This window comes from Lepisma saccharinum, chromosome 19 (genome assembly GCF_977018435.1).
Source record: "Lepisma saccharinum chromosome 19, izLepSacc3.1, whole genome shotgun sequence".
In the NCBI taxonomy this organism is placed as follows: domain Eukaryota; kingdom Metazoa; phylum Arthropoda; class Insecta; order Zygentoma; family Lepismatidae; genus Lepisma; species Lepisma saccharinum.
Genome location: NC_139247.1, coordinates 48,839,496 through 48,983,674, shown reverse-complemented (window position 1 = coordinate 48,983,674; position 144,179 = coordinate 48,839,496). Strand labels below are relative to the sequence as shown.

General features: G+C 37.9%; 1 protein-coding gene across 1 annotated transcript; it reads right to left on the bottom strand.

Moving 5' to 3' along the window:
- Positions 1-34,046: 34,046 nt before the first annotated feature.
- Positions 34,047-122,558, bottom strand: LOC146003149 (uncharacterized). The gene is made up of 3 exons (XM_083141332.1): positions 121,751-122,558; positions 60,791-60,963; positions 34,047-35,254 (listed from the first exon to the last, which is right to left on the bottom strand). Exons 1-3 carry the CDS (start codon positions 122,349-122,351, stop codon positions 35,024-35,026), a joined length of 1,005 nt encoding a protein of 334 aa, XP_082997458.1. The 5' UTR covers positions 122,352-122,558; the 3' UTR covers positions 34,047-35,023.
- Between the last annotated feature and the right edge of the window lie 21,621 nt (positions 122,559-144,179).

Below are 144,179 nucleotides of genomic sequence, written 5' to 3'. Positions count from 1 at the left end.
AGTGAATTTATATTGTTATATACCTGTACAGTCCTCCTTCGTGGCCTTGCGGTGTTGCTTTGGACGGCGGCTGCGGGACGGCATGGGTTCGATCCCGGGTTCATTCTCCGGGAATTTTCGGCCTGTGTATAGGGCCGGTGGCAACCCACCATCGTGAGGAAATTGGGGAGCTCCGAGTGAGTGAGCGAAAGTCGGTCGCGCAGATCTGCAACGGCTGGGGATACGTCGGGCTGACCCCCCGTCTATCCCAACATTGGTTGAAGATCTCCACGCTGAAGGAGGTGACGAGAAAAAGTGTGAGAGGGAGACCGGCAGCCGGCAGGTAAGCCAAGGCTCCAATGTTCGGGCTGTAGCGCTATACGACTTTCTAATACCTGTACTGGGATTTGATAAAATTGAATATTTGGAAATCTAAAATTGTATTGAGTTGTGGTAAAGATTTGTTAACTCTGTTTCTTAAGAATTACATTCTTGTATGTGTGAAGGTTTGTAAAAATATTAAATAAAGTAATGTGGCCATTCCCCATCCAGGATGAAGCCTGAAGCATTAACTTTACATGCATTAATAATTAAAGCAAGTCTAAATCTCTTGTTAAAGTTCAGCTGCAGTGTTTATCTTAACCGGCCTTGAGGTATGGTCAAGAAAAATGGAAGAAAAGTCATGAAGAATTTTGAATTTGTTATTTTGGTAGACACAAGACAAGCACTCAGTATAGGTGTTAATATCCACGATCCAAATTTGTGGACAAACTTCAACAGAAAAATGACTGTTATATGTGTACCACCAGGCTTCGAGTGCATATTACTCGTGACGTCATGGCGAACTCTAAATTCGATACGCTATCTAGTGTCATCCGTGCGAACTATTAGACGCTCGAACGAAATCTTCTCGCTGCTGCACCCTAGTGTGGATTGAAGGGTAATTGTTGTTTTGTCTGTATTGTTGTCCAACAGACGTTCATGTATTATTTTAGGGACATTGTTAGAATGTTGATAAATGTTTATTGCAAGTATTGTCTTTTCACATAGCAAATATTGTTAAGCGTTTCAGACTTCAAAACTGAAATATCTAAGCTTTATGACGTTTATTGCCCCCTCTGCGCATGTCTTTTCCTATCCATACTATTGTCTGATATATCTATAGAGTCTGTATGGATTCCATGAGCAATACTGGTGCGCGAATTTCATTCCTTCTTTCAAATACAAGGGTTTAACATGTGCTGCATCCCGCATTTACGCAACGTGTCATTTTCACAGCGATGATCATTGCCTGGTCTCTCCTCTCCCCCCCCCCCACCACCCACCCCTACTCTGTTTATCTTTCAGATACCCCCGTGATAGGATATGCAGAGGAAAATACAGCATGAAGATTGATTTTTCCTTAACGAAGTATGATTTTTAAATTAAAAATTTCCCCTGCCTGCGCCTCGCTACATACGGATGACATATGGACACTCGTTACTCAGAAGATGATTTCTTTTTTTCGGGAAATACGAGAGAGTGTTTGTCTAAGTTGATTGGCTGGAAATCTCCGAATTTTGCCCGGATGGAACTCGGATCTGGCGTCGAATTGGTTTGTGCCGTTCTTTCGGATTGGGCCTCCATACGGAGCGAAGTAATCCGCCTACAGAGGGCGGCATTTATCAAGGCATTAAACCTTTGTGAATTTGCTTCGTGTGAAGACGAGGATGACAACTCAGCAGTCCAATGAAACTCAACCTTTTACACATGTTCGAACAGTGTCCTTTATATTGGTGTGGCAACTTTAAAGAATACATTTCCAGGAGATTTCTTTGTAAACTTCAAACCCATTTAGATTAAAATGTTCTTGAAGACTAATGTCCTGAATATCAGCTGTTAATCTGTTTAGGGTCTTGCTATGAAAACTTAGGGCCTATACTAAATCGAATCAACCTGATCAAGGTAACCTAGCAACGAAAATGTGTAAGTAAACAAAACAAAATCAATATACAGATACACAGACTCTTCTGAAGCTGCAATATTGTAACAAAATTCTTCGAAATGAATGACCATGAATTTTTTTGTACCAAAAAATTAATTTATATTCAAACTCACTCTTTTTCTGTAATCAATCGAAAACTTTTTCACGCGTCTTTAAACGTGCAGTAATACAAGTACTTTCTTTTCTCGGGACTCCGAATTGGCCATGGCACACGAACACTGAAACTCACTTTATAGAAAAGAAACTCTACCGTTATATCGCCCCCCACTCCTTACAAATAAAGCAAGCCACTGTGTTGCAAAGTTCGCAACTTAATATAACCGTACAATATGTACTAAACGCAAGTACTAAAATATATAGGTGGATTTATTATTGTAAGTTCAAAAATGTCTATCCACAACCTTATCATAAACCTTTTCGAGCACCAATTTAACTTGGGTGGATATCACAGCGCGTTACGACGCCAGGGGTTCCGGGTTCGAATCCAGGCGTGGGCATGGATGTTATTTGTGAGTGTTCCTCCATCATATCATCACCCAATCTCACATTCACCATTAGCCAAAATGGAGAGTGGGCTTAGTGGCGTACCGGTAACGTGATCGCCTTCTACTCAAGAGGTCCCGGGTTCGATACCCGGCGGATACACATTGCACAATGGTTGATTGAATGATTGATTGATTTGGTTTATTTTACTTCGCATTTCTGCCACTTTTGACTAATCGTGAAGATGAGGACGAGTGATGAAATTGATGAAGAACACCTATGCCGAGGTCGGGACTCGAAACCGGAACCCCTGGCGTCGTAGCGCGGTGTGATATAACCCTCCGTGTGCACAATGTTTCTAATCCCGCTTTATACTGTGAGCAGGGGCAGCGCCAGGGGGTGCGAAGGGGTGCTTCCTCATCCCTAAATTTTCTACAGCACCCCCTTCAGCACTCCCTATCCAAAACCTATCCAGCCGAAAATACTGTCCTCACAGACAAAGAACTTAGAATAACAAAGAAATAGTTTCTGGCAACAAAACATTTGTTTAAAAAAGGCGACAAACAAATTATATGATTACATTCATCACTACCGAATGCTCTTTAGTAATTGTGCATATTTGCTTACCAAAAAACTTTACCAAACATGTTTTGTTAAATAACCCGAAAGAACTTATAACCTTCATAGCGTCATTATATCATTTCGCTTTGGAGTGGAAAGGCTTTATTTTATTAGAACGATAAGACTTACGAAAATCATATAATGATACTGAGCATAGGTACTGAAGAAATACCACTACTATTGTAAACAGTGGCGGCGATTAGGGGGTGCGAGGGTGGGCAGTTGCCCCCTCCACCAACTTTACGCCACTTTTGCCCCCGTACTATGATAAAACTTATCTATAAAGGAAAATAAACTGTCTTTGCCCACCCCCCCTGTTTTGGAACCCAATCGCCGCCACTGATTGTAAGCCTAACCTGAAAGGGAAGCCGTGCTTCTCTGCACATGTTGTTGTTGTGGTCTAAGCAAGTCGCTAGCAATTTTCAGTTTCACTGACATATTTTCATAGAAGCCCAGTAAAAGTTCTTTGGTATTTAATGTAATGGCAAAATCAAACATGCATGTTTCATTTTTTCTTTATTTTGAATATAGCACTCCAACAGCACCCCTAGGTGATTGATCCTGGCGCCGCCGCTGAGTGGGTCCAGTCCCGATTAGCCTTTCTGAGCAAAAAGTGGACTAAACAACAATTCAAATTCCAGACGGGGAGAAAAGCAAAGTAAAATAAACCAAGTCTTTCACTAAGGCGTCAGTAACAAAAATGTGTGGATCATGTTATATTATCGAAGCACTGCCGCTTTCAGTAGTTTAGTTACTATCATGAATTACGCAGTGAACGTAGTTTATATACCAACCAATCTTAACCATATTGCAGATATACCAGGGCCAGTGATGAATTCAGGGGGTGGTCCGGGGCCTAAATCCGCTCCGGTCTGTCCCGAAAATTTCAATAATCTGGCAGAGCATTCAGAAAATAGCAAATCATTTGGTGGGCATATTAATTTTGAAGTTTGATTCACCCTTCCCGGAGAAAAGTGGCTGGACTCAAACCTGAACAGAGCTACTGCAATTTCTGACCTGAATCTGATACAATTCTTCGGATGCACCTAAGTATACGAATTAATCTGTTCAACTTTCAACTGCAACGTCGTATCATTTTTCCTCGTTTCAGTATGAATTTCTTATAATGGCAGAGGTGGTGGAGAAAATGCAAACATACACTTCCCATCCTCTACCACGCCACAACCTTCTGGATTTGGAGATCCTTCTGTAGATACAAGAGGAAGCCGATTAGCATAATTCCTATCCTTGGGCCTCGACCAGCAAGGGAAAGATGCAATGACCCAATAATTCGATTTCCATCCAGTCACACTGATATAATCTCGATCACTTGGTGAGGGGGGAAATTTGATGTCTCTGCGTCAAATTTCGCCCTTGCACTTCCAGCAATACCAGTGATTTCTGCTTCGTGTTGTTTTGGTGATAAGACCAAAAACCATCGGCCTTAACCACCGAAGAACGGGCACAGAACAAGCACTTGAATGAGATGTAATTTCCTCGAACCCTTTTTCTCTTTTGATAATTTTGGGAAGCCTAGAAGTCACGAGGGATTGTCTCTACCAATCGTCACGATTGAAAGGCAAAGTAACCCCCTGCAGACTTGTAAAGATGGAGCCGTGTTATGGCACCCTCCGCTGCCATAAGAGCCTGCAACGAATTGTTCAAGCTTTTCAGCTTTTTAAGTCCATTTTATGCACAGATAAGCTAATCGGGACTGGACCTACAGTTTTAAGTAGAATTCGAACCATTATGTGCCTCCACGGGAAACGAACACGGGATCCCTTGATTACAAGGCGATGACATTACCACTAACGAATTGTTTGAGTTTTTGTTTTTAAGTCCATTTGTATACACAGATAGGCTAATCGGGACTGGACCTACAGTTTTTAGTGGGATCCAAACCACCATGTGCCTCCACCGGGTATCGAAGTCTCGAATTGTTCGAAAAACTTATCAAGGCATCGTACACCTGTAAAGTAGGATAATGCCTCCCGGCTCCACCCTGGAAATTGTCATCGTTCATTTCAAGTTACAGAAAAGCAGAAACTCGCTGATTACCCGGAATTGCCCGGGTATTTATTTATCTCAATCTTCTATTAGACAGGAAAATAATGAATTCTGACTATAGTGTAAAATGTAAACAAGATACAGATTATAAAGTAAAATATTTTACAAATTCAGTATAATATTTATTTAACTCAAAATAAATTGAGCGGCATTGGGAGTGTCAAGCGACCCCGAAGACTATGGATTCCACACTAATATCGGCCCTTCTCACCCTCTTCCGACCGCCGCCCCTACGGGTGCCAGGAGTGTCTTACCCCTACAGTATTTATTTCCAGATTGTAAGTTATAATGTGTACCAAGTTTGGTCACAACCAAGGTAAAACCTACATTAAATAAAAAAACAAAACATGAATAAGGTGCACGAACCATTATCTTTTCAACCATTAATTCAAAGAATAAATGGTTCCACAATTTTCAAAATTTTTCAAAGTAGAGTTTTGCGTAAGAGGTTACTCCATATGAGCTTTATGACTAAAGGTTCCATAACTTTTATGTGTAAAAGTTAGTAAGAAAATATAATAACTGTGAATTTCATTACACTAACTGTATAAAATATGAAAATATAATAATAATAATAATAATGAGAAAGACAGTTGTGCTAGATATTCACTCATCTGGTGGGTGGAGTAATAATAATAATAAATTTGGAATAACATAGGTTGACATACAAAATAACAATGATGATTATTATTATTATTAGTTGTAGGAGTAATAGTAATATTGCTATTTTCTCTACTTTTCAAGTTTCATCAATGGCCTGATCAACATTAAGAAATTTCTTACAACGCCCATCTTCTAGGTGCCATATTTTGCATCTGGACATCGATTGAGCAACCGAGATGGAAACTACTAATAGGCCTACGAGTAATGAAGGTCTTGGTACAGTCTCGTCTCATGAATCAGTCTTAGTCACATCTCTAGTCTCGAAAATAACATGGGAAGGTGGTACAATATGGGAAGTGAGGTAAAATAGGCTAAGGCTCTTCACAGGTGCTTCATTCAAGTTGCGTGTTGTTTCATTTCAATACCGAACTTGGAAATTAATAAATTAATTCGGAAAAAAGTTTCCCGGACCGAATTGAAATGATTTAATGATGTTCTTTACGGTTCAGAAGAACCGATTTATGCTTTCTGATTTTCTCTACTGGACCGGAATTGAATTTATTTAGAATTCCTGGACCTTTAACAACCCTGTTGGCAACAGTGAAACTATTATTGAAGAGCAAAACCAAATTTACTTTAATATGCGACTTTTCTCAGACGTACCAATTGAATGTCTAGCTGCTTGTTTGTATATTAGTCAAATATTTTATTTATAGTAATTAAAATGTCAATCCATTAGTGATACTTCGGAGCATGTGCTTCGTGGTTGCATAAACATTCAGGATGATTTTTTTTTTTTTAGGGTCTGTAGCGTCGAAACAAGCCGTCGAAAAATCTCGAAACTATCTTCGTTATCCTCTCAGCTTATATGCATTAATGCCTTTTCCCTTGCTTCCAATGTTTCTTTGCACTGGAGGAAAATATGGAATTTTGTATCTTCTTCCACATACAAACGACATTCTGCATACACTACATTAATGGACAGCTCTTCTACTTGTATTAGTGCAAACCCTTTGTTCCCCGTCCAAGGGTATTTGGACTTTAGCATTCTTCTTTTGTTGTCTTTTATTAGCGTGAAGGAATTTCTAGCGCTTCTAATAAACTCCTCAGGATTCAAAAATCATCCATCACGCGCATGTCAACACTCACCTGCCTGGCGGGTCCCAGAGGTGTAGGCCATTCACGTGTCAATGTGTATGCTGGATGTCACCGGTAAATGCAGTGTCGACCCCTCCCCCACCTTTGTGTCACGTACGGCTATTCGTGCAGCTGGAGACGGGTGCCGAAGCATACAGGTTGTCGTGTTTGTCCTTTGGTGTCGTTGTTTGGAAACATTTGTCGTTAGTTGTCAGTCGTTTCAGCCACGTGCATCGCATGGAAGAGACTTCAAACGCAGTGGCTGGGCATAAGAAGGTCCTTGGTTTGAAACTTGGAAAGCCACGATCACCCATTGAACTATATATAACATGGAAGGACTGCTTTACGGGTGCAAAAGTGAAGCCATTCTCTCGGTTAGTTACGCCAGGGAACGTGGGAAGGAAAGCTGAAGCAGACGAATTTTTCTGTGGCGGCAAATGGATTTTTACCACAGATTATTTCCGAAATAAGAGCCATAATTTATGAGAAAACATTGCATTGAGTACATTACGTGCATTCAGACACCACTTGCTATGCATATTCTTGTTACTTGTGAATAAAACGTGTGTAAAATACCTTTTAAAGGATAAAAAACGCTTAACGTAAAAGTGATAACAAAAAGGGAAATTGAATAGAAACTTAATTGTTGGAAAGGGTTATCAAGGGCGAGATTTACGTAATACTTGGCATGTATTTACTTGTGATTAACGAAATATTTTTTTTGCATAAAATATCATAATTATAGCATAAATAATGTATAATATCAGTAAAATTGAGTAAAAGTATTTGAATTATTCCTCATGTCTACCAAGCACAACCTAAAAAATTTCAAAAGAAATTGGGAAATTTCGAAATGTTACCTTTTCGTAAAGTATTTAATATACAATTTATACTGTATAATTACCAGTTATACTGAGTATGTCAGATTGAAGTAGAGTTTGCCCTCAACAAATTTTAAATTTATTGCTTGTCCTTTTCCTTTTTCAAAAATCTACTCTTGGTGCATTATTACGAAAACGTTGATTTTTCAACAAATACACCAAATTTCCCCGATTTTTCTAGGATTTCCAGGCTGGTAGACACCCTGATAACATGCTTTTGGGCACAAAATTAATGCACAATTAACACTTTCAGTAAAAGACAACTGAATCACGTCAACAAATCTCAAGCAATATTTAACTCATTTCGAAGATTCCACACATTTTTTTTCTCTTCCTGTGCGTCTTGCGAAAAACATACATTACATTGTATGAAAGTTAGGCCATAATATCGAGGCACCTTTTTGTTTGCACTATTAAATTTAGGAAATAATGCTTGACATGCCAACAATATACACCAATTACTCGTACGCATGTTATGTAGATAAAATAAAACTAATATTTTACGACAAAAAGAAATCTATCCGGAGATTAATTATTTTAATTCGCTTTGTTACTTCTGATTAGCTTCTCTCCGTAACTCAATTAATTTCATATATTTATAAGTTATGAAAAATTCCAATTGGTTATTACAAAAATTGAAAATTTAATCCCTTGCGATGAAACACGTGGGTGTAAACCCATTGGAAAGCTTTCGCTATAACATTTAATTACCGTCATCGACTTCTAATAAATACATTTAGGCGTAGTATACACATACGTATTTTAAGAATGATACCGATAAAAAGTGAACCCCCAGCCAATTATCTAAACGATTTGTGCATCCAAACGCCAATCACGACCGTCCCATGTTCAACATACTTAAGACTGGATAAATTGTTCGAAAAAACACATGCCAACTATTAATGTAGCAAAGAAACACTTAATAACACATTCATTTATAGCACTGAATGCATAAATATGGTTAAATTATGTTTCTTTTGGTGCTATACGAGAGCAAAGGGACGAGTAAATACATGTTCCTTATGGGATCAACACGTTTTCTTCCCGTCTTCCCTGGAGAAACTAATCGCAAAAGTGGCTTCAGTTTTCGTGGCCGATCAGTGTTGCAGCGAGTGTTCCAGTTATATGGTTACACCAGAGAGACTTCCTATTTGTAGATCCCCTCCCCCCAAATATGCCCTCCTCCACTCGCTTACTTTCGGAGGTATGAGCATATACCCTGCTACCTGAGGTACCCAGGGCGTAATTTCCGTGAATTTTTTACGGAATCCCCCGCTTTTCTTTGATTTATCCCTAATTTTATTTTTTATTTTTTTACAATAATTCACTGTGGCATTGATATGAATGCCCCAGTGTGAAAAACCAAGATTGTTCTGTTTTCCTCAACAAAGTTGGTTTTACAGGTATTAGCTACAGCATTCTATGTGCGAGCATGGTCGGCAAATGCCAGCGGACAAACGCGCTAGATTTCAGCTTAAAAATCACCAGTAAAGCGCTAGGCAAAGTGAAAAATCACCAGAAATAACGCTACATCACAAATAAGTGGATTTCACATCAAAGCGACATGGGTCATTCGGTCCAAGGCAACTTTCATACCGAAGTGACACATGTTGCTTGGAAAGGAGCCAATCAAGAGCAACATTTCACATCGTAGTGGCATGACTGGAAGCACAGGCCAGCGTTCGGTTGGTGAAATCCTCAAGCGATAAGTGTCGCGTGCCGCTTGTCGCTTTGGTGCGCAATCTCCCTAAAGCAAGACACTCATTGCATCGCGCATGCGCGAACAACAAACCACGGCAACATGTTGCAAGCTATTGAGGAAATGGCCCAGTTTGAGCGACGCACAAGCGACAAAGCGACACGTGTGACTTATCGTGTCGCCTAGATCTGTTGTTGTAATGTGCGGTTTGTCGTGTCGCCTATCTGTTGTTCGCACAATTAGCAGCGAACGCTTGCCAATAGACTGAAGGCACCATGTCGCTTTTCACTTAGTTGGGAACTCCCCCTGTAGCGTGTCGCTTCGGTCTGAGCACCCTTCCTTTAAGGAGCTTTCCGACCGAAGTAACAAGTAGCACGCGAATACGCCATATGAACGTGTCGTTTGCTGTTTGGACCCTCATGTGCAATGAATGCTATTTTATAGTCTGGAAGTGTGTGTCACTAGTGTAACAGAGTGAACATCCCGTGTCGCTTGTCCCATTGGTTTGAAATTTGCCTTACACTCATGTCGATGGCACTAAGAAAGTTTTGTGGGGTTCCCCTTGTCGTTTCATGGAATCATCATTATCATCATCGCCACGATTAGTTTAAAGCGGAAGAAAAGAGACAGTAAATATCCAAAATACAAATGCTTCAGTGTGTATATCTTTAAAAGAAATGATGATGATGATGATAATAATGAACCTAATTCATACACAAAAATTTAGTTGCCAAGAGCATTCCACGCGTATTTTTTCTCCCGTATTATTAACGAAAGTATGACGATAACAGGACGTGATCGACTGTCTAGAACAGGGGTTTCCAACTGGCGGCCCGCGGGCCGCATGCGGCCCGCGAAGCCAATTTGCAAACTACATTAATTTTATGTATTTTTATTAAAATACATTATATTTTTACTGAAGAAACGGAAGCTCTGTGAAGAAAGACCATATCACAGGTAGAATTTATTTTGCAGTCAATAATGATCATCAGAAGAATCTAAAGTGACGTAACTTTCTCTTCACACCATGCATTCCAACCCCTTCGCTATGCGGAATGAACTCGCCCGTGAACGTTTGAAAGTGTTTTTTTCTTCAATGAAGTTCATCAAGAACCGCTACAGAAGCAGACTGGCAGATTCTTCACTGCTTCACCTTCTGAGACTTTAAAATACAGATATTGAAGTGGACATTCCAACTTTAATAAGAGAAGCATATCGGCCTCAATTTTCATATTGAACACATACTATGAAGGATTCTCATTTGTATGGTGTGTTTTTCATTTCTTTCAATTCATCCATAAGTATTGTTTTTTTTTGTGAAATGAATTGTAATTATACAATTTTGATTTGTGATTCCATTGTTTTTATTGCCTCATTTTAGAAATTTAGGTCATGCGAAAGTACTACATTTTCAGTTCAGTACTTACAATTTTTGTAATTTTTAATCCCCCCCCCCAAAAAAAAATGCGGCCCGCCAATCAACTGCTGGATATAATTTTGGCCCTCAGACCTTTTGAAGTTGGAAACCACTGGTCTAGAATGTTCGTTAATATATTCGCGACCACTGTACCAAATATCATAGCAATTATCACATTCATAGAAATGCTTCATGTAAAAGAATCAGACGTTGCAGCGAAAACTCCATTTACTTCCATTATAAGCAATCGAACACCAAGCACCGGGGTCAACACCAGCGCCTTTAGCGGATCATTTTCGAGTGGAACCAGCCAGAGCGCGCAGAACTGTGCCGTTTTCCACACTACGTTATTCAAGGCGCTGTAGCTGGAGGTTCTGCAGCACTATAAGGTTTGTAAATACGCTTACGGTGCAAGTCTAATCTCTTTGATGCATTTTATCTTCTAATATAAAATGCATTTGCAACCAAAACATGTGCTAGTAGTCACAAATTTTAACCATAATACACTTCTAAATGTATATAGTTTTCATTGTTGTAACGAACCTGAGAGTTTAAGATTTTATATTTATAAGAAGTTAAGATTTTTAAAATGTTTGTTATTTCAAATAATGTGCAAGTTGTCACAGATAATTATAGTTAGACTGATACAGTTGTAGTTGGAACTTTTATATATGTTTATAAATACGTCAAAATCTGTTCGTGTTGACGTCACTTTCTAATCTCAGCCGAGGAAGTGAACTAACCTGAATGTTTCTCACCTGACGACAGACTGAGTTTGAAAAACAATTGAAGGTGAGGAATAATAAGAACTTGGAAACGGAGAGAATTGAAGTATAGTTTTTGGTTTTCCGAGTTTTCTTCTTGCCTATAAGTTGAAAGTAAACAATTAATTATGTTCTTTGACTTTCGCTTTATGTGAAGGAATATACCAACGTTAGTAGTGAATGTTCTAGTGTTGTACTGGTAAGTGATTATGAAATATATGCGTTTATAAAACTGCGTTTTAACTTTGAAAACAGTGTTGTGTTTCTTTTCTACCCAGCAAGCCCTGTTGATTTGCAGATTCTCATGTTCCCGACTAAAGGAGTAGCGGACTAACTTTGTGATGACTGGTGTACAACCGGGGGACGTTGCATAGTTATTTTGGCACACTAACGCGGGGCTCGAGTGCATAGTTATTTTGGTACAATCGTGGGGTTTGAGTGCAAAGTTATTTTAGCAATTAAAACGTAATACCCGATTTAGTGAATACTGAAAGTGCTCGTGCATAGAATTCACGAAGGTGATAGTGAAAGTCCTTGGAATTCACGAAGGTAAAAGTGTGATAGTGAAGTGAAGGTATTAACTGGTAAGAGCCATAGACGGTGTAGTAGAATGGAGAAAGACGCGACAGGAATGAATCTGCGAAGCAGAGGAAGAACGACAATGGATGCAGAAACCAAGTTTGGATGCTGTGATGATCTTACCAATGACAGGGAATTCTTCCAGTGTTGCCAATGTTTGCAGAGGTTTCATAGTAGTTGTGATGGGCAGGAAGTAACGTTGGCATCAAATAAAGAGATGCGATGCACATCATGCTTGTCAGCACCAGAACCAGAACTGAGCGTTCCTACCAAACCCTCATCAGATCACTGGCTACTTGATTGGTTGATGAAAGATAAAGCAGAGCGAAAACAGAAAGAAAAGGAGGATGAAGAGCGTAGACAGAAGGATGAGGAGCGTAGACAGAAGGATGAGGAGCGGAGACAGAAGGAAAGAATAGAGGAGGAGAAACAGCGTAAGAAAGAGATGGCTCAGATAGAGAAAGTTCGAAAGAAGGAGATGATGGATTTTAAACTCATGGTTGAGTCTATAGAAGAAAAGAGAAGGAAAGAGAAAGAAGAGGAAGAGGAAAGGAGAAAGAAGGAAAAAGAAGAGGAAGAAGAAAAGAGAAGGAAAGAGAAACAGGATGAAGAAGAAAAGAGAAGGAAAGAGAAAGAGGAGGAAGAGGAAAGGAGAAAGAAGGAAAAAGAAGAGGAAGAAGAAAAGAGAAGGAAAGAGAAAGAAGAGGAAGAGAAAAGGAGAAAGAAGGAAAAAGAAGAGGAAGAAGAAAAGAGAAGAAAAGAGAAAGAGGAGGAAGAGGAAAGGAGAAAAAAGGAAAAAGAAGAGGAAGAAGAAAAGAAAAGAAAAGAGAAAGAGGAGGAAGAGAGAAAGAGAAAAGAAGACTTAGATATTTTCCGTGCATTGATTGAAAACCAGGAAGAAAGGAGGATACAGGAAGATATAAAACTAAGGTCAGAGTTACAGGCTCTATTCTCTCAACATAAACTTGAACAGGTACAGAGCATCAGAGGAGAGATAGAAAAGCTTAGTAGTAAAGTCACTGAAAAGGTGGACGAAAGGGTAAAGGAAATTGTGGAAGAGCAGCTAGAGTTCTTAACAGTTCGGCAAGGACGGATAGAGAAGGAGCAGGATCAATTGAAGAAGAATATGGAAACCTGTCTTGAAATTGTCCAGTCTGGAAGAGAATCTGAATGTGACCCTCCAGAGAGAGTTCAAGAATTAAAGAGTTCTGTAGAGTCTATTAATGTAGCACTAAAAACCTTTGGTGAACGAACAGAACTCATAGAAAATATAGTGCAAGAACAGAAAGTTGAAATAAAGGAAGCTGGAGAAAAGGTTAATTTTCTCCATGAGAAGGCTAAAAAGATGGAAGTATCTCTTCGCCAAGAAATTCAGGAACAGACAGTTACAATTATAAGTAGGGTCAGTGAACTGCAGGAAAAGATCCATAATTTACAGATTCGACCAGTAACCTCTTCCGATATACTGCCTGATCCAATCCGAGGACTGAACCCAGAAGCTACTTCCTATGAACCTCCTGTTGTACTTCCAAACCCATTCTTCCCCGGTAATACCACAACTTCTGATAGATGCAAGAGGCCTAGAGAAAAGGATAGTAATGACAGTTTTTCTCCTCGACGAAGAACAGAGTTTAAGATGCCCAGAATGGCTGATATCGCGAACATTCCTAAGTTTAAAGGCGATATCGAAGCTCAATCTGCCGAAAGATATCTGCGTGAATTAAATGTCAGTTTCGACTTAATGCAAGTGCCAGAGCACTATAGATTGGAATTATTACCTCGGGTTTTCACCGGCAAGGCTGAGCATTGGTTAGCTGGTAATATTGACAACTTTGTGAATTATGCTGATTTCTGCGCACGCTTTAAGGATGAATTTGCATCAGAAAAGGCAAAACAAAGACAACTAGCGGCTGTGAGGAACCGAAGGTATTCTCGCCTGGTCCACGACAACTTAGAAAGTTTTGCCTGGAGTGTCTACGCAGCGTACAGAAACCTAGCTGACAATTTTAATGAGAGCGAAGTTCTTAATTTGATCATTGGACAGTTGCCGTATCGCATTCGGAATCTTTGTCTGGCGCACGCTCCACGAAGTGTGGATGAATTGACACATTTCTTGAAGGACTTCGATATTTATGATGACCCTGATGCCTGGAAGAATAAAGAAGACTCTAAGAATAAAGATGCTGCAGGGAATAAAAGTTTTAAGATCCGGAATATCCAGATGGATTCAGAGAGTCGAGGAGGAAATTTCTCACGACCTCGAAGATTCAACAGAGGATTAGGCAGGAGAGGTTTCAACCGAGATCAAAACCAAAGACAGAGAAATTTCTACAGACCTCGTCCAGAACAAGAGCTTAATTCTCCAGACAGATGGCGTTACGAAGAACGACGTAGCCGTAGTCCGCTCAGACGGTACTCTCCACGACGTAGAGGTGACAATTGTGGTTCTTTCTCACCAAGACATGATGCTGCCTCAGAGCAGGAAGAAGCAGTGGAGACTACTAGAGAGTTTCTGCACAACCAGCGATCCCAATCATGTCAAACAAACGTCGACCTTTTCTAAGTGTCTCCTCTTCGTTTAGGCAAGTGAACTCGACGGGACGTAAAATACAAGGATAATATGTAAATTATTTTTGCTGACCGAAAATGTATCTTCAGACAGTCAAGTGAAAAAAAAAAATCCATATGTGAAACTGGTGTACCTATTTTCCAGAAGACTCAAGAAGAGAGTGTTAGATGGTAGACAAGTAGAACTGGAAATCGGTGGTCTGAATTTTAGCACCAAAGGATTCATTTAAGAAGGTTTTGGTTCTGACTTCCTCTGGCGAATGCTTTTTCCTGCACCAGGCAGAAATAAGTATTAAGAAAAATGCAGTTGATGTGTTGTTTGTTACCACTCCTGTTCAAATGAAGGAGGATTTTCCAGATATATATTTAGTGCGGTACATCCGAAAGGTCCAAGATGAGGATAGAATCGGGATGTATAAATCCGTAGACCTCTCAGAGAAGGTTCATATAGTAAATATTTGGATTGATTCCTATAAGCAGGAGTTATTATATTGCTGGTGTGGAATTTAAAGGCATTATTCTAGAAGCACAGAAGCAAGAAGAGTGTTGAGTTTGAAGTGCTATGGAAAAGTACTGATTCAGTTCATTGCTTATCGAAACCTATACAGTTTTCTACAAAGTCTTTCTGGAGAAGAAAATAAATATATGGAATCAATCATTGCCTGAATTCACTGCTTATTGGCTGATTAACTATCCTAGATTACATTCTGTTTTGGATACTGTAAACTACGTCCCTTCTGAGCTCTTGTCAAATGAAGAGAAGCCAAGATTGAGTCATTCAATTGTGCAGATAAACTCTATATTTTAATGTTCTTTATATACTCAAAATTTTTTCAGAATTTGTCAATTACAATTTCTTCAAAAATTTTCCCCAGACGAGGGGCAATTGTAACGAACCTGAGAGTTTAAGATTTTATATTTATAAGAAGTTAAGATTTTTAAAATGTTTGTTATTTCAAATAATGTGCAAGTTGTCACAGATAATTATAGTTAGACTGATACAGTTGTAGTTGGAACTTTTATATATGTTTATAAATACGTCAAAATCTGTTCGTGTTGACGTCACTTTCTAATCTCAGCCGAGGAAGTGAACTAACCTGAATGTTTCTCACCTGACGACAGACTGAGTTTGAAAAACAATTGAAGGTGAGGAATAATAAGAACTTGGAAACGGAGAGAATTGAAGTATAGTTTTTGGTTTTCCGAGTTTTCTTCTTGCCGATAAGTTGAAAGTAAACAATTAATTATGTTCTTTGACTTTCGCTTTATGTGAAGGAATATACCAACGTTAGTAGTGAATGTTCTAGTGTTGTACTGGTAAGTGATTATGAAATATATGCGTTTATAAAACTGCGTTTTAACTTTGAAAACAGTGTTGTGTTTCTTTTCTACCCAGCAAGCCCTGTTGATTTGCAGATTCTCATGTTCCCGACTAAAGGAGTAGCGGACTAACTTTGTGATGACTGGTGTACAACCGGGGGACGTTGCATTGTATCTACAGGATATTAAACTGTTATATTCTTACTCTTCTTTTTTGTGTTATTTAGCTGGAAGATATTGTATAAAGCTACATTATTACCTCCATTTTGGCAGTCTTGGAGAAAATTTCCCCCTTTTGGCATTTATTTGCTATGCCGAGGGAAATTTCCATCCAATATTTTCCCTACTATTCCCTTATCACTGATCGAGGTGAGAACAAGAGTCTGCTTATCTAGACGAGATTTCTCGTCTCTGTAACAACAGCCCCTTCTACTGCCATCTTCAACATGCTCTCCGGCACACACAAGAGAAACAAAAGCTTGAAATGCCCCCGATTTAGTAGACATTGTTATTTTACCCTTTGCTAATGTTCGTGCGTGTACGCAAACGCATATTCTTTGTAGCGTGCCTTCCTTTGTGCCCCGTGGCGCCGTTAGAACTAGACGGTACACAAGAATTTCCAGAAATATGGACAGCGGCGTGTGTCAGAAGGTGTCAAGCCGTCAACACTTTCGCACCTTTCCAACTCCTTTAACATGCTCAAAACATATCGGTGCATCTCGAGAAAGAGAGCTAGATTGTTTCCAGATACTGATTTTTAGCACCTCGCTTCTCCTTGTTAGCGCGTGATGTGCCCAAAGGCTGGATTCGAATCTCCCGCCTCCAGCTGTGTAGACAGATACATCACACCATCTAACGAGCATATCCTCAGGTCGGCAAGAACCAACAATAAAGGAAGGAATCTACTAGAAGGAATAGGTTTCGTATTTTCACCGGCAGATGCCTCTGTTCTGAAAGGGAATTCAGAACCCTTTTATTTTGTGTATCTGTAGGCATATTAAGATCAATAATCGAAATAATGAAGAGAAAAAATGCAACTCGTAAAATGGTTTTCTAAATTTCATCAATTTGCATTGTACAGTGTGTCCCCGTACCCCTATTTGCATGTGTCCTGTTGCGACCTTGTTGAGTTGGTTTGAGTTGGTGTTTTAAGTCCACTTTATGCACAGTAAGGCTAATCTGGACTGGACCTACAGTTTAAAGTGGGATCCGAACCACTTGTGCCTCCACCGGGTATCGAACCCGGGACCCCTTGATTACAAGGCAATGACGCTACCACTGCGCCATGGGGGAGGCCTCGACCTTGTTGAAAATTGGCCAGTATTTAGTTGCTTGGGAATGATCCCTGCTCTGAATGTCACATGGAACGATCGCTCGAGTTCGTATGTCAGTTGTTGCACCATTATTGGTGCGAGCGGACACGGTTATAGTACTGAGGAACGGTTAGTGACGTGTGTGTGGGTGCACAAACGACAACGCACGGGACAAACGAGGTACTGTAACGTAATGTCAAGTTTCCAAACGTGCTATAATATAAATAAATATATACATGTTATAACAAATAAATAAATATATATGTATATCTAGGGGTAATATGTATCTGGTACTGTGTAATTTAATCTAGGTGTATGGGGAACTCAGTAGAGTATATTATTTGCATTAACATTTAGTGTTTTATTGTATATTTTAGTTTAGAATCTCTTCCCTTCAAAAAGAGACTAAACTCTGATTCCCTATCTATGAAAGGTAATATACATTTTGAAAATCTTACCACAGCTGGGCTCGAAATTACTATCTTCAACTTACAAAGCAAAAATGGAATCACTAAACTCAACCACCACAGCTATGATGATTCGTATGATCGGATAGGCCTATATTGTGTTGTTTCAAAATCCTAACTAGAAATGAATGTACGAGAATTAATTCATTATATCATTTTCGACTTCGCACAAGTTTCCTTTGAACACTAATTCGTGTATTGTGAAATAGTGAATCAAAAACAGCATTATAACATCCGACTATAGTTCTTGCTTCTTGAGCTTCCGTAAATACTTCCTGAAAATGTAAATGAGTTCATTACTTATGACGAAAGAAAGCATCTGGCATTAGAAAAGTGCACATTTGTGTACTTGATTTAGTGCTTTCGGTTGTTGTCTGGCATTTTTTCCATCCACATAGTGCAACACTGGCGCATATTACTTTCGTGGATAAATTCACCTTCTACCTTCATTACGTCACCACAAGAAAACAAGGAATTGATCTAACTTCTGCTGCTTTTAATAATATTGTGTAACCTTAACAAACAATTCACAGAATATAAACCTACTTCTTCATGGCCTCGCTTCTTGAAGCATTTAGCCATCTTTCTTCTAACCTGACAAAAAGTGCTGTTGCATTCTTATAACAACATTCCCCTGAACGTGCATATAATTGCAAATACGCATTCAATGCATCTTCCTCGCAGCTAATAGGTACTCTTCAGGAAGACATGGTTTCTGAACAATAATTCCTGGCTTAACAAGATGACCCAACATTGATCGATACGGTCGAAAGCCAAACTAGTAATTCTTGATATTAATTATATCCCCAAATGTCGGGATTTATGCTTGTTAAGCCCACTTGAGAGTAATCTGATGGGGCAGCTTGTTAAAACAAATTAGCATCCATTCGATTAGTCTAGCATGCCCTTGTACTGTCTAAATGGGTGTGACAAGATCTTGGTCCACGGGAATGGAGAGGGGGACGTACCCCTTCATTTCATAGTTGATTTATCTAATGCTATGAGGAACAACTTTTGTAAGAATATCGGTAAAGTTGAACCATCTGTCTCTTAGGGCGAATGTCCCTGTAAATATTTCGTAAAATTATATCAGTTACAAGAATTTTCTGAGTGTTTTCCTTCATGTAGGGCAAAATATATAACTGTAGCAGCTTCCCGCCAATCCCGTGTTGAGTCACGTGGACGCTGTTGATTGAATTGTTGTTTTAAATCCATTTTATGCACAGATAGGCTAATCGGGACTGAACCTACAGTTTAAAGTGGGATTCGAACCACTGTGCAATGTGCCTCCGTCGGCTATTGAACCCGGGATACCTTGATTACAGCGTTACCACTACGCCATCTGAGAGGCCCTAACAATGTTATGGATTCATTATAACATTCCCTGACATTAGTATAAAAATTCATATTCCTTTTTGGTAGAGAAGCCAGGTGTTTGTAAAAATGAAGAAGCTATACACAGGGTGTAGAAATTCCAGTGTGTTTTCAATAATGAGGGCATATTGCAGGGTGGTTTGGTATTCCACGTTAAACTATAGGCCCAGTCCCGATTAGTCTACCTGAATGCACATTACTTGGATGGGTGACCACCTGCGAAGGAGCGCGGCGGCTCTTCCCTGCAACCCATAAAGAAGTAATTATCTTCAATACCGACTAATACCAGCTAACCACTCATAGCCCGCGACAGCTGTGAGATGTCACATAAACCCCAATGCTTGAAAAAACGCCATAGGAGATCCTCGTAACAAAGTTTGAAGGCAAAGCTCAAAAAGCTGGAACTCCCCAAACTAGACTAGAAACTGCCACGATTGCAACAACGACGACGACGAAACTTGTCCAAACAAAGATTTGCGACTTTTGAAAAATAACTTGACAGTTATAGTATATATTTGAACTTCTATGTGCGAGCCGTTGGCTGTACGCACTACATGTTGATTCACATTGGTTATTCTTTTGACACATGTTTGAAAATATGAAACAAAAAAAATAACATATATATATATTGCACAATGCTGGTTCCACTATCCACGTATTATAAGCTAAGGTTATTTTGTGCGGTTTCTTCGCTCTTATCGGTATCCGCTATCGCCTTTCCTCGTCTTTCTCTTACTTCCCACAAATATCTTCCCACTCATTGCATTATCTCACTTATGATTCCTCTTCTATCTTTTACCACTTCCATTATTTCCCTCCCTGTTACGTTCTTAATCCACTTGTCTCGCAAATCACGCGTAGAGGGGCAGGCAGATAGCAGATGCTCGTCCGTCTCTCCCTCCCCGCACAAAGAGCATATCGTTTCCCCTGCTTCATTCTTCATTTTTACTTGTTTCCAACCTCCCAGTATGAACCATGCTAACCCTCCCCTTTCTTTTTTGCCTACTAAATTTATGTATCTTGTTTTGCCCCATTCCCTTGATTTCAGTTGGTTCCTTAGTGAAGTCTTCGTCTGGCAGTCGGCTAGTATTTCTTGTATGTCTATGTCCAGCAGTCTCTCTCTGATTTGGTTTTCTACCCTACCTCCCGTTTCCCACACCCACCCCATCCCAATAGAGTACAACATGTTTTTATATACCTCGCCCAGTTCCGTGTATTTTCTACTCTTACTTGCATTATCAGACAATGACCCTTCAGTGTCGTGTTACCATCCCTTGCCAGCTGAAGCCAATACATGGGTCCGGTCCGTTAGTGTAGGGGTTTATCAAGAAATTTCCATCTGGGGTTGTAGAGTCAAAATAACCATAAGTTTGTGAACAATTTAATGTGTGTTTGTTCCCCCCTCCCTCTCTCTCTCTCTCTCTTGTTCTTTCCTCTCTCTTTCTTGTGTGGGTGCGAGGATAAGTCACTGCGTTAGTTAATGTATGTTTTTTGTTGATTTATAGAAAATTATGTGAACGGTATTCGTATCTAATGCAATAAAAAAACATCATTTGGCATCGCAATCAAGTGACGAAGGCACCAAAAGAAAGCCTTTTATTTTAACTAGGCTCTTAATCTAATCTATGCTCTTCTTATGCATTCAAGACTTAACAAGTTGCAAAACGAATGACGAGACATCTGGCGTGAGAACAATGAACGTCCGCTGTAATGGACGGAGAAACGGGGACAATAAAGTTAGCAGGATCTAAATTATAGTAATGATGGCGGCATGGGCCATTATGCTTAAAGAAAAATGATTTAATTGGCCGCCTCTTTCCGTTCATAAATACATTCAGACTTTGAGGTTTCATTGCCAGCAATTAGGGCCACACTAAATACCTCTTTGGGAAAGAAGGATTCACCCGCCACGACAATGTTGCAACAATGGGACTGACAAGACAATTAACGAGATACCAGGGGGAAGTACTGGTTGCTGCTCTTCACCCCCTTGCACACTCTTCTTCACTGGCAGCCCAGGTGCTGTCTCTCTCGCGTGTGGAGGGTGACCGAATACCCGCCCTCGTTTAGCAAAGGAGTTAACAAGGTACCGATCCGCCGATGGGTACGACATCTGTGAATTTGTGCTCGAAACAATGAGTCAAAGCTATCGAGATCTGAGCAACTGATTCGGGATTCCATCAGGTTCGGCCTGCAAGGAATTTCCGAAGCTTCCAGCGCTGGCTGTTAAAACGAGAAAGGGACCTACGAAAAGATTTGTGTAGGGAAGCTATCGTTTGACAATGTAATTCAGATTGTGAGACCCTAATGCAATTTAAGACGCATGCCTGGTGAGCTGTTTGCGCCCCTCCCTCTCCCTCCACGCTTGCGTCACCGCAGGTGAAGCAGTTGAGTTTGAGAGAGGGGAGAGGGGCCAAAGAATGCGACACAAAGAGACGCGTTTAGGCTTCTCATAATTTGTGTTCTGGAATGTGGAAACGGCCGGACAACACACACAACTCCGAGGTTCTTAATGATTAATGACGTATTAATGACCGTGGCTTGAAAGGCTTACTAAATTGTTCCGTATGTTTTTGGATCGGTAGCCAGAACTGGTACATATTTCATCAACCTGAGGTATCTTAATCCTAAGATTATTTCTGCTTAGGAGAGTTTGGTTCACTTCGCAAATTCAACTTTACGGATTCAAGTCCTGGCCAGTTCGCTGGTGTTCATTTGCACTTTTCCTGCATAAGTTTTCTGTAATAATTCACAATGATTATTTGCTACTAACCTAAAAGGTTGGAAAACTGAACATTAAACAAGTACAATAGAAGGCAAAAAAATAAACTTGGAAAATTACACCATTTTTAATAAACTTAATACAGAGGTTTCACTGTCAAAAGTTAAGTGAAGAAGTAAAAGTATTAATAAAAAAAAAATCTTCCGCCTGTTATTAAAGAACGACTTGTACAAGCTTTGGTCCTCTCAAGTCTTGACTATTGCGATAGTGTTTATGCTGATTGTAATGAAATGCTGGCAATGAGAATTCAAGAAAATCAGAACTCATGCATAAGATATATATTTAACCTTAAGAAGTATGACCACTTAACTGAATATTATAATAAATTAGGCTGGATTAAAATGAAAGAAAGACGGAGGTACAGAAAACTAGTGTTGCTATATAAGTTACTTTATACAGGAAGTCCTTTATATCTCACAGACAGATTGCTTCCCTTAGGAAACCCAGAGTTATCATACACAAGATCCCAAAGTTCCAATCTTCTGATAATTAAAACTCACAAAACTGAATTTTTTAGTAACTCTTTTACTGTAAGTGGTTTGAGACTGGAATGCACTTTCACATGAAATGAGAAAATCAATTTCCATAAGTATCTTCAAAAGAAGATTAAGAGAAAGTTTCATGGAGTGATTTTTTTTTGTTTTGTCAATTTAATACATGTTTAATAAATATTTGTAGTGGCTTGTTATGTAGGCTATATAAACCTATGTATGAGTGTGTGTGTGTGTGTACATGTATATATATATGTTTTATGTATTTCTTAGAATTACATATTTTTACCGCTGTTGGTTTGACATGAAAGGTATATGTGTCATCGTTATTTGCAATGTTTATATATGAATCAATTTATGAATATGTTCTATATTATGAACTTTTGTATGTGGTTGAGTGTAAGAAAAGGCATGAGCCTTAATCTCAAAAATAAATACTAGCTATGTATGTCTCAATGTTGTTCTAAATAAAGCCTGCATACTCTGTATATAGTAGTACATATATGATATATATGATCCACTCTCATTTGTACGTATATACACACTACGCTGAGGACGGAGGCAGAATCAGCATCGAAACGTAGGTTCTTAAATATTTAATACAGTGGTTAAAAATCCAATAACTCAAGATGATTCACTCTGTTCAATACTCCAATCGGTCGAACTGTTTCCAACCCGGTCGGTTTCTGTCGACCGCTTCTAGAGATAAGAGTGACCGTACCCGTAGACGAGGAAATGCTCAAATTTTCGCCAGGGTAAACTGTTCCTCGTAGCTTGAAAACAGACTTTGGCAAACTCATAATTGTGGTTTTTAAGTAGTCTTAGATTATATTCATAGACCCCCCTCCCTCTCCCGCTCTCTGTAGTTGATTCAGTTCTTGAGATATCCTTTTTCACCTTTTTTTGACATATACTGATTGGTTACTCTAAAAGGGCGGATGTCTTCAAGCGGAATAGTCAGTTTTTCACAGACATATAACGTCACTTAGAATATCCATTATAACGGACCTGCAAGCCGAGATGATACGGCCGATACGAACCAATCTCGACTTCCACGATAGACAAGATAAATGAGCGATCACCTAATTGCGATGGATTCCAATGTGGACACAGAGAAATTCACCAACCTCCCCCTCCTCCTTTAGGTAGGCACAAACCATTTATCAAGTAACGAACATAATTATTATAATCGAGCCATTCTTGTGGCCCCTAACAAAAATACGATGAACTCATTCCACAACTTTCCGTCCGAGGCCAGTTGTTTTAATAGCCAGAGTAATTACACTAAACAATCTCGGTTTTTAACTATGATTACCCATCGTTTATGGACCTAATCGGTTCTTCAAGATATTAAAATTGCTCTCATATCCAGTTTTGCTCTTTTTGTTTTACCCGTAGCCTGGAAAATGGACCGAAGCCCTGAGGCGAAATGATGCTGTCTTTATTTGCGATCGAATGGGCCATGTTCTTGGCAATGTAAAGAAGACATCAGCTTGGTTAAGTGCGCAACTCTTGTTTTGCATGTGGGAGGTCGCGTCCCTTCGTTTCGTATAAACAAGATAACGCAGGACGTGGTTGGAATAATAACTGTTGTTATAATAAACGCATTACGTGATGGGTTTTGTGTGTGTTTTAGAGCAATTTTGGCATCTCTCGCACACATTTAGGTTAGCTATTTAACTATACGGCGCAATTTCATTGGTCTCTTTTTTTACTTTCCTGACAAGCTGTTAAAACACGCACATGAAGAAAATTTTCCACTTGCCCACAACTGAACCTTTCTTTTAAATGTTCAAACGAAGCATGTCCTACGAATGTCATATTTTCAAGCAAGTAGATTGTGAGGGCAGTAGATTGTGAGGGCCTCCCCGATGGCGCAGTGGTAGCGTCGCCGCCTTGTAATCAAGGGGTCCCTGGTACGATACCCGGTGGAGGCACATAGTGGTTCGGATCCCACTTTAAACCAAGGGCGGATTAAACGGGGCGTCGTGGGCGACTTCCACCTAGGACTTATTTTATTTTTTCATGTATTGATAAATAATTTACACAGTTGGAATGAAGTATAACACACATAGTGTCAATTAAGAAACATACAATATCGGAATAAAGAGGGACGAAGAGGGTGCCCAACTGTACGAGGGGCGATCAAAGGAGGTCGACGAAAGATAACATTGAAGAAAGATAGGGAAGACGAATGATAAGGGGGTGAACAAAGATAAGAATGACGGAGGATGTGGGCGACGAATGATAAGGGGGCGAACAAAGATAAGAATGACGAAAGATAGGAGGCGACAAAAGATATGAGGTGACGAATGATAAGGGGGTGACGAAAGAAATGAGGTGACGATTGATAAGGGGTGACGAGACAGGGGGCGAATAAAGATAAGAATTACGAAGGATGGGGAGGGAGACGAAAGATAAGTACGAAATGAAATTAAAGTGAAGGCTAGTAAAATATTACTTGGGTGGATCAAAGGAGTCGTGAGGTGACCACCCCTTCACAAAGAATTGAGAAATTATTCTCGTCACCTTTATATCCTCACTCCTTTTCTTTCATGCCCAATCACTGTAGAAACGTCGTAGCCGGGGGGGGGGGGGGAGAGAGAGAGAGAGAGAGAGAGCAGTTGACATGTACCCCAGCCCCACTAGAGCGATGATGAAAATAACATTAGGCGAGCTACAGTTACGGACACTTCTGGGTTGGAACAACCTAATTAACTTTTAATGTGGTCATTACAACCCAGAAGTGTCCGTGACTGTACAACTATCAATCTTAGTGCTGCAACGGCGAATTAAAGGCTTCAGGGGGCGATCATTCTTCTCCTACAACCCTCACACTGGCCTTTTTTTTAAAAAAATATATAGCTATTGATAAATTTGCAAAGTTTGAATGAAATACATCAAACATTGTGACATTTTATGACTATTACAGTTTTCATTTTATTGAAGTTAAACAACTTAGATTGATTGGTGTGCTCAGCAAACGTTGTAGTATTTTATACAGTTCTGTAAAAACCTGAGGTGCCAGTGACGTTTCAAGCTTTGGGGCCGCCCCATCCATCTTTTTTAAAATTTAAAATTAATATTCCTTTCTTTTTGTTATGCAGTTAAATAAAGATGAAATTGGAGAACACAATAATATATCACTTATTAAGTAATACAGTCTTGTACTAAAAGTACGTGCAGCAGGCCGCCGCAATATAGAATCGAGGCTTTGCGGGCCTTTAATAAAATCGTCTCTTTGTACTTCAAAAATGTACCAGCGACGTTAGTTCTAATCTCGTACATCTAATGCATTCAAACACTATACAATAGAAGATATCACAAACAGTGGCGTGCCAAGGGTTATCGAAAGGGGGTGTGTATGTTCTTTTTTATAAATACTGGGTCAAAGGGAGGTTATGACTCCCAGCAACCCCCTTTTGGCACGCCTCTGATCACAAAACTGTATACTATTCGCGACGTCACTACTTTTATCCTGGAACACGACTATTAAACTTACACTGCTTGTTCGATTTTCCTCACTTTACCAGTAACTGCGTCCTCTGCAGAACGTGCACTTTCCAAACTTCAGCCAATAAAATATTATCTGCGGAATAGTACAGTGCATCCAGTTCTGCGAGGCCGAGAGATCGGGAGAAGTGTGCAGCGCCAGCAGAGATGCCGACATTTTCGACCAGTAACATCCAGCTTAAGTTTACCCTCGAAAGCGTTTTGCTTCGCTCAGAATCGTTTGGAGGTTTTGAATGTGCAACACTGTATCAAGATTACGTTGCAGACTAAACCGTTAACGTTTTCGTGAGCATTGTTTGCAATCTGAAAGCTCCGAGCTTGAGTTGTTCTTTGCTTCGCGACTACAGGTGCCCTAGACAGAGCTGCGAATTGAGTGAGGAACAGACCTTGAACCAAGAGCGTTTTAATTTCGTACTGTGTGAAAGAGTGTGTTTTTTGGTTACTTGCCGTGCTACTTCTTCGTGTAATTGCAGTGTGTGTGTGTTGTGTGTAAGTGAGGCGATTGAAGTGCCAGCCGCAAAGTTCACGTTAGAACAAATATTTTTTATGTATGACACTTACGTGTGCGATTATCATTTGTGAGGGAACCTTAAAAAATAGAGTCCCGAAATAACTAATAATAGTATCGACGAATTAAAAGACAATATAAGGGTAGAACTTGGAAGAATTACGGAAGAAGAACTTTTGTGTGTGAATCAAAATTTCATCAAACAATACGAGGAATGTGTGAATGTAGGTGGACCTCACTTTGAACAACTCTTATAACACGGGTTAGTGCTCGTTTTGCAATATTAATATAAATATCTGCATGCTAAAGCTATGTTCAAATTAGCGGGACGTTACTGGTCGGAAATGTCGGAATCTCCGCTAGCGCCGCCCGCCACACTTCATCCTATCTCTCGGCCTCGCAAGGAACTGGACGCACGTTACTTCCTCGGCAAAGAAAAACAAATATTATACGTTTTGAACAATCAGCACAGGTAAAGGAAACGGCTAAACGTTGAACACGCTGTGAAACACTTTGCTCATGCCAAAGCACGCAAGTGAATGTTCTAGTTTTTCAAATAATTACTTTACGCTGAATTTAATATCGTTACTTATTTCTTGTATCTTGATTGTTCAATATGCGTTAAATACACATTCAGCTTTGTTTTGTTGTAAAATGCAAACTTCTTTCAATAAACATGAACCATGCGATAAGGATTTTCTGAGTTAAACATGCAATTCATAATTGTAACCGTCAAATACCATGGCTGGTTGCGGAGGCGGGGGGGGGGGGGGGCAAAAACATGATACACGATTGGGCCTCCAACGTTTTACGTTTTAGTTACGACAGTGATTTTATGACATATATCGTAGGACCGTAGTTTGTGAGGGAAGTGTGCTGGACGCCAAAAGTTCGAAAGGGGGGCGCCGAAATGGGTGTTCGCCCCCTCCGAGATAACGTCTTTAATCCGCCACTGCTTTAAACTGTAGATGCAGTCCCGATTAGCCTTACTGAATAAAGTCGACTTAAACACCAAATTAATCAATCAAAAGTAAATTGTGATTTTTAAAAAAAACGAAATGGTCAAATTTCGCACCGGCAAAGGAAAACTTTTGTCTATTTTAATATTCAAGCTTCTAATTCTAAGCTGTTCCGAAAAAATACAGGCAGTTATTTATATTTATGCTTTTAATAGCAAACTTTACAGACATGATATACATTTAGATCATCACTTTTTGGAATATTTACACATGCCCAATGTAAAGTTATGCTTATAATATTTTATTTAATTGATTCAGTGTGGCTTAAATGAAAGTAGCAAAAAAATCGCAGTATGTGACTTATGTGCCGTTTTCGCGCACACCCTAGAATTAATGCATGAGGAACCTAATGGTTTGTATTAAAATATTCACCAAATTAAAATCAGGGCTGGGTACTGAGAGCCGAGACCGAGATAAAAACGAGGCTTAGTTTCCGAGACTCTTCGTCTCGTTCGGGACTTTGGTATGACATTTGGAGAAAAAAAACTAAAAAAACTAAATGAAATTTACTTTACTATGCAACTCTTTCAACCAAGCGGATATCTACCAGCTTTTTTTATAGACAATTCATATCGTATGTTAATAGTGATTAAAAGTCGATCCATTCGTGACAACCGTGACCCTATGCTGTGTGGTAAATAGGCGTCAAACAGAAAAATAAAATGAAAAGATTACCTTGATGACCTCTGTACGTGTAAAACTTGGTCCTGTGACACACTGTTCTTTACACGTATATGTATGCTTTTCGAGAACGAAACAAGAATCTATAATTCGAGACGAGACCAAGAATATGCTAAGCCTCTTCTCGATACCATCCCTAAATTAAAACATTGCAAAATATTGGGCACATTACTATAACAATAAAACTAATTCAATTAAAGTTTAGGTTATTAAGTTAATTTTAAATCTCACTGTATTATTACTAGGGAACGGAACTTTATGTGCTAAAATACTCAGAAATATTTATTTTTTATGTGTCATAAATGTTGAAAATATGTGATAAAAACAGGAAAATATGTGACAAAAATAAAAAACATTTCGTAACAAAAACAAAAGATTACATGCATTTTAAACACCTGAAATCAGTTTCTAAATGCTTACCTCTTAGTGAGCTATTTTTTGGAAGATTTGCAGTGGATCACCATAGTTTTTTCCAAATTCTACATTGTAAATCTATGATGATTATCTCTAAAAAGCATCTTATATTGTGAGAAAGATCGCTCCACGTCACAAGAAACAATTCTTGCATATTTGAAGCACGAAATGTCACTAACACTAAAGTTTTCCAAAGCTTCCTCTTCCTCTACTTCACCTTCCAAAACACGTGCAATTTGGCACAAAGTTTGAAAACCTTGGTTTTCCCAAAAAATTCTGTACATTTAGAGATTAGCACTTGTGCGTTAGATCCAGTGGGGGTAATGATTTCCCCCAATGGGATCGTAGGCGAGACGCCAGAAGTCTGCCAGCGAGCGTGTTCAAAGACAAAACATACCTGAGCAATTTTATGTATTTAAAATGAAAATTCGCAAAATATGTATTTACATATGGAAAACTGGAAAATATGTGTTTTTATGTAAAAAATAATTGCTGTGTTGAGCTATGATCAGAATTTTGGCAAAAACAAGGGGGTCTATCTTATCGCAGAAAAAAACATTTATTTACCTAAACTTTCGTTTCCTAATTATTACCAAAGAATTAGTTGTGGTAACGTCATAATTTCCTATTCCTTTGTCGTTTATTCGACTTGATTCACATTTAGTTAACTCAAGTAGAAGTGTAGCAGTCTTTTCTTTGATCAACAACTAACTGTATGTACGTATGTGTGGAATGACTATAATATTCCCAGGAAAATTAATAATCGTCAAGTTCATTCACATTATTTTACTCAATTTGTGGCAGAAGCAAAAACCGTGATATAGTTAACAACCCTTGCATCACCATCAATACATATCCATTCCTTAAATCCACGATGTTAAAGAAAATGAATTAAAATAATGGTTGACAATCAGTACAGTAATATTTATGGATCCAGGTAAATTTCTCGTATCGGACAAACGGATTTCTTCAAATTTACAGGAGAAATTACTTACCGAATGCAGTTTCTTTAGACTTGTGGAAGTTCGGGGAAGTGTTTTCTCGCATCGTTCATTGAATTTTGCCGGTAAATCATCTATTTTTCGATATAAATGTGTGACCGATGCACGAAAGCCCTTGCATCCATTTACTTCCAGGTGGATGTAGCCTGTGTGTGATGACGTAATCCCGGTCAGTGTTTCCAAACACGTGTTTTTGTAACTGAAGAAGGTACGTTTCCGCAAATGGTTTGTGGGGCTATGTGTCAATGGTTCGTGGGGCTATGCGTCAGTGGTTCGTGGGGCTATGCGAGAATGGTGTGTGGGGCTATGCATATTTTTTTCAAAACCAATTTTTAACTATTGGAACCTATAGTGACCCTACCTAACCTAACCTTACCGAAAATGGTTCGTGGGGCTATGTATGAATGGTTCGTGGGGCTATGCATCAATGGTTTGTGGGGCTATGTAGGTATTTTTGGGTGCAGTGGGGTGGAAACACTGCATGCCGAGTACGGTAGTGAAACTGTGACCGCCATTTTTCATGTTACCGAAGGCAAAAAGAAACGAAGAAAACTTACTCGATATGTCGCAAATAGAGCTTATTTCCGTGAAATAAGCGAAATGCCACCTTCAGCAATGTTTCTCAATGCAGAATACGTAAGTACGAATATTCAAATTAAATGAACTAGCAAATTTCAGCCGTTTGTCCGATACGAGAAATTTACCATGGATCCGAAATGTAGATTAGTTTCTTTGAAAAGATGGTGAAATGTGAATAACGTGCTTCTACAAGAAAACTGTTAAATTACTTCTCCACTCCCTTCTTTTATACAGTAAAGTGGATCCAGAAATGCCGTTCAGATTTGCTTCAGGATCAAACCTACCTAGTGTAACGTTGGCCTTGCACATCTTGAAATCCAACTTCATGTTCGCTTGCAGATCTAACGCAGTCACTGTCACTTAATACCACAGCTTCAAACTTATGCAGTCGCACATAGCAACATAGTTACTGCACCAAAAATGCGAAGAATGTGACCAGCTCTTCTTTCTCTTTTATTTCACGTTAACAATTCAGTTCTGGCTTCTTGCCAAATCAAGAATTAAAGTTCTGTCCAGTTGGTTCGAACATTCCACGTCGCTTTTCATTGTCCCGTCCTTTCTGTACATCTCAATTTGTGTCAGGCTTCCCTTTGGTCAAGAGATATCTTACTGTAGTTAGTTCTTCATTGAGCACATTTCTTTCGGCAAGTTTAAAGTTGCTGTTTCATTTTATTATCGTACTGATACCTCCATCAGCACTTTCGATAAAAATACAGTGCTTTTTTAAAATATAAATCAAGATATGTAAATTAAGGATGATACATTGACTGTAGAATCACCAGATTACCAGGAAATATTTGGTATAATTATTACATCATAAAACATAAGAAGAGAATAAAGCGACAGGAATTAGGAATTATGATATAATTCAGTGCTTCACAAATCAGAAAAAAATTACAAAATTTGTCGCAAATTCTGAATTCAGATAAGTTTTACGGCACTAAGAATTAGAAGTTTGCTGTTTGTATTATGGGACAGAACTCTGTGTTAGAAAATACAGAGTGCATGTGTGGGTATTTTTACGCTTGTCATGATTTCGTGAACAGTTCTAGCTTTCAACATGTGTTGTAATTGTTTCGTTTATGATTGTATGATTCTTGTCTTGCTATTCATTAGCGTAATTATCAACTTGCCTCTCTCTCTCTCTCTCTCTCTCTTTCTCTCAAACTTTCTGTTCGATCAATGAATTTTTAACTTCTCGGACTTTTTAATATTTTTTTATTTTTCATGTTACATCGATTTTCTTCCACTTTTGGTCAATCGTGACAATGGTTTAGATGGAATTGATTGAAATGAAAATCAAAGAAACATCCAGGCCGCCCATATCTTTTCTTAAGTACCAAATATATGGTTACTCTAGTTTCAAATCATTTATTGAATTGTCAATGATAAAGTTACCATTTGAAAAGCTTAAAAGTTCAAAGTTCATGTAAAGCGGTTGTTCAATTTAAGCTATATAAATGCGGTGGCATATTAACGACTTTTCCCTGTCGGAAATGATGTGCTGCTTTTTTAATTTTTTTTATTATTATTATTTAATCTTAATAGGGCACTAATACTCTCCTGGGGCGTCGCGACGTTTGCTGCTTTTTCAACTTATTTACCTTTCTTTAGCAAATGTTCAGATTTATGCTAATTGTGTGAAGAATTATTGTAACATATTTATTTCTCCAAGTGAGAAAAATATATTTTTTAATCTTACTTATTTTGGATTTGCAGTTAGCAAAATTTTGAAAATCTAATTAATAATATAATTTATGGCTCTTTTTCCTGACGCAGTGTAAGTCACCTAAAAAGATTACTTGACACAAAGTAGTTCTGTAGTTCTAAAGAAAGTAGTTCAGATTTTCGTTAGAATTTGCATGTTGTGATGCGTTAACGTGTATTTTGTTGTAATAAATTTAATATTTGTATAAAGTGTTTTATTGTGTATGTTTATTATCCCCGAATATCTTTATAAATTTGAAAGTCAAATAGCATTAAGAAAGATGTTTGATATTGCCAAGGTGCGAATTAAGAGGAGGGGTGAAGGAGATCTCCCCCGTCCACCAGACCCGAATATTCCTGGGAAGAAAGCAATGTTTTCATCCCTACCGAAGATGCTTATATCGCACCATTTGACTATTGTAGAACTGACAATAGTTGCTGAGGTTATTATCAAGAAATGCCGTTTGGTGGGCCTTGGCCATAAACGGGCTGTTTACCTCATGTTTCTTTTTTTTCTTTTTAGCTTTTTGTTATTGTTGTCTAAAAAAGAACAATATACTAATAAATATAACCTGGAATCGCTCGCACCTACAGTTATCACGCTTTGTAGTAGTTATATACATCTTTACAAGCATAACTATAATTATCCAGAAGTACTTTGCATGTTATGCTCATTTAAACTCAGGACAAAAAGATAATGTTTGTCATAAATGTCGAACAAATTAATCAGTTTTCACGCTTTGAAACGTTAGTTCTTGTGTTCATTAATTCAAATACACATAAACTGATATCTTCAGCATGCAGAGTACTTGTGAATAATTATAGTTATTGTCTACAACGTGTACCATCATGGTTTCAAAATATATTGAGAAATAGAAAAAAACTTACCCATTTTTTAACATTCTTTCTTTTATTACATACTCTTCTATTGTTCTTGCTGGCGGTTTTGTTTTATGGAACCTTACGTTACGTAAGACAAAGTGAACGAACAGGCTAGTGGACAAATTATTTGCTTTTGATTTTTAGGTGATCAGTTATTAGTCTTCTTGGTTTATAGTTAATTCTCAAGTGTAGTTGCATACCTTAGCAGAGATGTAGATTTTCTTCTTGATAAAATAATACGCCCACTTTCTAGTGAGCGTTACAATTGGCTGCATAAGCAATACTCGGCAAATTGTCCATTACTATTGTCATTCATTTCCTCATGTTTCTTTAAGGAATCGAATTGTATTAGCTGGCATATAGGTTTTGAACTGCATCGTTGGCACACGCAATGAGTAAAAATAAAGTGACGATGTGATGGATGGTTTACCTGGTGAAATTTGTACTCAACGACAAAATAAATGGTAGACTAATTGTCCACCATTTTTTCATTCAGCCTGTTTTCCATGAATTGAATTAAAAACGTCAGTAGGCAGAGACGAGCATTGGCTCCGCATCAACAGAATTTTATTCCTTAGAACAACACAAGATGTAGAATGAAAATAGCGAAGGATAGTTTTGCCTACTATTATTTTTGCTCTTGACTTTACACCCAAGGCAGGTTCGTGATCTCGAGTATATAGTATTAGCGACACAGGACCTTGCTCGCATGAATTCAAGAGGCAGTGAAAGCGCTGAAGGTCTTGTTTCCTCGGCTCGACACAGACATAATAAACAGAACGGTAATTAATCGAGAAAATATGTATAGAATGGGGCCTTGAGAGGATGCCTTCGTTGCCCACCCTTATCATGAAATTGATGAAACGACACACAAAGAACGCCCATGCCCATTGGATTCGAACCCGGTAGCCTTGGGCTGTGCTAACCACTCCGCCACTGAGGTCGGCCCCACTCTAAACTGTAGGCCCAGTCACAATTATCTTATCTGTGCATAAAATAGACTTAAATAGAACTCGGTACCCATCTGTTAGTTAGGTCTTCCTCCAGAACTTTCAAAAATATTGCACAACCTCATCGAATTTGTCGTCTCACTTTCATCTAATATGCTGACAATGTTTTGCTTTTTTGTTTCCTAAACAGACACTGTGATATTATTCAAAACTCAATGTGTAGGAAAAAGTTAACTAAAATAAATTCAACAATAATAGACGATTTAAAGTAAAATTTAATGTCGGAATCAACTTGTAAATATTTTAAGTTTATAATCGATCCGCATAGATAATTATATACACAAGGACATGTATACAATATTTACATAATGATGTTTTGTTTGTGGGTTTGGAGGGCGGGGAATACATTCACACAAAATATCGACAACATCAAAAGTATGATTTTTTTAAGTAATGAAAATGTAAGGTGGACTTCATAAGTTAACAGGGACACACATATTTTTTCACTTTTAAACGCTGGAGTATATTTTTAATATGAATACTGTTTCTCAGAGTATTTCGATGAGTCACTCTTTTTAAATTATGACTGAGATTTTTAACAGACACAGCATACACGAACATCGATCCATATTCATTGGGAGAACAATGTACAGCAATATACCACTAAACGGAAGATTTTGTTGTTGAAACAATAAACTGGCAGGAAATATGATTTATGCACATCTCGGACTAATTGTGAGCTATGAAAGGACTGAAAAATCTCCATGTTTTGGCTAAGGAACAGTATGGCACATAAACGTGATGTTTTTCCTTTAATTTAAAGATAAGTTATTATTGCTGCCGCTAATGTTAATGGAGGCAGTCCTTCTGTCCAATTTTCCATTACAATCGAGCAACGGACTAATGTCACTGTATCTCAAATCACGTCATTCTAAGATTTATGTTTCTTCTTTTTCTTTCCACAAGTAATAAGGTACACAAACGAACAAACCACATTACGAACTGTGGTGTAATAAAATGCACGCAAATAGTTTCTTCTATTCCAAGTCACAAACACTGATGATTAAAAAAAATGTTCACACAGCATTTATTTAATCGAAACTTTGGCATGTTTAACAAACTTCCTTCGATTATCTTGTAATTTCACTTCACAATGGCACAAACGTTCATTTTCCATAAGCTTTTATACATTGTTTTTACCCTTGGAGTTAAAGCTTTAACGCATTAGTCTGTGAAAACCTCAAGATTCAGAGCCCGAACTGCTGCAGTTGTCGTTATCTTCGTGCCGGCCGCCAGGTGCGCAGTTGTTCTCGGGACTAGTTGATCCTTCGGCTGACTGATTTGTTTCTTGCTTCCATTTCGTCACGTGATGGGAATTTTTCTGTGCATTTGCTGCAGCTTGTGCTTTCGCTTCTTCTTCTTGTTGCATTCTTTTGTGTTTCGTCCGTCGATTTTGGAACCAGACCTTCACCTGCAACGATACAAAGGTAAAGAGGGTTAATTAATGTTAAACTGAAAACATATTTGAAGTTGATTGCACATGACAAGATACTAAGTAGAGGCATATGTTTGTGTCTGTATAGGAACTCAAGAAGCCCAACTGGACATTAGTTAATTAACCTTATGTACAGTGGGATCCATGAGTATTATCGTGCAAATTGTCCATCACTATTTTTATTAATTTTTATCTTACATCATATGTGTTTTTAAGCGTTGGATTTTCATGCATGCTGGTGCAGAAATTCTCAACAACTTGTTTTGAGTTTTCTTTTAATTCTTGAAGCTCTTAATTGGGTCAAATAAAGTGCACGAACATGGTGATGGACAATTTGCACGGTAATACTCATGGATCCCACTGTACACGTATACCTTGCCTTGCAGTAAGTTTACTGTAGATTACTAAAGTCTATCGTGCATTTCTATTGTATGTTGTTAACATCAACAACAAAGGCTAATTTGGTGCTATGTTAATATGTAATAAGACAAATTTATGTTCCGAGTAGTGAAGTAATGACAATATGTTACTCGGTAATGTGTTACGATTTGAGTAATTTGCTTTTGTTGGTTTTTCATAATCATATCAGAACCAGGCCGCTCTGGTTAAATTCAGAATTCCACAAATTTGTTTGCAGGCCGCAACTTGCAACTTGTAAAACAATTCCAATTCAGAAAGATTAACAGACGTCCGGATATGAGTACAAACTAACTTGCACACTTTTTATGTAGGTACTTAAAATAAACAAAATCAAATCGTGCGAATATATTTCTGTAAATTATAGTAAGATGTTTCTAGTTGTATTTCTACCTCTTGGTTAATCGCGACGATTAGGAGATGTAATGAACGATAGAACAAACATAATGCCATATACGCGGGGTTCGCACCTGGTATGAAGGGCGGCAGTAAGATGCAGCAATTGAACTATATTCGTACATTGATGGAAACATTATGTTGAAGTCAACAGTTCAACACACTGAGTTTCCTTCCGTCACGAGGTGTACGATTTCTTCTATAAACGCATGGCGCTTGTTTCATGAACGTACAAGACGAGAAAACTCCAGTCAAATGCTGTATTGTCGCGTAGTTTTAGAAATTAGATATAGTTCAACAGTTGTGAGGCCTGGATTTAGAGAGGGTTTACTCTATGAGGTTAGACACGAAATCTCGCTCTATATACGGCCTGACAACTTTTGCACTATTTCTAAAAGTACGCTGTGCATGAACAGTATTTTATAACCACTGTCAAAGGATAGCTTTCTGATTTAAGAATCCTACATATTAACGAAAAGCAAGATCGATTTGTGTTTTTGGAACACTGACAAAAGTTTCACACAGACTTCATACTTTGTGATTCTTATCATTTCCCAAATCTTCCCTTCCTAATGTTTACTTTTAAACTGATACAGCAACTGCTGGTACTTCTTTTTTATGCGCATAAAAGGGGAAGATAGCTGTAACTGTCATTTTTATATCGCATAGGTCTGGATCGCATTAATTGATTCCGCTTACACAAAATCTGTGTAAGCAGAGCTGATCGCTTTGCCACGAGAACTAGCACGAAATGAATTTTCAGTTCGATAAGCCTCATCAAGCGAGTCGGCTGCGACGTTCCCTCGAATCAGAACATTCCCCCTGATCCCTTCTTATAAAAACAGGCACCACCCCTGCCACACATCGGCAACCAAAAATCAACACCAGTACATTTAGAGGCAGGGTTGCCAGAACATTTTTTTCATCTTTTACGGCGGTACAAGTGCGAAATTCGAGTCCCGACTAATGGGGGTTATATATGAAGATAGAATGTCAGTAATAATAATAATAATAAGAAGAACAATAATTTATACTGTACATCTGATTGAGTTTGTGCACAATTATTTTTTTGTACAAGATTTTACTACAACTCAACAACTTATGATGATCTGTCATATCTATTTGTTAGAACTCTGCCCAATGGTTTTTCGTGTCTGAATGAAACACCAAAGATATGTTTCAAGAATACAAAACTTGGTTTAGTAACAAAAATATAATGTATATTTAGAACGAAGAAGAACATGCAATAGAATGCAACATCAAGTTCTAACGTCGTAATATTAAATGCTTTATTAGACAACGTTCAATATGTGTTGTATACAGGTTAACCTGTTACATGCAACACTTACAATAAAAATATTCTTCCTTTGCAGTTTTTGTTTTGTAACAAGAATCGCCACAGGAAATGTTTAGGACCTGGTAACACTGAGTTTTATTCTATCCTAGAACTTATTACCTCCAATGCTAAGGGTATTAAAGCGCCCAAAAAGGAGTCAAAGAAAGTAGCTACCGAAGGATAATGGTTCAATTTCGACACACGATTCCCCGGCGAAAACTGCAGTTCCTTCCTTTTAGCTTTGTTTACACAGGGATTCTTCTATCCACAGCTTTCAGCTCTCCCCGCAAAATATCTCCAAACTTCTTCCCCTCCTTGCTTTTATCAATATTATTTTTCAATCTACCAGCGAAGTTGGCCGCTGATCCTTCTAGATGAGAAGCTTGCCCCTGCCATTAGAAAAGGAGGACTTGGCGTCGCCAGCGCCAATGAATGACAGCGGATGGTTCGAAAGTTGTACACCAGTTCAAAATCTCAGAACGTTTTCTAGTTTGTATAATGATCGTATTTAGGATTTTTTGAATATGTGATGAAAGCCGTTACCAGTAAAGTTTTGTACGAATAAAAATATTTTAAAATAAATAATTTAGAGATATTTAAAAATGTTTTTCCTACTCATATCAACTAGCAATATCTAACTAAATACGAGTTAAATTACATTTACAATAACATTTATTTGTTACAAATAATTCCTAACAGAATAAAAATGAATTATATATCAAACGGTTGAAATTTTGAACAGTGTTATTACTAGGGAACGGAACTTTATGTGCTAAAAAACTCAGAAACATTTATTTTTTATGTGTCATAAATGTTGAAAATATGTGATAAAAACAGGAAAATATGTGACAAAAATAAAAACATTTGGTAACAAAAACAAACTATAACATGCATTTTAAACACCTGAAATTAGTTTCTAAATGATTACCTCTTAGCGAGCTATTTTTTGGAAGAGTTGCAGTGGATCACCATAGTTCTTTCCAAATTCTCCATTGTAAATCTGTGACGATTATCTCTAAAAAGCATCTTATATTGTGAGAAAGATGGCTCCACGTCACAAGAAACAATTCTTGCATATTTGAAGCACGAAATGTCACTAACGCTGAAGTTTTCCAAAGCTTCCTCTTCCTCTACTTCACCTCCTTCCAAAACACATGCAATTTGGCACAATGTTTGAAAACCTTGGTTTTTCCCCAAAAATTCTGTACATTTAGACATTTAGATCCAGTGAGTTCTTTCAGTTTCGTTTCTACTATACGGACTTCACCAATGGAAGCTGCCAAAGTGTTCGCGGACGATTCAAGCTTTCATATGGAATTAGAGAGAATGGACAGGTTTGTTGAGATGTATGCCAATTCGACTTTTAAGGAGGGCTCCATCAACAGTTCTTGCAGAATTCTTCTTTGTCGAGATCATTTACAACAGATACAATTTTTTTCAAAGTTCTGGGCATAACTTCTGCATCTCGTAACTACAGGTGTAGGGGGAAGGGGAACCTCAGGACATTTTTGTTTAAAAATGTCTATTCTTCTAGGCGACTTGATAAAAACTTTCTTCCCATTTGAAACCAGTTTATCGACATTGGGATAAAGAGCTCTTATCTTTTCACATATTCTATGCAACGCATGCGCCACACATGTAACGTGCACCATTTTGGGGTAGCTAACGGCAAGACCACTGCATGTAAGCTGCAGCATCTGTCAAGAGAAGAACATTGTCAAATTTTATGTCTTCTATCCACAATAGCTGCATTGCTTCATTAAAAAGCCTTGCTATCGTTACGTGTAGCCAGCCCCAGCTACTTACAGCTATTTTCTCCCGATAGGATCGTAGGCGAGGTGCCAGAAGTCTGCCAGCGAGCGTTTTCAAAGACAAAACAAACCTAGCACTCTCGATATGAAAGAGGTGCGGAGAATAAACATTTTTCCTTGGAGGATTTCGAGGTAGATGAAGTCAACGAGCGATTTTATGTATTTAAAATGAAAATTCGCAAAATATGTATTTACATACGGAAAACTGGAAAATATGTGTTTTTATGTAAAATAAAATTTGCTGTGTTGACATATAAGGCTATGATAAGAATTTTGGCAAAAATGAGGGTCTCTATCTTATCGCAGAAAAAACATTTATTTACCTAAAGTTCCTTTCCCTAGTTATTACGAAGGAATATATATTTAGATTTAAACGGAGAAATATACTTTTATATCAATTATTAATTCAGAAAATATTGAATGTATATTCGAAGTTATAAATTAATTACAATATGATTTTATTTACTGTTACAAAACAGTTCTAATCCCTTGACCATGTTGATGATAAATAACTATAAGATGTTCAGTACTGTGCGAAATTGATTGCTACAGAATTATAGCATAAATGATGATAGGGTTTGGGGTATCAAATAAATTAAATATGTCTACTCAAAAATTACTCGAATACATAATATACATTATAAAAAGAGGTTGATAACGTACGTTTAATCTCTTTTAGTATGAGAGTGAGAGAGGTACTTAGGGACATCAATTGATTTAAGTACATCAGCTGCTCTCCAAACGCTATGAATAGAGTTAATATTTCAAGGAAAATAAATTTAATTATATGGTTAACAATTAGCGTATTCAAAGATGCAAAAATGTTTACCCTAACAGAATAAGATAAAAGAAAGACTGTGAAAGTGAAAATTAATTATGCCTTAATGTGCTCTTACACAACTCTAACTTTGAAAGCAAGTAGAAATAACATATTGTATCTGCACTTTCTTACAAAACAGTAATTACCAAAATTCAAATAATGAGGTTTCAAGAAATACATACAGCCTACACTGCTGTTTACAATTTTCAACTCTCTTTATAAGTAACAAAAAAAAGGATATTTACAAAAATATTCTTGAGCTGGAATTCATGCTCCACATGGTGCACATTTCATAAGCACGGAATGGAATTACCTTGTTTGACAATGAAAATATACCCCAAGTATACAGCCGTAAATCAAATTCTTCGTTATGAATATTTTTGTAGATAGCTATGCCGAAACTGCGAAGATGTAACTAATTGATCAATGCAACTTAATCTGTCATCGTCAAAATTCAGTGAAATTTGCGCGTTTATTTTAATTTTAATCGTGTGCATAGGAAAAGTAGAAATAGAGCAACAATAATAAGCATCTCAGGATCTAAATCAAAATTGCTACCAAATTTTATATTCATCTCTATTCTAAGATCTATTATATCGCAAAGAGATGTGTTCTGAATATTCATCTAACATGTTGGTAACAAAACAATAAATGTTTATTGCTAAAGATAGAATCTACTGAGTTTTATCAACAGTGCTAACACGTATGAGTGTTTTCAAAGTTCTTCTTGACAGTTAAATAAATAAATTCGACTGATATTACCCTTTTTATTGCAGATGATGAACGTACATTTGAATACATTAATAAAGTACGTTGTTCTCCGGTAAGAAAACTTTCAAAATACTTTGTTTATTTACGTATGAACAGATTACCTAATGAGCGTGATGCAATTTTTTTGTAGATGCTTATTTAATGTTTGCTTTACGCACGAAAATGCGTGACCAAATTTTTCTTCCCAGATATGATTAGTATGCTCTTCACATGCCTCCTTCAAGGTTACTAACGTCATACACATCTCAATTATCTTCTTGCTGACTACACGTTAGTCTTGCTGTTAAAAGTATATATGTATATAATATATATATATATATATATATATATATATATATATATATATATATATATAATACATTGGTTCTTTCTATGTGAATCCCAATTTCAAGAAAATAGAAATTCTCTCTATGTGGAACATATGGTAAGATGGTTTAATGACAATTTGTCTATGTTGAACACATCCCGGAGAAGACAGATTTTGTATCACAGTTTTCTGTCTGGAACATATTTCGGTGAAGATAGACTTTGTGCAACTTTTTATTTGTTGAGTGGAACACATCCCGAAGAAGACAGATTTTGTGTCACAGTTTTCTGTCTGGAACATATTCTGGTGAAGATAGACTTTGTGCAACATTTTTTTTAGCGGAATACATCCCAGAGAAGACAGATTTTGTGTCACAATTTTCTCTCTGGAACATATATTTCGGTGAAGAGAGACTTTGTGCAACATTTTTCTATCTGGAACATATTCCGGAGAAGAGAGACTTTATGCAACATTTTTTCTGAGTGAAACATATCGCGATGCAGGCAGATTTTGTGTCACAATTTTCTGTCTGGAACATATTCCGGTGAAGAGAGACTATGTGCAACATTATTTCTGAGTGGAACACAAAGGTGAAGACAGATTTTGTACCACAATTTTCTATCTGGAACATAATCCGGAGAAGAGAGAAGTTGTGCAACACTTTTCTACTTGGAACATATCCCCATGAAGTCTTTATGATGTTCATTTTAAAAGAGTAAAACACTTCCTATTGAAGTGTTGAAGTGCGTTTTCACCCAACATGTTGAACGAAAAGGAAAGGACGTATGCATTTGAAATCATGCGTATTAGATGGCCATTTCTTGTGCAGGCACGTTGAACATCATAAAATGGCGTCTCTGATTCAAGCTTCGCTCTAACTTCTTTTGTCGTGGCAGCCTGGAGTGGAGGGAGAAAAAAAAGAAGGGGGAGACTATTACTGATGTCATTTTTAAGCCATCAATTTTTATCAACCTCCAACTGCTATTCTTTGTTCGTTTTTTTTCCTCCTTTTATTCCCGTTGCGGAAGCAGAGCTTCTTTTGTTACCAATATCCTTTCACTAACGACCGTCTCATCAATAATTGACGCTGGATCGTCCAATGGAAGTACGGCCTGCGCTGTGCCGATTCGCGGCGAACAGTGATACCAGCTCCTTGCGTATGAGGAGACCAGCTAACAACAGAAGTCCTTGCAATCGAGTTTCGAGATTTTTACGAGCTTGAGTAGGATGCAGATACTATTATGTCCGGGAATGCAGGCAAAGATCAATTTAATTCTCAGATCCTTTACTAGACTATGAATAGATTTTCAATTTCAACGCAGTCATTTTGAGGGCTTTGCTGAGGTTTTCCCGTCAGACGTTTTTCTTTTCGTACCCATTTCCGGTTGTCTTGAACAAGTTTCAAGTCATATTATTTTAACCTTCATGTTAATAACCGAAATATTTGTAATCCATTTATTTGAATAAACAACTGTTAAATATAAGTAGGGACATAGAACTTTCGCGATGCGCGAAATCGCGAAATGTGGAAAAAAGATGCAATTTTTAACATTCTGCGCGTAACTACACCCCCAATGATGAAATATGCATGAGTTTTATTCGCGAAGCAATGCGAAATGTGTCCTTTTCCACGAAATGAACGCTTTTTCGCGAAATAACCGTGAAATATCATCAAATTAAGTAGAAAACACGCAAAAACCGGCAATCGAGGTTGTGCGCGCAAACTGTCGATTTGTAACGAAACGTTTGCCTAAAGTTTCCTACCACTTGCAGCTGAAGAACGCTTTTATCTTCGATCACATCAGGAAGACGCTGCAAATTGGGATTTCCCATGCACATAATCTCAGTTCGAAAACTTCGCTCCCTGTCAAGCTGCATTCTTTTCTTCCCTCGAATGTCTACTCAACTTCCAGTTTCATTGAACTTGCTAGCTGTAGCAGCGATAAGATTAGTCTGTTCCCGCACATCAAGGGAAACAATGGTGTCGTTTGTGTTCAGTCATGAATGAATTTTGTTTATCATCATGTGATTTCCAACATGCGTTTGTGTATGTGCAGTAGTGATTATTTTATTTCTTGGACAGCAAGGATATCCTTTAAATAATTACATACAATGAATAAATCAATTGAGATATGCAATTTAGAAATGAAGTGATTTTGTGTTGATGTTTTATTTTTGGTTGGACAGCTAAGTACTTGTGTATGTGTACAGTATATAAAAATGAAGAAATAGTTTATCAATTTATAGCTCTTTTGTATGTTGTTTCCTCTCATGATGAAAAAGTGTGTGCCAATTATTTTTTCCACCGCTGGTATATACCGCTGATCTAACATTTTCCTCAAAAGTGGAGGAAAGAGGACAGTTAATAGAATGAATAGTTTGGAGTATAATAGATGCAAATGTACAATATATCACAGACATATAGTTCCAGAGAAGAAACCGTAACCAGCGGAGAGTTCGTGTGCATTAAGAGGAGGGGATTGGAGGGCTGATTACGTGTCAAATTCACCGCTACTTTTAAAAAAATTAGAAAGATGGAAAATTTCTTACTCAAAGCTTTGTCTGTCTCTAGCACACCGAAGTAATTCTCCAGTTTGCAAGACGCTGCTGACCATTGCACTGTGATTCAAGGCGAATTTGGCCCAATCGAATCACTTGATTTCGGATTTAACTCTGATGGTACAGTGGGATCCATAAGTATTGCTCAGCAAATTGGCCATGAATATTTTCGTTGGTTTTTATCTTCATCATATTTATTTTGTGTTTTGTATCAGTTATTGAAGCTCTCATTGCATAAAGCAAAAGGAGTAAAAGTGGTGATGGACAATTTGCTTGGTAATACGTATGGATCCCACTGTACAGGTATTTCGATGTAGGTGTGTGAGAGCATGATTAGTGTATCCATAAGACGAAAGTAAAGGTGACTGACTATACACATTTTTTTAATACAAAATACAGGGAGCTGGAAGAAAAAGTGTCGGGTGAAAACATACATCTGTTCGTTTGGTGCTCGTGTGTGTAAATCAATGGATGTGGATTCTGGTCCTACAATTGTGTCATTTCTCACTATCCTCGCCGAACCTGTATAACATGATGCAATGTTAATTGAACATTGTCTAGTGCTTCTATCACTTTCATACTCTAATATATGGCCTCCCCGATGGCGCAGTGGCAGCGTCGTTGCCTTGTAATCAAGGGGTCCCGGATACGATACCCGGTGGAGTTACATAGTGGTTCGCATCCAACTTTAAACTGTAGGTCCAGTCCCGATTAGCCATTCTGTGCATAAAGTGGACTTAAAACACAAACTCAAACAATGAACATCCATACGAAGGCCGGGGTTCCAACCCGGGACCCCTGGCGTCGTAGAGAAGTCGGCATTAATAATATTATAATCGCTATTAGGGTGATCAATATTATAAGCATTTAGATATTTCAGGCTTCAGATTTCTAAGATGTTTCTACTTTTAATTAATTTTCTTAAGTCTTCCAGCCTCGTTTTAAAACAAATGCATTTGCAATAACCATTTTTGAAACGTAGATTGAACTCCACAGAATAAAAGGGTGTTTCTTTTGATTGTAAAAGTGTCTTCGATTTTTTGGTGTGTGCATTTTGACATCGGGGTTGATATAAGGTTGGTTTTTAGAGAAGGGTGCGTTGCAAGTTGATTCGTTACTTTCCGTCGTGCAAAATACCTTTACGATGTACAAATTATTATTATTTTTTCATGGATGCCTGTACGTCCTGTGAAGAAGATTGGAAAACTAGTGTAATTTGAACTGTAAAACTCATCCAATATCAAAATATGTTGTTAGTTTTATTTCATGTTTATTTTGAAATATGTAATATTAATTCGGGAATAATTATAATGTCTTATGGTTTGGAGATAAATTCGAAAATATTCATATTAGTTTATGGAGTAGAGATACAAATTTGAGAATATTTGTAATAGCTTAATGGTTCGGAGATAAATTTTGAGAATGAAGATGGCTTGGAGATATATTTGAAAATGCTCTGATTAGCCAATTCTTCTTGAACATGAATGTTACATAATATAACATCCATGTGGCTTAAATATCTTTCCAATTGATCTACCTAATAATATATTTCATATTCGGGTATTGGTAGATAAGCTAAGAAAACTGGAAAACATTACAGACAATTGAAAATCGCATTCCAAAACGAAACAATGTTTGATTTTATCAGAAAAAGAAGAGGAAAGGGGACTTTGATGTTCATGAACGTGTGCCTGTTCCCCTCTGACATTTTGTTAATTTGCTAGCGACTTGCGACGGCGGTTGGCAACACTTTTGGCAGATCCCAACATAGGGGAGACTTCCCTTTCATCAAATGGGGAGTGGGGAGGGAGAGAAGTATGGGGGAGGGATGTAATCGTTGGGAAATGGCTAGGGAGAGGTCAGAATCACTGTAATCGACCCGTGTACCCCCCCGCGAGATTAAAAGGACTCTTTTTCATTACGATGTGATTGGTTGGTCGCCGCTGTCATGTTGCGAATGGGAGGACAGGACCGTTGGGATCCGTGGACCCAGACTTCAGCTAAATTGCCTCTTCCTCGGGATTGTATTTACAAAAGGGACCCGGCTGGTTTTAGGCGAAAATTTTGAATGCTGTGGGTTTTGTTGAGCGAACACAAATGACAAACGAATTGCTTAAAGTGTACTTTTCCCCCAACAAGGGACGAACGATCAACTTCAACTTAGGGTCGTTAGTTACGGAAGCGGCCGACAGATGTCTCCCGAGCGAGTCGGTTTAAATGGCCGGTAATCAAATAGCTGGAACTGAACCCTTCTTTTATAGGTTCCCGCATGGTATTTGAACATTTTGTCCTGCACTTTTTTTCGGCGGTTCGTCGTGGAATTAAACTGAAGGAAGGTTGATTGCGTTCCAAAATCAAACAATCCGCTCAGTTTGTTTCATTCAATCATATTATATAAATTCAACACTGGCATAAAAAAGTGATTTTTTTAAACTTGATAGAAGGTATGCTGTTTGTTTGTTTGTTTGTTTGTTGGAGTTGGTGTTTTAAGCCGATGTATCGGTATCGGTATCTGAAAGTATCGCTTGGAATTATTTACCGATACCCCGACACTTTCCCGGCATTTCGATCTTTCAAGACTCCGCAAAAATGCCGCGCCACACTTTCGCGGTCAAATTATCCTGAAAATTATGCAAATTTCGAAGTTTCCTTTAAGTTTGCACCCGTTTTGTGTGAAAGAAATTTCTTTTTCTTTTTTATAACATGTAATTTCATATTCAGGTGTAATTCTTGAATATTTCAAAGCAAAAGTCTTGGTATTGATTCATATAATTCGAGTGTAATCAATATTTTCAACAAGTCGGCATCGTTATCAGTTCAAAGCGGTGTCTGCTCAGCTCAGCTCTAAACAAAATCTAAAGCACTGGCATATTATCGAATTTTATTTTTTAGCAGAGCCTAATGCTGCCGTATACAGCTCGGTTCTTAATGGTTCGAAATTCTGAAACGAGCATATCGGTAGAGCTCGTATTTCTAGGAAGCAGGGGTTGTAGCTACAGGGTGGACTCAAGCCCACCGTTAAATTTGTGTACCCCCTTCAAATATTTGAGCGACTCCAGAGTAAAACGTGAGAACCCACAAAAGTATGAAACCGAAATCAATGCAGGTAAAAAATCGTCCATTGCATTGTGGCTTATGGGTTTCCCAGACGTTTCCGTGTATTTCTCGCTATCAGCGGCTACTGAAGGAACCTCATTCACTATTGTACTTTGTACAGCAACTTTAGACTGTGCAACAACGGAATCCAATGTCAACTCAATTTTAAACGGAGTTAGCATTGTTAAGTAGCAATCACAGTTCAACCTGTGATTTAAAAATTACAGTTCTTTCATCACTATACAGGACGCACAATGCACATGAAAGAATACAAAGTCAGACTGGAAAAAGAAGTCTCTCAACAAAATCCTTCGGCACGCCCGGAGAGGCGAGCTGACTCACGCGAATCGTCCGAAGCCTTCTTCAATTTTTTTTTTATGGCGCGTCAGAGTTGGTAAAACGAGCCTTTTTATTGGCCAATTACAACGGGCTAAATTGACAAAACGCACGGAGTTTTGCCGAGCTTTTGGGAATATAGTCTGTGTCAATTAATAACGTTGCTAACAGGCCTGTTAGTCGATGTTGTCATTATTCTATCTCCGCCTGCTGCATTCCATCGTCCGCCCAGTTTTACAACGTCAGTTCCGGATCTTTCCCATCATTCTTTTTAGATCTTTTTACCCCTACATCTTTCTTTCTCAGGACATGAAATGTTGGTATTTAACGCAGTGGTGCCAACTCTGCGAAAATGTCGCCATGGTGCAGTGCTGAAAATGTTCACAGGGTATACGCTAAGTTTTGTGAAACATTAAATCGAGACATGTCTCCATGGATGAAAGCATTTAACTTCTTCAAAAAAATGTCATTCATGGTAGAATAGCTACTGACGATGATGATGCTATACCCATATGGAGAAGGAATATTTTTTGCAAAGACAAAACGCGTGGCATGTTATTGTATTGTGTTTTCTTGTTAATATTGCTTTGTGAATTGTCAGTTTGTATACTTTTTAATTACTCTAATAATACTATTAATTGCACAAAAATGAAAAACTTGGACAAATACTTAATTATATAAACCGAGAAAATGAATAGAAAAAGGAATAGCTCATTCGCTCTTGAAAAGAATATGACAAAGTTCAGAAATAAATTGAAAAATGTATTATTAAATCAGTATATTACAACTTATTACACTAGATGTTTAATCCTGCTAAGGAAGTAAAAATAATAACCACTATACCAACGAAACATTTGTGGGATTTCGAGGGGGGGCTTCATCCCCGCGAGGCTCCCTCCCCGGCTACGTGCCTGTCTGTGGTTTATATGGAGTAATGGATTAAAATTAAAATTTATATGTCAATCCCACAACGGGGAAGACTACTTTAACATTGGCCAGGATTTTATCGAAGCGGCTGGAATTGTAAAAGTGGATTCTAAGGAGGGGCTGGACAATAAAATATTTTGCAATTTCCATTCTTAACCCTCGTTTTAAAAGATGTTCAAAGACAAAAACTGTAGGTGATTTTAAGTTGTTTTTGTGTGTGTGGGTATTTCCCGAGTTCTTTACTTCTTGATTTGAAAATTTTGATCTCAAAATTTCGGAGGGGCTGTAGCCCATCAGCTCCCCCCCTGCGTTCGACAGTGTTTACAGCAGTGGTAAAACGTAAGCAACGGTCAACAAGCATACTTGCTCCTGCAGCAGTGATCAACCGCCACACGCTTCTTGGCTGTAAATAAATTTGCCAAGGTTGGCATCACTGCCGCGAAGCCAACGATGTAGTGTGCTGGCTAGCAGGCAGGGAAACTTGACCGCATACACCGATAAACATCTCCAAAAACTATTCAACAAGCAGAATAGATCCACAACAAAGAACTTGACTGTCACAAGGGCTGGAACATTGTCGTAAACTGCACCGACTGAAACAAACCTTTTTTTTTCTTTCCTCGAGAAAACGACAAAACGAAAGGAAATAAAGTGTAGAATTAAGAGAATGGGGTTTACAAGAAAATAAACAAAGAAAAGACGGAATTGTCAAGTTTCTCCCCTTACCTTTCTGCCACTTAAGACTCCTAAGATTTAAGTCCGCGCTTCAAAATGTCATTAGCTCTTGTCTTAATTTGTGTCCGGTTCGTTCTTCTTTTGTTTTTCCCTTCCCGCCTTTTTCCCCCTTTCTTGTTTTTTGTTAACATGAAAGGGCCAATAAGGATAGGCTTTTACGGCACAAATGGAATGTTTAGCTATTATTGGAAGGGGATCTTTAGTGATTTTGTACAGTTGAGATTTGTGTTCATTTGATAAGACTTGTTCCTTACAAAACATACTGGTTTAAGGCTGTTAATTTAGATCTCATGTAGGCGAGGTTTGGTGATCGGGCAAAGCGGAGCGTTTGTTAGATGTGATGGTCTTGTGTGTGTTGCTGACGGGGAGGAAAAAACATGTGTTTTACTTTGATGAGTTAAACACAGTTGAAAGCGTAATATGCACCCATATGTTCAACTAGGGTTGACAGAGTGACAAAATAAAAACAAGTTGTAGTCTCGCTTAGCGAACAAACTTCGTCTGATTGTTTTTAAATCAACTCTATTTCATTATTTTACTTAGTGTCGCTTTCCTGCCACTTTTGGCTAATCGCGACGATGAGGATGAGTCATGATGTGATGAAATTGATGAAGGGCACTCACATAGGACACCTTGCCCAGGCCACGACTGTATGCGCTGGTTAACCTGAACCTACAGTTTAAAGTGGGATCCAAACCACTACGTGCCTCACCTGGTAACGACCTTAGGGTACAAACCAGTGGCGGAATACTTCCTTTGGACCCCCACCCGTTGCAGAACTAATTAAGGAACTCCCCATAAATTGAGTTTTGCAACTTTTGTCCTTGGACGTAAGGTTTTTGCATGTAATAATATCTAACAACAACTCAAGAAACAGAACAAGACGGTTCATATGACAGAAGATATTTAATAATAATAATAATATGGTAACATTTTACCTATGCTGCGATGAGTTTGTGCACAAAGTCACAGAAAAGATATTCAGGCGGGACTGGACCTACAGTTTAAAGTGAGATCCGAACCACTACGCGCCTCCATTACGAGGGCGCCTCCATGCGCCCTTGATTACAAGGCGACGACGCTACCACTGCGCCATCGCGGAAGCCCTATGCTGCGATGAATACTATAGAAATATCTAAGGATTATAATTGATTATACTTGGACAAAATTATTGATCTTGACTCGGTAAAATATTGTGCATTGTTAGAATTGTGGCCGTGCGGTCTAAGGCGCTGTGCTTTGGGCTCCGACGGCATGGGTTCGAGTCCGCCTGGGTTCAGTCTCTAAGTTCTCGCCCTGTGTATAGGACCGGTGGCAACCCACTATCGTGAGGAAATTAGGGAGCTACGAGTGAGTAGCGTAAACCGGTCATAAAAATCTCCTGTAACGGCTGCGGGTTCGACGTGCTGACCCCACGTCACCCCATTACCGGTTGAAGAACTCCACACCTCTAGGTAGGATTGTGGGAGGGAGACTGGCAGTCTTCAAGGGCTGTCGAGCCACAGGTTATTATTTATTAGAATTGTGATAAAATGTTTATTTGTTGAAAATATTTGTTTGATACTTGACAAATAAATAGAATACCTGTGATTAATGAACTATTTATTTGATTAGATTTCAATGATGTTTTACATTACATTGCATAGAGGGTATTTTGTATGATGGATTTGAAAACGGTGACCATTATAAACAAACTTTCGTTACACACTTCAACTCCTTCATTTGAAAGATTTACAACTTTTAAGTATGATAAATTTGTCAATGATTAGAGCAAAGGTTTTTTAATGACTGTGATACGAAACCAACCGCCTGAAGGGACATCAATATTTTTTTCTTTCTTTTATGTGGAAAGAAGACTGATTTCAGCATTCAATACACTGTACTGAAATATGATGTTATGCAATTCTAGTATATTAAATACACGGAAAGAATTTTTTGGAATGGTTTCCGTAATTAAATTACCAATGGGAAGACGCAATGTACAGTCACCAGCAATAAAAATGGGACACGTAGATCCTGAAATACTCGGTTCCCTGCAAGGCGTTGTGTGTGTTGCCTAACTCAACGGTGGTGTTAAACATTGCATTCCCAGGAGTCTCGAACCTGCGTGAGTCCCGTAGCCGGGGTACAACGCAGAGACCACACACGGTCATGGTGCGGGATACATAACTGTGTATATTAGAATGATAGAGGAATGAAAATGGAATATACCACACAAGGAAGCACATCATGTGTGGTATATTCCATTCTCGTCGTTGTCTTCTAATAAATATTCCCGGTGGAGGCACATACTGGTTCGGATCTCACTTTAAAACTGTAGGCCCTGCCCTGTCTGTTCATAAAATGGACTTAAAACTCGAACAATTCGAATTTCTAGGTAATTCGAACAGACGTTTATAACCCTTGAAACCATATTCAATGACGTGATGTTTTTGTTAATTCACCCTTGGAGTTCGAATTAAAAAAGTCCACTGCATTAAAAAATGTGTCTGTATTGAGTGTTTGGACTATTATCTATGCATGTTTATTTAGCGTATGTAATCAGCTTGAGTTTTGCTGTGAGAACCTATGTGCTAGTGCTTATCTCAATATATTAAACCGCCACTTTTGGCGACCATAATTCTTAAAGTTATGAACATGTGGAAAACTGACAGTTTGTTTATATTTTAATGCGGGAACAAGAAATATTTCGAGAATTGTCCAGGTACTTAGATAATTCGGATGTTATTTAGTCTCAATTTGTACAACATTTTATTGCATTTCGGTTATTTTATGTCGCTTTTCTGCCTCTCTATACTCAGAAAACTAAATGCATCAAATTTTATGCACTTTAAACGCATCGATTTATGCACTAAAATATGTTTAATTTTCTGTGTATACGGGGTATTGTTATCGTTTACCATATTACTTGAAAATAAATATTGTATGTCGTGACTGTGATCTGGTTAGATACATAATAATAATATTTATTTAAGTGATGAGCACGATTTGACAACTATAGTGTAAATCACCAACCCTGAGACCTTCTGTAAACAAACCGTCTCACCGATTCGATGTATCACTGAACACGGAGACCTTCCCGCACGCATAGAACTCGCCATGTTGAAAGTGGCACTACTTCCTTTCTGTTCACATGATTATTTTTAGAAAATAACCAATGTTATAAAATATAATTATGTACACTAATCTCTAAGCTCATTGAAATTTACAATGCATATTCCTACTAAATGTTTACACTTATCTAGCCTTGCCATGTCACCAAGTTATTTTACGAAGTGCATGCACTATATTTGGCGGAACAAAAATCGTTATTAGGATGCTTGTCAAAGTTACCAACCGTTACGAACTTTCTTTGTCTTGTTTTGATTATCATCATCAATATATTTATTGGACTTACAGCATTACATATGGCTGTTTATGCCCATTATATATTTTATTTACATAAGATACAATTTACATAAAATCTACAAACAAATTTCAAATACACTCCTATCTATATCAAACCTTAGAAATATACATTACCATGTTATATCATTTTGTCTAAAAAAATGCAAGTAAAATATATTCAATTCGCATGCAAGAAAGAAGCCAAATTTATGGGAAATGATTACTGGTGCAAAGAGTTAACCATAAAGGTGCAGCAATAAGTACAAAAGAAAGAGTATTGGGTTTAAAGTGAGACGTCATTTGCGGCAGCGTATCCCATACTACAAATTGACCGTTGTTTTACCTTACGTAATGAATCCTGTAGCAACGCTGGATTTTCGTGTGGATTATTTTACTTCTATGAGTTTGCAATGCTTTCTGCATACAGGTGGTTTTGTTTACAGAAGGTCTCAGGGTTGGTGATTTGAACTTTTAGGTTCATCACTATGTCAAAATTGGTTACACAAAATTACAGAATTGAATACATAAATATAAAAAAAGTGGATCCTACTAGCTTATACATGATCATAAATCATCATAAATTCAAATTGTAGGTTTCAACAAGATCAGCTACTAAACCTCTGCTCTTATTTAGACATGTAAGAATTGAGATATACCTATGGGAATACCATAGAATTTTATAAGATATATTATTCAAAAAGTATTCACTGTCTATTTGCAAAGTTAACATCTGTACAAAATTTATCCTTTTCATTTTTCTTCTTTCTTCTAAGATAAACATATTCAACTGTGTTAACCAAATGTTGGTCATAGTATTTTTTTAAAAAAAACTTTGTGCATAATAACCTGATAAAAAGTTCTTGAACTGATTCAATTTTCTGAAGGGGCTGGTGGCTGTCAGAAACCACAATATATTTGCATATTCAAGAATAGGACGAACTATCATTTTTATACAGGCATATTAAGGTTATTATTAGATATCTTCTTCTTTAAAACTTTCCATGAGAAAAATATAACCAAGCATCTTCTTTGCTCTCTTTCAAATTTCTGAAATGTGTTCATCAAATATAAGAGAGGAGTCTAATAATAATAATAATAATAATAATACGATTACCATCTCACCCTTGTCCTCAGAAAAGAGAAATTTCTTAATCTCTTCCCGAATAAAGGACACCGCAACATGAACTTCGATGATAAAGTACTTCTTACAAATCAGTAAGCTTGGATAACCTTTTTACAACTCCATTGATTAAGAGATTTCATTTCGAGGTACGAAAGACAGGGGATTATAAAAAAGGGGCAATTAAACACTTCCGCTAACAAAGCAGCGCTAAGCACAAATGTAATTCGACCCTTAATTAACTATTTTTTTTATTGGGCAACGGAGAGAGACAAACGGAAGGATGTTACAGGTTCTCCCCCCTTCCCCCTTCTCTGGCGTAAGATTGATTAGAGCGAGTGAACAGTTTGTCAGGGTTGATGGGAAACTCTGCTTCGGCCTGTTAGGGCTCTCAAAGAAGCGAGTGGAATTTCCTCTCTTAATTGATTACCTATTCTCCCATCCTCCTCTCGTTCCCCTCCCCCACCCCCTTCTCCGAATGTATTTTACCCACGGAGGATGACAAATCACCATTAAACACGATCTGTCGCCATGTTTTTCCAACAGGTTACCAAGAATGTCAGGCGTTTATCCCTCCCCCCCCTCCCACTTCTATTTGTTTCTGTCATTGGTGAATGCAGCCTGCATATTAGGGACCCTTTCTGATGCAGGATTTGTATGTTTCTAGAAACTTATTTGTTTCAGCTTGCACAAGTCCTGAAATGTGTTTGTATCTGGGAAACTTTTCAGAAATACGTGGGATTTGTATGAGGCACATATTTGTTCCAGTTCATTCAAATCCTGAAACTTTTTCAGAAGCACATGGGATTTGCATGAAGCACAGAATTGCTTGCAAAAACACATTCTGTATTTCTATAAAACATATATGTTTCAGCTCATACAAATCCTAAAGCATTTTGTGACTGGGAAACTTTTCAGGGACATGGGATTTGAATGAGGCATAAAACTGTTTGCGAAAACATATTTCTTTCAGCTCAGACAAATCCTGAAATATTTCGTGCCTGGGAAACTTTTCAGAGATACTTGGGATTTATATGAGACACGAAGTGCTTGCAAAAACAAATGCTGTATTGCTGTAAACATATTTGTTTCAGCTCGCACAAAACTGAAACTTTCTGTGCCTGGAAACGTTTTTCAAAAGCACATGGGATTTGCATGAGGCACAAAAGTATTTGCGAAAATGTATCCTGTGCCTCTAGAAGCATATTCGTTTCAGTTCACATAAATCCTATAACATTAATGATGCGTACTTATCCCCCAGAAACAAAAATAGTGTTTTTTTCCCTTGCAATATGAAATCACTGTTGGTTGTGCCTGAATCCAACCATGAATGTCATAGTCCCATTGAAAATTAATAACAATTTTCTCATACTGGCAATCATACTGTAACTTGTCTTCCGTGTATGTTACAAAATAGAGTACTCGTATGCTATTTATTAAAAGACGTATTTTGCTCTAAGACGCTCCTTTCAGCATTAATGTATTTTTATCTTTGTGTGTAGACTTGGGGAGCTTCCACATTGCCGAATATTTAGAGCTAAGGGTTTGTCGAGAGAGAGGAAGGGAGTATTTAGTAGTACTGCTAAATTAGCTATCTTTGTCCATTTTATATTAGCAATAAATCGCAAAACTCTCATTTTATTACTCACAAATGGGGCTGAATAATTATGTAAACAACAACAGCTCTTGTTGTAATGTAAAAATTTCTATAAACTTTAAACCTACCTAATAATTAGGATATAGTTCCAAAAGAGCTCTGGTGCAAAGTAAATAAAAGCTAATTAAATTTTGCACTTCAAGTGCGGGGGAAAATGTCATCAAAGAGACAAGGGGAATACCGGATCCCGAAATTTTGGTGCTGTGATCGTGAAGAAATGATCCGATTTCAGAAATCCGTTTTTTTATTATTTTCGGGACTCTCAACGGGATTTCGAATCATTTTGCAAGAAAATGTGATTAATTATCAAAAATTGCCTGGAAATGTCAGAATTTTTCAGCTAAAATAATCACTTCATGGAGATAAGGTGTACAAGTAGAGATTTCTATAATAATAGAATAGAATAGAATAGAATAGAATATAATTTATTTCAAGTATGAGCCTTTACAGCTATACATACCATACAAGTGAAAAATTTTTAGTACACTTTCCCTACACTCTTCCTCAACTCTTTCCCTATACTTGCACTGTTACCTCAGTGATTCCTAAATTTTCTCACATTTATTTACTAATTTATTTATTTAGTAACCCTTCCCCCTTTCACACATGTTCGCTATCCCCACTGAGCTTATTTGCTCTCTTTACCCAGGCGTAGTGTAGGAAAGTTCCCAGATTCCTTATTTACGCCTCCCCCTCTCTCGGTCTCTCCCTCCTAATAACGCTTGTCATTATATTCTCAATGCTAGCTTCATTTATTTCCCTGATATATTTTTGTCTTGCCTCCCCTGTTTCTTTGCACTGGAGGAGAATGTGAAATTTCGTCTCGTCTTCGCCGCATAGCGAGCATTCTACGCTCCCGTCCTCCCGTTTTAGTTTAACTTGTGCCCATCCCCCCAGTCTGAACCAGGCCAAACCTGACCTTTCTTTTGCCTCACACAAATCCATGTAGTTGTCAGTGCTGAGGTAATAACAATAATTGTTTAAGTTTGGTTTTAAGCCCACTTTATATACAAAGAGGCTAATCTGAACTGCATCTACAGTTTAAAGTGGACTCCAAACTACTATGAGCCTCCACCGAGTATGTAACCGGGACCCCTCGATTACAAGGCAAGAACGATTATAATAGTAAACATATAAATACAATGTTTATGAAAAATTATGACCCTTTTAAAACCTTTCCAGATTTTTTTTCAGGGCACGCCCAAGTTAGATTAGTTTCATGCACTAGCGTACACAGTTTTTTTTTTCTCGGAGGGGCTTCGAATTGTAAAAGTGGATTGCGTTCTATGTAGAGACATTATACACTGTAAAATATTACCATTTTCAAATGTTTTCAAAAGTTGTTCAAATACAAAAATGGTAATTCACCTCTTTGGCTTTTCCCTGAGTTGTTTACTGCTTTCGATTTTTCTAAAAATGTCGCGATAGGGTGTAGCCCCATCAGCCCCCTGCGTATGCCATTTCTCTCATGTCAGATCTCTGTAGTTGCAGTTCAATATTTCAGTGTTGTCCCCAGGACAATTGAGGAGCTACGTGAAAAAAAAGAAAGAAAAAAAGCATACTCTCGTTCAGAAAGCCGGACCCTGTGGCTGAGTGGTTAGCACATCGCGCTGTGACGCCAAGGATCCCGGGTTCGAATCCGGCTCGGGCATGGTTGTTTGTGAATGTCCATTCATCAATTTCATCACCCATCCCCATCTTCGCAAGTTAGCCAAGAGGCACAAAACGCGAAGTAAAATAAAATAAATCAAATCAAATCAAAAACAAATCTCGTTCAGAAAACCAGTCATTGGAGGCGATGGGTCTGACAGACCTTGGTCTTCGAAAGGCTATTGCACTATTGAGTTAAGGTGGATGTATTCTTGAAGACTGTCGAATCGAACCGCGGGGTCATTTGCATGTATGTCACGATAATGTGATAGTTATGGACCCAAAACGCAATGCACTGTTGCATCGAACCATTGGAGTGCACGTTCGACCACCATTACGAGTCGCACCATAAAAGTGTCGACAGTGTCATCTGGATGAAGACCCTTTCAAGAAACACGCCATAAACGTGTCAACAATAAAGCATAAATTCGCGAAGAGGAAGCAGAAATTCTAAGAAACATAAAGAGTTGTAATTTATGTGAAGATGTCTGGCGCGTTATGCAAGAGACGTAGCGGCTGGGGTCCATTGTTAGGGATCGGAAGGGGAATCTAGCGTCACATGATCGAATAGAAGCCTTCTGATTGGCTAGAGACCTAAGGATTTTTCTCCCCTCGTGCGTACCAATCCCCATCACCCATTCCGGTTGGCATATACTTTCTCACGCATATTCCATTGTTGAAATAACCTAGGGATCCTTCTTATTGAGGGGGCCAATTCAACCCCAGCAGGCCCCAACAGAATAGCAATGAAGACGGCCTTTTGTCAGTCCATTGGGGACGCATGGTATTAGCGACAGGGGTTGTTATTACACCAAAGACCAATGAGAGAGGGATTTTTGTGCAGCTTAACAGGCCAGCTTGTTACGGCATTGTTGAGAGTTGAATTCATTATTTTTCCTCGCCTTAACGCATTTGCCGTGTGTTGGTTTAATTATGCAGGGCCGCGTTTCTGCGCAACGCCGCAGAAGCTCCAATCAGCGAACGTGTCTCCGATGCGAGCGAATTAAATCCGCATTCATTACTGCTAAGCCAGGCGTACGCTAAAGTATTATTCGTCAATAATGTTTCTCATTTTTTCCATTATTAGCACGTCGGGTGGACGAAATTGGTAGCTCAATACCCCAATAACAGTAAGCGTAAGTGATGTGGATTGGGAATTAAATCCAGAGGATTCTATTTCAAATTAATTCAATCCAGAAGGACAAATATATTCAGACTGTGCAAGAACAATGCATGTCTTCTACTTAAGGATTGAATATATTCCGCTTGTTAAACCTTTCTTGTAATTTGGCAACTCCATTAAACTGTTACGGAACATTGAGTAAAATACGGACACTTTGTCCACTGTTAATCGAATAGTCAGAAGTAACATACTTTTAAAGAAACCAAAGCCTCACCTCCGTGGCGGAGTGGTTAGCGCAACCCAGTACGACGCCAGGAGTCCCGAGCTCGAATCCCGGCCTGACATGGGTGTTCTTTGTGCCTTCAACAATTGCATCATATCATCACTAATCCACATCGTTGCGATTAGCCAAAAGTGGCAGAAAAGCGACTTAAAGTAACCTAATTCTATCAATCAAGTGCTAGCTGCAAATGCACTAGAAAGTTTACTCGAGACATGACGGTGCAAGACCGCCAATTTACGCTGATGTTCCGCTACCGTAAAAAAACGGTCATGACCGTTTTCCAAGTATTAAAGGACATAGTTAACCTAATTATATAATTTAAATGATTCAGTTTTGAAATAAATAGATTTATGGTACCAACAGCTGCAATATAGCTATAATAATTATCTGCTTTTATCCATGTTCAAATATTCACATTTAATTTTAAAACACGGCTGCGTTATGTTTTTTTGAACTGAGAGGCAGATTGTTAAATTTTAATTTTAATTAGAATAGTGTGCCTTTTACGGTAAGAATGTTACCTATATATTTTTCTCTCTCCTTATGTAATTTTTAATTCTAGGAATTTGTAATTTTCTTTATTGGATAATTTCCTATATTTTGTATGCGTATAAATTGTTAGTATAATTGAAGGGTCGGGGAAAAACCCGGTAAGACAGCCCTCGTGAAACTCCATGAAATTAATTTTAATTGCAAACCGTTACTCAACATGTAAATGAAACAATACAAAAACATATGCTTCAATGCATGGAAATGTCAAATGATACGAAAAAAATCATTTAAAATACGCAGTGTAGCATTCGCATGGTAGGAAAGCACACCATTACCTCGCTACGACAGAACATTTACTTAATTGTTTTTGTTTTTCCCCCGACCCTTCAATTGTACAGGGTGTACCAAAATTCCCATTATCCCCCCCCCCCTTTGAATTGTAGACAAACATGCAAAATGTTATTTTTACATCACGCGTATGATAAGAGGATGGTATACCATTAAATCAGACAAATTGCCACCATTTACTCCAGAGGATCTGTGTGCACACTGCCATTTTCATGGCACAGTACTATTCGCCCCCAGGTGCGATGTGAAATCCTCCGTAACATGGCTGGCGTGAGGGAAGCACACGCACTGCGAACAGCTTCTTGAGGTTCCTCAGTTGTCTGATAACGATTCTGAGCGACTTTCTGTTTGATGTGCCCCCATAGCGTATTATCACAATGTGTCAAATCTGGACTTCGGGGTGGCCATTTCAGAGGTGTTGGTACGTGTAAGAGAATACCTCAATGATGTGATCAGAGACAAATGAATTGGACGAGAATCGCCAAATTTAGCAGCACCTCTGAAATGGACCCCCCGAAGTCCAGATCTGCCATCTTGTGATAACGCGCTATGGGCGCACATCAAACAGAAAGTCGCCCAAAATCGTTATCAGACAACTAAGGAACTTCAAGAAGCTGTTTGCAGTGCGTTTTCTTCCCTCATGCCAGCCATGTCACGGAGGATTTCACATCGCACCTGGAGGCGAATAATACTGTGCCATGAAAATGGCGGTGTGCACACAGATCCTCTGGAATAAATGGTGGTCATTTGTCTGATTTAATGGTATACCATCCTCTCATCATACGCATGGTGTTAAAATAACATTTTGCAGGTTTGTCTGCAATTCAAAGGGGGGTAATGGGACGTTTGGTACACCCTGTATATCGTAACGCTTTTATGTGTAGGGGAAAAATGTAATTAGAAAATAAGTAATCTCATTCTACTCTGATGTACTTTCAGGATCGAAGAAATATGCTAAAAATGTCTCCGGTCTGAACTAGAGCTTACAGGTAGCCTATGTATTTAGCATCTATCATTCAGAAACAAAATTGCAAACTGTATTTCATGTTACGAACTAGAATTCAATATAGATATTACAGTCAAACATTGTTTTCTCGACCTATGTTAATGTTAGCAAATTCTGTAAACATTATCTTTCCTGGCTTAGGGTATTTTTTTTCCTTATCAGTGCAAAACCAATTTCATACACACTTCTTCCTGGGCTGGACTAGAGCTTCGGACATGCTTTCAGGATATAATTGTGAAATCAATTTTGCAAACCAAAATTCGTTCATCTGGACTATAGAATTTAGGGTCTATGTACAGTCATGGACACTTCTGGGTTGTAACGATTCCATCGAAAGTTAATGAAATTGTTATAACCAAGAAGTGTCCGTGACTGTACGATAGCTATATTTTCAGTGCCATTGTGAAAGGAATGTTTCTACACAACATTTTGTTCGTCTGGACTAGGCTTTAGGACATGCTTTCAGTTTCACTGTGAAACGAATTTGCAAACAATATTTCCTTGGTCTGGACTATAGACTTTAAGCTATATTTTAGTTTTCATTGTGAACAAATTTTGTGAACAATATTGTGTTGGTCTGGACTACAGACTTTAGGGTTTATTTTCAGTTTCATTGTGAACTAATTTTGTAAACCATATTTGATTAGTCTGGACTATAGATTGACGGATATATTTTCAGTTTAATTGTGAAACGAATTTGTAAACAATATTTCGTTGAGTTTCATCGTGAACGAATTTTGTAAACAATACTTCGTTGGTGTGGATTATAGATTTCAGGTTATATTTCCAGTGTCGCCATTGTGACATGAACTTTGTAAACGATATTACCCGGCCCGAATGAGATTGCAAGGTATGTTTCCATTTGACAAAGATTGTCTGGTGCCACCCTCAGCGCTTATGGAAGCAAACAAAAGAAATACGACAAAGATAGTTACCTGAGTTTCCGTTAGGGTGAGCGACTGAGCTAGCTGCTTCCTCTCCGCACCGACAACGTAGTGGTTCTTTTCGAACGCGTGTTCTAGTTTCAACAACTGACTCGGACTGAAGGCTGTTCGAATTCTCTTCGGTTTCCTAAATGGCTGTAGTAGGAACCCAGGAATGTCCGGACCTGTAAATATAAAACACAACCTGTTAAAAATTAACGTAAAATTAATAATAATCGACCGTTAGAATTTAACTCTCTGTTAATTTACAAGAACCTACGCCACTTTTTTTTTTCATGAGCACAAGCTTACGCCCGGCTCATGACGTCACCTCTCTGGCGTTGATAGGTTATATTTAGTGTTGTCCACGGGACGAGACGGGACAGGCTTTTAGAAATTCGAGACGAGACGAGATTGACCATGTGTCATGAGACAAACGAATATTTTCGAGACGAGACAGCATTTCCACGAGACTTCCACGAGACGAGACAGGCCAAAGTCTCGTCTCGTGGGCAACAATAGTTACATTCTGAACAAATATCCCGAAGTACAGTCATGTGTGTTTTTATACATGTGTTACGTAACACCGCAAAGAGAAATCCAAATGTTTCATTTAACAAAATACGTCGATTAAGTGTTGCGGTAACCACAAAAAAATGGTAGTTTTTACTGAATTTGGTAATTTTGAACAAATTATTTGGTACTTTTAAACAAATGTGCACAGTTATTAAAAGGATTTGGTTCTGGTGAACGATCATTGGTTTGTCACTATGTAAAAAAAATACAGGGTGGCTCCAAAATGTTAACAAATATTTAGCCAATATTTCGATTACCTTTTTTTGGGGCCACCCTATATATGTGGTTAACGCATACTTCTTTTGGATATCTCTTTTCCTCTGTGAGAGCTCTGCACTATATTTTAGGGAAAGGCAACTGTTGACAGTATTCATTTTAATAATATTAGGAGATAAATAGAGACTACTTCAGTTTTCCAATAGTTTTCAGCTGCATTGATCCAAAAGGAGATTAATTTGAATAAACATAAAACACAACAAAATTAACTACATTAGTACCTTGTACATCAGTCACCTTTTCTCTTGCACTCTCTTTGTATATTATCACATATGTGAACACCCTAATGTACATCTATGAGAATGTGAAAATAAATAGTAAAATGTTGGTTTTATGCAATTGAAGAATTATGTTCACCATGAACACACACTGCATGGTAATAGTTTCTTGTAAAACTGCACCAAATTTAACGCCATAGTATGCTTTTTTGATTACCTTGCTTAAAATTACCCTTATTACACGGTGCTGACATCTATGATCTATCTACTAAACTTATTTTTTTGTGTAGAAGAAAAAAGATGGAAGGAAGCCTAATAAAATATCACACTGTGTGAAACGTTGATAGTCTAAACTGAAATGCATTTGCGCAGGCGGACATTAACGTTTCAAAAACAACACATGAAGCAAGAAATAAAACTGCCCTAGTGGATATAAAATCTCGGGTTTTATGTCGTCTCAATTTAATTGAATCCTGCGATTTGTGCTTTGCGAATTGCAGAGTCACTTAAAGATCTTACTTCGTCGTGTAATTTTACGAAAGGCAACGAAAAAAAATCTCTGTCCGTTTGTTTCTTCACACTTTAGCCCCCACCCCCTCCAGCCCCCCTTTCCACCCGAACCATAGTGACAGCGAAGTGGGAGAGACATTTGACACAACGAAGTTTTTTTTCCGTTACTTTTTTTTTAACGATCAAATGCAGCGTTGTAAACGATCAAAGAGAGAGAGAGAGAGAGAGAGAGAGAGAGAGAGAGAGGAGAGGAGAGAAAAAAAAGAATGTCTGGCGTTCAATATTTCATTTCGTTTAGCTATCATAAAACACGGACATAAACGTTCATGAGATTTAACCGTGAAAAGAGGCAATTCATTTTTGGCATAAGCATAGCTGAAGTTGGAGTAGTACTTCATATAACCACATTGTCAGTCTATAATTCTATCCGATGAAGCGATTACATTTGTACTGGGAATTGACAAATATACACCAAGCAAAGGTGAAAAAAATGGCAAAACCAATTACACGCGTGGTATGTCTGTTCCTTATATGTAGCCATGATTACTATACTTTAACGGGCACTACCTGTAATATGCCAGAAGAAAGTTCACGAATCGTTAAGTGCTAATGTTTGACCAGTACACAGCATCTGTCTTGTGTAGACAGGAGAGCCAGCAAGTGTTGACGGTTAACACGCACAAGCATACGCAAGAATTTCCTATGCCCGTAAGAAGGGGACTGTTGTAGCTTGCTTTTTAGTTATCAGTGCTAAACTTTTTCATATATTTGATGTATTTTTCTGTAAGGCGGTTTACGACCCAAGCAAACTCCCTTTCTGGGTACGCCACTGAGCACAAGCATGGGTTTAAAAGAGATTTGCAACCATTTCAATTGGCGGGTGGAAAGTAACGAATCAGCGATCGGCTAAATTGTGTTCGGCTGTCTTCGTTAGCTTTCGTGTTGCAACGTACCGAGCGCCAATCGGAGACATGCCATGTTGCCAAATCTATTGTAAGTGCATAATTTCCTTCCTTGCGTGATTGTAAACGAGAGGGTTGCTACAGAAGTCTGCTGCGAGAGTGCCCTAATGAGCGCAGGAGTAAACAGCTTGGGCTTCTTATATTCCTCTTTAACGCCCAAACGCAGTAACAAGCAAAATCAGGATTATGCTTGGCAACGTTGCTACAAGGTAGCCTCTGTTCATTCTACAATGTCCATTTCGCAACTGAGATTACCACCCGCAATAAGGCACACATCATTGAAGACGATTGACCAATAGAAATAACTCCCAAGGTCACTCACCAGTTGAGGCGGCCAGTATTACAAGTACTTTCCCTGTTGGCCGAAATACGGTTTTGACAAGAAGCTGCAATGAAATTTGCTGTAAAAAATTATTCAGTTTTGATGGTAAGTAGGATTCCAAATATTTTTGGGACTCCGACTGTGTATGTAATGTTAATTCATTTACAAAATAACATTAAAAAAAAAAAATGGAGACTGCTGTCGACAGTGGGTGTTCCGAATTCGAATAACTCCCTTCAACTGGAAATTTCCACTTCAAGCAGTGGCTGTAACTCTTCCAAAGAAATGGCTAAAAAGTATGGTTTGATTGATTGATTGATTGATTTGGTGTTTCAAGTCCACTTTATGCACAGTAAGGCTAATCGGGACTGGACCTACATTTTAAAGTGGGATCCGAACCACTACGTGCCCCCACCGAATATAACCCCGGACCCCTTGCTAGAATGTGTGGAAGTAACACACTTGCAAGTAAGTGTTACTTTTCTGCTGACTGTAATTCCCGTTACTTTTTCACGATACTGAATCAACAGTTAATTTTCTTCCCACAATTATTGAATAATCCTGAATGATCAGGAATTGAAGAGGAGACCGAATGTATTGAGAGAGGTATACTGACGATCTGGCTACCGAGGGCTCCAGATTCGAGTAATGACCTGGATATGAGAGTTTGTAATGGTTTCTTCATCAACTTAATACAATCACAATTTCATCATCATCTTCAGGATTAGCCAAAAGTGGCAGAAAAGTGATAAATTAGTTTGTTTCGCCTTGAACTTATTTTAGAAGCTTGTGATCCAAAGCTGTTGTTACACCCCACGGTGTAACAAATTGAAGTAATAAAGCTCGCAAGAATATTAACAATTTGGACCGGGACACTCTACATCACTTCTGACCCCGTACGTGTCAGAATGTCCTTTCTGACAACAAAGCAAGGAAACATCCCCTCACTCTTTCAATCAAAGCCAGTCACACAAATGCTTTAACAGTCATTCCTGGACATGCGGCCCTTACAGAGCACCAAATCAAAATTCATGTTGCAGAGGGGCCAAGCACCCTTTTGCCAATACCTTGGCCTTGTGCTATTAAATGCTGATTTATGAGCAAATGCGTATGGTCAATACTGACGCACTTCCTTGTCAACCTCCGACGCCCGAGGCCTGTAAAATATACGTCTGATTGACTTGTTATTCACATTCGGAGTGCGTTTGGAATGTCGTTAACCAAAAAACAAAGGATTATTAAAAGGGGAAATAACCCTGGCGTGATTTATGGGAGCGCCCGTCTCTCACCTTATGGTAGTTCGTTAAGAAGCGTCGTTTTGCCAATATGGCGGACCTAGCCATGTTTAACTTGAACGCGGACCGGAAAGAAAACACTCACAACGATATATTTTCCCGCCTTTCCATGTATCGGGCGTTTTTATTTTTATATTTTTAGGAAAAAACTGGACGAAAGGAGGAGTTACAATCGACATCAACTTCCCCAGCCATACGACTGGTAATAAATACTTGGTGTAAAATTTCCATCAGTCTACACGCTAAAAAATTAATTAGGAAGTTGTCCACAAACTAACACTAGATGTCAGCGCTTTCATCTACGCATTTAAATTCAATTACGTTTCAGGATTTTTGCAAAACAGCACCCATCTTATAAAGTTTAACGTCTACTTACTACTATAGCAATAATATTTTAAGTTTTGAAAGCTCACCATTTCATTAACTCGCTGTGGAGTTTTGAAGCTTAAGTATGTCGAGACAAGTTATCAGAGTTGACGAAATTAAGTAAATCAAAATTACGAAAACTAAAATTTGTCAACATGCAATACATGTTACCTCGTTTTGAAATTTTACAACGTGACAATTAACTTTGCTCTGTTCAAAATTTCGTGTTCCAAAGATATATTTTTAGTTTACACAAATATGGATGGCTTTCAAATGACCTCAGGATGCGCACAGCCGCTTCTTTCTTCGGCCAATTTTGTTTGTCGTGTGCAAGGAAACATCGTGAGATAACGTGAGCTTATGTTTGAAACTCCGAATACTGCACAATGTACCATAGTAAAGAAGGTTCAAATCTCCCGCTCGCCAGCTTGAATTTCGTGTTTACAAGATCTGGCCTCCATCATGGCTGCCCGATTCCACAATGCAACAGCTTGTGACGTAGGTGATACATACCTACAGCTTTACAAAAATCATTATTCTCTAGGAATTGTAGACAAAAAATAATTTTCGTATTTTCAAAAACTAATCAGTGTACCAAACAAATAAATGATTTGCAACTTGATTGTCGAAAGAAAATGGTTCTCGATTTTCTGATTACTTTGGTTTAAAGACAGAGGAAAGTCAGAAACTCATTAAGAATCCGATTCACAGATAATTTTTAAAAACTCCTATTTCTGAAAATAATAATAAATTGGTATAGAATTTTCAGTTACAAGGTCCAGGTCAAGTGCACGCAGAAAGGGGCGACTCTCGTATGCATGTAGAACAAAAATGTTTTGTGTGTGTGTGTGAGGGGAGCAGATTGTCTGCTTAAATATAGGGTGTTCCGTATAGGACGCCGAATTAGAAAATTAAATAAAAATAGGGAAAATATAATGAAAATAGTTATATTTCACATCTATGTAAGCAGTAACATTTACGTATGAAAGACAATGTCAGGCATATGTCCATACGTACTGAGTCTGCATGCATTTATACGCTCAACAAAATTATTGATAACCCTCTCCCAGATGTCTGTCCCGATGCCTCCAATCACCCGTATGATTTCCGCGTTCAGTTCCAAAAAGGTTCGTGGTCTTTGGCGTACACCTGTGATTTCACAAACCCCCACAAGAAGAAATCACAGGATGTAAGATCACACTCCACCTGCCAAAACCCACACCACACAGTCGTTCTCAGCGGATAGATGGATTTCACGCTCCTGGATTATTCGAGGATTTTCGGAAGGAAACCACAACAAACGAGTCAAAACAATTGAGGCTACATTAATCGGCATGACAACAGATGCCAACATTGGTAAGAACAGGTCTGCTAACCTCGAAACAAAACAATAGCACTCGATTCAAATTCGGCGTCCCAAACTGAACACCCTTTATTTAGCTCTTTTCGCCACGGCAAGAAATATTAGCCATGCTAACCTTTCTTGGTAGCTCATCTGTCATGATTGTCTAATCAAACGGCATTTTTTTTTTTTTACCAAATTTGAAGCTTATTATCTTATTACCACAGCTAAAGGACCTGATTGTTATTCTACGAACGCAATCTCTTTGATTTCTTCTTTAATTCCCGCTTCTGGACGCATCCACCATACCTTACGCACACGCACAAGCATACACCTTTGTCTTCCTTGACTTGACCTTGTTGGTATTCTTGCAGACGCCTAGTTTGAGCGTTGTGCTACCAGTCATTTTGAAATCTATGCATGAATCCATCAAAATGCTCGTTGAATACGCGATTCGATGCTTTCAGACCGTCTGCTTTGTAACCTCTGCACAAACAACGGCAATAAAAAAAATACCTTCGACCACTTGTTCAAATTACATTATGGCTCCTTATGAACAAAAATCCCTTCCGTGGAATTTTGAACGCGTCGCATCGCATGGGCTTGTCCCGCTCAATGAGCGCATTACTAAGCGGTTGGCGTCGGCCAAACACAGCGTAATCACACCCATTGTCTGCACATGATCGCTGGCAGGTACCGAGTGCCAAATCGCCAAGCCATGAAGGTTTTCCTTAAAGGTGGGGAGGGGGCTTGATGTTGCAGGTCGCGTACTTAACTTTAAAGACTGTATATTACGCCCAGCCCAACCTTAACGTACAAGGGCAATAATTTATCAAAATGTCCAAGTTTGTAAGATGTCCCTCCAGGTCTCGTGATACTGATCGCAGACACATTGACTGATGTTTTCTAGTTTTAATATTTAAACATTTGCATAAAATTCTTAGGTATAGTGATAATTAACTTTTTTTTTTCTAAGTTTAAAACACATTTTGAAAGGTTATAGCAATATTTACAATTTTTTTTTCAACACGGGCTAGGTGGCCAAGAGCGAAACGAAATTTCCGGTCCGAGTCACGGCCTGGCTGTGGGTGTTCTATGTTAGCGCCCCTTCGTCAATTTCATCCAATCATCAACAATCATCCTTATCGTCGTGATTTGCCAAAAGTGGAAAAAGCGACAGTAAATACCAAAAATACAATTTTGTAGAACGTTTTGAACACTTTATTTTAATTTTTTTCCAGATTTGTTAAAAACACCTTATTTTTAAAAATAACTGTTCGTTATTAACTTCAGTCTTACATTGTTGCTAATCTCAGTGTATTTTGTTGCATTAGAAGGAACAATATTATGGTTTCAAAGCATGCTTGTTACGCTTAAAACCACACTTTCATATTTTATATTTTTTACAAAATTGTGGAATGTTTATAAATAACACTATTTTTGAACAAGCTATCTATGCATTTGTTTACTGTAATGAAATGATTATCAAGAAAGTATCATGACGTAAAAATGAGAAAAGACTTTTTAAAGTAAAGCATTTAAGTCTTTTGAAAAAAAATGCGTGTTCTTATGTCTACAGTACAAGATTTTTTAATAAGTGTGTAGTATGTAAATGTTTCCGTTTGTTCTTTAAGATTTTTCAATATGACATGGGAACTCAATTGTAATATTTCATGGATTGTGTTCTTTCTAACGCCTATAAGATGGCTTCTTGAATACATCTGTTTCACTGTTGTGTGTTAAAACCACTCTTAATTTTCAAATCCAATTCAGACCATGAATGTTGGGGAAGAAAGATAGTTGAGCTGTTTCCATACAAGAAGCGAGCCATCTTGAACGTGTATCCAGTGAGCGAGTCTCACTTTTTTCACAACGAGTCAATTTGACAGACGTTAACGCCATAACTGGCGAAGCTACAATCGAATCTGACCATATCGCGAAATTTTACGAACATCAAAAGCCATATGCACACATTCCCTAGTGTTAATTTGATTCCCTTTTCATCCAAAACGGGTTTGAGGAAAACGAAAAAGAGAGAGAGAGAACCTTTACAAAGCTGGCGGACAGGCCTAGAAATCGTTTTGATCCGTGACGGCTTCCCGCAGTGCTGCCCTCACGCCCATGAGCTGTTAGGAAAGAAGGAAGAAAAAGCATTTCCACTGAATTTAAATCAGTTTTTCCCTCCTCGCCCCCTCGTTAACAAGATTGAGTCAATCCCCCCGTCCGGCTTGATGTGCAAGGGCTCGCCTTCCCTTCGCGTCTAAATAGCCCCGAATATAGTTTTACTCCGGGATTCTTTTCAACTTTCATATGACGCGAACTTGTTAAGGCGAGAAGCCAGAATTGGCTGGCGCAGATCAAGTGTTGCCAGTTCGTTTGAGGGAAAATCTCACAATTGGTTGGGTAGCAACCAAACGTGTTTTTAATCAAGTTAAAAACATATGAAACATTCTTCTTTGAGTATTATACGTATGTGTCAATCTGAGTTTAATAGGAGTAGTTGGCGATAGGAAAGAAAATTGGTTTCACAAACATTTAATACCAAACGGGAAACGCTTATCATAAACACATCGTCATTTTGATACCAAAAACTTTCGTCTAGCGCTAAGACTGATCAGTGGACTGCCCAAACAAGACATGCTGTTTGAATTATGGACATATCTTTTCTCATCTGATACTAGATACCTGTGACTCTAACTATAAAAACGTGTACGTAGAACATAGTACTAACTCATTTTCCAATAAGTTCGTATTTAGTAAGTACGATTGGGACTTCGTGAAAAAGTCAAGGTGCGTATTGAGGAAATGGAGGTGTTAGGGGTGTGTGAACAAAACACCGGACGCATAAATACTAAAATTAGCAAGATGCAATTTTATTGGAGGCTCGGATGGTGCGAGTGCAACGTTTCACTTGAAAGAAGAATATCAAATAAATTATATGTAGTAATAACGGTATAAAAATACCATTCATATTTAAACATTTTAAAATAGGCAGCGACTTGAATCTATAAGACAATTATTTCATGTATTAGCCGTACAGATTACGTTTAGTGTAACACATTCTTTTGCAACGAACATATGAATAATTCACATATCGGTTGTAGAAAACTAGCTTGATAATAATCTCTAAGGGATACCCTTCCAGATAAATACATTTTGAGTATTCGCCGTACAGAAATAAACACTATATATATCTCTGTGCGAGTCTACAATCTGTGAAGGTTTTTTCCAATGTAAGAATATACAGAAGCTACTCTTATTTACATTCTGCTCACGACATTTATGTACTAACCAAAGTGGTTTCCCATCCAGAGATCGTTTAATTACAACCACTAGACTAATCAAGTTATCAGTTCTGTTCAAACGGAAGTATAGCCTATAGTCTTCCCCCTCGCTCCCACATCAACCTGCATGGAAGTAACTAAACTGATCCCAATTCGAGCAAGGATTGCAACACTGATGCTTATGTACCAAAACGATGAAACTCTCACAACTGCGTGTTCGTAGCAATGGTGTTTGTGCTTCGCTGGTGGATGTGTTTGAGTGGCAACGTCTTGACGTTAATTGACCGCTTGTTTCAACAATCTTGCTGGAGCAGAGAAGACATTTTCATTGTCTACGTGAGGAACGCCTATTTTTGTGCAAGATCTCGCATTTACAAAAATTCATATTCGAAAGAAACCGGAATGTATAAATAATAGCGATTGTATAAGCTTATGTACTTTGTATTTTGCTTATTTCTTGCCACGTCTACAACTTTCTAGTTTATGGCAACTCTGATTATGATGAATTTTCAATCAGTACCTCACTTCATCTGTACTCTCTGAAAACTTTATAAAGAAGTGCAAACTGTTTAAAATGAATGCAAGCAGACAGAATGAGGCCTAGAACTTTATCTGTTCCAAAATTTTTCATGTTTCAAAGCCCTGTAAAAAAACTACGTTTAAAATTTCAAAAATATTTTGTGAATGTTGTTTCTTACTGGAAGTACAAGGTTTTGCAACTTTCACTTTAAAAATTGAAAGCTGCGTGTCTTGTTCTAAAATGGAATTTATATATAATACATATAAATCATAAACTGTCTAGCTCCACTGCATAAACGTACTCAGAACTTGAACTTGGAGCACAATACTCTAGCTACTAGACCACGGAGACCGATACGTAGTGATTATTAATGAAAATCCAGTTTGCACCATTCTTAATTAAGGAATAATTACAACAATAACTAATTGTTGAAGCAATCACGGGATGAGGAACACAAGGTTTCATTCTCTCACCGTAACTCCCATCAGGGTGTGAAAATAACGACGCGCTACCACATCACAACAAAGCTAAGTAATGATAATGAACGGTTTTTATGCTTTTACGAGCAATTTTGAACGAAGAAAGTCCCATCTTGACCCTCTCAGACAATGCAATATTGAATATGCATCATGCTGGGATATGACCTATTCGTGCAGTCACAACTTAATCTACAAGTCTCTGCCAATCACATGTCAGGAAGGAGTCTGCAAGGATCGGGAAAAAACCGCCTGCGGAAATGCTGTCCTCCTTTCGCGCCGAACAGGTCATACAGAGATCATGATTTCATTGTTGCGGCAACAATGAACGTCATGATCTTCCGAAATGAAACGAGGAAGTCACTTGTAAAAGCATGATTAGGGGTTTATAAGAGGCGAGGAGAATGAGAAAAGTGACACGTGTATAAATGTGTTAATAATCTTCAATGTGGCTCACTTAGTAAGTGTAATAGCAATACTCCAGCGTTCGTGGCGGAGTAGTTAGCACACCGCGCTACGACGCCAAGGGTCCCGGGCTCGAATCCCGGCCTGGGTGTCTTTGTGTGTCCCTTCATCAATTTCATCACTCATCCTCATCTTCGTGATTAGCGGAAAGTGGCAGAAATGCGAAGTAAAATAAACCAAATCAATCAAGATCTTTGTTTCCATGTTTACTAGGCTATATGTTTCAGAGGACCGTTCACCTTTCACTCTCTTTGGCTGTGATTCCTATTATATAATAATTAACAACCAAACTGTTAAACAAATATGATAATAGGTGAATGATACACCAAACAGTAATGACAGCAATTTAAAATGGGCAATAATAAAGATATGGCTAAAATGCTCGAAAAATATGAATGAAGAGGAACATGAAATTTGTGAGCCACCTTAATGTTATTGAAAACTCGAAGAAACCCACTTCGTCAGGATCCTCTTCAAAAAACAGTTTCTTTTTTGTTTTTTCACGTGCTGTAACAGAGTAACCATACGAAGAACAGCAAAGATATTTGGTTATTTAAATTCAATAGAAGAGCATGAAGAAAAGGCACTTAATAATTCACGATATCCCAATAATTGTTGCTTTATAGTCCAAGGAAATGAAGTTAGATTCAAACATTTGCAAAACTTTTAAAACACAAGAAGGTAACGTAAATGACACGAGATGTAAATATTCCTGCACAAAAGTTTTATCAAATTTATTTAAAATATCTTATACTTATTTCTCGACTCATTTATACATGAATATTCTCTGCATCTTTCAATATAGGAAATATTTGGTTTGGTTTCATTCTTATTTCGACTTTCTGCCACTTTTTTATGTAATTGCAAAGATGAGGATGAAATTGATGAATGGACACTCCCAGGCCGGGATTCGAACCCGGAACCCCTTGGCGTCGTAGCACGCTGTGCTAACCACTCGGATATAGGAAATGGACATGCTTGTTGCGAAAGATTTTGTTTAATAAATAATGTGCTCATGTAGTAAAATAAGTAGCATAGAATGTGGAAAATTAGCATACAATGTTTACTGGACATTATCCCACTGTCTAGTGCTTTTGCCTACACTTATTGTATAACACTACATTTCGAGAGATAACTCCTTCTCTCGTGTTCAGGTGAGCCTATACGATAGACCTGTGATTTTACTATCCGATACCTATGCCTCCATAACCAGGATTTGAATCTAGAATCTCTAGCGTCAACAGGCACATTTTTACTCAAATAATTTTGATGGAGCATCTTCAAAAACATTCGTATGCTTTTCCATCCACGTAAATACCTCATTAATTCAATAAGCTATACGCTGGCTTGTCTACAGACTACTACCATACATAGCCTTGTTGCGTATGGTTTATTTAGACAGTCCAGTGCACTCGCTACTGTCATTTAGGTGTTAACAAGCTACCTTTAAATGCGGGTTGATGAGTCTTGACAACCGAATTCTTTCTATTAGTGACAAGGATTATTAAGCTTCGTCACTGAAGCCATTCATCATGTATACAAACCTCGGAACTGCTTGTAGTTGCCCGTGCTGCCAATGGCGGCGCTGGCCTGTTTTCAAACACCGTCAACTAATTGACAGCATATTTCAATGTATCTTTGTGGATAACCCTTTGAATCGAAATGTTGTTTCATTAACGAAGATTACCATATTGTGTGCTTTCAGTGACTCGAATGTACTGAGAGACAAAGATAAATTGTTTAGAGTTTATTAACCTGAAGATCATGAGTTGCTAAATTCGTGTGAAAATTACGCCTTCTACTAATGGTGTAAGAAGAGGAACATTCAACTTTTCTCTTAGTTACGAGCTGGCATTAATTTCCTAACTTTCTCGGCAGGTGGAGCAAGAGATCTATTATGGTCTAATGAAGTAACTCTTCAAAAGAAACACGATATACTCGTACATTAACAATATAAATTATGTTTTAAAATTATAACCTTGAAGAAGAAAGAAATTGCAAAACATACGTTACATTGAAATTTCGAATCACAGAATGAAGCAACTTTGAGGATGTGACATACGTTCTGTTTTAAAAGTATTTTGTATACTGTGGAAGATGAACATGGAAGATCATTGTAGGTATTTAAGTAGCTTCACTCTATTATCGAAAACTCACAGTAAACTAATGGAATAAAAATTATAGTACATTGTACTTGTAATATTTGACTATCTGTTAGTAAAATTTTATGACAGTGTCAAACTCTGATGAATACGTAAAATGAGCTACAAACTAATGAATTTCTTCACTCATGGAATACACGATTGAAGAGCAGTGCTCGTGGCGAAGTGGTTAGCACAGCGCGCTACGACACCAGGTGTCCCGGGTTCGAATTCCTACTTGGGCATGGGTATTCTTTGTGCGTGCCCCTTCATCAATTTCATCGTGTCATCACTTAACCTCATCTTCACAATTAGCCAAAACTGGAAGAAAAGCGATGTAAAATAAAGCCAATCAATCAAGGTGTGCTCGTAAAAATTATCTTCGAGACACTGACGGCACCAGAAGAAAAATTCGTCGGGAGGCAGGGGTATGGTATATGTTCTTGGGGAAACCATCTTATTATATTATTATTTTATATACCATACAAAAATTGTATTTAAGTTAAAATAGCATTTATCTAATTCTCTTTTGGTTCTTTTTTTTGAGGGGGGAGTGGGGAAATAATGCTCGGGGTGGATTGGTCGACCAAAGGCGTTCACCCTTCTATCGTGCTCAGGAATTTCGAAAGGGCGAGAGTTATATCTGCTTTTTTGGGAGGGTGAGCTAGGCCGAGGGCGGTTTATAACTACTTCTATCAATCCTCTTGGGCACGCCAGTGCTAATCAACGCAGTTTAGCAACAGCGCCTCGTGTGAGAGCGTTCCTAGAGGAATGAGACTACTTTCTCTCGTTCGTACTTGCTCAAGCCTTCCACCCTCGAGTATATACATTCGAGTATCATTTTAATGTGACAATAATTGTAGATACATATATCCACCCACCTTTGTAGTTTCAGCCCACAATCATCTATTTCATTTTCAAATATCACTTCATTATAACATTGATATGATGACTATGTTTACTTAAGTTTCAATTTCACTGCATCTTTCACGTCACGATATTTGAGGGCCCACTACCATAGACTAATTTAGGCTGTAAGTGTACTACTGGGCTTCGAGTGTATACCACACGTCTTGCTCTCGATTCCTTACGCTATCTAGCGTCGTCCGTGCAAACTATTTGGCACTCGAACGAAATCATCTCTCTGCAGAACTTTGCCAGTTAATGACTGTAGTGAGTGACTCTGGAGCGAACTAGTAGCTATCCTAGAGCACCGAGTAGCGCTGTGTAATTGCGTGGGAGCCCTTTACATAAAAACATAACCTAATTCGGACAAGTTTGTCAGCCGGTGCACACCGTCAGTTGCAGCATTGGCGTCGCATCCACCGAGCTTATCAAAATTAACAAACAACGTACGAAGATGATCGAAAGAGAGGCATAATTACACCCAGATTGCATCAAAAGCGTGACTATCCAAGAGTAATTTCTCCAACACAAAGTACACACAATTAACCCAAATAAACACGAGGTTCTTCCAGAACTGGCTGGAAAAATGATTGATATAACCCCCAAATGAGGTGCTGGGTGAAAAATGATAGACCCATTCGGCCGGTTGGGCGAGCAAAGTAAACAAGTCCATGAGGAAGAGGCGGGTCCTCCCGAAGACGTGACGAACAGTTGAAGATCAACTATCAACGTGGAAGTGAACCTCAATTAGGCTTGATCAGCTCAGGTTATGTGAAAAAGGAAAAGGGAATGTAATTTCAGTCAGCAAGATGTCACAGTCAAGTAAATACATAAAATGTTTGCACCATCCTCAACTTTATGTAAAAGTTTAGTTGCGCTGATTGTCAAATGTACAGTGCAGACAAGTTCACCTGGACGCAAATTGTCCATGACTATTTTCGCTCACCGGAATGATTTTGTACTGGCGGTATTACAAATGGTATAACTCTAGTTCATCGATGGTTTTGTACCAATTCCTAAATCTCACATTGGGCAAAACACAATCACTAAGTATGATGTATAATTTGAGTACACGTTTGTTTGAATGCGACTGTACATGAGAACCATTGTGGATGATTAGACCTGGGGGTGTTTGGCTATAACCTTGATTAAACCTCTGCGTACTGGAGCATGATCTATGCTGTGTTATTTTAATGAAGAACGAAATAAAAGTAAATTTCCATAAACATGTATTACTTTTCACTGAATGTGTTCATTTACCTTGACCGCTAGTAAACAACAAAAAATAATAATATTTTTTTAAAAAAGAAATGTCAATACATTTTCCTCAAACTGTTTAATTCTACAGTCGTTTTTTTGTGTGTTTTTTTTCGCTACATGACGAGAAGCAACCCTAAATAATTACAGTTGCTTTTAATCTTATGGTTTCTTTGATTATACTAGTAAGAGAACTTGTATTGAATTTCTAGCTTTATTCCAGTGTTCCAAAGTTCGGAGAGAAACTTGACGAATCTTCGGCTTGGAGATCTACCAAATTCGCTACTCGCTTGAATTGAAGGGATACGCACATCCGATTTTCCCGGCAAGTGGTATGTTACCAGTCGCTTCACGGGCCACGTTTCATTGGCACAATAACCAAAATAATGCACTGTGCAAATAAGCAGATATATATTCGCTTAGTATGCCACCCAAGAAACAGAATATCGACCTGTGTGTTAATATTTGGCTTCGCTGCTTTAAACATTTAGCCAACTTCTATTCTAACAGTATTAGTATTTCTTATCCTTTTGTGACTCTGTAGAGGCACGTGATGGTTCGGATCCCACTTTGAACTGTAGATCCAGTTCCGATTAGCCTTACTGTGCATAAAGTTGACTTAAAACATCAACTCAATCAATCAATCAATTCTTTTGTGCTCTATTTTTTACCCGGTTTTGACAATTTCCCATTGTTAATTGCAGTCAAAGTTTATTTATGTTTTGTGTGCATTAATTTCTTAGATGAACGAGACAGTTATATTAAGTCGATGAAGTCATTATGGCGTAATACATACGTTAGCTATCAACACTATACTAGCGTGTGAGAAAATCCTTCCTCACTAAATTGATTCACCCATGGCATGTTATTGTCAATGTGTATAATTAATGACGGGTAGAAGATTCCCACAGACCAAGGAATATGAGGAAAGGGTTGAATCTTAGTTAATCTGTTTTTATAGAGCTAGAAGAACGCCTCTTTCTCTTCTCACAGACAAGACAATCGGTTAAAACAATGTGCCCAACAGTCCAACGATTATCTCATTAATTCTTCATCATGTGAGGACAAATTAAATACATTTTACGCTCATTCAAATTATCCATTCGTCCGCTTCAACTGTCTGGCATAACGATGCAATAAAGTGCATTGTTGCCACTGTTCTTCTAGTCAACACTTAAATTAAAGCAAAAAAGTGCACAAATGTTTCTAGCAAAGGTCTAAAAATTGAACGTGGACTAACATGCATCTGGTTTTGTTAATTATTATATTAATTTATTAGCGCACGACTCTCTAATGTATCGAATATCTTGTAAACTATTTATTCCTAACAAAACTAAATTATAAATATAGCATAACGCACGCTACATACCTCGTTTTCATACAGGTAATGTTCACCATTTTTCCCCTTGCACACATTCTGACTTTCTTTTACCATACTACGTGATTCTTCAGAAGGTTGGACAAGATTTGGTTCAAAGTTAATAAAAGGTAGACTGTTAACAATTTAGAAACGGAGTTAGATGTACAGTGGGATCCATGAGTAGTACCGTGCAAATTGTCCATCACCATGTTCGTGCACTTTATTTGAAGCAATGAGAGCTTCAAGAATTAAAAGAAAACTCAAAACAAGCTGTTGACAACTTCTGCACCAGCATACATATCAATCCATCGCTTAAAAACACATAGGATGTAAGAGAAAAATTAATTAAAATAGTCGTGGACAATTTGCAGGGTAATACTCATGGATCCCACTGTACATACCTTGACGTTAACCTATGTCTATCATGTTTTCAGAAAATCTTGTCCAATCTTCTGAACAAGCCAAATGCTATGGTAATGCTTGATGAAGAAAAGGTATGTGCAAGGAAAAAGTGAACATCACCTAGATAGAAACTGAATGGATGATATTCAGCGAACAGCTTCCCCCACAGTTCATTGCGCAAAATCACCAGATCCTGCTTTGGAAACATGTCGGGTAAGGTAAGCATTGTACAGTACGTTTGGTCTTTGCTGAAGTGATTCGAGGTAGATTCTCATGATCGCATGAGGAATGTGTACGTATAAAGGATCGCAAGAAAAGCGGCGTGGAAGGAAAACTAGTCATTTGAACTATTATTAATGCAGTGAAACAAAATACATTAAATTTTACATTGAAGTACAAAAACAAATCTGCATTATTGACCTATACATACATAGTTTGTAGCTAATGATATGCTAATCGTGATAAAAGGGCATTCACAAATCGTTTGTTAATATATTCAGGCTCAGAGAATGCCACATTAGCAAATATGGACGAAATTGGCCAAATCAAGGAGGTAAGTAGCACATGGATCAGAGCAGAGAAGGGAAATAAAGGAAAGCATAATTGAGGAAATTGATAGCAGCCTTAAGCTAAAGAAACGAGGGAGGGGTTAATTGAAGGAATTACGACACAGAATTGCAAGAGAGAAAGACAGATAATATGTCATGTAAATTAATCTTAAGAAAGATCCTTTACAAGAAAACCTTAGCATGTGCAGCTGAAAACAAAAGTCGCAGGCGAAACCATTAAAAATTTGTTTTGCTGGCGCTCAACACAGGTTTTCGAGATCCTGACCTTGAGTTCAATTGCCATCATTAGGGTCAGGGATTGGGCTAATTAAAATCACATTAGCTGCCCAATAAACGAGACCATGGGACTCGTACCTACGCACGCCTCCCTCCCCCCCACACGCACAGAGTAGGGGAGGGGGTGGTGTGAGGATTAATATCCAGTAATAGCTGCTCAACACGTTTGAACGGTTGTGAAGGGACACTAGGGGCTTGAAGTGTGTGTGCAGTAGCGTACTCTGCAGTTCCGAAAAGGGGGAAGGGGTGATTACGTATACTGTTTTCAGTAGTCAGTTCTAATTTTTCCATCTTTCCTTCTTTTTTTTTTTTTTAGGAATACTGGGCCAAAGGAGGGTTATGACCCCCACCATTGTGCGTATGTAATCGTGTATTTGCATTCATTGTCCGAAATGTAATTTTCTTATGCTTTAGCAATTTCACTGAGGACCTCGTGAATAACGTAGTGACTATACGCTGTAGCATTAGAGACCGGTCTGCGTGGCGGAGTGGTTAACGTAACGCGCTTCGGAACCAGAAGCGCCCTGTTCGAACCTTTTGCAAGGTTCATTCATCCTCACCGTTGCGTTTAATCCGCGAGATAGAAAAGACACACCAAATAACCAAAAGATAAATTGTAATAAATGAATCCTTGGCATTGACATCCGCAGGATTCTTTCCAGAGAGGGGCAAGCCAGATATTTTTTCCAGAGGGGTCAAACGAGGCATATTTTCGCCCATAATGATGTTACTCTTTCAAAAGACACTCCTTCAGCTTGAAATTGTCATATTCCTGCAACGTCCTTATAATAATTAACATAAATATGAATGACTGAAATGTGTAAAATATAAACTTTTAGATTGACATGCATTTTCTATGGGGTACACGCCCCCCCACCCCCACCTTCCGATTCCTTAGAGAGGTACAGTGAATAACGTAGCTCAAGTCTGGATTAGCCTATGTAACCTAAAAATCGACTTAAAATAAAGTTTGTAATTTCACTGAAAGCATACAAAAGAACTTAGGCCTATTATAATTGTACAGTAACTCATGCTTCAACTTTTGTCAGAAATGCATATCTGATCTGTTCTATTTCTTATTTTAGTGTGTGACAGCAAGTGTAAATCAAATTATAAGGACCAACACATGAAGAATAAGGCTTCAACATTACTCAGCTTCAGTCACATGATAGAAGCTAATCTTCAAATGAAGAAAGTTCACGAAATGCTAGCAGCACGTCAAGCTAACGACTGTAAAAAAAACAGGTGAGGTTAGGTTTTAAAGAAAATTGCACATTTAGCTGTACCAACTGATGCATTAAAAGCGAAATTTTGTAATCTATGAAATAATCTTATCTGATATTCCCACTTTATGCATTTTAGTGAATAACACGGAACTAAATCTGATAAAAATACCTTTTATACAATTCTATGTGTATTTTGACACACTAAAAAGTGCAACATTTGCCGTTTATGCACGTTAGTGTGTTATTGAAGTCAAAATATATGTCAATTGACACGTTATGGGTTCTGTGTTACACATGCTCATGTCATCTCATCCACCATTGCACAATCACTGTACAAACATCTCTGCATACACTTATAAAATATCGATAAAATTGACTAATATGATTATTAACAATTAAGCTCTATTATATTACTAGTTTTCGGCCCTTCTTATTTGTTAATTCAGCCCAGACTGACACCAAGATAATGGCTTCCATTTATAATCAAGAAAATGCATTCATCTGCTCTTGTTAACCTTAAGCTAATTGTCGTTTTGGTAGTCCCTTCCCTTGTATGTTTCTCGGACTAGTTTTTCTTGTAATCAAGAAGCCATTTTATAAAGGAAGAAGGTGTGTATTGGGAAGTACAACTAATTTCATGTCTTAGCACTTACGGGCGAAAAAAAAAAGAACAAGAAATCAAAATGGCGTCGTAATTACAGGAAGAAAGTTTCAAACATGTCATTCACATATCCGCCATAATTGTATGCAAGTAGATCATTCGAGATGAAAGTTTATGTTTGTGCGTGCGCAAGCTTTTGGCATGCTACTCACTTATTCTTCCGTAATTGCCCTTTCCCCACCCCTCCTCCGCCCCTAAGCTTGTTGCCCTGGCAAACTTGAAACGTGCCATTAAATTTTAATTTGGCTTAATCGTACGAAGCCGCATTCGAAATTAAGCTTGACAAAAACGCCACTGGAGGTCAGCACTTTCACTTCCAACACCTGAATAATTCGTGGCGAGATTAATAAAGCGTATTATTAGGCGTAATTAAAGTGGATGTAGCTAGTTTTCCTGTTTGTAATTGATACCAACACACATGCAGGGAAAAAATGGAACCGTTATGGAGAAAAGTCTCCTTTAGGGAAACTCGAACTAGACTTGGGTGGCATTATTGTAGTATACAGGGTGTGGCGTAAAAATAGTGGGAAAAACCTTGAGGATGGATTCTACATATGGTGGTGGGAGTTACTGCGTTACAGTTGTGGGAAAGTATTATTAGTAATATAAAGCAACACATGGGTAGTATTGATAGTATAGAAAGAAGAATGATATGAAAACTTTTGAGTGATGAGGCATGTAGGGCTATGTTACAATCATGCCACCACATTTTTATGCTACAACCCAGGAGCGTATATTCGAGGCTAGCTAGGCTATCTGCGAAGCCTAAAGCCTAGAAAGTAAAATACTGAAGATAATGGCAATTCTGGAGTTGGCAACCTGATTTTTTAGGAGTTGGCAACCCGAATTTTTAGGAGTTGGCAACCTGAATTTTTGGGAGTTGGCAACCTGATTTTTTAGGAGTTGGCAACCTGAATTTTTAGGAGTTGGCAACCTGAATTTTTAGGAGTTGGCAACCTAAATTTTTAGGAATTGGCAACCTGAATTCTTAGGAATTGGCAACCCGAATTTTTAGGAGTTGGCAACCTAAATTTCTAGGAGTTGGCAACCTAAATTCTTAGAAATTGGCAATCTGAATTCTTATAAGTTTGCAACCTGAATTCTTATAAGTTTACAATCTGACTGCCGCTGGGATGGCAACGTGGCTTCCTTGAAGACATCAAGAATGAGCCTATTAGTCTTCTCCCTTTCTCCATAGCCTAGGACGAGGTGTCATAGTGAGCTAGTCCAGGTCTTACAGTCAGCATACGCCACTGCTACAACCTATGTCACATCACTTCAGTTTTCACGTAAGGGTTGATATAAACGGGTGTCATGTTTTACCTAGCAGTTCTGATGCTTTTTAACATCAATTGGCGTTCATAGTGCAGCCTTTCCTAGTATTTTAAGTTAAGACCGGACAGGTAGACCAATAGAGACATAGAATTTTCAACAATTCTGGCTTGATTTATTTTTTGTTATTTAGCGTCCCATTTCTGCCGTTTTTGTCTAATCGCGACGATGACGATGAGTGATAATGATGAAACTGATAAAGGGGCACTCGCAAAGAAAACTCATTCTCAGCCTGGGATTCGAACCCGGGTCTCTGGTGTCGAAGCGCGTTGTGCTAACCACTCCGCCACGGAGGCCGGCTCAACAGTTCTTGCGTTTATACTATCTTAAAATTGCCAGACCGGATGGTAACTTAGGCTAGATTGGAATAATCTAAGAACAGCATAAAAAAAAATATCTCAATGGACAGATTCAAAGGTTTTTTGTCACTGCTTCCTCGAATTGAAATTATATCATGCAGAGAGTACATTTAGAAATGTTTAATTTAAACTATAATTTATTACATCCAATTATTAACAAGTTAATTTCATTATCAGTTCTGTTTTGGACTTTTGTATAAGTGGCCAAAACTAGCACAATACTGGTCAAATTTCCAGCTTCTAGTGATTTCTGTTAACAGAAAATTAATATAATATTGTGACTGCCATCTATGAACAATAAGACGAACTTGCAATCTTCAGATAGCATCGTAGCGGGTTATGCTTAGGAGAAAATGCAAGCACAGTAGGAATAAGTATTTAGGTAAAAAATTGACCTTTATTTTGCCTCCTGGAAGCCTCCGAGAGTCTTTTGAAAGTTTGTGCAGCATAAGACAATTAAAACAACCCTTGGTAGTAGCGTACTCGAATTTTGGAGGGAGGGGCTGAACCTGGAGCCTGATGTATCCTACAGAAATGTGTAAAATATTTTGATTCTGACACTACTGCATGACAATGCACCTCCACATACACATATACACAATTATCCTACAAGGAGAGAAGTAGAATAGAGGTGATTAAAATAAAATTTATGAACCACATTAGAAAAGGTTGGAAGAATAGTGGGAATGAAAACGGTTCCATGTAATATCAATTGAAAATTAATTGTTTTCATATGCCAGCCATTTTTTCTTGTTTTATTTCCACATATACCAAAAGTATCGTTGCATAAATGGATTTTCCCCCCACATCGTGCGTGCGTGCGTGTGTTTGTATGTTTGTAACCGGCAAACACGTCGTATAAATTACAGATCCGTAGTTATTCAAACTGTTAACGGTACGTATGCACCGCCACGGATTGTAAGAAGCCATAAAACCCAGCAGTTACAGGTTGCGAAGCCAAGTGGGTACTTGCAGGGTTGCCAATTTGGTGTTTTTCAGACCAGATATGGTGTTTTGACAAATCGAGCTGGTGCCAACTTTTTAGAAACATTTCTGGTGCGAAGAATCTCATTCTCATCGTTATTTGTAAGGAGTTATTATAGTAGCTTCACTCACTGGGGAATTAAAATTCTCTAGATTATCGCAATGTAATTAATTTGTAACTACGTATTTCAAATACACTGGAACAGATATTATTTTTATAATGACAAGGATATACACTTTTATAGAATTAGGCCGCCATGTTCTTTCCAATTTACTTTAGTTCCTTTCGCGCCCTCTTGACTTTGGCGCCCGGGGCGACTGCAACCCCCCCTCCCCCTCTCCTTCTCTTCCCTACGCTTTCATCACAATTCCACTTTATCACGGGAAGTTGTGAATACTATTGGAACAATGCATACGTTTCGGAATTGATGATCAAACTATCCACGGCCCAAGATTCTTACAAGAAAAGACGTTGCCTATATGTCAAATGATGATGAACATTGGGCTTTATAAAGGAAAATATACTATTTCATGCTATAGTTAAGTTTTTTTTATGTAGCTAGTGGTGATTTTTCACTTTGCCTAGCGCTTTTCTGGTGCTTTTTACGCTGGAATCTAGCGCGTTTGTCCGCTGGCATTTGGCAACCCTGGGTACGTGTTAGAGTATGGAGAACGTGATACAGCTCGGTATTTTATGGACTGGGCTAAAACGAAGAGAGAGACATCGAACTGTAGAATTAATGACTCATTGTCATGCCGTCAATTAGCACATATACGGATAAACGTACTTCTCAACCCTACACATTGTTTAGGACGCGACTAAAGCTTGGTTGGCTGACTCGTGACAATTAAGATTGAAATAAAAAGAAGAGGTGATTGTCGATTCAGGATTCACTTTTAAATGTTATTTGAAATCCAGTTATCTCACGAGCAACAATGCCAGTCAATAAACGTTCACTCGTTAATATTCGAGCGAGCTGGGATCTTTATCTTTTTAAGAACCGTGGGGTTTTGCTGTGGTGGTGTACCTGGATTCAAAGGGGCACAATTGGTGCGGAAGGAAGGAATTAGAAGCGAAACAGGATGGTTTACACTCCAACAGCGAATTTTTATGTTACTTCTTCCTGTTACAGTTCAAACAGGAACTAATTCTGCATGTTACACGCACGTGTGTGTAACTGGAAGGAGTTAAGACTGATTGGAACAGCCACAAGAACTGCTGTGGAACGAAAGACTTCGGATGCAAGGGTTGTCCGGAAAGTAAGGTGCAAATTACGAGACTGGCAGAGCTTCGTCACGTGCATGAGCAAGCCTGTCTCGTCGCGAAATAACAGTTGCAAAAATATGTAAAAATGCTCACTGAAACAAAATAAAAAATATTTATGAATCAATTTATTTCCACTTATTTCTTATTGGTATCCCAGGAAAACATTTGGTTTTATCCACTGGTTCAAAAAGTATTCGCCAGGTGCGATCACAAGGCAATAAGACTTTTTTAAAAAAATTATCACTGCTTTGTATTTTCGGAACGAGGCACTTCATTGAAGGCTCGTCGGCTATTTTGAAAGTGTAATACGAGTGTACAAATATGCACTTGGATTTTGTTCCTCAAAAATATGACGTAAATTAAGTCAAACCTAATTTTCATATCGGATATGATGAAAGATAACTAATTATGAATGTACAATGCAGTGAAACGATTTAGTAAATTGTGATGCATTAAAAGCACTGAATTTGGTTATTAGTATGGTTATGACATACCTCAGGAGCTTCTTTTCATTTTGCAGTAAAATAGGGCTACAAATGTCGATACTGACACGGATGTACTGAAAGTACATACTACGCAAACACACTATTCTTTGTTGACGTCCTTTGTATATAATTGTGAGTTCTATCTAAGTCAATTAGTTATCTAATTTGTATTTTTATTATCTTCCGTCACATTTCTTTCAGTTTTGGCTAATCACGACGAGAAGGATGAATGATGAATATATTAAACTGATGACACGACAGTCACAAAGAGCATCAGCAGATCGGGTCTGGAACATGTTGGCGACATCATGAGTCAGTCGCTTAACGCACCCAGCTCCAGAGGTACCGAATCACTAAATCTAAATCACTAAAAAGCAATAGAAATACAATAGATAATTGAGATTGCTACTATAAAAGTACCGCATTACCACAGAAAAATCCTGTCGAAATGATAACACAGGTGCTGAAACTCCAACATCGCAGCCCTAGTGGCGCTAGTGAGCAACGTTCATTACCGAAAACAGTATCGTCAGCGTATTTATGGCTAAAATCAGTCTGAGCACTTTTGGAACATCCCTCGCAATGGTACAATGACCGTGTTCCGGACGGAAGTACACGGGACGAATCCTCGCTCGCAGATGAATTTTCACCGAATCAGCCGTAGAAGGAAGGGAGAAAGAAGGAGATAACTTCGGAACTAAATTTGTCCAAAGCCCCCATACTATCACTGAACAGACGGAAAAGCGTGGAGATAAGCAGACATAAATTCAGCTCTAGACTTATCGCTTGATAAATTAATCGCAGACAAATTACACAATAATGTCTCGTAACAAGCATACTTTAAATTCAAATGCGGGTTTGCAGTAACCGTCTGAAAGCGTGCATTTCACTATGAACCAATAATGGCGTCAAAACGCAGTGAAATTTGGGAAGTTCGTTTATTAAGGGGGATGTCTGTGCTCAGCTCAGATTTCCGTAGGTAGATTGTTAACAAAAGAATTTGATTCTGGTTACTCCAAACTGTTTTCTCAGTGCAGTGGTTACGTCATCACCTAGTAATCAAGGGGTCTCGTTCTCAATCCTCAGTGGAAGTCAGTGATTCGGAAACGAACTTGAAGTTCAGGTCCAGTCCCGATTAACCGATTTAAGAATAAAGAGGACGTACACAAATTTTCTCATCATTCAACCTCATCGTCGCGAGTAGCCTGAAGGGGCTGAAAAGGAACGTAGGTCAAGGACAGCAGACTGAGAGTTTTAGTACAGGTATTGAGATGAGACTGAAAACAAGGTATTTATTTGGGACTCGAGATGAACATCCGTGGTGGAGTGGTTAGCACATCGCGCTACGACGCCATGGGTTCCGGGTTCGAATCCTGGCCTGAGCATGGATGCTTGTGAGTGTCCATTCATCAATTTCATCACATCATCACTCACCCTCATCTTCGCGATTATCCAAAAGTGACAGAAAAGCTAAGGATAATAAAACAAATCAATCAATCAAATCAAGCCAATAGGTTATTTTTTTAATGAAAAACCAGACTGGACTACCACAGCCCTGTCCAGCAATGATTTATACTACACTCAGAGAACTAAATGCATCATATCGATTGATGCACCAGAATGCATCGATTGATGCACTAAAGTGTGTTTTGTGGCTGCTTCAAAGAATCAGATTCACGTTTGATGCATTTGGGTGCATTTTTGTATGTCGTGAATGAAACACCAAAGTCCATTATTTGATTCAAGTGAGAATTTATATCAGTCGAGATGCACTTCAATGCATCAATTGATGCATTTTGATGCACCTTGATGCGTTTTAATGCACCTTCCTGCATCTTTTTGATGATACACTTAAACGTTTCGCTTGAGCTACATATACTCTGTAGCTCAGACCAAACGTTTAAGTGCATCATCCAAAAAGATGCAGGAATGTGCATCAAGGAACATCAACTGATGCATTGAAGTGCATCTCGACTATAATAAAGCTTCACTTGAATCAAGTGGTGCACTTCGGTGTTTCTTTCACGACATACAAAAATTAACCCAAATACATCAAATGTGAATCTGATTCCTTGAAGAAGCCATAAAACACACTTTAGTCCATCAATCGATAAGATGCATTTAGTTTTCTGTGTGTAGCGTCAAGAATTCAGAAACCTCGAGAAATGTGCGAAATACAGGCTTTCCCGTGACTTAAACTACCGACTCTATAGGGCCACTACTTCCAGGCAAGGGTCTCAAATGAGGTGGTTAACACCGATCTTCTTATCACTTCCTTTGTTCGCTGTTGCCTTCTCGCCGTTCATAAATTCATCGCGAATACAGACATTAATCAATAAAGCCTAAATTATCATCTGCCTAGGTCGAAACTCCCAAATGGCGTGCAATGATAAAACGTTTATCGAATAAATGTTGGTGAAAATGCAGAGTAATAATGTTATAACACTGCCAACAGATGTCTCTGATAGCGCTAGGAAGGGGAGAACGGGCGGGGGGATCATGACACAAGCTGGCCGCATCCATCACTTAATCTCGTCACCTCCCACCCTCCAGCTTCACCACTGAGATGGCAAGGGTGAAACGCGATCCAAGCAGTGTTACCAGAACAGTAAGAAATGTATTTGTTGGATTATAGAAATTAATTCAGTATGATTATTACCAAGTGACCATTGTCTTGTTAGTTACCATATTTGATCGACAAAGAAAAAGGCTCGGGAGGGAATTTTTTTCTACGTAGGTCCACTTTTTTCACAAATGGTTTATTGACGGATCCTGAAACTACAGTTGAGGGGGGCGATTTTCAGTCGGGCCACCTCACCGAGAATCAATTCTGACCTAAACATACACCATTTTATGTAAACAAGACAGCGTGTTCTGCTATGAGCAGTGGTTCTCAACCTTTTTCAGTCTAGGACCCACCTGGAAGGATATTACACTTCTTGGCACCCATAAGCATGGGCGCTGACAGAATTACTTATAGGGGTGTGTACCCAGTTTATAATCATATTTTTGCTAACATCGAGAACTTTAAGAAGCCCTCTTTTACGCTTGCTTAAACAAATTACACATACTTCATTCTAGAAAAGTAAATATGTAACTTAAAATACTAATTTACTCTAGTCTAACATCCAACCAAACACACATGCTGAAATTGAGTGCGCGTCATTGCTAATTCTGTAATTGCTTTTCACTTGAATCAGAGATGAAAATCCTTTTTCACACAAATGTAAGATGGAAAATGGCATGAGCAACTTTAATGCCTCATACGAAAGTTCATACTCGCTTCTTAAAGACATCCAAATCTAAAAATTTAAAAGTTTAAATGCCAGAATCACAGCTTATATCACACAGCTGTTTTCTTAGTTCTACTGACAACGTGCTTGAATTTAAATTGTAAAACAATATATCTTAGTAATTCAAATGTAACAAGTTTCTAAGACACAGCAAATGAATTTTGGAGCCCGACTTCGCGACACACCAAACGTCCCCTCGGGACCCAGCAGTGGGTCGCGTCCCATAGGTTGAGAAACAATGGCTTAGAGGGATCGAGAAATAAATGCTCAACGTTCAAAAACAGAGGAAGATATTATGACTTTCAATTTACAAAATTCAGAAACTCTCAGAGTTCATACAGCAATAGTGAATACATGTGCTTGCGCATGCGCGCCAATGTGTAATGGAGTAACAAGTCTGGCACTATTCAGTTGAGCAACAGACACGCGACGCGACGTTAAGAATGTGGACCATTTAGGGGAACTCAAGGCGCACGCATCGAGTTGCATTGACCATTTTCCTAAACTTGGAGAGTTTCTACATCAAAGTATGTAGAAAGGTGCGTTAATAAACCATTATTGACACCTCAAATTATATTAGGTAAATTGAATGATCAGATATAAAGAGTAAAGTACTGTAAATAAACAAAAAAAAAAAATCTATCATCAAGGATTCTCTAGTTTGATCCACTTTGGAGGCATGGTAAACAAAAAATTGGGCATTTCAGTCTTGAAAAATATTTGGCACAATAATATATTAAAAAACTGGGTTGGGAGGACGGGGATCAGCGTCTGTCTTCAATCTCAAATAGAATTTATAACGCTGATATGTGCTTCCACCTACACGCCGAAACCGGGGTAATTTTTATGAGGTATGCCCTACCTTGTATATCTATTTCTTGTTATTTTTACGTCACTTCTCTGTCCCTTTATTAATCACGCCGATGCGCACACACTGCAGCTTGTTTATTTCTAGTATTTTGTTAATTGTTAGTTCCTAATCTGATAATTATGATACTTAAAATGGTATGTGATGCTTGACAGCGTTGATGTATACACGAAAAAATATGGCACTACTTTTGGTTGACTTGATTTTTGTTTTTTAACTTCGCTTTTTTTTTGCCACTTTTTACTAATCGCGATGGTGAGGATGAGTGATGATATTGATAAAGGGGCACTTACAAAGAACATCCATGCCCAGATCCGGATTCGAACCCGGGAACCCTGGCGTCGTTAGGGTGTTACGTCACTTTTGTTGACAGCTCAGTTCAATATTTGTTAAGAGTGTACGGGCAAGATCGACGTAAGGAAGTGATTGTATTAGATGAATATTTGAGATGAATATTTTCCTTCACACCATCTTTGAAAACTTTCCTATACGCCTCAAGTTCGAAAATACCACATAAATATCTAATTCAAGGCTTAGGAGGGGGGAAACTGCATTGGTTCCCATTGCACTTTGTTTCCCTGTTCGATCCCCGGTGGAGGCACCTTGCGGGGATCTTCGTATCCCACTTTAAACTATAGATTCAGTTCCCAATTAGCATATCTGAAAATAAACTGATCTTTGGCAAAGTCTGACAACTTCAACTTGCGCCCATGTCCAGACCGGAATTCGAACCCGTGACCCCTGGTGTCGTTGCGCGGTATGCTAACCACTCCGCCACGCGAACTTATTTTGCTACATCTAAGTGCTTCACAGCATTTTATGCACATTCATCTTACTACAGTTAATGTAGACTTTGAAAAAGCTTTCGTTAGATTTCTACTTGCACTTTCCGAAAATTACATAACTACTGGCAACACTGCACATTGTTAATATTGTGTAAAGGTTATCTAATTATCATGTTTTCCTAGCATTTACCATAAAGGGTCAGGGAATCTGCAAGTGGGAAATCGCTTATCTCCCCCAAACGATCTAGTTATTGTGAGCTTATCTGCCAACGCCACCTCCCTAGCTTCGCCCCAAACAAGTTTATTATTTTCTAATTATGAGCCAAGTGTCAAGGGAATCTCGCTTCCAGCACGGAAGGCAGGAGTTGTGCGCATGCGCGTACGCAGGGAAGGGGCGTGTTATAAATAGCATTTCGTGACACGAAAAGGTTAATTTGCTGTGTTTCCGCATTGATCTCTGAGAGCAATCTCTGAAACTTCTGGCATCCGGTGCACAAGAAATCGCTTTGGCTACAAATATTTCGGGGTAACGAGGTTCTGGCGGCTAGTATTGAAGTCGTAAGGCAGGAGGAGTGACTTGTTCACACGTACCTCCTATTACATCACCACCCTAAAATTTAGCAAAGTGATATTTTTTTTGTAACTTCTACGCATTTGCAGCTTGGGTGCGAGTCATGACTCCCAAAGCGACCAATCAACAAGCGAGCCACTGACGTCATCTTACAGCTAACCCTCTATGAGCTTTACACGGGTGGTAGGTTCGCTAACCTTCACTCCTTTAAACATGACCTCATACAACTGCCACGTTGGAACTTGCAATGAAATTAGAATTCCTTCAACTGGATTTGGAGGTGTCTCGACTTGTGAATGCTTGTCTTGTTCTCGGCTCCGTCTCGATCTTAAAATACATATTATAGGACTACTGCACACTGCACAAACTTTTGCAGCAAACAACTTTTCTAAATAACGTTTGTAAGTTTGACGTCACGTTTCGATGTTACGAACCCACGAAAAACAACTTGAAGGTATGCAAGCACCAGGATCGTATATTTTAGGCTAGGTACTCTATCTGTGAAGCCCGATGCCCAAGAGTACAATTCAGAAGAAAAATTAATTTGAAAATGTGCACAATAAGACGATTGTGCTTCAGGAGTTGGAAACATGATTATTTACGAGTTGGAAACCTTTCCGGGCTTCATCAAGAAGTTGCGAAGTCCTTACTTCAAATTCTGAGGCTCCGCTGTCATATTCCAAAATCTAAAAAAATACATCAACTTGGAATTCCTTCTAGAGCATTGACATGAATTTTCGTGGTGTTTGCTTTCGCTGTTATCTAGATATTATCAATACAGTAAAACCTCGTTAATCTGGACTAATGGGGGGATATGTTGAACAGTTTAACGAAAGTCCGGATTAGCTAACTGAAATAATCTAAAAGAACAGTAGAAAATGCATTAAAACTCCGTTCATAGCAACAAAACACGTTTATTATGGTGTATTTAAAGGGCATAGTACAGTACAGTAGATATAGTATAAAGTGTGCGGGAAACAGAATTTCATCAGTGGTTGACTGCCTTTTCTTTGGGAAGTTCTCTTGTTGACTTCTAGCCACATTTAAAACCTTGCATTTTGCTTTTTTTGGGGGGGGGGGGCTTTTGCCTGTCCGGTTTATCGGGGTCCTGATTGACGAGGTTTTACTGTAGTTTAATATACTTATGTAATCGCGAAACTATTGATAATATCTAGATATCCGCAAAAGCAAAGCACACGAAACTTCACATACATGCTCTAAACGGAATTCTAAGCTGATTTAATTTTTCAGATTTTAGAACATCACAGCGGTTTGTCGAAAGGAGAGGAAATTTTGAAAAAATCTGCCCTGGCGGCGGCTAAAGATCCAGCCAAGCCTTCTTTCTCCATTCTTCCAAAGCAGTGTTGTTCCCAGCAAGGGAATTTTTTCAGCAACGGGAAATTTTGTAGGGAAAAAATGGACATGTTTCCGACGAGGTGGTAGATAGCAGAGGCAGACTTGAAAAATCCACAGTATTGTAGCACCAAGATATCTATCTGTGCATTCGAAAAATATGCGAATTCTTAATTTTTAGTTTCACTTGATAATTGATCTTGCAACACTGAGTCTTGAGGCAAAATCCTGTCCTGTTAACAGTGGTGGGAACTCACTACGTTTAAAGCTCATTTCCAGTCTTACGGCGGGCGCTCTACATGCTGGCAATGGAAGTGGGGATCGGGGAAGCGACCAATCCAGCGCGATAAGAAACGCAGCAGCCTGTAGAACAAGGTGCACGTAGTAGTTCCTTCCCTCGACGTCGTAACTCTCGGCGTCACCGCTGTTGTCTGGTTGATTTGCGGCGTACATATCGTACAATTGTACATATCTGTACAATTAGCAACTCTGAGAGAAGAAAAATCCACAGTACTCAGGCAATGAGGAAATGCTTTACAATTCTTTCTTCGCAGTGGCGCGCTTGCGGAGCAGTATGAACGAGAAACAAAGAATACACTCCAACACAAAAGTCAGTGTTTATTATTCTGACACACTGATAAAGCCAGACAGTCGGATATACATAAACACCCTGAAGGACTACAACTTTGGCATGTTGCGAATTCATTGACTTTTTCGCTAAATCCAATGCTGACAAAAATAATAACACGTAAGGACTTTCTTAATGGCCTCCCTAGTACCACAATATAAACTGCATGATTGCTGGTGGTTATACTTATTAAGGCGAAATATTTGCACGACACTAATAACACTACAATTAGGCCCACATAATTACATACGGAGCATGTCTGCAAGTCTGTACACTCGAGAATATATGATGCAAGTGTACATATTTTGCCTGGGGTGATCGGGACTTAAGGATGTGTGGCAAAAGAGGATGAGAATGATATTTCAGTGGACGTAATTTCTACTCGCGTGATGAATTTTAGCATGCGACTCGGTGTAATGTCACGACATTCACAATATTTAACATTTCTCAACCACGTAATTACCTGTCTTTTTCATGATGGCGAAGCGAAGTTCGATTCGGAATTAATATCTTGAATTTATTTCTTTTTCACTTTTTTTAATGCTCCGGGGTAGACTTGTCTTTCTTTCTTTTATTTTTCGAACAGTTCTGCAATCGCAGAAAGCTCGCGAAGAAAGAATTGTAAAACATTTCCTGATTGCCTGAGTACACTGTGGATTTTTCTTCGTTCAGTGTTGCTACCGGTGTGGTTATGCTACTAAACGCAGTGAACTTTCACCATTGTTGCCAGGGCAGGATTTTGCCTCAAGACTCAGTGTTGCAAGATTAATTACAAAGCGAAACTAGAAATTAGAAATTCTCGATCCATTTCAACTTCACTGTCATGAAAACTTACTAATATGACGTTGGCTACACTACTTTTTCATATAATTGTCGCACGCTGATGGAGGCACTAATAAACGATAATTTACACATAGAAACCTTTTAGATAACAAAGAAGATGGATCAGGTACAGCTGAATATGGAACAAAACTGTTCAGCTCTAGCACATCTTAAATCCAAAAATAAGAACCGTTAAAAAAATGCTAGAACCCGGAATCATCATCTAGATGACAAACTACACTAACACGCTATAATTACAAGAGTGGGTCGAATTATATTACAATTGGAGGGACATATTTCAGCTGTTCAGGTTCCACCTTAAAGTACAGGCTAAATATAGATTAATCTATGCGTCAAAAACTGTTGTGGTAACACTGTCGCATTGTGATCAAGGGATTTCATGCTCAGTGCAGTGGTTTGAATCCCACTTTACGTTTTAGATTAGTTGTGATTAGTCTATCTGAGCATAAACAAGTAGGTACTAATCATTGATTTATAGAACCATGATATAGGAATGTAAGTTTATGTGCAGAAATTGTAGTCACTACATTATCTTACACAATCACATGAGAATAGTACTAGTTTAACATTAGATAATCATTACATAGGATGGATTAATCAACTAAGAAATCAGATTTGGCGAATCTGGAATTGGCCTGAACAATCTGCACCAAACACAGAACTATTTATCAGCTTCATCTAAGTTAGAATGATGAATCCTCTAGCAAGATGAACGACCCTATAAAAGTACGCCTTAACAAAACTAAAAAATATACAACAAAATACAAGACAGTATATTCTGCATATCGTTTTGACAAGGGACAAGTTGGCAACACTGCCTGCAAGTCTGTTTTGCAAATGATTTATAACGAGGAGACAACTTCCTTCTCTTTTGCAAAATAATGTCAGCAATGTACCCAATAATGAAATACTGTTTGCCTGTTTGCTTTGGCAAAGTCAGACCTTCGGATGTCCCTGGGCAACTGAGCAAGACGGCCATTTTTGCATCTGGAAAGCCAATCAGATAAGCTAATTTAATAGCATGCTCTTTGGAGGAAAGGCCAGGTATGACCTTTCACTAGAATTATGTCTTTCTCGCCGCCAACGAACTTATCAGTGACGTCATTGCCTGTAGGCTCGCATTTTCACTCGGTTCCACTGCTCGATTTCGATACGAGATGGAGCCATGAGCGAGACTCTCGAATTGATTTAAGCTTTAGTAAGTTTGAAAATTAAGATATACATATTTTTAAACAAAATAAATTGTATATTTTTCAATACCTCGAAATGTATGGCAAGGTTCCACGTGTTAGTATGTATTTTTGCTATTTCACGTCACTTTACTATCTTTGATGATGATGAAGAATGAAATAGATAATATATTCCTACCTTTCGTGATGAAGAATAGTGAATTGATGAAGTAGTTAACACTTTTCTACCTTTGACGATGCTGAAGAATAGTGAATTGATGAAATAGATAACACTTTACTACCTTGAGAATCTTGGCATCACTGATAGGCCTATTTGACGTTGGTTTGTTACATTACAGGAGTATCTTCGCATCACTAATAGACCTATCGAACGTTCGTTTGTTACATTACAGGATCATCTTGACATCACTAATAGACCTATGTGACGTTCGTTTGTCACATTACAGGAGCAACTTGGCATCACTAATAGACCTATCGAATGTTCGTTTGTTACATTACAGGATCATCTTGGCATCACTAATAGATCTATCGAATGTTCGTTTGTTACATTACAGGATCATCTTGGCATCACTAATAGACCTATATGACGTTCGTTTGTCACATTACAGGATCATCTTGGCATCACTAAAAGACCTATCGAACGTTGGTTTGTTACATTACAGGATCATCTTGACATCACTAATAGACCTATATGACGTTCGTTTGTCACATTACAGGAGCAACTTGGCATCACTAATAGACCTATCGAATGTTCGTTTGTTACATTACAGGATCATCTTGGCATCACTAATAGACCTATTGAACGTTGGTTTGTTACATTACAGGATCATCTTGACATCACTAATAGACCTATATGACGTTCGTTTGTCACATTACAGGAGCAACTTGGCATCACTAATAGACCTATCGAATGTTCGTTTGTTACATTAGAGGATCATCTTGGCATCATTAATAGACCTATGGAATGCTCGTTTGTTACATTACAGGATCATCTTGCCATCACTAATAGACCTATCGAACGTTGGTTTGTTACATTACAGCAGCATTTTGGCATCACTAATAGACCTATCGGACATTTTGTTGCATTACAGCATCTTGGCATCACTAATATACCTATTTGTCATTGTTTTGTTCCATTACAGGAACATCTTAGCGTCACTACCAACATGAAGTTGTTCGCACTGTAGTAAGTTTGTTACAGGCATTCGGAGGTACGAGTGCAATAACTTATGAACCGGCTTTCCTTAAGTTTTATGGGGTGGCAACTATGATGCTCCTGTAAAAGACCGATACAACGCCATGTAAGTCTCTTACAGTATCATCACAGCTTCTTGGAAGGTCCTATAATAGATAAGGCAACGTCAGATATATCTTTTACAAGGGCATTTTAGTATCCCTTCCCACTCCTTGTCGAAAAGCAGCGTTGTATGTGTAACACTATTTCACCTGACGAGTAATGATGGTGTCGATGCGTGTATGCATGAACCACATTGGCAGTCAAGAATGTGGTCCTTAACATCACCCAGAGCTCTCGTAAGTGGTGGTTTTAATATTTAATAAATGTACATTACCTCATTACTTCAGAGCATCGTTTAAGGAAAGCGACAACGCCTTATGAAATACATGAGTCTCTCATTGCGTGCGAGTCAGCCCGAAGGTAAACATTGCATGCACTGTACATTTTGTAAAGCATTAACTGCGGAAGGGGCATTTCTTCCCCTCTAACCCTTCTGGAGTACCGTCAGAAAGCACTGTTGCCAACCGTGAAGACATATCTCTACATTTAGAGGATTATTTAAAAATAATATATTTTGATGAAGAATTGGGCTACGCTGTAAAATGTATTTTAACTATTGTTTACTACGAATAAATTCTATTTTATTGCTGAAGTCGAAATAAAAACGAAATATAAGATCGAAATTATGGCTGAGGCGATACCGATACTAATTCCGATTCCCACAGGTACCGATAGTTTAGAATTGTAACAAAAGTTGTTCATATTTTGAATATGGTTAATAAAATTAATAACTGATTAATATTAGTGAGTGAGCATTCCACTCCAATCGTAAGCATTATTTTACAAGAGTTTTGCTATAAAACATTAAAACATATACTAGGCCAATTAATTTTATCTATTATGGGGGAATCATTTTTAGAATGGTTAATTTTTACATCAATATTTGTTTGTTATCCCGCTATATTTAAGGATTGGGGCAGTTCAAATATTGTATCAGGATATACGAACACTTGTTATGTAATCACAAAATACAGCTCTGTTGCATAATATTGGCACAAAATCGAATTTTGCATAATTTCTGCGATAATTAGACTATGCAAAAGTATCGAGTCCATTTTTGCGGACCCCGCGAGAGATCAAAAGGCTGGAAAGTATCGGCTGATACCGATAGTATCAGATACCGATACCACTGGAATCGGCATTGGCTGAGCATTAATCGAACGGATCTGGCATTACTTTTATCCTGGAAGGGATGTAGGCCCAAAAATGAATGACGAATCATTATTTTATATTGTATTTTGCACGTGGACATTTTTTCTTAACCGTTGGGTCATTTTGCAAATTTTAGAGACATTACTGAAAATTAGTTGGCAACACTGCCATGGAGTACATAATGGCATTGCATTCGTTGGCAGTTTCTAGTCACGTGATCCCCGAATCCTTCGTGACCTTTAGGGAAGCAGAAGAACAGCAAAATACACCAGCATCAAGCATACTCCGGTAACCACATGCTATTACATTATAAGACCAGTAATATTCTCTTCGAAGACTGAAATTCCTATGACTATTATTACGCTCACTTAAGCCTCTAAATGCCGGCCTTTTCGTACTGAGCTAGAATTCGTTAACAATACATGCCGGACCACGTTTCTCAACAATGCTTAAGCCAACAAACTGTTAGTGCACCGAGAAACTTGTACTCGTGTAAGAAATACAATCTCGTGCCTGCTTTTCTATCGACACAGTCGCTTTTCCTAATCTTTATAGTTTGACACAATACGTTCTCCTAATTTCATATCGTCTTCTGATAATATAGATACCCTTCCCACGAGCGATAGCAGAATTTTTTTCTAGCGGAGGTAAAATTGAGGTTTGTGTGTGGGGAAATATTTAGGTCCACGTGAACGTAATCTTCAAAGGGCACTATAGGTATGGTATAGAAACGAGAACGAAACCGAGACATGGTATCCAACTCCCTAGATCTCGTTCCAGACTTTGACAGAAAACCATAATTGATTGATTGATTTGCTTTATTTCACTTCGCCTTTTGTGCCACTTTTGACTAATTTGCGAAGATGGGGATGAGTGATGATATGATGAAATTAATAAATGGACACTCCATTACTTACCAGGCGGGTACCCCTGGCGTCGTAGCGCAATGTGCTAACCACTCCGCCACGGGGGCCGGCTTGAAAACCATAATTGATTTAGTGTGTAACTTATTAGGACATGGTTATTTATGGATAGGTTGTTAGGCATATATTTTGTTTCAGACCTTCAGTTATCAATGCAAACTTTCAATTGTTTGCGTATACGCTGTGAATGCTTGCTCATAGCCTGTAGGGGCCCACGTTAATTGTCGCTTCGGTGTGAACCAATCCTGTCGCTTGTAGCTTGTCGTTTAGGTCTGAAATTCCCTGAGTAATCAATGCAACCTTTTGAACGGAAGATACACGACAAGCTGCACGTGTCGCTCGGACTAAGCGTTTTCTCAATGGCGAGCATCGTGTCGCCCCGGTCTGTTGTTTGCGCACACTCTATGCATTCTTGCATACAGCCTGAAGGGACCGAGTTTCTTGTCGCTCCGGTCTGAAATCTCCCTTAGCGTCTACTGTGAATCTGTGGAACTTTTAAATTCAAATTCTTTATTTGCATGGGGTGGGCGTGGCTGTTATATCACCATCTACATACCTTCCGGATGAAATAGAAACTAGTTAATTTTCTAGTTTAGTTAAGGACCTTTTTCTAACCAGATCTTTACACGCGTGCAAATAACCTAATGTCTCATGCGCAATAATAAGTATAAATTTTAAACAACGAATATAGCTAAATATGGATTGTACGTTTGTATTTATTTTCCCTCGATTCTGTTATTTCGATGACGTAGCGTTACTCTTTCTACACCGAAAATAGAAAACCCTACGCAACTAGGTCTGCACACTTTGTGCTGGTTGAATACCAATCACGGTCCAAGGAACCAAATTTGGTTGCGTGGAAAATCGGTTCCGCTTTATTACCGGAAGCACTTTTAAAAAACTATATTGCATGGCGCAGCGCTTATTTTGAGGTTCAAGTATAATGAAATAGGTTATTCTTGGTGTAGCAGTCATAGCATCGAATCCACGCTGCGAAATATTTGAAACCCTGCTACCCACATCGGTGAAACTTATACCGAAGACTTAAAAAAAGTCCCTTAAACCTATACAACTACCGACCGTCGACATTTCATGACTTATAACTAGGGTACCCAAAGACGTTAAGCAAGACGTGTGAATTGCTATCCTCAAACGAACATTCATGTTTAAACCAAGGTGAAAAATACTTTTCTTTTATTGCTGGCGCCCGTACAGCACTTGTCCGTTAAAACTCATTATGTTCGGAATCACTTAGCACCAGAACAAACGGCCTCTGTAACAGTTCCTTTTCCTCCCCCGATTTTCTTGAGAAAAGGAACAGGGGGGGATGAGGAACAAGCGTTATTTTCGTATTCAATTAACACAAGAGTAATTAACAATCTAACGGCGTCTTCAAAACCAGACTTACTTCTCTCGCTCCATGTCTGATTACTATACATGACAGAAGGTGCATAATAATGTATTTTGTACACTTAAAAATGCAACAAATTTAAATAAGCACGTGTGCAATTATTGACTTTAATCGAGATTTTTTTAGCATCGAAATATCGTTGATGATATATCTTCTCTTTTTAACACTTTTCCCCGTAATTTTAAACTTAAATCTTTAACAATATTATAACAACACTCCTCGAAATTTGTATAAGCGTGCCCTTATTCTTCTTAATATCATTGTACGTCGTTTTAAAATATCTTTCAAACAAACGTATTACTTACGTTAAATTTGCCTAACTTCAACACATTGTGAAACTACACAGGGTTTCTGAAAAGTAATTCGACCTTAGCCTTGACCAAACCTAACTTCGTGATAAAAATGTATAGATGGAAAAAGGCTTTGGCGTTTTTTGATAATTTATTTATTTTATATTTATTTATGGTCAAGCTACCACTTAACCATGTTTCATCTACAGTTTTTTGTACATGAAATTTAGCATACTTCGAAAGTCATTACATAAATGACAATTGTTTGAAAACGTTATCCTTTTCTTTATTGTTTAATTTTACATGTGTCTTGTGCAGACATAAAGGACAATATCTAATTCCTCTTTTGTACCTCAACGCAAGGCCGCATTTATTATATATTTAGTAAAATATTTAAGATAATATACTCTATAATATTCCCTTCGCTCAAATATCAACCTCTCTTCTACGTAGAACCCCCTGGGCTGCATATTTTGCAGCTATCGAGGCTCTGGCGAATAGATCCACAGTCAATATAACCCTCTGTGTTTGTCCCTTCATCAGCATTCATCCTCATCGCCGCGATTAGCCAACTAAATCAACAACTTGACTATAAAAGAGGCCTTGTAACTTAGTGCATTACTAATTCATTAACTGACGAGGAACATGTTTTCATTCCCATCAGGTTTATTCTTGACCACGCGTGTTCTTAGCCTCTTTAACAAGTTCGTGTGCAGTACTAATTACAAACAGAAATACTCCGAAACTGACAGCCATAAATAGAATCGTTTAGCATCTCCTGAGCTAATGAGAATAGGACGGCAAACAAACATCTCTACCTCTCAGGTAAAAACTGTTGCATCACTTCCTTCCAATTAAGGTTTCTGTGAGGGGAACGCGGTCATCCCTACTTTCCCGCAGTCCCCTGGCTTTTTAGCTGCTAATGGCTATTAGAGGCTTACTAATTCTATGTCTGGAAATCTTTTGGTGATATAATGAACCCATTCATACGTTCGTACGTTCCTTGTCCCGTCCTAACGCTCATTTCACTTTGATTTAATTTTGAAGTTGCGTTCTTGATTTTTAGCGTTACTTTTAAACGTGCTATGTTTATCATACAAACAAAAAAGTCTATTCTTTATTCGGCATTCAAATTCTGAAACATTATTAAAATTAATGAAGGCATCTGAACAAAACCTTTATTTTCGAAATTCCACGTATGTGAACAGTTTTTGAACATGTTAAAATCGATTCGAAAAGATCTGAACGCAATTTTTTACACGTCATATCCCCGCCCCCCGTAACTTTCTGATCATAATGTATTTTCCTTTTGTGTTTAAAAGAAAATATGTGTTTTACGTGATATTTTAATACAACTCGTATATAGAAGCCAAATTTTGTTGAAAATAATAAGCAACAACGTAGCTCTTTAGTGCTTTTTAAAGAACGGCATGGAAACTTCATAGTTTTTGTTATTGTTGTTGTTATTATTTTTATTACTATCCATCTTCAGCAGCATTATCACCTTCCATCGTCAATGTAAGTAAAAACATGAAACAACCACAACGCACAGTTGCTTTCAAGTAAGAATCTTCTTCTTCCTCTTTATTATCTTGGCTCACATCGCATCTTTTTGCGATTTCTAGCCAGAGTTGCTGAGTTCACGTACTATACTGTATGTTCCAAACTGTTGACCATCTTTCACTATTGACTTGTTGAGTGCTGTTGTCCATTCTGTTCTTATGATATGACGACTTTGCGAGGTCTTTTAGATTTGAATTGTTGTGAGGACCATGGCTGTTTGGATCGCACACCTATGTTTTCGGCGAAACTATAAAGTATCCAAATAACTGCAGTATGAGGTTCAGATATTAATATAGACAAGCATATCGGAAATGGAACATGTGCGTGTTGTAAGTTTTTATATAAAGAGTCTCGGTTAAATGTTTGAATAGCTTCTTCTCACTGGCAGGAAGTTGATGGCACAACCTTTAAACGAACCAAATGTTGATTTCCTAATACATGGCCTGTACGCATTCTTAATATAAAAATGAAAATCATCAAAATAAAAACAATGCAGCAATGAAATATCTTCCCGGAAATACTTTATAGACTATAGTTATTTAGTAAATCTTTGAGTGTGACGTTTAAAAAATATATATATCACAATACTGTAAAGAATACGAAATTAAATTTTCCTACACGCGACAGTTGAGTGAAATCAGCTGTTATCTTGTAAAATGTTGAAGCACAAGACAGAAGTTTCTTACGATACTTGCTCATGCAGCACTATTTTACGCGGCTATTGTTACTGGCTCGATTGTAGTAAGGTTCTAATATTTCTTGCATTATTACTGAACTTGCAAGAAATGCGGAATTTCATTATGGTAAGCAAAATAATATTAGGTCTACTTTGGTCATCGTATATTACAATTGCATGTATAAGCATAATAATACAATACATGGTATTAGTACAAAATACTTGCTTCTTTTTATTTCGAGGGGTATACTTTTATAGTTTTCATAGATGGTCTTAAAGAGATATAGATGCTTGTGAATTTTCACCGTTACTAGAAATTTCGTTAGATTAATATTTACATCTTCCTAAGAATGTATCGTGTTTTACAATTTACCAAATAAAAATTATTCACAAATAAATTTGTTTACAGGACGCACCAAGAATTTTAGTAAGAGGATGATGATACGCTCTTCAATCTCAAAGGGATATAGTTTATTTTTTAGCAAATATGTTCTTCTACATTCTACGTTCTCTTTTTGGTAGCAAAACTGGCGAAGAGGAAAGGATAGGCATGATTCCTACCAATCTCCTATCGTGCACGCGGGTCTCCCCGATGGCGTAGTGGTAACGTCGTTGCCTTGTAATCAAGGGATCCCGGGCTCGATACCGATGATTCGGTTCCCACTTTAAGCTTGTTGGTCCAGCCCCGATTAGCCTATCTGTGCATAAAGTGGCTTAAAACAAAAACTCAAACTGTCGTGAACGCAATTGTTTAAAAGCAGTGGTTCCCAAAGTGTACGCCGCGGCGCCCTGGGGGCCGCGAAATGTTATAATATTTTCACTGAAATGACACTTATTCCAATGTATGTGCTTATTTAGTACTTTTTATGTGTAAAATGTCTCTGAATTTGAAATATATGTGTTCATTTTTTAACTTAAGACAAGCAACCTAACCACACTGAGCGTTGCAGGTGTTAGGTCTACATTCTGACTTAGGCGCAGCGGAAAAAAAATTGAAACACTAAGGGCGCCGTGAAACGAAAAAGTTTGGGAACCCCTGGTTTAAAAGTATTACAAAGAATTGTTTAAAAAAGAAATTTATTCGTGGAGAAAATTATTTTTTGTTGTGAATTAATTTCTAATTTAATTATAAAATTGAGGGGACTAACCCCCCTTCAGTCTCGCCGACTGTAATGTAGGCTTCATACTATACAATTTAAACTCAATGTTCTAGAATTGACACTTCATTTATGAAATTAAATAACTTCTTTCAACTGCACATGAAATCAAACAACGTCACAGAATATAAACCTGTTAGTTCAAATCTGGCCTCGCTTCCTGGAACATTTAGCCAACAAATTCGGTATTCAAGGTCAGTGGCGTAGCGACATATCGCGAGGCCCTGGGCGAGATTAGAATGCGAGGCCCCCATCCGTTCTTTAATACTCGCTTGGTAACGTACATTTGACTACTTTCGTTGGTCACGGGGGTGTTTTGTCACCCCAGAGGTTTCGCATACCAAATATGATACACATGCCAGTTATTTCCTTAACTAATAATATATGATGCATTACTTTATTATATTGCAATTTATTTAATTTTTACAATTTTGAAAGTAAATTTAAATAAAATCGAGTAAAACGAGTTCAGATTACGACCGAATCCATACATCTCTCGAAGGAGAGTTTTCACAATCTCTTCTACACTGTCCTCACAATTTCATGTTCTCCGCCGTCGTCATAATCGAAGTATCCTTTTCTTTCAAAATTTGACATACAAAAGTAGCAAATTCATGGTCGGTCACCTTTTTCAATGTCATTTTGCATAAGTGTAGAATAAAATTTTCGCACGCGTGGAAGGTAACAGGGACGATACACCACTCCAAAGGGTCGATTATTAGCACCAACAATGAACTTTCCAACACCTGATTGTCTACTAATAAAGCTTACTACAGAGGAAGATTACGCAATCGTGCTTGGAAATTTGCGCAGGAATACCAAAATACCCCTAAGGGTTAAATTTGAAATCTCAATGTGAATGGGTAATAGTCAGCAAATTATCATATTCAAATCATAATAATAAATTACTGACGAAAATGATATTTAATAATTTCACTCACCCTAAAAATGTCTTTCTCTGTTTTCCTGGAGCGGAAATTTGAAGCTGTAGGATTGGAAGGAAGAATTGCTAATATCATCCATTCCTTTCCTGAGTTCACAACAACGCAAGCATTTAAATACCTCACACTTGCTTCCTGGCAGTTGGAGATTGTTGACATATTAAAATCGGGAATGCTTTTATTCAAGAAAATAATAAATGGGTAAAAATGTCCAAGCAAGTTATCGTGAATTTTTACGTATGTTTCACATGAGAAATACTACAATAATTTTTACTATTTTTCGGGCCCCTTAGGCTTAGGGCTCTCCCACCTGTATATTACGTCCCTGATTTGACGTATTCATTCAAATTATAACGTTTAACTACAATTTAAAGCCAGATAAAAACAGAATGTTTTAATTTTTTGGCCACAAAAGTTAGCCTTTTCGATCTTCTTTTTCTCACTTCTATCTTTTACATTTTTCGTAGTGACCCCATGGAATACGATGGCCACAGCGGTCGCCCACTTCGCCAACCCCCTTGCTACGCCACTGTTCTGTTTTCTATTTCATTTGTGAAACCGTTATTTTTGTTATAACGAACTTGAAAAATCTCTAATGGAATTTAGCTTGAAAACTGATATATGAATATCATACGCTGTAAATAAAACACCACAGCAGTATCCGTTTCGTTGAGAGCAATGAGCCTGTCGTTACTCTCACTCAGAAGAGGGGGGAGGGAAGGAGGGGGGCGTTAGCAGTTCCCTCAAGTCCAATAAAGCTAAAACAAGAGTTACTACCGTGCCACAGTCACGTGACGATGAACCAATGGAAAGCCAGAACCCTCAAGCTTTGTACATGCACAATAAAGTTAGAACAAACGAAATGAAGTCACCGATACGTTAAGTATAGCCCGCCGAAAGTTATTCACCAACAGGTGGCGCTTCAGACGCTGAAATGATTTTTTCAAAGTTACTAACTCATATTTCCCATCAAACAACAGGCGTACACAGAATTATCCAACTAATTTATTTTACTCGTAATTAACACTGACTGGTTGTTTGTTTACCGTGCTATTTTATTAAAATATTTCACCTAAAAGTTAAGAATCTACTAACAGTATTCGAAAGTTTATTTTATTATGAGAATGGGGATTTCCAGTTCTCCAAAATGAGTCACTAGCCAATCAAATCTAAGGGTTGTATTTTAACTGCCTGTTACTCGAACCTTTGTTAAAACATTCAGTTTACTAAACTTTACTTAAACTAGGATTTGCATTGAGCTTGAGGTCCTTGCTCGAACGAAAGAGTTCAAGTAATCAGCAGTTGTAATAATCTTTGCTTTGTGTTTTTGCTTTTCTTACCAGATTGAATTCAGCATGTACAACACAACTCTTCGAACTGAACTAAACTCTGTCTTTCATTATACACAAGTACCACAACGTTTGTAGCTCAGATCAAATGTTTAAGTGCATCATCGAGAAAGGTGCATCAAGATAGGAAGAAATACTCACTTTCATCACCCACTTTGGTGGCGTTACTTTTACAAACGATATACAAAAATGCATCAAATTGTAAACCTGATTCTTGACAAACTCCAAAGAAACATACTTTGTTGCATCAATCGATGAGTTCCTGAAGCATCAAATAGATTTGATGAATTTAGTATTCTGTGTGCATGATGGTTCGAACTCTTACCGCTTTTTCATAGTAGACCCAGCTATGCGATTCTTTATTCAGTGAGTTTTCCTTTTATCCTCACAATACTGAGTCAACCCTGAAGACATATTTTACAAGGCTAGCGACGCAGACTTAACAAAAATTATACGTGAAACTCAAACAAACTAACAATACTGCTTGATAGATCCATCCAACCTGTCTCTTTTCCACGTATCTCTAGACGATGTTAACACTGATGCCAAACTTGTTTGAAGTTATCAGTTACAGAAATGGTAATTGTGGTAACGTATTACCAAACATTTAGCAAATTGTAAAGACTTACTGTTTCTTTCTGTATTCTTGTAAAGAAACAAAACATGATTCGTAAATTAATAAAAATGTCATTTGGATGGAGGCTTGAAGGTGAGGTGTCTTTTTTTTTTGGGTAGAACGCACCCTTAATAGTGTTACAGACAAAAGAACATCCTTGTTAACATTTAATACAATTAGTAATCTAATTAACCTATACAATAGTATCGTAACCTCATTCATCTAAGTGAAAGGAGAAATTAACATTTCTGATTTTCTCTCTAAGCATGTGCGCATCCTTTTATTGTTGGTTCGTTAATTGTTGAGCTGCGACATGAATGAACAATCAACAAGCTTCGCACAGAGGCGTAATTGTTGCAGCAAATGCCAGCACTAACGCTAAAACAAGGATGCTAATTAGTGTTTCACACTTCCACACCCTCTCGGCGGAATATCTGTACACGCCAAAGTACACAGAACTACAAACACACATCGGCCAACAGACAAGGAAAAAACAGGCCATTCTACGTTGGCAACTGAAGAAGTTGAAAGGTTTATTTTATTCGCAGAGGCTGATTGAGACTTTATCTCGTACAGTGGGATCCACTAATATTCCTCGGCAAATTGTCCATGACTATTTTCATTAATTATTCTCTTACATTCTATGGGTTTTTAAGTGATGGATTTTTATGTATGCTGGTGCAGAAGTTGTCAACAGCTTGTTTTGAGTTTTATTTTAATTCTTGAAGCTCTTATTGGGTCGAATAAAGTGCACGAACATGGTGATGGACAATTTGCACTGTAATACTCATGGATCTCACTGTTCACTTTTATGTGATATCGAAACCTCTTGATTTTGACACGACAGGGAATCGAACCATCGACACGACACTTTAATTGCACTTTAAGAAAAGTGTAAACTTGTGTAATTCAACACTTTCACTGGCGTACCCAGCGGGGCAGCTGATGGGGCCACAGCCCCTTCCAGAAATTTTGAAAAATAAAACAATTCAAACGAAAGAAATACACAAATCGGGAAAAACAAAGTGATAATTCCGAGCAGGAAATTTCGGATATATAGATGATGCAAAATAACAGCTGGTAGATATGTAAATGTATGGGTTCATGTTTTTAAATTTCAAGTAATAAAATATATCTGTTCATTTTCAAACTGAATATAACATATCTTCCTTTAGTTCCAAGTGGAATATTTTAAAATTCGTTACCTTAACGCCTGCAAAGTTGCCTCGTATATTTGAAGAAAACAACGAACTTTCGTAGAGATAAGATAAGAAGGGAAATACATTGCCTGTGTTTTCTCTTGTTATATCTCAGTGTTGCATATTCATTCCTTGATTTCATTCGTCGGTTCGTGTTTATAGTATTTTTGTATTATTTAATTCAATATAGTACTTATAACTTGCTTACATACAGAAAACTAGATGCATCAAATCTATCAGAATGCATCACATCGATTAATGCACTAAAGCAATCAAGGGGTCCCGGGTTACGATACCCGGTGGGGGCACTTGGCACAGTGGTTCGGATCCCACTTTAAACTGTAGGACCAGTCCCGATTAGCCCTACTGTGCATAAAGTGGACTTAAAATACCAAATAAATCAATCAATAATGCACTAAAGCGTGTTTTTCTTTACCTTTGTCAAGAATCGGGTTTACAGTTCCATGCATTTTTTTATATCTTTCGTAAGATTCACGCCAAAGTGCAAAGTCTATTTCTTTCTATATCGAGCTGTACTTTAGATGCATGTTTTTGGTGCAACTGTCACGATGATGCACTTAAAGATTTGGTCTGAGCTACAGACTTTATGCATTCTTGTTTCAACTGATGCATTTACGTTTCTATATGCATTTTCATATTTATTTCTATAATTTTGTCCCTCTGCAATGCATGTTTCGTTATTTAATTCCTTTAGTTCTCAAAATATATATATATTTGTGCCAAATTAGTTTTGATTATATCATTCTTCATTAATGATTTCCAAATTACTTTCCTGGCTTTCTTGATTAAATAGTATTTTATTTGCGTAAATGCCACCAATTCTCTTTACCTCTTTCTCCTCTTTCTCTTATTTTCATACTTCATTTCTCTAAATACCACTTTTCTCACGCCGTAACGATATTACATACTTCTCCTTTAGTAAAGACTTGACAGTGACGTCACCCGAGACAAAACACGGGCAGATAAACAACATACACTTGTCGCATGTAATAGGTATTTATGCATATTTCCTTAGCAAGCACGACAAGTAATGTTAAATGCATAAAATCATGCAACCGCATTTGCCTTCGTCTTAGAAATCGTGGGAAATTACATATTTCAGTTTCGCTTCACTTCGTATGTTTATACGCTGTGTTTGTACTTTAAAAAATGACCAAATCAAAAAAATTGACGGATGTTTCTGTTCTCTTATTGGCAGCGTCGGCGCCAAGATTAATCATCAAGGGGTACTGAAGGGGTGCGGAATGTAATTTAAGGGGTGCGATGTAGAAAATAAAAGAAAAATGAATCTTGCGTGTATGCTTTAGCTACTAAATCCAATACAAATCATCATTTAGTAGATTTTTGTGAAAATATTCCAATAAAACTGAAAATTACTATAGTGACTTAATTCATTTTTGCTTGCTTGTAATTAGTGTTGGGCGTCCAAACGATATATCGCGATATTGAAAAATATCGTCCAGGCGATATCAACTAGACGATATATCGTCACGATATTTTGGCTATGTATATCGTGTCGGCGAAATATCGTCACAATATGTGGCTATATATATCGTGTCGGCGATAGTATCGTCACGATATTTGGCGATGTATATCGTGGAGACGATATAGCATATCGTCGACATCACATCCGGAAAAAAATATCGTATCGTATCGTCCTTGACGATATATCACGATATCAAATTTCCCTTATTGTCAAGGAACATCATGTATGGCCTTCCCGATGGCGCAGTGGTAGCATCATTGCCTTGTAATCAAGGGATCCCGGGTTCGATATCCGGTGGAGGCACATAGTGGTTCGGATCCCACTTTAAACTGTAGGTCCAGTTCCGATTAGCCTTACTGTGCATAAAGTGGACTTAAAGCACAAACTTAAACTCAAAGATGTATGTACAGGGAAAAATATGTGGCTGGCTTCCCGTTCAGATAAGTATCAATAGCTTGTCTGTAGTATATAAAAATAGTGGCCTCCAATATGCTCATTATGAAGACATGGTTTTCAAAAGTCATAACGTAAATGACACTGTAATACAGACAAAAGTGATTTCTTTGAATTAAGAAAAACACGCTAGGACTTCACGTACGTACGTAGGCCTACTCATTGCAAAATAATTGGTATTTGCGAATAGCAGGAAGATAATTATTTGCAAGTTGTTTTCGTTAGACTAGTCGTTGAGGCAGCAACATTGTGCAAGAGCTACAAAGTAATAATCACTAAATATCCCGCCGGGATGTCTTTCCCTCCAGAGAGCCACCAGCACGCGTGACACTTCCTTAATAACTATCATCTCGGCGTCATTATCCACTTCCGCACGATGATAACAAAAGCTCCATAGCTCTTGGAAACGTTGCAGCTCTTCTCTTACGACGCTCCTCGTCACATCCACGCTGCACTGGCGCAAAATTTCTTCTCCTCATTTCTTCTTCTGCGTTTTTGTTGTTCTGTGATTTCATCTATTACCTTTCGGGACTTATAATCTTCGAATTCCCATTTCATTAATCATCTTCATTCCCTTTTATTGTCTCTCCTGTTTGACTAAAAGTCAAATTCATGGCTCCTAGATTCGTAATCCGCTGAGCTCATTTTTTTTTTTTTTTTGTTGCTGTAGTAAAGTTATTAATTAATTGCTGGGACTGATATTAACGCACTATTTCCTTAGGGCCTATGAATGTTTGAATTTCAATGTTCTTAATGTTAAATCCATTTCTAAACATTTTCCACAAATATTGTTAGAGTTTTACAAGGAAACATCACATGATGTTACAAACCATGTGCAATTCGTTAAGTGATCCTCCAGGCTTCCATCTATCCATGCAGGTTTTCAGAACGGCGTGCATTAAGCAGGTGAAGAATAATTAATATTTGTTACACGACCCCTACATGTGTATATATGTGTGCGTGCGCGCGCGCGTGATTCGCATTTGTTAATTTAATTTTTCTTTGTTGATATCCTGATGTAAAATGAATTTCTCTGTATTCAGGATTTTTCAAATACATAAATGTTTAAAGTCAAGAGTTTTTTAATGAAACGAATATGTTTCATAACCGACCGCGTTAAATTGTCGACTTTCGTTTCCGCTACAGAATTTTCTTCGAGTCCCGACGTGGGCATGGGTGTTCCTTGTGTCCCTTCATCAATATCATCACTCATCCTCATCTTTGCGATTAGCTAAAAGTTGCAGAAAAGCTACGCAAAATAACGAAAAATACAAATAAATATTTAATAAAGAACGACGAGCCTCAAGTCTGCCAAAATGATGAAGGGGTTAACTTAATTCGATTTCTGATTGGGGATATTGCAATTTTCAAACCTTTTTTTTTTCATTTTAGTTTTTTTGCCCTTCTAAATGTAATTCATCAACACTGGTAAAGTCATTAATTAGTGTTGCCCACGGGACGAGACGGGACAGGCTTTTAAAAATTCGAGACGAGACGAGATTGATCATGTGTCCCTTTGACAAACGAATATTTTCGAGACGAGACAGCATTTCACAGCATTTCCACGAGACGAGACAGCATTTCACAGCATTTCCACGAGACGAGACAGGCCAAAGTCTCGTCTCGTGGGCAACACTATCATTAATGTTAATTTGGTTTACTTTACTTCATTTTTTGCCACTTTTGACTAATCGCGAGGATGCGTGATGAAATTGATGAAGAGAGAGTCGCAAATAACACTCATTCCCAGGCCTGGATGCTAATCACTTTGTCATGGATGTCGACACAGGGAAAACAATGCCACACTTTTGTTTTGCTCGCCTTTCATTTATTTGCATGCAATGCTCTCTCGTGGCAGTCGTGTAAACACATTGCTACATGAATTTCAACGTTTTCGTAAATTATGCATCTCTTACGATAACTATTAATAAAAAATTGCAACAATTCCACAATACATTTTTAATTATTTGTCGTCATATACGGTATTTGTAATGTGTAAGTTGTTTTTAAGTTTCTCTTCCATACGGTGAAAATACTGTAAAATTAACTTACGGTGAACCATCAGTAGATTTTACTGTGCCATCATCGTAAAGTTACAGAAATTTTCTACACTGTAGATGTGCGTCTTTAACATAACATTTCTCTTTCATTTGTAATTTATTATGAACTGGAAGGCGCTCTAAATAAAAATTATGTCAATTACATAATTTTAAACGTTGTGTTGAAAGCGATCGAGATTTGTAGATAGTTGAGCGCTTTAAACACTACTAGAGTTTACCGTAAAAATTTAACGGTCTTTCTCTTAATTTACAAAAATGAGACGCAACCGTCTTTTATTTAAATTTGAATATTTTATTGTGCATAGCTATATTATGATTATAAATTGCAGTTAAGTGTACCATTAATTAATAAGGTTTGTTACGTAATAACCGCTAATACTTTAAAAACAGTCATGATTATTTTTTACGGCATTTGGATGGTAGCGGAAATTGATGGTTTATGACCGTAATTTCTCGAATCAACTTTTTACAGAGCGTACATTAACATTATAACCGGTCAGTTTTTATTTGTAACGAATGTCGAACCAATCCAGTGACGGGCAAACACTGGCTATTGCATATTCTTTGAACGAGAACTGTGAGAATTTCTTGCACTAATTGGTATTGTACAGGTCTAAATTTGTATAGAGGAAATAGACGATCCCTTATGGGCACGCCATTGTATAATTTGTACAATTTTCCATGGGCCAACCAGGCTGGCGGAGGCGCTGCGACGCCAGGGGTCGCGGGTTCGAATCCCGGCCTGGGTGTTCTTTGTGAGAGTCCTTTCATCAATTTCATCATATCATCATTCATCTTAGCCAGTATGGTCAAAGGTTGCAGACAAGCGAAGTAAAATGAAACAAATCATTGAATCAGTCAGTCGGTTTTCCCCGAATTGGCTCACTTCAAAGACAATGATATAGGACTGTCCAAGAGCACATTGGAAATTCGACACCCCGAGGTTTCGGGTTAACTTCCCCGTGCGGGACACACTACGATGGTTCTGATTGCACCAGTCTCCATTACCCTACCTCACCACAAAGTAGACTTAACAACAATCTTTATTATTACTGACTTCCTTTGTTTGGTTTTAAGAACATCCACCTACGACCATCATAAAAAAAACACACTACGTCAACATATATTTATTAATTCGCATTATTATTTAATTCGGAACGATCCGTGAGGGAAAAAAAACTACTTAAAAAATAATGATATTAACATCCGGGACGGTGAGTTGAAGGCGTGAACGAGAATTGATACTTATAGTCTCGAGTTTCAATGTAAAAAGAACGATATGAACTGGCACGAAAGATAAATATTTCTTATTATTATATATTATCACGATTTATGACTTTTTTTAGTCTTTAAGCTTCAAACAAATTATCAATAAAGTCTGTCGCAGGAGTCAGTCTTAATATACCTTGACTAATATCTTATTGTCTATAAATGGCAGCGAAAAAAATGATTATTTATTTATAGAAAACACTGCAGCTTATGGAATTTACTATTTAGAGGATTTTTATATGTGAAATATTCTTCTTTTTACATAGCTTTCTTTCCAATCCGTTTCTCTTGCGTTCAGCGTTTTACTTAATCCAAATGGGCCTCCCCGATGGCGCAGTTGTTTTGCCGTCACCTTATAATCAAGGGGTCCCGGGTTCGATACCCGGTGGAGGCTCATAGTGGTTCGCATCCCACTTTAAACCGTAGGCTCAGTCCCGATTAGCCTTACTGTGCATAAAGTGAACTTAAAACACCAAATCAACCAACCAATCAACCAACTTAATCCAAACTTCTTATGAACATTTACAAGAACAAGATTACTATATTTCATGTTAACTAACAGGCATTGTATACACACAGAATACCAAATGCATTAAATTTATTTAATGCACTAGAAACGCATCGATTGATGCACTAAAGTGTGTTATTTGTCATTTGTTAAGAATCAGGTTTACATTTTGTATTATCGTTTGTACAGTAACACCAAAATGCATCATATGATGTAAGTGTTTATCTCTGTGTATCATAGCTATATTCCGAGCTATACTCTAATGCATCAGCTGATGCATTTTCATGCACCTTCTTGCATCTTTCTCGATGATGCACTCTAACATTTGATCTGAGATACAGCCTTTATGCATTTGTTTGTTTCAGCTGATACATTTACTTTTCTTTGTAGATTGTATCATAAATATATTGTTAATTGCAGTTGTACACTACCAAATTAATCGCCGCATTAATGAATAGTCTTCAAAGCACGCCAAAAGCTGTTGAATTTTCCTGAAATATCGAATTGTCTATATAAAGAAACAACGTAGCCTATTAGTTATTTTCATTAGAAGAGTTTATATTTTGTACCGGTCTAGGTTGATCGCCACCAAGAAAGTTGAACGAACTAATTATTCGCGCTGCGTCGGTGAGCGAACGCATTGAGTGGCCGACTCACGACCTAGCCGCCAAAGACTCTGGGTTCGAGTCCTGGCATGTGAATGAACGTTTCTATGTGCCTGAGTTTCGCCCAACCACTCATCCCCGTCATGGCGATTGCAGTTGCGGAAAAGTAATGTTAAATATGAAAGATACAAAGTTTGTTATTTCGTGTACATTTGTAGATTATACGTATTTGAAGCTCTATTCAGTTACAGTGCACTTAGAACTTCCAGTTGGCTGACAATACTAGAATAGCAAAGGAATTTTGAACTTCTTCTTCTGAAACACAGCCTATATTTTATAAGTTACTGATTAATGCCAAGAATTGGTTATTTTGTTAGACAAAAATTGAATCTTTCGTCAAAATTTGTATTCTTGTGTTTTGACTTTGCGATGCTATTCCTTCCTTTTCTATGAACAATGTAGTCTACACACTGTGATGAACTATTTTATAATCGTGTCTTCTTTATCACACACACACATATATATATTTTGTAAATAACTTTCCTGTAAAAGATGATGATGCCACTTGTACGCTTCAACATACCATGGAGGCATGCCGGACCCTGTGGCCGAGTGGTTAGTACATGCCAAGGGTCCCGGGTTCGAATCCCGCTCGGGCTTGGTTGTTTGTGAATGTCCATTCATCAATTTCATCATTTCATCATTTCATCACTAATCCCCATCTTCGCAAATTAGCCAAGGCCAAGAGGCACAAAACGCGAAGTAAAATAATCAACCACGGAGGCATGTGGTGGGATCTCTGCCATTTGTAGAAGTGATGTGATTAGCACCAAGCTACAGCCACATTTATATCTCCCCCTGTTACCCATTTATTAGAGGCTGAGTGAACCCCAGAGCCGCTCTATGTAGGGTTATGGCTGGAAAATTTCCCACTTAAAAGCATCCAACCCGGTAATCGAACCCGGGCCTCTCACGTAGCAGTCATACGTCATACCGACTTGTTTTTAAAAACTCTTTTCGTGTCTTCTTTTTCATCCTCTTATTTTCAATTATTCTCGTATAAATACTCTTCTTTTAATGTTCAACATGACAGACAAACGCAAGGACCTCTCTTATCCAGGATTCAAACCCAACATAATAGCACATCTCGACTGAAAATGAAGCTAATTAGATTTAATTAAAATAATTTAAGTCATATCGAATATTTGACATAGTATGGAGCGACCTTTGAAATAATATAACGTTACTGTACTGTACTGTTACTGTAACGGCCTGAAAGTTTTAAGCAGTGTTTAATTTGTACTAAATAAACAGCATCAGTGATAATAACAAACAACATCAAGAATAATTACTATAGATATGATATTTCGTACGTTGTAACTGGGTGCGTTGCAGCACTTACCTAAGAGATTTAGGAGTTATCTTCAAACTTTAGGCTTCAGATATTCACAGATAGATATTACTATGGCTAGAATTCGTGCGTTCACCGGAATGATGATGACTGCCGCCTGGAAATCCTAGGTTTCGATCCTCTGGCGACGCATGGGGATAGCCATTTTGCATTTTTTTTCTTTGTTTCATTTCATCACTTACTGAAACTTGCACTAATGACCCAGTTAAATGTGTGGTTTTATTATCACGCCTCTGCGAAAGTCAATGCACTTTAACCTCATCGAACGGAATAGCCGCTTGTTTTGATGTATTTACCCTGATATTTCTCCTGAAGAAGACTTATCTGAATGCACGCAGCTGCATCACCAGCATTTTATGCATCTCAATGTGTTACTATACAAATTAACACACTTAAGATACGTCCGAAGAGTTGAAAATTAACCACAATTAAAATTTTATGTAGAACTGCAACATCTAAATGTGGCTGATTTTTGAGACAAATATAGCTACATGTAATTTCATGATTTGTATAATTGATTGATATGATTTATTTTACTTCGCTTCTCGGCCACTTTTGACTGACCGCGAAGATGGGAATAAATGGTGATGAGCTAAACAGGACGCAATCCACACAGAGGATTATACTAACCGTGAATCCAGACACCAGAGGCTCGTTAGCGTACAAAATACAGTGCAAGAGGTGCGAAAAGGTCACCCGATTTTGTAATTAAGTTCCTTCCAAGCTTATAACTTGTTTTGTATTTATTATTCACGTTACTTACTGTAACTGACAAATTTTCTGTAAGTGTGATCATAATAGCCAATAACATCAAAATGATTGTCATATAATGTCAGGGAATTACATGCCTTATTCTCAAAATCGCTATAAAACCTTTGCGGCATTCTGAATGCCCAGAAATGCAAAACCATCATGCTTTCCCTTTTGTGTTGGACGTCATTAATATTTTTAAAAAATCCTTTCGCCGTACACACATCAGCAACTAATGTTCCAGTGCATGCAGCAAATAATTATTATTCTCATTTCTTATGCAAGTTATCAACCAACTGTAAAGTTGAGCAACTCACGTTTCAAAATTGTGCACACAAAAGTAAACAATTCGTAACGTGAAGCTAATTTCACTAGTTGGCAAAAAAAAACAGAAAAAAAAACTTCCATAGAATGTACAAAAATAGAGGATTGACAATTTATCAATTAACTTAAGAAATTGTAAGAAATTTGCGGGACTAAACTTGACAGTATATTGAGTGTTGATTGATTAATTTGGCTTATTTTACGTCGCTTTTCTGTCACTTTTGGCTAATCGCGAAGAATGATGAATGATGAAAATGAGAAACACACACACACACAAAGAACATCCATGCACAGGACGAAATTCGAACCCGGGACCCTTGGAGTCATACCGCGCTGTGCTAACCACTAAGCCACAGAGGTGAAATATTGAATGTTAAAGTGAAGAGTTGAATATGGTTAATATTAAGTTACGTGAGTCTAATTTCGCACGAATCGTAAAAGATTACATCTTTGCGATTGTAACAGCTAATATTTTTTTACACAATGGTGGTTAATGTTATGCCCTTGTAATCCAGGACTTCCTGTCGTGGACGCAACTTAGATTAGTCTGTCTTCATACTTATACAGGGCTTACCTGTTGTAACGGGCATGGATTCTACAATATTTGGTTACTCTTAACCTTTGGAAAGTCAAACGTAACGGAATAATTAGTCTTCTCGTCTCAAGTGCGAGTTGTCCTGGGTTCGAATATACGTGGGGGGCTCTAAAATTTCAGTATTAACCCAGTATCGTGAGGACAATTGGGTAGCTACTGAAATAGTCAAAAGCTAGACAAAAGTTGTTATACTATTGGTGCATGCGTCATGCAATGAAAAGCCGCTGGGAGCCAAGTATTGTGCTTTAGTTTAAATATGCTTGGGAAAAGCCAATAAAAATATAACGAATTGTTCAAAGTAATTATTCAATTATATTTAATCAGAAACTTACATGAAAAGAGATTTTCCTTCAATTCAGAAAAACCCGTTGGAAATCTAGATCAACCAATTAGGTATCAATTCAAGTGCGGTTGTTTTAAGATCACTTTCTGCTCGAATAGGCTAATCGGGACGAGAAGTGCGTTGCGCGTGTGTGTGTGTGTGTTCCGTGACTGCCACGGGTTCGATTCCCTGGATGGGTGACTACAGTAATATCCCTGTGTGGAGCTCTTTGGTTCACCCAGCCTCAAAAAATGATTATCGGGGTCAACATTCGGGAGTAAAGGCGGCCGGAGAGCGGTGCTGATCACATCACCTTCCACAAATACTAAACACAGATTTCGAGACAATATTGAAGAAGTTGAACAAAGTGCAAGGGTGGTTTTGCCTAATAGAAACATCAAACAATGACGTGTTTTCGTGCTGCATTGTTACGCTTGTGTGCAGCGACAGATGATTGTTGCATGACACGTGTAATAATACCACAGTAATTAATTACTCTAATTGTTGACATGCACCAACAAGAGAGAGTAGGGGACCAAACGTAACAAAGGAGTGCACTCGTTTTTTTGCTCTAAGTGGTTTGGATGGAAGATTGAGACAAAATCAGTTAACTTTCCTCTCCAGTTCTATTAGCCTAAACTACTCGACGATTCGTAAGTATAACACGTACCGTTGTCCTAAAAATTGAGCTCTGCACTAATATTTAAAAATCTAATTCGAATATGTACAATAATCAGGATTTCTTAAAAACAACTTGTGCAGCGACTTACTAATTTCTTTTGCGCGAAGGAAAGTGTGACTTTTGTGACATAGCTTCGGACATATCAGCGTAATTAGTTCTTCAGAAATCTTGTTAAGTGTTTTATGCGGTGGTAAATCCATAAATGTTTAACTTTGCATGAAATACATTGAAAACATTGACTTCTCTATGTCTATTTATTGTGAAGAGTGAAATGTTAGAATTCTTGATCTAATATTATCAAAGAAAACTTCCCTTCACACTTATTGAAATATTTGTCTGCATTTTATATGATAAATCCCTTACTAATACAATTTTCTTTCTGCATCAGTATCTGTAGAAATAGAAATATGAATATTAGAAATATGGTTCGAAAGACAATTAGCAGGTCCTAAAATAATAGAACTATTTTCTTCCATTTAGTTTCTTGATTCTTTCTTGTGTCTTTTGAACGAATAGAGTCCAGAGAGACAAGCTATGTGTGAATACTTTGAAACAGGACTGTCTTACCTTTTACTAACTAACCACATTTCTAAATGATGGTGATTATAGTTTATATGTATCACACAAGCGTAACTTTAATCTCTAGCACATATGAAGAACATAATTAGACAATTGTGGATCTTCTTACTTAGCAGCACAATATCATTTTTATCACAAATAAATTATTACCGTATAACTATTATAATTTCTGTTAAATAACAAATTTGTAAATATGTCTATTTATAATGATGTTTCATTACATAGCACTTGTTGTTATTGAGGAAATATTATACACATACACATACACTTCGTATACATATTCATTTGCATCCTTGTTTTTTCATGGAAAGCTCTACAACAGTGTTATTTATATAAAATATAGTTTCATATTCTCATGATAAAAAGTCGTGAATAAGGTAAAACAATTTTTGAATCATTCTCTTTATGTATTGAAGTGAAAGATTTGACATCTATCGAGTGCTTTAGAGTCCAATATAATTCCATTAAAAAGTGATGAACTGAAATAACGCATGCCAGCAAAAATTAATGGAACAACGACTTCTGAAACATTGTTTATAATTTCTGTAATGGGTTGCGACAATCCTAATAATCTCTCTCTTCTTGTGTTAATTTAGACTTCTATTTTAGACATGAAGATTTGAGGTTTTTATTTAGTTATTAGAAGGATTAGGAAAATGGAATTTACTTAAATTTTGTATCGGTGCGGACCAAACCGATCATTTAGACTTCAGCAGATTCATATTAATCGAAATAGTAATGTATTGCTCGTTGGAAATAAATGCGTAATTTTAATGCTAATTTTTCTGAGCAAACTTACACATTATTTTTGAAATAATAACGAGTTGCAAGAGCATTTTTGTAGTATAGGCTCATGCCGGCACGATGCTCTTACAAAGGTATAGATAGCAGGGAATGTATACCAGGTCTATGAGAATTTTTGAAACGAAGTGTAATTTTGGACAAATAAATCTTTACTGATATATTTCTAAGGTTGAGCAGAAAGCACAAGAATACATGTGATCTACACCATAAGAACTAACCGGATCAAATTTTGAATTTGCGTCAAAATACTTCAATACTTGTACTTTTATTTGGTTCTTTCCTACAGGACGCATAACTCTTCCCAATAATGCGAAATTAGTTCCACTTGAAACAGCAATGGCTCCATATTTCTATTGTAAATTAGAAGATAGTGTTTCATTTCGTTAGAATAGAATATAATTTATTAACACATGAGCCTTTGCACAATCCAAGTATATTTTCATATATACCTTCCTGATAAGTCTACAACTACCACCTTATGATTCGTAAAGTTGAAATAGGGGTATATTTATTTTGGAAGACTTTTGTTTAAAAAAAATGTGTAAGAAAGAAAATTAATTAACTTCACGAGCGAGAGATGGCCCCAATACGCACAATTCAATTTTATTCATTGAAATTCACTGAATTTGGAATTTCCTGGTTCACAATATAGTATGTAAGATTTATTTATATATCATATTTAAAATACATTTTTTTCTTAAAGACTTCATTTCGTAGCGTAAATTGATATTTGCAAGAATGTCTCGTTGGCCCATAAATGTGAGAATGAAGAATGTTTTTCAAAGTTATTATCAAATATTCAGTACCTTTACAGTGTATACCAGTTTGTTTTGTTACTATCATCATAAGAAATAGAATACCTATGTCTTTTTGGTTGTGGCAGTGTATTCTATTTTTAAATGCGTTGGAATACAATCACTAGTTGAAAACTGAAGATCTGTTTATTACTAATTTAAACGTGGATCTGCTTTTATTCAATACTTGAGTATTTTATTTTGGAATACGTTATTCTATCATGCTGAAACTTTCAAGTAGGAAACTTTTCCAATCCATTTTACGGCTATATTATTGTTATTGTTTAATGTTAAGACTTGCTTATAGAATTGTCATCGTGTACTTATTCCGGCTGAATATACGAGTGTTATATTTTAAGTTTTCAACTGAAGGGAAATTGCATTTATGTTTATGAACGTGTTCTTAAAATTGTGCACTGAGTACACTGCTAAAAATAACTCAATATTTTCACGTCTTATTATTATTAGGTTGGAATATTCTCTTCGCAAAACGAACTGTTTTAGCATTCCCACAGTATAATAAATCGTATTCTTCCTCTTCTTCTGATAGTGTGACACGTATATTTGCGAAACATGTATGCACAGGCAAAGCACGCAGTTTGCTCTAAGCTCTTTTTCATGCAACCAACGTTGAACTAAACGAGTAATCTTATTTTTTACGGAGCAACAGTACGGTATTAACAATAGCGGAAGGGTGCGGACAATGCCCGCGAAAGAACTCTGTAACTGTTGGTTAGTTTTCACTATTCTGTTTAATCAAAGTGAATAATTTTTATTCAATTCTAACGAAATCGTTTTAACAGTGGGATATTATGTATTCGACACAACTAAAAACGTGAATTTTGACAAAAGTATCAAAAGTTTCGAAATAACGAAAAATGAATGAATTAAAATTTTTGGGTGTGTCGGCACGTATGGCCATTTTGCACCCTTCATTGTAGACGGGGAAATATTCCCTTATCTAAAATCCTTGCCCGAGAGTTAAAAAATGGGTGTAAAACGCCCCTTGACAGGGGTTGTAAAGGGACATGGACAGGACAAACACAACCCAATTTAAAAGTTAGGATACACTAGAACGTCCTCTAGACGCTAGAAAAAGCCCACTCTTCTAAAAAAAGCAGAGTTAAAATATCGTCTCGCAACGTGCATGATAAATTGTTGGGAAAGTGAAAAGTGTGTCCGAAGAAATTAAAATGCTTTGGGTTTCTTTTATTAGTGCAGTATTTATCCACACATCCAACAGCCCCCAAAATTTGCTCAACACCTCCCGTAAAATTTTCCACAAGGGACCACTTTATCGTCATTTTTGGCTCTAAATTTGCTCTTGCATCCCCAAATCTTTTGTTTCACCAAAATTGAATATTGCTCTCCGATCTGGTCTATGGCGTGCCCCTCAAATTTAGATAGGCTAAATTCCGTTCTAAATTTCTTCCTGGCCATTGTTCCGACACCGAAATCCATCCACAAAACACTTTGCAAAAGCCCATTCTTCTGAAGATGTTAAATATCCAACCTCCTCACGAGAGACATAGACTGGCCGACCATATATATTCATGCACAAAATAGTCAATGGCAACGTCAGAAGTTGACCGCCTTTTCAGGAAATTCATTTCGCAAAACAATAAGCACTCAACTTTTCGCTTCAAAGAAGCCAAGAATATGCCTCGTCCAGCGTTTCTGTTACGCAGATATAATAACGAACCAATATTTTTGAAAATCTGGCAGGTAACGATTCCGGTTGTTTTATGATTTTTTCAAATTCTCCTAGCAGAAACACTAATTATCGTAGAAATTTGGCAATCATTGCCACACGAAATTTCAACCTTTATCAAAGCAATGAACACTATTTTGATTTCGAAAAAAAAGTTATTTATGTTGAAAAAAGACTTAGAAATTACCTTACGCAAGAATGCGTGCCCCCCATGGACAAGTCATTCTCCGCTGATTGAAGCAACAGTAAGTATTGTTGACTACTGGGAATGAATGTAGAATTAATTTAGAACCTTTTTTTAGGAAGCATTTAATGATATTTTTTTCATGGTAAAAGAACTAAAGCTTACCCGCCTAACCTAACCACGAAAACATTTAGGTTAAGGCTATTATTAAAATGCTAAGGGGACTAAACCTGATTATGTAGAAGTATATGGAAGTGAAAAACCAGTGGCATAGCTTAAACAAGCAGTAAGTAATAGCTAAATCTCCAGAGTATGTGTTAACAGATGTAAATCGAAATCGGACCATGTATACGTAGCATGATGAAATCACAATAAAACAAAAGGAACTTAGGCCATCTGGCACATTTTAGGCTGCTGTTAATACGTTCCAATGCCTAATGCTATATTTGGAATACGGATATTTGAGACTTACCTGCAGGAAACCTGTGTGGAAATATTCTTCCGTGCCTTGATAGCAGCCAGGGGTAGAGCGGGTAGGTGTCTCGTGGTAGCTGATGCGGGAGAGGTCCTCCCATACCGGCGGGTAGGAACATGGGTGGCGGGGCGGCATGTTGGGGCGCCTGAACGGGCTGCGACAGGGCGGCGGCGAGCCCGGCGGCCGTCGCGAATCCTGGCGGGAAGTGAGCCGCCGCTAGGCCGAGCGACGGGTGGACAGGCTCGGGCGAGTAGAGTCCCTTCACCGTACCGGCCAAGGTGTCGAGGTACGGCGCCGAAAACGCCAAGCTCTCCCTGGACGCTGCCGCAACGGACACTTGCACTGAGGGACGGATGAGTGTTGGCGGCGAGGGCCTGCAGGGGACGTGCATCGGGGGCCCCGGACTTGGGGTACCGGGCCCGCAGATACCCTTGTCCGACACTGGGCTTCCAGGGTCGCTTATAGACACCGGCGATTTGGACGTTGTAGAATCGGTGGTCCCTGAGGTCGCCCCACCTCCAACGATCGAGTCTATGGAAAATCCAATCTTGGGCTTCGATGGCACGGCAACAATAGGCGTCGGAGCAAGAGGCATCATTGTTGTCTTAACAATTACAGTCTTGAAACCACTAACAAGAACTCGGCACTGTACGCCTCATAGCGCCAACAACACAAAACACGAACACTGCAAAATCCGTGCATTTGGATCCCTATGCTACATGGCACACACTCTCAGCCGTGATAACAATTGCACAGAAGGTCTTTCACATGCCGTTCGAGCGTTTAGCGTCCAGATATCTTAAAATTCTCGCTCCCAATGGAAGAATATTACAGCTCTCTGCCCCCCGAACAGGGGGTAGGTTATTACTTCGGCAAACCAAACCTCTGATTGGGTCATTAGACCGCCAGCCGGTGTGATTGAGTTTAATGGCGAGTCGTGATTGGTCCGCGCAACGCTAAGAGTGTCTGTTACACCAACCCACCGACATCCAACTCTTGCATTGTAGGCGACCGCTGGAATTCACAGCCGGCAACTGTTTTCCGCTATTTTCTCTCGTTCGTGCCGCCAGAACGCCAAACAACTTCTCAAAAACTGGAAAACATCAACTTCAGAACCGAATTCATCAATTTCCGGCGCAAAAGAATCGAAAAGGAAGCTTAAAAAATCCAAAAAGAGAGCATCGCAACGCGAATTTTACTTCCGCGCCAAAATCCACGGTGCAGAGTTACAAATTACGGCGTGTCAAAAACGCTCAATCGCTTACCAGCCCCGCGGGCGGTACTCGACTGTGCTACACCACTGCCATCTATCCGTGGAGAGTGCAGTTACTGAAGAAAGTGATGGCGATTTGGGTGGAGGAATGTTAGCGCGCGATTCTTCGATATTTTTTTTCAACAAGGATTTCTGTGACAGCATGCATTCAGCTACATCACGTAAATCGTCACCCTGTCATCATTGTTAACATCATTGTTGAGGAACAACAGTGGAAGACAAGCTCAGCAAATTGAAAATGACGTCCGGATCTTCGTAAGTACATAATTTTTGTTTGCTTTATATCTTACCCTTTGGGATTCTGCAATTTAAAAAACTCATTGAAGACAAAAATAACAAATTAAACAATTCATTAGCTCCTTTTACATAATATAATTAATTACGAGAAACACAATAGTGACTTTCGGTATACCTTTACACTCTTCTTTCTTTTAGCTTCTATCACACATACACACACACACACATACACACACACACACACACTCACACACATACCTACTGGCGTACAAGGGGGAGCTGATGGGGTTGCAGCTCCTCCCGAAATTTTGAAAGAAAAAAATGAAAGCAATATAGAATTAATACAAACTCCCTAAAAATTACCCTCCATTACCATTTTCGTCTTAGAACAACTTTTAAAACCAATATTTAAATATGGAATTATGATATTTTTATAGCGCCCCCCTCCCAGAATGCAGCTATGTAATATTCATCCACCTTTACACCACACCGGACAAAAAAATCCAGATTACGCTACTGTACACATACACGCATGTAGAGCAATGTTAAAATCATGGACAGATAGGCTAATAGGGACTGGACCTACAGTATAAAGTAATTTCCGAAATAGATTCAGGACTCCCTGATTACGAGGCTAATGAATTCCCATTATTTTAGTGGTTAGAATCTCTTGAAAACTGGAAGAGATTTAGGTACCTCCGGACGAATGTTGAGGCGGTACCTTTAAGAATTCCGTCGACATGGATTTGCGAGTTCCAGAGTTCGATTTACGGTTTCAGAACCCACAGTTAAGCGATTCTTGGTTTAACACAGCGTGAAGTGAACATTGTTACTTCGACATCCATACTTACCTTATCGAGCGTTTACTAAGTTCTTTTTGACCTGAAAATTATGAATCTAAGTTTTCATTTTCGTTTATGATGAGGATGAATGGAGACATTGAAATAGATGAAGGAACAAATGCATGGCGGTATCTAAAAATCGAATTGAATCTTTGGCCGAACCAGCAAAGTCTTTCTCGAAAATTTGTCTTTGGACAATCTGCAAACTACAAACATATTCACGTATAAGCTCTAGAAGAAATTCTAAGCAGATGTAATTTTCATAATTTGGAAATTCGTAGCAGATTTTTCAAAATAGATGAATTTTTGAAAACGACTTCACTGGTGCAGACCAATCGTTCAATGCGACGTTACCACTGGTGGTGTTACCGGGGAAACGGGGGGGGGGCTTCCCTTAATAATCCGGGAAAAAATATATGTAAAAGGTATTGGTGTATTATGCGTCATATTCTCACAAATAAATCAAGGAACTACATCTTAATCGTATTTTCATATCGCTAATTGCGTACATAGGCCAATAGCATTAGGCATTTCCAAGACAGGAGTTCTTACGAACTAAGGTCCGGCCGTCGTAAAAACCGGTATGCAATCAAAGCACAGAACGGTTATTTTGACAACTGTTTCCCTACCTTTGAGGAGGTTTTTTTGACGTTGTCAGATCTTGTCTAAGCACTAGGCCTAATTGGTTGTTTGACCGCGAGTTCCTTCGTGGGGAAACGCGGCAACAGAGGGTCACTGCCATAAAGGCGGTTCCCGCGCCGGATATAAAAGCGGCGGGACTGTTGAATCTACGCAATCGAGCAGAATAATACTGTTTTTTTCCATTCCACTTTTCTGCCTGTCAAGGTGGCCACATTCTTAAGGTGATCTTATCCTGTGCAAGCTTACGGTGTAAATGTGTTCACGATTATCTCGAGAACAGGTCGGCAATAAAATGTTCGAATTTTAACCGCGTACTGAGAAAGAATACTTCTTGAGAACTATTATCTGCTTTTTCCCGTAATTTTGGAGGTGTGAATCATTTTACTGATGCGAATCTTCGGCACAATTTAGTTTTCGTGCTATGTTTGTGGCCCGTTGTTAACACTGTATCCAATGACATGTTTTGAAAACCTATTTTGTTACTTACTACCACTAGACTTTCTTTGCATTGTTGGTGTCCGACATTACTCCACATAATTTTCCCTCCGCTGTTTTCACACTGGATATGAATCGAGAGTATTTCCTGTATGTATCAACTTGGTTTGTTTTTGTATTTCAAATGCTTCATAAGTTTTCAGGTGAAACATGAGTACTGTGTAGAGATGGTGGCGCTATTTCTCGGTCACTTCTCGATAAGTCTCGTTCTCGTGACGATTTTTAAGTGGTCTTGGTGCCATCGCTAACGCCGTGAAACATCTTCTTCTCATGAAGCTTATGTGAACAGTTACGTAACCTTAAGAGCTAGGCAACCCACTATGCAACAAGGTTGAACGGGTTGTCTACATTTAAGGGGTTTCCTTTATCGCTGCTACTGATAGCGAATATTCAATTGGCTTCATAGGTTCACAAGAAGAAGTAAACGGATTGATTAATGCAAAAAGTGCATAAAGTCTATAGCTTCAAGGGTTAGAAAATGAATATGCACTAAGATGCAAAGGTTTTTTATAAATATTCTTAATATAGAAAAATAAATTCATGCTCACATGCGTCAATCCTGACTTGACCTGATTGATTTGGTTTATTTTACTTCACATTTCTACCACTTTTGGCTATTTGCGAAGATGAGGATGAAGGATGATATGATGAAATTGATGAAGAGACACTCACAGAAAACACCGGGGATTGAACCTGGAACCCCTTGATTACAAGGCAACTATCATACTACTCGACTCACTCAAATGCATAGAATATTTTATAAACTTGCTTCAAAGATATTTTGAACATAAATTTACGGATTCGAGTCCCGGGCTCGACATGTGCGTTCCATATTTGTCCCTTATCAGTTTGATCTTAACTACCCGATTAGCTGTGGCAGAAAAGTTACATAAAATTAGAGAAACACTAATTCAACATATTCGTACTAGGGTCAACATATTTGTGTCAATTTTGTGTGTACATTCATTAAGTTGTAATTCCCCATGATCTTATATTAACTTGTAATTTCTTCCGTACAAAAGTGTTCTGTTTATTTCCGACTATTGCTCTGTTTTCTGGTCGTTTATTTCCTACTTTGCGTTATTTTTTATCTTTTCGGAGAACTTAATTTCAATGCGGACCTCTGCAAGATTTTTTTCTTCTCCCTTTAATTATTCTCTACGCAAAGCAGAAAATTTGAGCAACATTCCTTTTCTTCTGTCTCAGTTAACGTTTTCGGAATTAGCAGAAATAAATTGACCATTTAGAAATTGCTCATCTTTACCATGTGTTCTGTAGCGGAAAGATTATCTTCAGCGCCTCCCAGAAGATCAACGTTAGTTAGTCATTTCCTGAAGAATAATAGCCCGCTAAATCCAATTGTATCTCTTCTCATTTGCCAGGGTGCAGTGTGGCCATCCATTGACTAAGTTACCAGGTCGAATGATACGCTTAATTTACCAGAGAGTTTGGGGTGTTAGTTTTTTTCTCGCAAGGGTGTAATAAGCGTTCTCAAAGACGTTACCTCCTGGGGGAGAGAGGAAGGGGAGCCTGCTTGAAGGATAAATGAAAATTTTTCACTAAATTAACTCCGCGGGTCGAAATTTATATGGCGCAATATTTTTCCCAGTGTAATTTCTTTGCTGTCTTTTTTTGCTTTTTGACTTAGGCGGTCCATTATTCGATGATTTTGTGTTCCTTTTCTCAAGAGCTGTTTTTAAAAGTTGGTTCCTTCCGCCGAAAATTTCTCGTCGCCTCTTACCCCCTTCTTGTCGTTCTACGAACCCCATTGAATTTAATTAATTAACAAAACTACCACTAGTGGCGCTGTTGTCGTCTGTAGCGCAAAAAAGGCGCTTGTACAAAGCAAGCTGGTGCCGCGTTTAAGTAATGCGACTTTCTCGATAGGCACTTAAGTTACGATGTGTCACATGTGGTACTTTTACTGTTAACACACATGTATGACAGACGACATACATGACTGTGTCATATTTTTTTTATTGACTTCTCATGTGTACAACTTGTCATCTATGTTCATAGCGATGCAAGTCAATATTCCTTTCTATATTGATCTGTTTGGAGAGAAAAGAAGAGTTTACAGGATTCTTGTTGGGAAACCTGATGGTAAGAGACCAATAGGAAGGCCAAGACGAAGATGGAGGATAACGTTGAGATGGACCTAAAGGAAATCGGTAAGGATGGAAAAGGTTGGATTGTCCCAGGTCAGGGACAGATGGAAGGCCTGTGTTGCTGCAGCCATAAACCTTCGGGTTTAAGAAGACTAGAGAATTAGTTAATTATGTTGATCTTTACTTTAATGTATCGACTGATGAATTTTCGATGCATCTTTCTCGATGACGTACTGAAATATTTGGTCTGAGATACAGACTTTATGATTTTTTTTAGTTTGTTTCAACTTATGCATTTAGTTCTTTGTGTGTATTTGTTATAGGCTCGGATACATTGAAAAAGCGGATTTTTTAGGTGTAGCAACAGTTAAAGTTCATATTGTAATATGCTGTAATGATAAGTATTGTATACACAGAACTGTAAATGCATCAAATCAAATTTTGTGCATCAATTAACACAGTTAAATGTATGATTTTGGTTTTAACGATATTATTGCACGTGATCTTTTCAAATGATGCATTTTCAGTGGATCACACCCTTTGATGCATTCCTGTGTTTATTGTGATGCACAAAGATGCATTGTTAGCAGTTTTATTCATTTTTAATGTATTTATTTAATTGAAACGCAATAGGCACATGCCCAAATACAGTGTTCAATATGGGATGACACCATTACATAAACAAGAACATAACTAAGAAAATTAACAAGAAATATGAATGACGCAATATACATTTTACATTTAAGAACAATTGTGAGAAGAATGTAATTATTAGATTATAGAGACAAAGGAAACAGTGATAATACAATAATAAATGACGCTGAACTGTTGGATATAACCTTACAAGCTACTGGAGTCAGATTATTTGTATCAATCTCCACGTGGCATGAGTATGTTATGAGACATAGCTATAGATATTTATAATTTGGCTTATATATATGTATAAAATTAGGCTGATTAATTTGTAATGTTTTATATTCTAACATTCTATCATTTCGTACGGCTCTTCAAATATTGTCTTCGCAGGTTAATAGATGTCGCTGTTTGTTGTAGACTTGAATCTCGTCCAAAATGTTGTAAAAGAATACGTCACTATAATATCTTCTTAAAGAAGTAACAACATACAAAAGTAAAGAGTAATAATCTGAGGCATATGCAGCCTAGTTATGCAAGAATGTGATTGATAATTATGACTAAATATTCGACATCAAAGTGTTTCATTTCACTTTGCATCTTATGTAAATGATGTCCTAAAACGATTCATACTTTTAAACGTGCAGCTCTTTTTCGTTATAGTCTAATGATGATTATGCAGTGAGTGTAAATCCTACTACATACGCCATGTTCGACTCGGTAAAATTAATATTGATTGGGCAAGTAGTTATTCATAACAAATGTACCATATTATTTGAAGATTTATTTATGTTACTTTTATAATTACACTGTATAGCCGCACATTTACAATTTTACCAGAATCTATTTGGATACAAAATTACTTGGCGTACCTTCTCCACTTGCAACCTTATACTCATTAAATCCATGAGTTTTGTAAAAACAGCAGGTCCAAATTTAGGGGGAGCTTGAGGGGGCTGAAGCCCCGGGCCTCCGCGGGGGAGGGGTGAACTGAAAAAGGCCACAAAGTAAAAAAAAAATTGAAATGTGTTAAAAGTAAAATTAAGTAACTAACCATCTGACATCTTAATCTAAGGTTTCAACTGAAATTATATTTATACGTATTACGAAATCTAACAGGATTATATAAACCAGTACAGTTTCGATAATGTACCATCATTTTTTGCACCTATCTCCAATAACTTACCAAGTCGCCGTGTTTTGGGGTGAATATTCTTATACGATATTACCTTCCAGGACTACAATAAACTGACCCATTGTGAACATAGAAAGCCTACGTGGCTAAGTGGTTAGCGCAGCAGACTAAGCAATCAAGGATGTTCAATCAAGTTCGAACCCTGTTTTCATCGATTGAACGTCCATTATCATCGTAGCGATTAATATGGAGAAACAGAAAGATGAGTACAATTATTGAAAATACAAAATACGCTAGGCAGTTGTTGACTTTTTTGCATTGAATTAAATTTATTGAATATACGACACCGGAAATTCCCAGTTTTACTATTTCAGTAGAGGTTTTGTGCACATTATACAGCAGAAAGTGTCCCAAGTGTTGAAAATGACTTTCAGTTCACTATGAAAAATGTAACTACTTATATTCTCAGTAATGACCAGTGGTAATTAATTCTAGCAGGAGGTGAAAAATTGTCAATTTTCATACTCTCACATGAAGCACCCTGTATGCAGGTGGTCCAAGAATTAAATATTTGCTAAATAGATTTTAAATATGTTCTCCATGGTCACTAGTGTAGCAGGAGTTTTGTTCGGAGGGGGCTGGAATTATAAAAATGGATGTTTTAACTGTTTATATGTTTACACTACAAACTATTACGTAATTACCATTTATAACCTTCGTGTAACTACTTTGGTTTCTTCCATACACTGTAAAAAAAAATACACTTCTTGTACACTTTTGGTACACTTTCTTGCATATAATATGCACAAGATGTGTACTGAAGGTGTTGCAAAAGTGTACTTAAAGTGTTCTAGATGTGTGCGACCCGAAATGACGAAATTTTGTACACTTGTTGCACACTTTGGGGACACATTCAAAGTTGTGTGCACTTCTGCAACGCTTTCTGTACACTTTTGTTTAAAGTAAGTGTACACTTCTTGTACACTTTTGTAGCACATGATTTCATTTTGTGTTGCTGGTCATATCGATTGTTATTTTATACTTTTTTGACAAATGAATATCTTATGAACATAAATCAATTTCATTATATAAAGCAGTAACACACTTGAAAGCAAGCAACATTAAACAATAACAAAATATAACTATTTTTTTTCCTGGAACACCTGGAAATCGCATTGCATCATGAAACTATCAATACTTTTTTGTTTAATGTACCAATTTGATAATTGGATAAATCTCATTAAAATTGAAGAAGGATAAAGTTGAATGTTCCGAGGAAATTAATAGATTTTCTTAAATCGAACTATTCATCTTTAAAGCACACCAAAACAGATCGTTAACTTCGGGGGGCTGGTTGTTCCTACACCGGCCGCTAGATGGTTCTGTCAAAATGTGTACAAGAAACATAAGTTTTTGTACAACAAATAATGATACGTTCGATTGTAATCATAGTGAAAAATTGTGCTTTAACACTCTTCGAAAAATATGTGAACATCTAAGATACAAATTAAAGAGGAAAATGTACTGCAGTGAATAAAAGTGAATCTCCCATGAGCAACCTTTTTGATTCTGGACTATATAAGTAGAAGGTACGTGTGTCGCAGAAAAACAAACACGCATCTCACAAAATTTAAGGTTCACAGTTGAAAGTTGTTGCTTTTTCCTCCTTCAATTGTCAAGTTAAATGTGAGTCAAGTGTATTTTTATTCTAGAAACTAAGTATGAGTACTGAATTACGATATATCTCATGTGTGCAAGAAGTGTCGCTCAAGTATTTTCACAAGTGTTCCAAATGTGTAAAGTGTACCAGAAGTGATCAAAAGTAGTTTCTGCAGCACACTTCTTACACACTTTTGGGATACCTTTATATTGGAAGTACTTCTTGCACACTTCCTGTTCACTTCTTTTGCTGCACTTTTTGTACACTTCCTGTACACTTTTTAGCACTTCGTGTACACTATCGAAGTACTTCCTGTACACTTCTTGTGCACATTTAATGTGTACAAGAAGTGATCAAAAGTAGTTTCTAGGAAGTGTTCCAAAAGTGTGCAGAAAGTGTATTTTTTTTTACAGTGTAGTTCTTTACTGCTTTCACTTGAAAATGTTGACTTTCTGAAACATTTCTTGAAATGTCCCCCCTTCATACGCCAGTGTCCACAGTAATGTTTCACAGGACGGAAGTAAGTTGAACTATTTGACTGTAGATGGCAGCATTTTGCAGAATACCCGAACCAATTCACTGTTATTTTATATGTTTGAGACCAAATATCTCGGTAACAGATTCTATGCACTTAAAACACCTGTATTCCGAGTGTCTCATACGAAAGGATAAAAATATAGGCAAGTTGAGTAAAATGACAAATTTTCAACTATGCTGCTAGAATTATTGAGCTTTTCTGAGTCATATATTTGTTACATTATATTTCTGTCGTGTAATGTAATCAGTTGACAATATCAATTGTTTTTAACCCTTTTATTTACCTGTCATTCGTTCATGATTTATACGAAATCTTTAGAATACTTTAGATGCATGAAATATAGTAAATTTTACTCAATAAAAATCAAAAGTTAATTACATTCATTTTGTGGATAAGATCACTTTCTGCCTCCAAAACTCCTTAAGAGATGCATACATGAGAACTATTTTTTGGGGAAAGATACTTTTATCCCACCCTGTATATTACACAGAAAACACTGGTATGTTTGTAATACAAAACACGTTTTGTTAAACTTTCTAGTAGCTAAATTTGATAGTTTTGACCAAATATTTTGGTAACTTCAAACAAATGCTCACGATTACTGAAATTATTTATTTATTTTGTCTTTTTTTTATTTATTTCGTCTTCTTTTACATGGCGAAGTTAAGGCTGTAGAGGCTTTTCATCCACTTGACCATGTTTACAAAAAAAATTGAAAGTGGAATATTGAAATATTGAAAAAAAGAAGAAAATATATTAAAATTACAGGGAGCTACTACCTCTATTTGGTGCAAGGTGCATGAATCTTAATCTTAAACCTCAGCTAGAATATCTAAAGGGGAGGGTTCTTTGTAGACAACGAAACGAGAGAGGATGTCTTCCAATGGAGATGTTTAAACGAATATACTATATAAACAAGGATACATGGAAATAGAATATTTACATGATCAGCTACTTTTCTCTATAATTCTCATCTACCGTCAAGTTGTATCTCAATATGTTTTTATTATTTCTTTTCTTCAATTTGTATATTCTTCTATCTGGACTTCCTTCGTAATGGATGGTCTGGATCTGGACTTGCTTCTTAATGGACGTTCTGGATCTGGACTTTATTTATGTTTTTGACGATTTAATGAATTCCTTTATCCTTTTTCCAGCTTTTTCCTTAAAGCTTTGGGAATTATACTAATATCCTCCCTTGCGGCTGCGATTGGAACGCGCCAACGCTAACTGGGTACAACAGAGTGTATACTTGGTGCCAAACGACTGACAGGCGCAACCAAAAGTGCTGTGGGGCGTCGACTGGAACGCGCCGCCACTGATGTAAACAAAATTTCCGCTATGGGAATGGTAAATCAATCAGACAGATGCAATATCTGTTCAAAGACACAAATTGGATGGATAATAAACCTCTTCGAACAAGGCCTCATCTCCAGGAAGCTATCAACTCGTGGCAAGCCACGGCACCTAGCGGCCTTTGACATCTTTAGTTTTCTGATCAATTTACATATGATCATTGGTTTGATTTATCGCGTATATACATTAATTTATTTCTTTTATATTTATTCTTTATCTTCTTATAGTAGATTCTATTGTATTTCATCTTTCCAATTTGCTTTGTTCTTATTTATAAAGTTATTCACATATATTATGACAATTCTTAATCTTGCACGCCTGGTGCTGCCATCTCTATTCCACTTTGGCAAACTATTTACATTACTTGGTCCTATTGGGTACGTAACAAGGGAAATAAAAAAATTGGTTGTGTTGAACAAATATATGTTTGTCGTTTAGTTAAACAAAGATTTGGTTACCAGGAATATTTTTGGTTATTCCAAGCAAACCTTTTTCTCTGTATAGGGTCGATATTATGTATAATACCATTTAGCAATCTTGTTCCTCCCTCACCAAATTTATTTGTTGGATAAGATTGTAGAAAATAAACCCAGATGGAGTAATTTCAATATTAAGAAGAATTGTATACCAACGATGTAATTGTATCAAACTAAATTAATATTTTATAAGCATAATATTCAACTTTTTTTCACAGAACATAAACATTAACTAACAGAAGGAAACAAGCTGAAATCAAACTGGTTGAGGATATTGTGCATAAAACCTTAAAGACGTGCCTGAACTTCTATCAATTATAGTAAATTAATATAAGTGAGAAACGAAAAAAAAAATCCACGTCGATTTGTTCATTTGTGTATATGATCTTTAGTAAATTCATAGTACAGACAATCTACGAAAAAGTTATCCTACAACTTTAGAAGGTAAATTTACTTAAAATATTATTTAAACAGTATTAAACTGAAGCTTGAAGTCTATATTTTAATGGCCTCCCCGATGGCGCAGTGGTAGCGTCATCGCCTTGTAATAAAGGGGTCCCGCGTTCGATACCCGGTGGAGGCACAAGTAGTTCGAATACCACTTTAAACTTTAGGTCCTGTCCCGATTAGCCTTACTGTGCACAAAGTGGACTTAAATCAACAAATCTATATTTTGATGAGCCGATCTCAAAATGTTTTAAATATCCAATTATGTTTTAGTTTTACTACTTATTCAGTTCAATAATGTTTGTCAATTTATTGACAATGTGTTGGTTACTTGGGTGCACTCCTATTGCATGTAATTACATACGATCGTGTACAACACGTATTATTTGATATTGTGCTATTATCTTTTTTGATTAATTTTATGCGTACATGGACGAAATGTTGTAGAAGATTTTCAACGATGTTCAGTATTTTAAATAAAGTTTCATTCTAATTGTGCGTAGGAAGTCTTCCATATGGAGAACTGACTCCCTATGAAGAACAGTGAATTATAATACAGAATGAGATTTTCTTAGGCATGTTATTGATTTAAGATATGAAGAATTCATATCTTTGAATGCTTAAAAATTTTAAAGCTATATACGCTGACCTCTTTGGCGGAGTGGTTAGCATAGCGCGATACGACGCCAGAGGTGGTGGGTTCGAATCCCCGCCTGGGCATGGGTGTTCTTTGTGAGTGTCCCTTCATCAATTTCATCGTATCATCACTCGTCCTCATCTTCACGATTAACCGAAAGTGGCAGAAAAGCGAAGTCAAATAAACTAAAACAAATCAATCAAGTATGGAGAGAACATAAACAGAATTGAAGCACTTTTTCACATGAAGAAATTGATTATGCTACAAAGCTAATCCCCATGTTACAGCAGCTCAAACCCACGTCCGTTTGCACCAAAGGCGAAAGCGCTAGCCATGATACGAAGGAGTCCAGAATTAAATATCCTGATGACAAATCTCGATTTATTTTTTACATTTTTACACTCATCTATGGCTCGAACGTCTTATCGATTCTCAGTGCAAAAATGTTGTATTTTGATTATGAAAGATTTATTTAATCCAGTCTGAACACATCGTTTTCATAAGGCAGCAATTCAATCAGATCTGTCCCCCGTTCGCAAGATAACAAAACGTGGCTTTGATATAGAAACTCGCTATAATCTTCGCTAAACCGTGTTCGCACATACATTATGCATGAATTTAGCCTGCAATGGACGCTTGGATGTATAGAGACAGATGGTGCATCACGAAAACTGGTTTTGGAAAGCCCCACATTGTGTGCAATGTCGCCCCCTTTTTGCTACTTTGATTCAGACGGGTTATCCTCATTCAGAAATGGCGGGACGCTGGTTCATGAGATCCCATTGGTCGACGTCGACGAATCACAACGCTTCCTTCTTTGACCAGAAGGGGGAGCATTGCATCTTCATTTTGAATGCGCTAAATGGGTTAAATTGAGAGTAATAGAGCCAGATGGTGGGGAAGCTTTGTGAAGCTCTCGGTCTACCCCAATGTGGGGCCCCCCTTTCGCGCATGCGCCGTGCCTCGTCGCTGAAAATGACGCAGTACCTGACGTGTATTTGCCGCGCAGCACCCTTTATGTAGATCTCGCGATAAATAATATTAATGGGTTATGGTGAAAAGTACGGGTTTTGGAGTACACTCTTTTCTTCGCGTTGCGACTGTGACGTGTGCTTTTGTCGTGAAATATGATAATGAGGGTAATAATTTATTTGGTTTGAAAAAAAAATACCTTGCCTTTATCAGTCTTTTGATTGCGATGCAGGCCTTTTTTTTCTTTTAGGCTTGGTTCATAAAATGGGAGAATCCATTCACCATTCGGAGTGGCGTGCTTAAGAAGATTGGTGTTGGGGTCATATTCGCCTTTGGACCAAATTTCCTTTAAAAAGAATTGTTGATGGAATGAAAATATGGCAATATCTACGGAATTCCTAAGTTTGCTAAGGAGACCATTAGACGCCATAGCACTATCAAGACGAATAATTCCCCCCCCGCCGCCCGATAGCATAGTGGTAACTTAGGGATTCCGGTTACCATGGAGGCATATAGTGGTTCAGATCGCGCTTTAAACTGCAGATGTAGTCCCGATTAGCCTGTCTGTGCATGAAGCGGACTTGAAACTTAAAAACAAATTATTTGAACGCTCTTTGTCCTAGTCAAGGTAAAGAAATGAAGATTTTTGTGCAAGAACTTTGTTTGAAAGTGTCGAGACGAGAAACCTTGCATTGATACAAATCGTCACCTCTTATGAACTTGAACTTGTTCCATTAAATTTATTACATATTACTCATTTTTAGCAGCAAGTGCTCGAGAAATCTTCTTCAGAGCTAGGCGCCAGCTCTGAAAATCAGGCGCCTGGTAACCCATCTCCTAGCAACTGCGCATACTATAAGAAGCTGAGCATCGCCCTATTCAAAACATCGCTAAATCATGTGAGAAAGCGGGAAATGGGGTGCTGGGAGACAAAGAGTTACTGATTCTATGAAATGTTCGCAACGTTGATAAAAAAAAATAATTTGCTAACTTACGTTGTACTGCAATTTGAACTTAGAATGTTCAAAATTTCGTACGTGCAAACTTCAAAAACGGCAATATTACAGCAAGAGATCACAGTCGGCAGGCTATGTCTATGGCGACAGGGATTTTTCGAGCCCTCTAATATATATATATATATATATATATATATATATATATATATATATATATATATATATATATATATATATATATCTTGATAACAAAAACTGGTACATGCTCTCAGTTTCAAAATAGTCATTGTTTGAATTGATGTCATTTGAAGGCATTACCCATTATACCATACGCGACAAAATTACATAGCCTATAGCCCTATACTTTGGAAAAGGTATCGGGCCGAGAACTTTTCAGCCATCCCGCATCTCGTAGCAGGAAAGTGTACTGATACGATTGGGGGGGGGGTAAATGAGTTTAGACTGTATACTTATTGTGGCTAATATATTAATAGTGTGATTAAAAGTTAATTGCTTTACTTGTTACGCATTTGTCAACATATTTTTTTCAATTAGTGGTATTACTGTTTCCTCTGCATACTAATTTGTTTTCGTTTTTATTATTTTTGCAGGTAAGCCTAACGATAAGATGGCTGCGGTACAGGCGGTTTTCCAGAGGCAAATGTTGTGCTCATGCGTCCAGGGCGTTACAACGTTGGCCAGTGTCAAGCTGTGGCATGTCGTGTTACATGATGAAACGGATCGAAGTGAACTCATGTTCGCACCTCTCTGCATAATCACTACAAAATTATCTTCGAATTTAAAGCTATGGTTCAGGAAACACTACAGAACGAAACAAAGGACTGTCGATTCTCCCCTTTCTGGTGCATTCGTACTGATAATGTCATCTAACTTCTAGATCTTTCTAGAGAAAAATCATCACGGTATGCACATGGAATTTTACCATCAACAAGTCTTCAATCACACAATTACAGTCATTTTCAGTTGATGACGTTTCCGCGGCCGAAAAATTGAGCACAGCACTAAAAAGAGCGCAGTCATTCTTCCGGTTGCTTACAGGGCTTACTGCGGAGTGGCGTTGGCTAGCAGAGAGCAATGACGGATATCGTATTTGGCACAATAACTGGACTTGTCAAAATATTACAATTAAAGCAATAAATGTATTGAATTTACTTGTGAAATTTGTGAAACTAAATAAGGCTAAAACATTAAGTGGATTAAATAATAACTTAATAGTGCAAGCAGTGCTTGCTTGTACTATATCTTCGCCACTGTGGGAGCTAGACAATATATGCACCTACTGAGCCATAGTCACATTACTTTTTGAACAACCCTCGTAAGAAATTATATCCTCATGCAGAAATCCACCTTGGGGAAGTTGGCTTAATCTTTCAATATTAGAAAACAGTGGCAGTCAGCTCCTCCACAATGCTGGAGCCAGTTATAAATGCCGAAGGCGGACGTGGCTTTGAATTGTGGGAAATAGCTAAAGACAACACACACACACACACACACACACACACTGACAGAGGAAATTTATCAGAGCAGGAGACGCTGAATGGCATGAAATGAGAGGGTACCTTTTAGACGCGAGACAGCTCGGCCACAAGTCGGGGGTCATTAATTAAAGGTTTTGGCAATTCTTTTTCCTTTGTTTCCCGTCCCGTCCGCATGGCGCTGGTGCAGCATTGAGCGGTTCTCTATATAATTATCGGTGGTCTGTTTATTTCTCTGTGAATTATAGCCCGAATCATGGTGGGTAAATCGTGCTAGCTTCAATCTCCTTTAGCACTGATTAATCGTTATTGTTGACGCGATTTCTTTTCATCCGTTTAAGCTAGATGTGTGTGTGTATGCTCACACACACAAACACAGGCATAGGCGTCGCCAGAAACGTTTGTGGGGGAGGGGGTCAGGTCACTGATAAAACTTGAAGAGTAGAAATAAGAACAATTATAATAATTAGTGCTATCATAGTTATGATCGTTCCATGGGATGGATTTATATGTAGTAAAAATGTGCTAAATACATATTTAGTTATTTTCACTAAAATATGGAGTTAAATATGGGCTTAAAATTGCAAACATTTGCCTTTTTAATAATACAAGACACTACATAAGTTACATACAACACAGTTTCGGCATTGTAACTATTACCGTGACCATCTTGAAGAGAAACCACAAGCGAACGTGTACCACAAAATCGTTGCTTCTGGAGGTACTGTCGGGCGCGCAACTATAGTAGCGAGGGGGGGGGGGTTAGCACCGGGCTCCTCGACTTGGGACTCTCTTGCAACCTTGCAAAAATAACGTTTGTAACAACCAGGAGTCGATCCTTGAGCTCTCATTCTCTATTGTTGACAATTGATTGTAAATAAACAGGAATTTCAAGTGTTTTACAATAGCATAAGCAAACAGTTGGGGGGTGTAAAGAAACAAAAAGAAACATTGTTGTTCGATGACAGAAAACTTGTAATTATCGCAATTGGAGGGTATTAAAAAGGTCGTAAACTTTCGTTTGTTTAACGTCGCTTCGGATTTTGTCAGTGAGAATTTCTTTCAGTCGAGATGCAATATAATGCATCATTTGATGCATTTTGATACACCTTCATGCGTTTTGGTGCATCAATCCGTATGATGCATTTAGTTCTCTGTGTGCAAACACATAACACTGGATTTATTTCAAATACCACATTGTACAAGCTTGTAACTTTGTAGTTTCTTCAGCAATACAATATATGTCGGGCGTTGGGCTATCCATGTCAAAGTGTCAATTTTTAAAATTAAATAAAATGCTGTAACCTTATTCTATCATGTGAGCCAACAATCTAAAATTGTCATTGGGATAAACATTCAAGTATTATACATAATTAAGGGGAAGATGGACAATTTCCCCTATGTCCTTCTCTCTGAGGCAGCTGGGAGCACTGTTGCCAACTTGGCACTTTTGGGGCCAGATCTGGCTCGTTCGTGCACTCGTTTGGCTGTGAACGGTGGCACCCGCCCCCTGCCCCACTATCATGCCATCACTAGCCCTGGCCCACATAGACCAACTTTTGCCAGGCGTATACATTTTGCACGTGACGTGATATTATTATTTTGGCTGCATCCTCCTAGCTATTTTTATATAACGTCTTGACTGAGGTGAAGATGACAATATTGTTATCCGGTAATCCCTTATTTTCGATTCATACAACCATCGGTGGATTATTGAGATGGGTGATGCCGTCAGGTCTAGACGGTGAAAACTAAGAATAGATTGTCATCACTTTAAAGTTACCGGTAATAGCAGCGCCCCCTACCCTCTTGACAACTAAAATTACCGTGGGAGGCACTTTATCCAGCCTTCGTAATACTAGCTCCTTGAAAGTCAACTTTTGCTCAATTTAAGGTGAAATTTAGCTCTATTATGCGCATCAGGTATGGCAACACTACCAGGAGGCAAGAAGAAATGTATTACGTTTATGGGAGAATTATTTTATTAGTTTTTTTGGAGGATATCAAACTTCCGATGGCGCAAAAAAACATGATCGGGTATAGAATTCATTGAAGATGATATTTGCGCTAGGAAGAGTGGAAACTCTAATTTGTTTAGCCGTAAAATGAATTTGAAGTTCTCTCTCCATAAGGAATACATGGGATTCTGTAAATACTTATTCATCATATTTTTCAAACAAGGTATCTAGCTTAATGATCAAGTTTAAAAACCGCTTCCACTTGCAACATGGGGAGAAATTTATCCTCTGAAATTAAGCATGGATTTTCTTTAGTAGCAGTGCCCATTCCGACAATATTTAAATAAATGCATGCCGGGTGCGAAATTGTCACTCTTCCCCTTAAGCTAGAAGGTATTTTACATGTTGATACTTTATTTTAACTTTTTGATTTACTATTATTTTGAATTGTGTCCCACCCGAGACACAAAAAACAATTAATTTCTCCTGCAACTGTTACATTACCCATTCAACTCCACTAGACTATTGAAAGGTCAATTGCCTCTTCTCTTTATCTTAATATATTTTTCATCATTGGACAATTCACAGAAATTAAAATAAATTTCTTAATAAGTAATGAGGCAGTGTTTTATGTGTCCCACTCGTGACCAGTGATGTGCGTCTACGCTTAAACAACGATAGTCTACATTCTACACGTAGACAATTTTATACACGTAGATTACGTAATCTATGTAAACAACATTGCGAAAGGTGATAACTTAGCACAGGGCGCCGTGAAATTAAAATAAAATTATACTACGTATTAGTTGCTGATGTGTAAGGATAACTTTTTATACTCTTTCTTCCAAATTTGAACAATTTCTCAACTAGGAAGAAACCTAATATAGGAAATATTCTAGTGTTTTATGGGGAAAAGACCACTCTTGTCTCACGACTGCCATCTGTTGCTTTTCTTCCATACTATTTATCTTCTTCCATAGTTGACGATAGAAGAGAAGAGAATTTTTGTTGCAAATAGGATTCTTTTCATTTCGTTAGGAACCAATATAGTTGAAAATGTCACTTTCCTTCCATGAAAGCCTTGAAAATTAATTTTAATGCAATTTAGATTGTCTACGTAGTCTATGTAAACTACAACCCAATGTAATCTACGCGTAGATTACGTGTAGACAACGCATGTAGACGTAAACTTATAGTCCACGGCACATCACTGCTCGTGACACAAAATTGTTCACTTGTAGATATAATTGTGGGAAAGTATTCTAAAGGTAGTTTTGTTTAATCAACAGTGTTAACTTTCATATTTCACAGAAACTGTAAGAAATATGTTACTTAACTATCAATGGAATAGGTATATAGGTGTGTGTGTGTGTGTGTGTGTGTGTATGTGTGTGTGTGTGTGTGTGTATATATATATATATATATATATATATATATATATATATATATATATATAGGTATAGGTGTACGTATATATAATATCACAAATGTAGTCTGTGCGTCCCAACCGTGAAAATGGAATGCCCCATATATATATATATATATATATATATATCAACAATTCAAGCAAGTTAGAGGAAAGAAAAACAAAATAATTCCCAAGAATAAGGGATTTTACATTTTCAAGTAGATTCCATATTTTTCTAGGCCTGCCAACACTGATTCAGAATCTACAGCACCGATTTTCTGCCCAAATCCGAGTGAGCATTCGCTGCAGTCAACAGTCACGGTTGACCAAACCTCCACGTTGTCACTTTCGGGGGAAAGAATTGTCGCTTCAAGCGCGGAGGACAAGGAGCTTGCCCGATGTCACTCAGGAGAAAAGGGGCGAGCTTCACAAACGCACAAAGGACAATTCTCAACCGGCAAAGAAGAGCTCACAAGCAACACAAAACCAAAGTCAGCCACCATTATCTGTGTTATTGAGTCCCAGCTAGAGGTAACTTCGAAAGCCCATTTACAAGGAAAAAAGAGAGAGAGGTGTGATGTTCGACCGAGAAAGCTGGATGAAAGGTGTTTCAAAGAAGATTGTTGGTTTTTTCTACCCCCACTGTCCTTTTTAGCTGACGAAACATGGCAGATACCTTCGCCCTCTTTGGTTTGACCTGAGCGCGTACCACGGTAGAATGACTTTTTGATGGACAACTTCTGCACTTCTGCATTGTCGATCCCTCTTCTGGCTCACAATGGGCAAGCAGGTCTTGCCAAGAGGTGGTCTACCGGTCCCAAGATTACCTGGGTGAAGCCACGAAAACGCGTGGAAACATTGAGCCAATGGAAGCTGCATTGTCGTTTCCTTATGGTTAGTATTTGCACCACGGTTGGCGTCAATAATCGTCAATTTCTGGTCTTTGTGCCGAAAGCTTTTTGCCAAAGATGTTACCGATACGGCCGCTGATCGCAAATGACAACCATCAGCACGAAAACAATTTTCTCTCGGGACCGGCGTGCCCAGCGGGGGGCGGTGGAGTCCTAATCCTCTCTTTTGGCCCATTCTCCCCCTTAAAAATGGACACCATACGGAATATGGAGAAAAATATGGTAAAAATGAAAGAATGGCTGCTAAGAAGGTGGACCTAATGGTTTCAGTTAATATCCGGACAGCATTCTAAATACGAATACTACCACTACTACCACCATCACCACAAATGATAATGATAACAACAATAATAAATGTATATTGCCTCCCCGAAGGCGCAGTGGTAGCGTCGTCGCCATGTAATCAAGGGATACCGGATTTGATATCCGGTAGAGGCACATACACACAGAACCCAAAACGTATCAATTGACACATATTTTGATTTCAATAACACGTTAACGTGCATAAGCAAATGATGCACCTTTTAGTGTGTAGAAATACACATACAGATGTATAAATGGGTATTTTTATCAGATGAAGTTCCCTGTGATGCACTAAAATGCATCAATTTGGAAAATCAGACAAGATCATTTCGAAGATAACAAACTTTCACTTTTTAATGCATCAATTGACACAGATAGATGTATAATTTTGTTATCTTCGAAATGATCGTGTCTGATCTTCCAAATTGATGCATTTTAGTGCATCAGGGAACTTCATCTGATAAAAATACCGATTTATACATTTCTATGTGTATTTCGACACACTAAAAGGTGCATCCTTTGCAGTTTATGCACGTTAACGTGTTATTGAAATCAATGTGCCAATTGACACGTTTTGGGTTTTGTGTGTAGTTGTTCGGATCCCACTTTAAACTGTAGGTCCAGTCCCGATTAGCCTTACTGTGCATATAGTAGACTTAAAACACCAACTTAATCAATCAATCAACTGAATATTTGCATATTAAAATAACAATGGTACAGTATTTATTATTATCATTACGAGTGCTTTTTTTCTGTGAAGTTCAAGTTGGTTTATTGTTATTATTATTATTTGTTATTGTTGTTAATCAAAAGAACTACTCTAAATATTGTGGTAGGTACATGTTAATAAATGATGTTGTATCCATGTAGACACGCACACACACACACACACACACACTCAATTCTTTTGTTAAAATTAGTTTTATTCTCACCTATAAAAAGATGCCGGTAAGTCGTACCGTTGCGAACCGTCCATAGTAAATTAGGTTCTTATTTGCATCTTAAACGAATAGCACTGACCGAAATATATATACGTGGGTTAAGTCATAAGTAGAGCCCGGAAGTTCAGGTATTTATTTTCGTTAAAATAGGCAGGCAAAAAGGCATTTATAATGTGGAAAATAGGCACTAAAAATAATAAAAAAGGCAAAATAAACAAAAAAAAGGCACATTTGGAAGTCGCTTACTTTTATCTATAATTTCTGGCAAAATGTTAAAATCTACATTGGGAAGAGCATTTCAATTTTCACCAAATTCACGCACGTAACCATGTAACTTACCACTTAATGGCACACTAAATTTCGGCATGATGACAACTACACGATCCTTTCCCTCCAAAGTGCAGAACTAAACTAAAGATAGAGAACTTGATTTTGGAATCCATGCAAAGGCCCTTGGGCATTAGTGCTCTTTCTTGTCAATAACGTCCTGACACGGACGCTGGACGTGATGACGTAATTCTGCAGGTGTTCTGCAACAGGTTTTCAGCAGTCAATCATGCACAAGGAAATGTTAACCGAAAGCCAATATCCTAACTCAGCATGAAATACTTTTCTTTCACACTTTTCTCCTTCAGCAATGTTGAAACATGCGTGAGTTCAATATTACTTAAATAAAGCGAAAATTATTCACATAATAAACGGAAGAAAAATAAATGCCAACAACGTTTTTTGGGAGAAAAATAATTTATATACACACTTTTTTTTTAAAAAAAAATGGTCCAATTTCAATGAAAAAGGCAAAAAAGGCATTATAATTAAAAATAGGCAGTGGGGTCCCAAATAGGCAAAATAGGCAAAATGAAAAGGCTTCTAAAACATTCGAAACAACATAAAAAAGGTATATCCGGAAAAATTTTATCAATATATCCTTTAGATAAAAAGAGGCATTTTGCCAAACTTCCGGGCTCTAGTCATAAGCTATGGCTACTATTTTTTTTCTCG

Bases quoted from the DNA above. Each gene is read 5' to 3' on its own strand.
- LOC146003149 (XM_083141332.1), bottom strand. From the start codon at position 122,351: ATGATGCCTCTTGCTCCGACGCCTATTGTTGCCGTGCCATCGAAGCCC. The intron at 60,964-121,750 runs GTAAGTCTCAAA...TTATATTTACAG, and splicing joins TCCACACAGGTTTCCTGCAG to GTCCGGACATTCCTGGGTTC. The intron at 35,255-60,790 runs GTAACTATCTTT...GTATCGTTGCAG, and splicing joins TCACCCTAACGGAAACTCAG to GTGAAGGTCTGGTTCCAAAA.